We start from the raw sequence: 140,677 nt of genomic DNA, 5'->3' as shown, positions 1-140,677 counted from the left end.
AGTCGACAAGACGCTCCTGATGTGAAAATCTGAGAGCGCAGAAGGGATGGATTTGGAACTGCAACCCCACCCCAAGGTCCCTCTCACGAGCTAATTCAAGTGCATTTGAAGTGATTCTGTTCATTGGAATCCATGCATCTCCCTGCCTCTGAGGAACTGGATAAGTTCTGCACTGACCCTTCTTCCGAGGTCTGTAGAAGTCCATGCTTCTGGTGGGGGGCCAGGAAGACATTATGTTAATGTCCTCAAGGTCACCTCTGGCCCTCAATTTATGGTCTGTGCCCCCTCCCATCTCCTCCCAAGCACACCCTCTGTTGCTCGGACCTGGACTCCGCAGTTTCTACACACACACACACACACACACACACACACACACACACGGCATGGTACCACTCATGCACGACATTTGTGTGTTTCTAAATTTTTAATGGGGTAATTGGAGTCAGGGAAGAAGTGCCTGGGCAGAGATTACTACCTGTTCACCACAATAGGCTCCCTTCCTCTGGGCACATAGACTACATATCCCACCTGCCCTTGCAGTGTAATTTGATCATGTGACTTGAGATCTAGCCAATGGAAGGAGAGCAGAAGTGAATACGTCTCAGTCTAGGCATACAATAAAATATTTTCTGGCATTAAAAAGAAACAAAGTACTGACCAAGCTGCACCTCAAAAACATTATGTCAGGATGAATCTCAAAAACATTATGCTTAGTGAAAGGCACAAGAGACCACATGGTTTTATGGTTTTACATACATGAAATGTTCAGAATAGGCAAATCTTGTATGGTTTTATATACATAAAATGTTCTGATAGGCAAATCTATAGAGATGAAAAGTAGATTAGTGATTGCCTACTGGGTAGGAGCAGTAAATGGATACAAGGGATCTTATGCGGGGTTAATGTGGAGGGGATAGTAAAAATGTTCTAAAGTTACTAAAAAAATTACTGAATGATACATTCAATGAAATGGGCAAATTTTATGATATACAAAATATACCTCAATGAAGTTGTTAAAAAATAAATAAAAGAAGTGAGCATGCCATTTCCAGGACTGGTCTGTAAAAACCTCCCACATGTTTTGCTCCAGGCCCTTTCCCTTCACCCTGGCTGATGCAGACAGTGACGGAGAAGAGACAGAGGAGCCTGGGTCCCTGAGTGACTACGTGGAGTACAGCCACACCTACCGTGCTCATCTGTGAGCAAGAAGTGAACTGCTCTATGCTGAACCACTACTTGTTTGAATTTTGTTCTTACAGTAACTTCCTTACATGAATTTGTACAGACAGTTCCAGGGCAACCACCGTATTTCCATCTGAATGGCATTCTGGTTCTTTGGTCACTACCACCACTGGAGCTGTGTTTCTTCGCCAGAAACCCTTCATTTTCCTCACATCTCACTGGGTCCTCTCTTCCACTTCACCCCTTCCCCAGTACCTCTTGAATTGCCTTCAGGAACTCCAGGTCCTTCTCTCTCAGTCATGCAGAGCATCCAAGTCAGTAGATGACCAAGCATGGCAGGTTGTTTCCAGGGCAACCATGGGAGAGAAAAAGGAGATGAGGAAATTATCCCTGTGAGTGCTGGGGGTGGGGGCTGAGCCCTTTGTGGGGTGCGGGAAGGCGGGAAACTTATGGCATCAGACTCTACCAAACTCTGCTGCCTTTTTCCCATCTCAAGCATCCAAGTGTTCCTGCATCTCCAGAACTGAGATGGCAAGAGGTTGGTAGGAATCAAAAACATTCTTTGAGTTATAAAAGAGAAAAGGTATTGAATATTAGCATGGAAGAGATATCGAAACAAAGAAATACCTCCAAGCTACAAGGATCTATGTACAACTCTATGGTTGGAGCCCAGACTTGCTCAGCTTTGCTCCTGCCCATCAAGCCCTAGAAGGCATCCTGCACGGATCTCTTGTACAACAAGCCAATATTTTATAATAATATAAATGGAATATAACCTTTAAAAATTGTGAATCACTATACTGTACACCTGTAATTTATATAATGTACATCAACTATGCATCAATCAAAAAACATTTTAAAAAATGTCTCCAAGTGTGCATTTTATCTGCAATAAGCAAAACAATTTTTTCAAGGATCATTGAAAACTGTGGAGGAGACAAATCCTGGAAAGTTTCTGGGGCAAAAGCAGTGACAAATGGGAGCTAATTTTACAGGCCTGTTGTTCACTGAAGGGACGGGTATTTTCTTTATTCGGCGCGCTGATGCTGTCGGGCTCCGACACTGCAGAATCCACCCCCACGTACAACATGCCTTCCTCTCCTTTCTGCCAGCACTGCCTAAGAGCACGCCTCACCTAGATTACCGAGCCCTCGCTCTGCTACGCCTGCTTCCTCGCTTGTCTCCCCAGCCCACTCTCCACAGCCACGCTCACAGCCAGGCTGCTCTCCTCCTTACAGCGCTTCGGGCTCTCCTGCACTGGTGCAGTGCACAACCCGCCCGTCCGTACCCTGTGGTCCTGGGTGTAACACAGAGAGGCTTTCAAGCTCTTTGGGCCCCCAAATCTCTGTGACCTCACCTGTCACCATGTGTGACAGGAACCTTCTGTCTAACCACTTAGAATCCCCGACTGTGCAACGGTGTGCCTCTAGACCTTTCCATACCCTGTTCCTTCTGCCTGGAACTCCTCCCACCTCCCTTCCTCACCCAGGTATTTCTCACTCGCCCTTCAGAGCTCAATTCAGCATCCCGTCCTCCACAGGGTTGCCTCTGTCCCCCTCACTCAGTCCTCTGTGCTCCTCGGGGCGCGCTGGGGACTGTCCTGTGTGCTCCCTGAGGACAGCCATCGTGTTGGGAGATGTGAGCTGAGGTTGCGGCCATCCCTGGAGGATCCAGAAGTGGAGTCACAGATGGTTCCGCCTCAGTCAGGAGGAGCGCCAAGAGGGACATGCTGAGGGAAACTGAGGCCAGGACGAGGGCCCTGGGGCAGGCAGACTGAAAGGCAGTTCAGCACTGGGAAACCGGAATAAAGATGGCAGATTATTGTCGAAAATGTTCACCGTCCCCTTCCCCTCCCCACCACACCTCTCGTCTCCGCCCACAGCTTTCCTGGACAATGCCCACCAACCCCTGCTCACCCCAGGGCCTGCAGGTCACCTGGTAGAAGTGTCCTGGCAGGGGTCGGGGGTGGCAAGGGTTAATACAGGCAGGTCGATGCCAGCCTCTCTGTTGGCCAGTGGGAGACGGTGCAGGCCTAGGAGCTGACCCAGCGAGGTTGGTGTAATACAAAGCAACAAGAACAGGGCCGAAAGAACCAAGGTTAAGCGTACAGCTTAATCCCTTTGAAGTGAGATGCAGAACCCATCTCAGCTGGAGCCACAATATCCTCTCCTAGGACCACAGGGCGCTTGGCTCCCAGGCACCGGCAACGAACATCTCAGAGAGAGCATCCTTGTTTACCTACAAGAGATAATAAAACTGCATAATCACGGAGATTCAAACACAGTCATAGAGATCACCCGAGAGCAACTCTGCCAGAATGATTACAGTTCTCCAGATGGGTCTTTGACACAAAAGGTAAGATCATTGGATTCTCTCTGAAGGGAGAGCTTGTTTCTTCTGTATCCACACAGCAAATACCCTCTTGAGAGCTCAGGCCAGGAAGGCTCTGTGGGACAAGTAATAACAACCCGGGGGATGTAGGAAGGGCTGCACAGAGAGAGCTGGCCAGGACAGTCATGGCAGCCCTTCCTTAGGGAGCCAGGTGCCTTGTTTTATTATTTTATTTTATTTTTTAATGGAATGGCTGAGTTAAAAGCTTTTGGTTCTATACTGGGTTTCTAAGTTGAGCTATTTTTTTCTTTAAATGAGAAACAGATTACAATGAAGGCATTTTGTTATGTATATTAAATGCAGACAAGTCCAGAGAAAACAAATGAAAAGGCAGACATAACACAAGCTTGTGCATCAGTGATCGCATGCATATGCATTAGCTCATGGTCCCTTAAAATAAGCCAGTTTCTCCAGCCTTTCATTACACAGAGAGGGGAGTATTTTCCAAACACTCTCTCAATTAAGGGGAAATGGCTCTGGCAGAGCTCTCCCCTGACACAGCCCTTCATTACGTGCTCCTTTCCTCCCTGCCCACTCTCCTTTCTGTGTGAATTGACTAGTTCTTCCCCTCTGGTATCTTGTTCCTCACCAGTTGGAAGGAAAAAATACTTATTATCTAAACAGGTCACAGAGAAGCAGACGAATATACTGATTAAATGCAAGGGATGTGGAGTTAACCCAGGTACAAATGTCTCTGCCACTTACTACTGGGCAAGTGACTTCACTTCTCTAGCCTCAGTTTTCTCATCTATAAAATGGGGATAAGAATACGAGGATTAAATGGAATGATGCCTGTGCAGGGATGCCTAAATAAGCATATAATATATGATTATATTTTATAAATTGTGCCCACTGAATGTATCACTTACCCCAGAGAACTCAGTGTCTTGGGCTGAAAAGGGGTCTTAGAGATCATCTCTCCTTACAGGAGAGACTGATCTGGGGGGCAGGGGACTCACTAGGGCAGTTGGAAGCCAATTCTTATTGAGCACGTACTGTGTGCCTAGCCGTACACTCAGCATCTGGTCCTGGTGATTCTCCTCTTTCCAGCACTCTGTGCTCCAGGTAAAGGCATGAGCCCAGACTTGCTCAGCTTTGCTCCTGCCCATCAAGCCCTAGAAGACATCCTGCAGCCACTACCCCTGCACACCCCCATCCCCCAACCTGGGACACCCTTGCAAGTGGGAGGTGTCAGAACCTCAGAATGGTGGGACAGAACCCCACCATTATCATCACCAAAAAAAGGAATTTACCATAAAAATACAGGTTGAATTATGAACTCCAAGAACTAGAGAAAAGTCGGGCTTCTGGAAGAAACAGAACCAGGACTGGTGTGCCCTCGGGGACCCAGGACACCTCCAATTCCCTGGGTGCATCTGTGCCATTATCTACAAAGCACCAAGAATGGTACCAAATGCTTTACGTGTATTATCTTATCTGATCCTCCCACAACCCAGTGTTCACACTGGGAAACTGAGGCACAGAGCAGGTACTGGCTTGCCCAATTTCTCCAACCCATCCATCAGGGAGCTGGATTCTGAACCACAGCCTGGCACCGTTTCACTCTGATTGGGCCAAGTGGGTCAGGTGCTCCCAGCACTGGACCAGTCAGCATGGCCTGGAGGCGGGGAGACACAAACAGCTGGAAGTGGCCCTAAGGACAGAGGGTACGTCTGTGAGGGAAGAGCCAGGAAGAGACACAATGTGACCCACTCCACTGTGACCCTCTGGTCATCCTCTGAGACCCAGCAGAGAAAGCTGTCCTCCAGGGAAGCAACCCTCTTCCCAGCCTGGAGCCACCATCGTGCCCACCTTTAGGACAGTGCCTGGCACACAGCAACCCCCGCGACTCCCATGGGGCCCTGAGTCCTATGTGAGGGTTTCCCTGGTGGTCTCCTCACACCTGGCAGAGATGCCAAGAGGCCTGAGAGTGTCGGGTCGGACCCATCTCTGTCCCCAGAGACTGCACAAGCCTGTGCACAAGGGCTTCTCAGCACAGGAATGAATGAATGAATGAATGAATGAATGGTTCCCCTTCCATGTCTCCCTTCCCTCCACACATATCCCCAGTTTCTCTCTGTTCAAGCCCCAGTCTGACAGGGGCACAGCCAAAATTGGAGAAAGGGGGGCCAGCAGGCACGATGGCTGCTCTGGGCAAGTCTGAGGCCCAAGCCACACACCTGGTCCAGATATGAAGAGGGCCCACTGATGAAGAAATCGGGGAGGGGCAGAAGGAGGGGGCCCCAGCAACCTCCTTCCAGAAGGCCTTCGGATGCTCCTCTCCTTTGCCTACCTCCCAGGGTTCTGCCCTACAAAGCAAGGCCCCGTCCAAGCTCAGGGCCCCCCACTGGCCGTCGACTCTTTCTCCAAGGACCAGGTGTTCACAGAGCCTGCCAGTCTGGCCTAGACCCCTGATCTCCAGCCAGCAGGAAGCAAGGAGACCCCCATCCACCCGTCACAGCCTCTGGTCTGCAGCCCTTAGCTCCTTCCTTGCCCCGGGTATGTTGAGTTAAGACAGGTGCCTTCCAAAGGCATGGGAATTCTTTCTTCTTCTTTTTTCTTTAATGAAGCAAACCAGATGGAAAAGAGAAAACTTGAAATGTTTTAAGAATAAAGACTTTTTTGTTGTTGCTGTTAAAAGAAAACATGCTCATTAAAAAAAAAAAAAAGAATTCAAGCAATATAAAAAGGACCAAAAGATCTCTTCAAAGTTAAGGGAGGAAAGGAGTATAAAAATTGTAGGAACTTGAGGTTATTATATTTTGATATGATAGTATGTTTCATGTTTGACTTCCTGCTATGAAAGATGAGGGAAATTCCACCTTTCTCTCTCCTCCCCTTCAAATTCAGTTACTGGCATCCTTGTTTACACGGGCCTCATCCAGATAAGAATGAACCCTATGCTCACCACCAATCCTTTTAGGATGGTGCCTTGTTTCTGAGATCTGGAGTTTGATTCCTCAGGGTTCTGCCAAAAGAAGCTTTTAGGAACCGTGTGCTCATGCTTAAAGATGTCTGTTGTCTTTATATCCCAGGGAGCGCTGGGTCACGTTTCCTTTCCCTGCCAGCTCTGCAGATCCTGGACACCATCCTCAGGCACTGGACACTGTGGGGGAATTTTTGTCTTGTTTTGTTTTGTTTGGCTTTGTTGTTTATAGGATTCTGCCTTTGTATTCAGTAGCTAAACATGGTTATGAGTCAGAATTGATCACTTTGTGCTTTTTTTTTCTGGGATACAAGGACTTTGTTGAATAGGAGATTTGAGTCCTTCTTCTGGTGAGTTTACATCTCATATTTCTTTCATTCTGTTCTCTTCTCTAGAAGCACCACCATCCTTCTCCTTCCATATAAATCATCTCCACAATCCTTTTGGCATCTTTGTGCAGGTTTGCTTTTCATGGTTTTGTCAAACTTGTGTTTTGAGGTTTTTGTTGCTTTGAATGAGGTTTCCATCTCTGTAATGTTTTATTTTTCTTTCCCACTTGTTTCCTAAGATCCGTCCGTCAACTTGCCTTTCATCTCTTTCTGTCGTTACACAATCTCTTCCTTAAAACGTACACAGATGTCAGTGGAGCTCAGTTTTTCAGCCCTTTTTGTCTGTAGTTTCTTTGGATTGTGGAGGATTCATTTGATCTTTCCCCGTCCTTCTTTGAGCAACCCCTCTTCAGAAGAATGTTATTCATCTGACGTTTTCTTATATCCCTTTCCTCCTTGTTTGCTTTCTTGCTGTATCTATGCATAGGTTTTATGTGGATTCCTTTCTGTTTGTCACTGAGCTTAATGGGCTCAGCTATGTCCTGAAAACATAGATGTGGGTAGGAATAAAAGGCATGAAAGCATCTAATCAAGTCCAGCCTTTTCCTGGGGCCATGACTCTGCCCATGACTCATGCCCAAGAAGCAGTGTGGCTCTCCACCCTGCCCCACCTGCAGCATTTCCCTGAGTTAGGAAGATGGTCACAGACAAAACAGTGGCAAGAAGGTGTGGCCTCCTCCTCCCGCTCCACCCCCTGGGCCCTTGACCATGCCATTCACTGAGGCAGGACACCAGAGGATGCGTGCATTGGAATGGAGGGAATTACCAAGGGGGGTGGGGTGGGAAGGGTCAGAGCTCTGTTTTGGCCACTGTCTGGACACACTCACTCTCCACCCAGATGAAGACATCACATCAACAGTTGAATTTAAGAATTATTTCTTTGATCGTTTTCTGCTCTCCACTTTCTTTGCTATTCTCTTTCTGGTTTTCTTCTGCAGATATTAGACTTTCTAACTTGATCTGCTACTTTTCTTATCTTCTCTCATCTATTTTTCTTTTTTTGTCTTTTTTCCTTTTTTCAAATTTCTTCTGACTCTTCTATGGATTGTGTACATTTATTTCTAACGTATTTTTCATCCCCGAGAGTTCTCCTTGGGGCTCTGCACTGTGATGTGTAGTGTGGCCACAGCTGTCCCCAGCCTCTCCTCCCTCTCTCCCTTCCCATACGTGGCTTACCCTGGACCACCTCTCATGCGCACATGATCACCCCCAAGCTCTTCATAGTCTATGGAATACCCCCCATCATGCAAATAGCCTCCCTTGGCCGTTCCGTGGGCCTAGAGGTGCTCATCCAACCAAGTGACCCACTTGGGGGAAATGGACTCAGGAAGGAGACCAGCGCAGGCCCTGGAAGTGCTTTGGGGCAATTAGGACAGGGACCTCCAGGATTCTGAGAACTGGAGCCTCGCCCAGAAGGAAGGGGACACAGGCTCCAGATGGGCATGTCAACTTGGTTTTTGGACTCTTTGACCCTCTGGGGATGGACATGGCCAAAGGAAGGCCAGGGAGGGGTAACACAGAAGATTCAGAGCAGGCCAGCTCTCGGCATCTTAGGACATTTTCTCATCTCACTTGTGTCTGGGACGAAGGAGAGAAAACTCTTCTCCATCCCAAGCTCAAAGGAACAAACTTCCACAAAGATTTTGTTGGTCCCAATCTTATAGTATCATCTAAACCCTCCCAATTTGTCCCCACCTGCCATCACTGTGATAATGCACATCTTCCAGGGGACAGAACTGAGGAGACAAGAGGGAAGCGGTGGGGTTCGCCTTTTAGGGGCCCCACCTTCTACTCAGACGTGCCATGCTCTCCAGCACAACCACTTAAGTCCTGATCTCCCATAGCCCAGAATCTCCTGTCTTCTTGATGCCTAAAGCCCGTATGTCAAAATTCCAAGTTATATCAACATATATTCTAGCCAGGGAGACAGTCAGCCACCTAATTAGTTGTCCTCAGCCTTTAGGGTTTCTGGAACCTGTGCTTGTCATTTTTTTTTTTAACATCCTTATTGGAGTATAATCGCTTTACAATGGTGTGTTAGTTTCTGCTATATAACAAAGTGAATCAGTTATACATATACATATGTCCCCATATCTCTTCCCTCTTGCATCTCCCTCCCTCCCACCCTCCCCATCCCACCCCTCTGGGTGGTCACAAAGCACCGAGCTGATCTCCCTGTGCCATGCGGCTGCTTCCCACTAGCTATCTATTTTACATTTGGTAGTGTATATATGTCCATGCCACTCTCTCACTTCGTCCCAGCTTACCCTTCCCCTCCCCGTATCCACAAGTCCATTCTCTAGTAAGTCTGCATCTTTATTCCCATCTTGCCCCTAGGTTCTTCATGACCGTTTTTGTTTTTTTTTTTTAGATTCCATATATATGTGTTAGCATACAGTATTTGTTTTTCTCTTTCTGACTTACTTCACTCTGTATGACAGTCTCTAGGTCCATCCACCTCACTACAAACAACTCAGTTTCATTCCTTTTTATGGCTGAGTAATATTCATTGTATATATGTGCCATATCTTCTTTATCCATTCATCTGTTGATGGACACTTCAGTTACTTCCATGTCCTGGCTACTGTAAATAGAGCTGCAATGAACACTGTGGTACATGACTTTTTTTGAATTGTGGTTTTCTCAGGGTATATGCCCAGTAGTGGGATTGCTGGGTCGTATGGTAGTTCTATTTTTAGTTTTTTAAGGAACCTCCATACTGTTCTCCATAGTGGCTGTATCAATTTACATTCCCACCAACAGTGCAAGAGGGTTCCCTTTTCCCTACACCCTCTCCAGTATTTATTGTTTGTAGATTTTTTGATGGTGGCCATTCTGACTGGTGTGAGATGATATCTCATTGTAGTTTTGATTTGCATTTCTCTAATGATTAATGATGTTGAGCATTCTTTTTTTTTTTTTAAAGGAAGTCTTTTTTTTTAAACTTTGGGTTCATTTATTTAATTAATTTATTTATTTATGGCTGTGTTGGGTCTTCATTTCTGTGCGAGGGCTTTCTCTAGTTGTGGCAAGTGGGGGCCACTCTTCATCGCGGTGCACGGGCCTCTCATTATCGCGGCCTCTCTTGTTGCGGAGCAAAGGCTCCAGACGCGCAGGCTCAGTAGTTGTGGCTCACGGGCCTAGTCGCTCCGCGGCACGTGGGATCTTCCCAGACCAGGGCTCGAACCCGTGTCCCCTGCATTGGCAGGCAGACTCTCAACCACTGCACCACCAGGGAAGCCCTTGTTGAGCATTCTTTCATGTGTTTGTTGGCAATCTGTATCTCTTCTTTGGACAAATGTCTATTTAGGTCTTCTGCCCATTTTTGGATTGGGTTGTTTGTTTTTTTAATGTTGAGCTGCATGAGCTGCTTGTAAATTTTGGAGATTAATCCTTTGTCAGTTGCTTCATTTGCAAATATTTTCTCCCATTCTGAGAGTTGTCTTTTTGTCTTGTTTATGGTTTCCTTTGCTGTGCAAAAGCTTTTAAGTTTCATTAGGTCCCATTTGTTTATTTTTGTTTTTATTTCCATTTCTCTAGGAGGTGGGTCAAAAAGGATCTTGTTGTGATTTATGTCATAGAGTGTTCTGCCTATGTTTTCCTCTAAGAGTTTGATGGTGTCTGGCCTTACATTAAGTCTTTAATCCATTTGGAGTTTATTTTTGTGTATGGTGTTAGGGAGTGTTCTAATTTCATTCTTTTACATGTAGCTGTCCAGTTTTCCCAGCACCACTTATTGAAGAGGCTGTCTTTTCTCCACTGTATATTCTTGCCTCCTTTATCAAAGATAAGGTGACCATATGTGCGTGGGCTTATCTCTGGGCTTTCTATCCTGTTCCATTGATATATATTTCTGTTTCTGTGCCAGTACCATACTGTCTTGATTACTGTAGCTTTGTAGTACAGCCTGAAGTCAGGGAGCCTGATTCCTCCAGCTCTGTTTTTCTTTCTCAAGATTGCTTTGGCTATTTGGGGTCTTTTGTGTTTCCATACAAATTGTGAAATTTTTTGTTCTATTCTGTGAAAAATGCCAGTGGTAGTTTGATAGGGATTGCATTGAATCTGTAGATTGCTTTGGGTAGTAGAGTCATTTTCACAGTGTTGATCCTTCCAATCCAAGAATAAGGTATATCTCTCCATCTATTTGTATCATCTTTAATTTCTTTCATCAGTGTCTTATAATTTTCTGCATACAGGTCTTTTGTCTCCTCAGATAGGTTTATTCCTGGATATTTTATTCTTTCTGTTGCAGTGGTAAATGGGAGTGTTTTCTTAATTTCACTTTCAGATTTTTCATCATTAGTGTATAGGAATGCAAGAGATTTCTGTGCATTAATTTTGTATCCTGCTACTTTACCAAATTCATTGATCAGCTCTAGTAGTTTTCTGGTAGCATCTTTAGGATTCTCTATGTATAGTATCATGTCATCTGCAAACAGTGACAGCTTTACTTCTTCTTTTCCAATTTGGATTCCTTTTATTTCTTTTTCTTCTCTGATTGCTGTGGCTAAAACTTCCAAAACTATGTTGAATAATAGTGGTGAGAGTGGGCAACCTTGTCTTGTTCCTGATCTTAGTGGAAATGGTTTCAGTTTTTCACCATTGAGGACGATGTTGGCTGTGGGTTTGTCATATATGGTCTTTATTATGTTGAGGAAAGTTCCCTCTATGCCTACTTTCTGGAAGGTTTTTATCATAAATGGGTGTTGAATTTTGTCGAAAGCTTTCTCTGCATCTATTGATATGATCACATGGTTTTTCTCCTTCAATTTGTTAATATGGTGTATCACGTTGATTGATTTGCATATATTGAAGAATCCTTGCATTCCTGGGATAAACCCCACTTGATCATAATGTATGATCCTTTTAATGTGCTGTTGGATTCTGTTTGCTAGTATTTTGTTGAGGATTTTTGCATCTATGTTCATCAGTGATTTTGGCCTGTAGTTTTCTTTCTTTGTGACATCTTTGTCTGGTTTTGGTATCAGAGTGATGGTGGCCTCATAGAATGAGTTTGGGAGTGTTCCTCCCTCTGCTATATCTTGGAAGAGTTTGAGAAGGATAGGTGTTAGCTCTTCTCTAAATGTTTGATAGAATTCGCCTGTGAAGCCATCCAGTGCTTTTAATTTTAAGTTAAATCAGGGACTGACATTGGGTTGGAAGCTTAAAACAAAAACCAAAATAAAACAGAGCAACAACAATAACCAAACTTCCCTCCACCCGTTGCCACGGTCCCATTAAAGAACACAAGTCGAACCGCAAAGAGAGCCGAACAGCGTACTCTCAGTGTGGAGGGTATTACTTTAAGCTGAATCAACTTAGCTTTGTGAAAAACTCATTATATTTTCTTTATTTTTTACATTTTGCCTTAGACCAGGGAACAGTTGCTTCTTTCTTCATTTTTTCCACATAGTCCAATGTTTGGAAATCACTTCTTTAAAGCACGTAATGGGAAAAAAATTAAAAAGCCATTATGTTAACAGAGTCATGCCAATGCCCAGATTCCTAAGGCAGTGGTGGGAGCACATAGAAAGAATGGAGAAGGACTAGATTTGAAAGCTCTGGTCTTGGACTTGACTTGTTTCAATTCTGTTTGAATATTCAGCCTCTGTGGGCTCCAGACAACCCCTGATACAGGCAGGTACCTCTCTTGCACCTTCTTTAAATCCAAGCTCATCTCTCCCAGGTAGAGTCTAGACAGAAAGCTCTTCTTTCCCCTGCCTGCAATGCCCTCCCTTCACACCTTCCCAAAGGTGCTTTGGAGGCCAGCCCGGGTCCTCCCCCCAGGGAGCCCTGGGACCACCCTCTCCACTTAGCCAGCCCCTCTTCCTTCTCAACTACCTCCATCCCGTCTCACATGCCTCACAAGGGTGTCCACTGGTCTAGAGCTAATGAGGACATCACTCACCTTCCTCTAGGAGAAGGAGGGGAGGGGCGTACTCAGACTTAGGCTGCTTTCTCCTCCCCAGGTGGACTTGGGCAGGGCTGAGCATGGCTGAGCTCTTAGACAGGAGCAAGTGACCTTGAGCCTCAGACTAGGTTGTAGCTCAGGCTCCTCGACACAGTTGGAGACCAGACTGAGCTGCCCTGGCTGTCCCGCCTCCCCTGCTTGGAGGTGGTTCTCTCACTTTAATCCTCACCCCTCCCTGGTGTGTTTCTGCAAAGTCTCTGGTCACACTCCAGCACTGCCATTACTGCCGATGCCATGTCTATAAACATGACGGTCCTGGGGCTATATTAAGATTTTATGAGTCTCTTTGTAAAAACAGATTAAGAGATTCAGTGTGAAATTCTTCTCCTTTTTAAAGTTTCCCCTTCCCCTCAGCTCCCATCAGGCACACCCACCCTGGCCCCAGTTGGCTTCTGCTCTGTGATTTGCAAATTAAAGTAAATGCTGCTTTTTCTGGAAAGAGATGGGGTGGGCTTCCCTCCCTTCTCATCCAGTGTTACTACAAGATTGGGTTCCCAGTCCCATTTTTCTTGGCACACAGGCATCAAAGAGGCTTTCTAAATGGTGTGCTTTTCCCTCCCCAAAGCAAGCACGGCTCAAAAGCCAAGCTGCACTGTGAGAATGTGCTAGGATGGCCAGCTGGCCTTGCTTGCCTGAGACACCCCAGGTTTCAGCACTGAAAGTCTCGTCCGGTAAACTCTGGGTCCCAGGGAAACCTGGGAAGCTTTGTTGTCCTAGAATAAAGGCTTGTTGCAGAATCATCAAATGTTAGAGCCAGGAAAGCCCTCTGAGCTCCAAGAATTTCCAAATAATAGAGAGCTGAAGAATCCTTCTTCCAAATGAAAAGTTACAGGAAGAACACTAAGCAAACAGGCTGGAGCGCCTCCAGTGGACAGAGGGCAGGAGCCTGCAGACCATCTCACCTCCCCTCTGTGGTCCTGGAAGAATAAGGCATCAGCTGGGACACTAGGACTCCTCTGACATCATCCAACCCCTACCCGGCCCCCAAGAAGCCCAGCGGCCCCAAGTCACCCCAAACTGGATGAGAAACCGCAGCCCCAAGAAGGAAACGCTTCCCCGTGGTTGGAGACAGTGGGGCTCAGACGAAGAACTCCTCTTCCTTAAAAAGAGGCACCGAGATGCACCAGCCCACACCCTTTGCCAGTGCCCTCTCCAACCTCCCACGCATTTGCTTTCTAAATTTGGAACAATCCATGGGCTCCAAACCCAGTCTCCGAGACACCACCACCTAAAACCCTCACACACACATACCACCTGGGCCGTGGCCATTTAAGGGAGGCCAGCCACCCCACTCCTCAGGGACTCTGACCGGCCACGGCTTGGTTTGAACAGATGGAAGAACAGGCAGTGCAGGGGGTGTGGTCTGCGTGTTTATGCTGGGCTGTCCACGCTCTGCGTCTCCAAGGTTAATATCCACCTTCTTCCAAAGGCCGTGGGTATTTATAAGCTTCTGCTCCCACCTGGTACCCAAATCCTCATGTTCTCCCTGCACGAAGCCTCAGCACGGTGCTGGGTCTGTTCTCCCTGCACTTCAGAAGCGGCTCCTAGCTTACCCTGAACCTGGAAGCCTCCACCCTGAGAAACTTGGAGTCCACTCCCTGGCCAGCCCTGCAGAGCCTCCATAACAAAACGTGGCCTGATTCTCAGGTTTCGGGGGGGCTGGGCCAGCCTGCGCATCTCCCAGCCTTCACTGTGCTGCCACTCAGTCACGGACCCTCCTGCCCTGGAGGGAGGGGCCCTGGGCTGGGGGGCACCCCTCGGGCTGAACCTGCAGCTACTTCAGGGCAAGAGCCGGCTTTCTTGGCAACATGCATCCAGGGCTGACAACCTCCTCAAGGGCTCTGAGCAGGGGCGCCCCCTCTCCATCTCCCCTGGGAGTCCTGCTCTCCCCACGGGGCCGGCCAAGGCTGCTGTCTCCCTGAGAAAGGTGCTTAGCAGTAAAAGATAAACGAGGCACATTAGAATTGTCAAGAGTTTATTTGAGCATACATTGATTAAAATCAAAGAGGGTTAGGAGCGCTCCACGGACAGGAGCAAGGGGAGAGGTTTGCATAGAGAAGATGTGGAGACAAAGCAAGGAAGTAATGTGACTGGCTACAGCCTGCCTTATTGGCGAAAAGCTAGTCGGCTGTTAGGGGTCGGTTGTTCTACGTCTCATCTTCTCCTATTCGAGTGCATTGACCCTGGCTTAGGTTTCGGCCAGCTTACCTGGGCTACCAGTCTAACGGCCTCCTTGTTTAATTACTTTTACATCAGTGACATGAACCTTTAATTCCTCACTCTAACCCTCAAATGGGCAGCACCTGTGAGCGGATGTCATAATAAAATAACTGTGAAGCAATCTCAGAGATTTCTTTTTATCATTACAACACCGTGAAACAAGTTCTGTTTGTAGGTGGAGAAACGGGGGTCCTGATCTGGCCGAGCGCCCCGTCCACCTCCCCGCGCATGCGTGAGTGCCACGTGCCTGACCTGCCCACGTGCTCCGGCGTGGCCGTCTGGCGCTCACGGGCACCGGCCACCAGCGCCGGTTCCACTTTCTAGTCTGAGGGCAGCCTCTGCGACTGGCAGAGTCCTCGCATCACCCCTCCCCCAGCCCATGTCACCCATGACCCCAGGGTGTCCCTACGATGAATGACTCAAGCAGGGAACGTGGGAATCTGTTTCTCCCCCCTTGTCCCACAGCCACTCCAAACAGTGGCTTCTCTCCACCCCAGGCTTCCTTTTCAAGAGGGTCGGAGCTCCTGCTGCGGCTTCCGGATTAACCAGAGGCTTCCTGCGGGCCTGGGTCCGTCTGGTGCTTTGCCACTTGCAGGGAAATCGGTACCAGAGATGGGGGCCGAGTCAGCAACGGAATAGAAGGAAGCCCCTGGGACCGCAAATGGGGCTCCGGAGGCCCCGGTGAAGCCCCCAGCCCCGCCAGGGGCTGGGAATCCAGGCCAAGCCCCTCCCCCCCACCCCAGGCCTGTTTCCTCCTTGTTAAATGGAAGAGCCAGACCAAATCACGTCCCCCTCTCTGCATCTAGCCTTCTCTTTGTAATTAATATTTCAACTGATCACATGAGTCAGAGGAATCTAAACAGAATGAAGATGATGAAACCAGAAAGGTTTGGAATTGGAACTCACACAATGCACACACCGTGGGATCATTCCACCATAAAAAACCGATTGAAACGTGGTCCGACTCAGCAGGGGCCAGCCCGTGTTGTTTAAGCAGAGAGGGAACAGGAGCTGCTTGCAGTGAACTTTGTTGGAAAGAATGGCCTGCCCAGGATGGGGTGGGGTGGGTCGGGTCTCAGGGGCAAACACCGGCTGGGCGACTAAAGGGGCTTCGTGCAGGGTCCAGTTTGGGTCCAGTGACCCAAACGGAGGACGCTGGTGCCCGGGCATCATGACATCCTCTGCCTCATCCAGGCCCCGCCCACCTCTGGGCACGGCTGAGCCCTGGAGGAGCTTCCCCTGCCAGTGCCCCGTCCATCAGGGAGGGCAGTGGGGAGGCTTCCCAGCTCCCGGTAGCTCTCAGTAGCTTTGCATATCTCTGGGGACTTCTGGAACGATCCAGACCTATATACAATTTCAGGGTCTCCTTACTTTGCCAGCGTCTGGGACTGAAATTCAACCTCTAAGCATTTAAAAGAAGCAAGAGGAAAACTCAATCCCCTTTCCTTCCATAGCACGCTGGGACAGAGCTTTGCAGTTTAAAATCTCCTCAAAGAAAATACAGCAGCTGCGGTGGATGGAGAAGCCCAGAGAGCCAGGAGGGGGGCAAGTGTTGCCCCCTCTGCCTGCGGGCTGGCAAAGCCCAGGCACAAGTGGGTTTCTGGTTGGTGAGTGGGTCAGCCCTGGCTCAAAGTGTCAAGTGGAAAAACGGAATGTTCCACAGTTTGAGAAGACTTTATATCTATTGTGAATGAAGAATGCCACCTGCCATATCCGTAAACAAGGGCTGTTGCAGCCATCAGGCCACCGCCGCCGCCAACGGTGAGCCCCAGGGGACTCAGGATGGGAAAGAACAGAGCACCGGCCCTAGACAGCTAAGGTGCATACCAAGGAAATGATTTCAGTGAGTCCAGACTCTTGCATCTTCCCATACACAGAGAAGTGTTAAATGCATTAACTTGAGATATCTGGTTTTCTTTTAATTAACAATAATCTTTGGATGTTTCGCCTACCCGGTATTTGTTGCAAAATCCCCTATATATCCTGGCTCTTCCCTTACCTCTTCGGAGCAGTCCCTCTGAGCGATGTAAGAGGCTGCGTCCTGGGCTTAAGTCCTCAGTTTGGGCTGCCAAATAAAACATAGTTCTCAACTTTTAGGTTGTGCATTTTTTTTCAGTCGACACTATCCATCCAGCTCTCACAGAGTACATAACATGTACTCTTCTAAGCATTTCTCAAATGTTAACTGATTTAGTCCCATTTTACAGATGAGAAAATCAAGGTGTGGGGAGCCGAGGTCCCTTTGCTACTGGTGGAGCCAGGAGTTGAGCCCAGGCAGGTCTAGAATGAAGGCTCTGCCCTCTGTGCCAGGCTGTCTAGGCAGCTGGGGGCTGGAGCCGAGGTGGGCAGCAGGGCTGGCTCAGGGCTGCCGCGTGGGCTCAGCACCTGGAGCTGGCTAAGAGACACAGACACAGTGGCGACCAAGTGATTTGGCCTGGAAGGACAGCAGGAGGGAGGGAAGGAGGGAGCCAGCCCTCTCACAAGACTCCAGCCCAGTACCCCAGGCCCCAAGAGCCAGGCCAGCCAGGACCAGTTGGTAGTATTGGACAGGCACTGTAGGAAGGGAGGGGGACCTGGCTGAGAAATGCCAGAGAAGATTTTCTCTTTGCCGGGGAGCAAGCCTTTGGAGAGAGATTCCAGCATCCTTGGACTCTGCCTGGGAAGCAGCTGCCTCTCATTCCCAGCAGCTCCAGCACATTCCCAGGTTCAGCCTGCCCTCTGCTGGGCCTGTCGGGGGACCAGAAAACAGAGCATCCTCGGGTGGCTTCTCAGAGGCCCCTTTTAGGCCCATGCTCGTAAACTGAGTGATAATTCACAGAATTGCGGTACAGTACTGCTTACACGTTTATCATCATTCTAACCACTTATTTGGGCTGAGAACTTTTAGTTTATTCCGCTTGTCAATGAAACCATTGTTTGAATTGTATAAAACGTGTGAGTGGCACATTTCTGTCACAGCTGGGGTCAGGGAGGGGAGTGTTGAGGGGCAGGGGTTAGAGAACTGGGCTCCAGGTCACCTCCCCACCCCCAGCATGTCGGGGCCATTCAAATTTACATGGAAACAAGAGTATTGCTCTGCTTTCAAAGTTAGAGCCACTTGACCCCCTGCTGGCAGGTCCGTAATAAGGGACCTTGTGATGGAAGACGTGGTCCAGGCTCCAGGGCCATTGACACCCAAGACCTAAGAGTCCAAAACACTTGACTTGGGGCTTAGCTGAACCCTGGGGAGTTAGGAACAAGGGTGACAGTCTGTTAAGGAAACAGCATGTTGCTAGTTGAGAGATATTTTCCCCTCTGGTCATGTCATTGTTTAAGTCTAGCTCGATCTTTTCCAAGCTCTATAAACCCACTCTGATCCCACAGGGTAGTTACAGAGGATCAGAAGTCCAGTTGACTTGCCTCTTTTCATGACCCAAACTTAATCACCAATGAAATCTCAGCTTCCAGACAGACTGGCTTCCAATCAGCTGCTATTATTTGAGTATCTGTGGAAGAAAGTCTAACTTGGCATTCCCTCGGCCAGGACCCTAGGTATTCGTTTTCTAAACCTGGACTTAATTTGACAGTCAAGTCCCTATTTACCTGAAAACAGCGAACAGAATCCCATCACCTCGGGTTCATGTCAGGAAGGACCCTGTGTCTCAGCTCTAGAAATGCTTTCTCTTTCCATGGTCCCTGTCTCCTCCTGGCTCACGTCACACCTTTGCTTAAACTCACCCATCATCTATTCCAGTGACCAGAAAAAAAATTCCAGTTCCTTTTGTGACCAACCAGGACTCATGTTCATCCAACGTTCAGCAATATCTTCTGAGCCCCAGCCATGAGCCGGGTGCTGACCTGGGAGCTTGCAATAGGAAACGTCAGGGAGCGACAGTCCAAACTCCCCACTCCATGGAGCTATTTAGTGGGAGATGGGAAAACAGTAAGCCAACTTCATGAGCAAATGATGAGCATACAAAGGATGAAAAGTGCTGGGGCATAAAGAAGCAGAGGGATGCAGCACTATTTACGATAGTCAGGACATGGAAGCAACCTAAATGCCCATCAACAGGTGAATGGTTAAAGAAGATGTGGTACTATATACAATGGAATACTACTCAGCCATAAAAAGGAACAAAATTGTGCCATTTACAGAGAAGTGGATGGACCCAGAGACTGTCATACATATAAAGTAAGTCAGAAAGAGAAAAACAAATATTGTATAACATCGCTCATGTGTGGAATCTAGAAAAATGGTACAGGTGAACTTATTTGCAAAGCAGAAATAGAGACACAGATGTAGAGAACAAACTTATGGATACCAAGGGGGGAAGGGGGGGTGGGATGAACTGGGAGATTGGGATTGACATATATACGCTACTATATATAAAATAGATAACTAATGAGAACCTACTGTGTAGTACAGGGAACTCTACTCAGTGCTCTGTGGTGACCTAAATGGGAAGGAAATCCAAAAAAGAGGGGATATATGTACACGTATAGCTGATTCACTTTGCTGTACAGCAGAAACCAACACAATATTGTAAAGCAACTATACTCCAATAAAAAGTATAAAAAATTAAAAATTAAAAAATTTTTTTAAATAATACAATTAAAAAAAAAAAAGAAGCAGAGGGAGAGGGACCTGGAATGCCAGGGGACGGCCATCAGGTGGCCTTGTTGCCAGGTGACGGTGGGCATTAGCAGTGTAGAGACCCCGAGGTGTGGACAGCCCTGGGGATTGAGGACCAGCCAGAGGGCCTGTGGGCCTGGCTGAGGGAGTGAGGGGAGATGGCAGGAGCCAAGGTCGCAGAGGATGACAGCAGGCCGTGCAGGTCCCCGGGGACCAGGGGAAGGACTCAGGAATCATCCAGGCGAGGGGGAGTCTCGGCAGGGTTCCAGCAAAGTGACAGCCCCCAGCTCACCTCTGCCAGGCTCCCTCTGGCTGCTGATTGTAAAGAGACAGGAGTGGGTGCTGAGGGCAGGGAGACCACTGCCCAGCTACTGGGGAACAGCGTGGACGTGATGAGAGGGGGTCAGAGTCTGGGCTTAGTTGAGGGGTGTGCCCACGGGATCCCCGGCCAGAGGGGTGTGGCGTGGGAGAGAGCCGAGGACGGTTCCCGGCTGGGGGCCTGGGCCACGGGAAGGACAGAGGGGCTGCCCCATGAGGCAGGGAAGGTGGTAGCCTGGCAGGTTTTCGGAGTGGGTGATGGGGAAGGTCAGGAGGCTGAGGTGCCCACGGGACCCCTGCGGAGGAGGCAGCCGGCTCTGGAGAGAAGTCTGTGTCCCACCCGGCACGTGACCTGAAGGTTAAGAGTCAGCCCAGGCGGCGTCCGCTCCTCTGCCTCCCCTCACCCTGAGCCTGGCCACCCACACGTCCTTTATCACTGCAAATGTCCAAGCTCACTGCCTGCCCTGGTCTCCTGTCCAGGCAGCCCCCCATCCACCCGTGCTCTCCCTGGGCACCCTGTCTCCCAGCTTCCGTAGCACCCAGTAGCCCTTGACATGACCTTGAGCGCTTACATGGTGGTGTCCAGCACCCGCCCCCAGGACAGCATCGGCTCCCAGAAGACAGACACTGGCCTCGCTACTTTCCCGCCCCCGGTGGACACTCAGTGGCCGAACACGGCCAACCGGCCCTCCCGCAGGCCTCTCTTCACCCTCTTCCCCTACAGCCGCCCGCTGCTCCTCTGCCAGAGCACCCAGAGGTGACCTGAGGTCCCACGGTGAGGCCCAGGGACCCAGGCGGTCACTGCTGCTTTGGGGGATCCTAAAGAAAAGGAGCCTCCTTCCCGCACGCTGCAGGACCCTGCCCGGGGGGCCTTGTGCTGGAAGACCTCGCCACACACACTCACACGCACATTCACACTCACACACACACGTACATTCACACCCACACACACATACTCACAGGATTTAACTCTTTTTTTCCCCGTCCTCCTCCCTTTCTCAGCCCTGGCCCGAGGGTTTGGTGGGGGGAAGGCACTGGGGAGGCCTAAAAACCCAGCTCTACCTGTGTGCATTTTTTAAACGTAATGCAGTATGTCGAGTATCAATTATGAACTTGATGTGTGATGAGGAGTGACGCTGACACTTCTTTAAACAGTGGAACCACTGAACAGGGACACAGCAGAGGATATAAGCTTGGCCTTTGGGAAGCGTGTCCTGTCCAGATCCCCGAGCCAATCCCACAAATCTCTCAAATTGTCAGGAAAACATTGAAAATGATGACAAACACAATAGGACCAGTGCAAACGTATACAAATATATTTTGGGAGTGAGGGGTGGTAAGGATGTTGTGAATTTCAGCGTCCCATTGTCACTGCAAATCCCTGACGAGGGGAGACCGCAGTGCTCAGGGGTCCGGGCTCAGGGCAGGAAGCTTGGCCGCCAGCTCGCCCCTCCCAGTCCGCATCCCAGGCCCCCGAGGTCTGTTCTCTGCGGAGAGGGGGCCAGCTTGGCGCACCGAGTGCTGCTTCATCTTTTCTCCTGGAAAGGACGGTCGAACTGTTTGGGTGCTATTTTTAAATATTTAAATAAATGTCCTCTAATTCCCAGCCTAGGAAGCAGGGTCGGGGCAGAAGGGGAGGGGGTCTTCTGTGCCGCCGTCCCCCCAGGCCTCCCTGCCTTGCCTCGCACTGGAGACACAGTGGTGAGGACAGGGGCCTGAAGATGCTGGGCACCGAGGGATGTGCATGCACCACCATCAGCTGCAACCAGGGAGGTGCCTGCCTTGTCTGAGAACCCTGCCCTTCGCCCTGCTGTTCTGTGTTTATGGAAAGCTTTCCATCAAGTCCTTGTCCCTCCGCATACACTCAGGCCACACAGATTTCCATCCAGGTGTCGGATGGGAAGTGGTAGCAACGAGAAGAGGGACTCTCTCCCCGTGCTCTTCAGGGACCAGGCTTGTCCCCCGAACGCTGCAGGTGCCCCCAGCCCTGGGGGCTGCTGGGAGGCCTTGCCCCTCGAGTCCCAACCCACAGCCAGCCAGGTGAGCAGGGGCCAGCAGAGGGACAGAACAGGAGTCCATGGCTCTCTACTGTCCTGCAATTCCGGCCACCAGGCCAACCGGGTGACCAGACCGAGGGGGTTTCCAGAATGCAGGACTTTCAGTGCTGAATTCAAGAAAGTCCTGGGAAACCGGGACACGTAGGTCACCTTAGGGCCAACCTAGCCTCCAGCCACCCCAAATGTAACTCTCCAGAGATTTTGTTTCTCTTAGTCTCTCTTTGTGTGACTCTTTCTGGATCCCGGAGAACTCTACTGGGGCAAGAATATGCTTTTGATTCTTATAAGCCCAGAGCCGCTTATAAATTCCTAATTTGGGGCCAGCGGTTGCTCCAATTTAGCTCCTGGCACCATGCCCGTTCAGCTCCTTGAAGTTCAAGGTTACTGCAGACGGAAGGACGAAGGAGGCCCTGTGCCTTCTGCCTGGGTTTTTGGCAAGCTCTCAACGCTTCTTTTGAGGGCACCAGGCCTGGTCATCTTTCACAAGAATGGTCGCTGCCTTTGTTTTCAGCCCCTTGGCTGATGCTCTCGGTGAAGTTGACATGCTTGGTTCAGGAGCACACGTTCCCCGTTCAAGTTCAAGTTCAGCTGTTGAACATCCCTCTCTCTGCTCCTCCTAGGAGGTCTGCTCCTTGCCTTATCTGGAAGGGAAATTCCTGTTGATGAAAGAACATGTTGTTGCATGTATTTCTGAATCTTTTGTTTATTCCCAGCCAAAGGCTCTTGAAGTTAAAAGCCAGGATTTTGCCACCTGCACACTTTCCTTTGTGACCTGCCCCTGGGCAATGTGGGCCTCCTGACCAGCAGCCCAGTTCAAGGGTTTGGGGATTAGAAGGAGCCCATCTGCTCATGTATCACAGGTCATCCTGCTGGCGTGACACGGGAGGGTTCTGATCTGTCTGCCCCCCTGGCTAACTGGATGATTTCTGTGTCTTCTCCTCCCTGAAACAGATGAAATGCATTGATGTCCCCATTCCTCACCTTTCCTGTACCCCACCCTTTGCCATGACACTTTCAGGACCCCCCACTGTGGGCCTGGCATCCTGCCCCAGAGATTTCAGTCTCCGTCCCGTGACTTGCTTTTACCAATGGGATTTTAGCAAACGTGACAAAAGCAGAAACTTGAAGAAACACTTGCATCTCTCCCTCACCCTCTTGCTCCTCATCCTTTTCCACAAGAACATGCCCAGGACAGCCTGCCGAAGGGTGGGCCACATGGAGTAAAGCCAAGGTCACCAGTTGTCCCAGCTGTGTCCACCCTGGGTCTACCAACCTGCAGCCAACTGGCAGACATGTGGGTGAGCCCAGCCACAACCAGAAGAACCGTCTGGCAGAGCCCAGCCTAAGTCACTGACCCCCAGACTCATAACCTGCTAAATCAATGCTAACAGTGTGACACTGAGGTTTGGTGAGGTTTTTGTGATGCAGCATCATCGTGGCAAGTGATGACAGATTCACTCCAACTCCAGCTGCCAGAGGAAGCTTTCAGTTTCTCTGAAGTCTCAGGACCCAGCATGGTGCCAGCTATGGTTTGAGGCTGAAGGTGGAGATGGAAAGAGCCTGGGGTCGGGCAGACCAGAGTGTGGACCTCAGGTATGACTGTAGCAAGTTGGTTAACCCCTCTCTAGACTGGGGGCACTACTGATACGACTGCTCCTAAAATTCTAATAGCTACCATGTATTGTGCAGTTATGCCTCTGGAATAACGGTAAGAGCTTTACCGTTGGATTTTCACCACAACCCTGTCACGGTATGTCTGTTTTTCAGAGGAAGAAACTGGGGCTCTATGTGGTGAATTGGATGGGCCAGGGGCACACAGCACATGCTATACTAAGTTTTGTTTTATGTGTGTTTTGCTTTGAGCAGCGTATAGAATTGTCTATATAATATGACTCAACTAATCAAAAGTGTAGAAAAATAAGATTGGAAAAAAATATGATGACAGCAGTTGCCACAGAGTGCAAGGGCTTTTCTTTTTTTTTTTAGTTTGTTCATTCATTTTTTAAACAAATGTTTTTTTAAACACCTGTTTGTTCTAGGCATTCTTTCAGGCATTGGGAATGTGGCAATGAACAAATATATATATAAATATAAATATATATAAATGTGTGTATATGCATACATGTGTTTCTAATCTATGTATAGTGTTATATGAATAGTGCTGGGTGTAAATGCCCTCTAGAAACTCCCATGGGCCAATACTTAAAGGGATTTGTTGGCTAAATAGCATAGCTCCCTGACCCTATGAATGCAAAACGCTGAGCTTTGTGTTCTCCGCCAGGGTCCAGAGTTACCAACGTGAACAAGCTTCACTGGCTGAGTACAAGGTCTTGACATATTTTTCTTTATTTTCGTATTAACTTAAAATGTTTAATAAATGTGTATTATCTTTTTAATAAGACATATCATTTTAAAACATTTCTCTTCACACGTACTTAGCTGTGTATTCTATACCACATGACCAATGACAGTATGTCCTTCATATTTTCTAATTGTAATCAGTATAAGGCCATTTGGCTCAACCAACTGGAAGACTAGTTATTATGGACCACTTCCTCCTAAAAATATATAGAAATGCTGGTAAAATATGTATTAGTTAGGATAGGAAAGGTTGGGGTAACATATAGACCCCAAAATATAAAATGGTTGAAACATAATACAAAGGGACTTCTGTTTCTTGGAGATCTTGCAGAGGACCAATGCTGAGGACAAGAAGGCTGAAGACACACCAAAGAGCATGTGTTTGAAGGCATTGGAGAGGCAATCAAGCCTAAAAGGCCAAGGTCCTGCACTGGAACCCTGAACAAGCTTCACTTGCTGAGTATTAGGTCTTGAAATTTTTTTCTTTACTTTTGTATTAAACTTAAAATTTTTAATAAATGTATACTTTTCTACTCAGGGCACTTGGGAATCCTGGACAGAGCAAGAGGCAAGGGGTCCAGGTTAGAGCTACCAGGGGATCAAGGAAACTAACAAAGACGCTGATAGGCTTATGGATCTGGAAAGACAAAAATGATATTCTTGGGGGTGGCAGTGGGGCCAAGAACTAAGCCCAGCTCTCAGTCAATTTCCCCCTCAAAATATCTGAAGATTTCTGAAGCTGCACAAGACGAAAACTAGAAAGGTAAACACAGAGCCTGAAAAGTAAGTGAAGTTTTTTAATTTTCTCACTGTGCTGAGGACACAAGGACTAGAGTTCAGGACCTATCATGGGGCAAGAGCCCTGAGGAACACACCTTAAAACCATGCTGTAGGAGCAGACATGAGCAGAGGTGTTCCAATCCTGCCACCCAGCCCTGAGTAGCAGTACTTGAATAGCATCCACTCAGTTCCTGGTTGGATTAAGATGACTAACCCCGACCCCTACACACACAGTTTATCCACCCATCAGAGAAAAGGATGAACGATGCCCAGAATTCAATGAAAAAATTACTAGGCATGCTAAGAAACAGGACCAAATGGCCAAATACCAGAGGGAAAGGGAGGGGGAGTAGACAACATAAAACAGGTACAACAAATAGAAAGCAAATAGTAAAAGTGTAGCTATAAATCCAAATATATTAATCATTACGTTAAATGTAAATGGACTGGGCTTCCCTGGTGGCGCAGTGGTTGAGAATCTGCCTGCCAGTGCAGGGGACACGGGTTCGAGCCCTGGTCTGGGAAGATCCCACATGCCGCGGAGCAACTAGGCCCGTGAGCCACAACTACTGAGCCTGCGCATCTGGAGCCTGTGCTCCGCAACAAGAGAGGCCGCGATAGTGAGAGGCCCGTGCACCGCGATGAAGAGTGGCCCCCGCTTGCCGCAACTAGGGAAAGCCCTCGTGCAGAAATGAAGACCCAACACAGCCATAAATAAATAAACAAATAAATTTTTAAAAAATGTAAATGGACTAAATACTCCAAATAAGACTAAAACTTCACATCAGATTTTTAAAACTTGATTATATTTTGGTTACAAGAGATCTACCTCAAAAACAAGCAAAAAATGGTGAAAGTAAAGGTTGGGGAAAAAAACTATGCCAGATAAGCACTAAACCAAAAGGAGAAAGAGACAAATCTATAATAATGTTAGAAGACATTAGCACATGCCTCTCAATAAAAATAGGAAAGCAATAAGGATATAAGTGTGAACAGCACAATTAGCTTGAACTATACTACATTCAACAATGACAGAATACACACTCTTTAAATGCACAAATATTTAATAAAATGAACCACATGCTGGGTCATAAAGCCAACCTCACAAATTTTAAAAGATTTACATCATTCAGAGATGTCTTCTGACCACTGCAAAATTAATCTAGGAATTAATAACAAAAGTTGACTAGAAAATTCCCATCTCTGCCCTGCTAGCCATCTCTGCACCTGCAAAACATGTCAATTTCTTTCTAATTCATAGGCAAGTTTGAAAGAAGGAAAGAGGGCACTTCTTGAGCCAGCAATAAAGTAGGAACCACAAGCCAGAAGGATCATTCATGAGCCAACACCACAGAAGCCCAGGGAGGATTCAAATGTAAATATGTGTCCTAAGGGCTAGGGGCTGGGTTTTAACGCTCAGGGAAGAGAGGAAATACCTCCCTGACATAGAAGAGGCAGAGGTGAACTGGGAACTCTGAATACAGTCAGGTCCCTGGAAGACTGGCCCCTCCTTATAAGAAAGACTCAGAAAATACAAGCGCAATCTCAGGAGCAAAGCTTGACTTTGCTCAGAAAAGATGAGGGTGCATAAAAGCTCCCATTAAAAACGGAAGCTCCAAAATATTGGCTCTCATCTGAAAGTAGATATGAGGACCAATGCTGCTTTAGTTAATGTTAGACCTATCTGTAGGAAACAAATAAGTATCAGATAATAACCATGCTCTCACTGTGCTTTTCAGTGATTTTACACATTATGGATAAATGGAAAATGGGATAAATTGTGCCAGATTTTTCCAGAATAAAACTTTTTTTGGAGAATAAAACAAACAAAAACAAAACAAAACGGAAGCTCCAAACCCACCCCACCCAACCAGATGGACAGTTTTAATTTATACTTCTCATAAAGCAAGGACATCCCAAACCAAAAAGTTATTGCAAAATTTGTTTTTAGAGAACTGATCCCTTGGATCCAGACCAAAGCAAAGATAAAATCCTTTCCTGGAAATACCTCCCAACCCAGGGCATGTGGGCCTCCCCTAGAAAAAAATGGTAATACACCCCAAGAAAAACTCAAAATAATTTTTTAAAATCACAAAATACACAAGGAAACAATTCACAAGGGAAAGTCAGCAGATTAAAATAAAACAGAATGATTAATCCCCCAAGCAGTTATAAAGCAGTTCAAATGAAATTATAAATCATGTTTAAAATGATTAAAGACATAAAGAAGGAATTAAAAACCATATTTAAGGGACTTCCCTGGCAGTCCAGTGGTTAAGACTTTGCCTTCCAATGCAGAGGGTGCGGGTTCGATCCCTGGTTGGGGAGCTAAGATCCCACATGCCTCGCGGCCAAAAAACCAAAAAAGCATAAAACAGAAGCAATATTGTAACAAATTCAATAAAGACTTTAAAAATGATCCACATCAAAAAAAAATCTTTAAAAAAAAATCTAAAAATCAAGGTTCTATGAAAAAATAACAGACCAACTTGAAAATGAACCAAATTGAAATTCAACATTGAAAATGACCCCCCAAAAAGTCACTTAAAAACTAAAAAATGAATAGTTTAGAGAGCAGAATTGGTGATGTAGAGAATTAGAAAGATTTGGTGAACTGAGACATAACTGGAAGGGAATTTCACAGAATGCAGTGCGGGTATAAAGAGGTTAAAAATCCGAAAGAGATTGAGAGGTGGGAGAATGAGTGAGAAGGGCCAGGGTAGAATCCAGTGGGGGCTCTGAGGGAGCTGGGGGACACTGAAAATGCCCCGCCCGGCATCAACTCTCCATCCAGTTCCTAGCAGCCTGCCTGTCCCGTGGCTGGAGGGGGCACGTGACAAGTCCTGGCCACTGAAACGTGAGCAGCCTGGACAGGGTCACCTCACAGCTGAGGCAGGGGCTGAGAAAGTCACGTGTTCCAGAAGGGGCGACCCCCAGCTGGTGAGGAAGAAGCCCCCGCCCCGGAGCTTCTGGGATGGAGGCGCAGGAGCCTGAGGCGCCCGAGGAAGAGAGCTGTGACGAAGCAGAGTGAGGGCTACAACTGCGCAGGTGCTAATAAAGCGGGGTGGTTCTCTTCGCTTGTTACCCAATCTTGAACGTCCTGGCAGGGTGGGCACGGCGACGTATCCGGGTTACGCTAAGCATGGCTTGTGATCGAGACCCTGGACCTTCCCAGAGCTGCACTGTGGCAGCAGCTCCAGACCTGCCTGTTGGAACCGCAGCCCCAGCCCAGCCCAGCCTTGCCCCGTCTGGCAGGCACCTCACCGCTGGAGGAAGAGCAAGCCGGGAGGAAGGAGGAGAAGGGACGGAGCGAGGAGACAGCAGAAAGAGCTGGAAGGCAAATGGGACAGGGCAGAGGTCAGGTCTGCCTGGGAGACCAGGTCAAGCAAGAGGAGGACCTCCTGCCACGTGGAGGTCCCAGACCTCAGCTCGTCTACACCAAGGCAGGACAGGGGTCAGCATAGGACACCCCGGGAAAGAGGGTCCCCTAGGACCCCTGAGCTCCTGCCCCGCATCTGGGAAGGACAAGGGTAACAGAGGAGCCTGCCTGGGCAGGACTAAGAGGCCACAGAGCATGGCTTATGGAGGTGGGGCCTGGAGCGGGGAGGGCCATTTCGCAGGGAGGAGGGAGGAGAGCCCAGGAAGGAAGGAGGTGATGCTGGGAGGGGTGGAGAAGGCAGAACAAGGACGGGCGAGGGGGGAGCTCTGGAGGTCTGCAGGCAGAAGCTTCAAGCCCGGCTCCTCCCCATCACCAATACTCCCACGTCTGAGGTCCCCCTGGGGCGGGTGATGGCTCCCGCAGGGCCCTCTTGAGCCACGCACAGTCCTAGGAGGGTGCCCGAGACCCAGGTTCAGGTCAGCTCAGGACAGGGTATTAGGAAGGGTGGCGTAGAGGACGAGGGTTGAGGAGGGGAGGCCTACGCGTGGGAAGGATCAAGATGGGGAGGGGCTGGGGAGGTGCCTGACCGCTACCAGTCCCAAAGGGGCAGGAGGGTCTCAGCTCAGCTCACTCGGAGCTGTGTTCTGGCAGCGCCAGATAGAGCGGAGGGAGCACCTGACGGAGAGTCAGGCTGGCCCTCTCCCAGCCTTCCCTTCCCTGCAGGCACTGTGGGTGTGATCCTACACGGCCTGCAGGCCACTCGGCGGAGGTGGGGGCGGGGGAGAGCCTGGAGACCAAGAAGCACACGTGAACACCTCTGGGGGCTCCTACGACCATCCTTCTCGCCGCATAATGGCACCTCCAGAACAAGGCTCCTGGTTGGCTGATCTGAGACCACAGTCCTTCCACCCTTGGACGTCCTCTTATTAGGGTTACTGCTAGTCCCCAGGAGCTCCCTGGCCCAGGTGAGCTTTGAGCAAGAAGACAGTGGAAGGTCAAGCGGACCATCCAGATTGGTGATGTGCATCTGCCAGGGTAGCCCTTGGAAAGGTTGGCTGAGACAGGCTTCCTGGGTGCAGTGCCTAGAGAGGCCACACAGGGGCAGCACAAGGCTGTGTTTCGGTGCCTTCTGCGCCCAGGGCAGCCATCCTGGAATCCCAGAAGAGTGGAGAGGGGCTTGCCACTCCCGGCCCAACCCCTTCTCCAGACACTTCCTCTGCAAAACACCTTGGGCACGTAAGCAGCTTGGGGAAAGTGTCAAGTCTTCAAAAGACGATAAAGAGAAGGGCACATCTGAGAGGGCCCCTTGAAATCCTCCAGGCCCCCACCCTGCTCAGTAGCTGGGGAAACAGACTCAGAGAAGTCAAGTCACTGGCTCAGTGTCATCCAGATCCCTAGCTCCCAGGTCAGTTCTCTCTCTGGGCACTCACTGCCTCCCTCTTGGGGACATCACTCCACGGCTGGGTATCTGAGAGTGGGGGAAGGAACAGCCTGTGTGCCCCCAGGATTCGCTGTCTGGGTGCGAGATGAAAACACACAAATGACTGCAGAGTCACGTAGAAAGTAATCAATACCACACGGGATGGGCGAGAGACTAAGAAGGGGAAGAGGCCTCAAGAAGGTCAGGAGGTGGGAGGCAGGGTGGAATCCAGGAGGCCAGCATGGAGGAGGAGGTAACACTTGCCCTTGGCCCTGGGGTGGCATAAGAAGCTGGCTCAGTTGAACAGTGGGGAGGGTGGGCCCTCCTGGTGGTGCGTTGGCTTGAGCAAAGGCACGGAGGCAGAAAACGTGGAGCAGAGGAGAAGCGTGTGCTCTCTTAGGGGAAGTAGGAGATTTAGAGGCCAGAGAAGTTCGCCTGCATCCTGAGGTCTTGTGCAGGCTGCCTGGGTTGCTGCCTTTAGAACTGGAGGCTGGCCTGGCCGTGGAATTCCACTATGTTGAAAGTGTAGAAAACGGCAGTTCTGCAGATTATCTCACGTGGAGGCGGGAGTAAACAAAAGATCTCCATGGTGACCGTGGCCCCTCATTTGGGATGTCCAGCTGCCCCTCGGAGGTGTGGAGGCCAGCCCTGAGGGCAGCTGCCACTCCGCATTCCTCAACCACGGCTCCAGCTCACAGCAGCGGCAGGAGCGGCTGGCCACGGGGGGGCCACAGGGGGCCCCTGACTAACCTCAGAACTGGCAGGATGGGACCAGCCCGGGATTCCCGGGCTCTGAGAAAGCCTCAGACCGTGAGATGGAAGGGCCCCTGGAGCAGCAGGTCCCACCTGTTCAACCTCCCAAAAGTCAGGGGCTCCTCCTGAGGGTCAGCACACACTCAGCTCAGCTTCCTCCCATCCACGTGGACGCAGGACACAGAACGGATGCAGTAAGAGGGCGGCACAGGCCAGGATCGAGTCTCTGCCCAAGGGCCCCTGCAAGGCTGGGCACCGATGGGGTGCCGGGAGGTGGGGTGGGGTGCTGTCCGGGTCAGTTCTGCTGCTTCCACAAGAAAATGACCTTGAAGAGGCCACCTGGCCCTGACCTCGTCCCCAGTGCGTGTGTCAGTCTCCCAGCTCAGAGTGTCCCGAAGGTGCCAGCAGCCCCTGATTTCACCTGAGGCTCTGCCTCCTTAGAAACTCAGAGACTTCAGGGACTCAGAGGTGAGAAGTGCAGGTTAAGACTCGGGCCCTGGAGATCAATAGACCTGAGATCAAGGACTAACTCTGCTCCTTAGGGGCTGGGGGCCTGGGGCTCGTTGTTTGGCCCCTCTGAGCCTCAGTTCCCCCACCTGTACAATGACAGAACCAGAAGAAAGAGAGGACCTCTCTCCTAGGGTGGTGGTTAGGATCCAAGGCAACACTTGGAGCTGCACTGAGCCCGGGGCCTGGCACTCAGCATGTGCTCAGTAAACAGCGGGCACCCGTATTACTGCTGTCACCACTTGTACCGCAGATGCCTCTTATCCGGGCTCCCCACTGACAGATGCCTGCCTCCTCGTCCCCTAGGCACCCTTGCTGACGTTCAGGGCATGCTCAGTGCTCTCGGCCATTCTGCAAAATGCCCTCCAGTCAATTCTGAGTTTATTACAAGTCAATTATGTTTGTTCCCAAGTCTTTCGTACGCCAGTTGTGCTTGATAATTAGAAATGTGTGATTTAATAAATATAGAAACCAGCAGTTCTCACACTGTTAAGAATGAAGACTCCTTTACACTCTCAAAAATTATTGAAGATTCCCAAAGAGCTTTTGTTTATGTGGTTCACATCTATCAGTATTTACTATATTAGAAATTAAAGCTGAAAGATTTTCAAAGCCCATGAACGCACAAGCACAGAGTCCATCAGACATCAGAGTGGGCCTCGGCCGCTGGAAATTATCACTTGTACATCATGAGGAAATGAGAGGATAAAGGGCGAATGATGTCTTGGTATGATCGTGAAGAGTCTTAGTTTTGACTGGTGGATCTCCCGAAAGGGTCTCGAGGGTCGCCCTCATCCTTGGACCACACTTTGAGAACCACTGATGTAAACAAATGAAATACAAGTGCAAAATATGAGCCAGTTTCTAAAAACCAGGTCGGAAGTTTTGGAAAGTCCCAGCACACACGAGGGGAATAACCACGTATACAATGAAAGACTGTTCTCAGAGGCTTCGCAAGGGCCTTCCAGTTCTCATGCCCCTTTAGAGAACCAAAACCGGAAACCAGTGCTGATTCATTGTGATGTGGTTTCAGCCAGAAAGATGACCCAAAACTCCAATCTGCAGACTTACGTTTGGGCAAAAGGCTTTGGCCCTTCTATCAAAAGACAGACAGATTAATGTACTTTAAATATTTTAAGTAAAAGTAAAAGGTTTAAGAAATGTATGTGTGGTTAAGTAGGATTTACAGATGCTCTGAGAATTCTGACCCAACCCAGCCCGTCCTCCCCACCGTGGACACCAGCTCCATGCCTCATCCTGGCCTCTGACCACCTGGCCTTTGGCCTCCCTGCCTCCCGCTTCACGCAGACTGGGCTCCACGAATACGTGGTGAAAGAACCAGTAAAAGAATCACTGAATGAGCAGACGACCAGCCCCCACCCACCCGAATGCTTGGCCCAGCGCCTTGTGCAAAGGAGATGTTCAGAAAACCCTTGCTAAAAAATTAAATTTTGACTCTTGGCAGACTTTCTAGCTGAGTGTGTCCCCTGGTGCCTTTGAGGCCCTCAGGAGGGGCTGAGCCCAGGGTCAGACCATCCACTTCTGATGTGACTCTGAAGCCCCCCACTACAGCCAGCCCGAGGTCCTGTGAGGTCAGCCTGGTCCTCTGAGTGGGAGGCTCAGCCGGCCAGGGCAGGGAGGACGCCTCAGGCAGCAGGACTCTCAGCTGCGAGACCTTTTCGGCAAAACAAAGCCGTGTTTATTTCCCTTTGTTTTCCCTAGAAGTCCCAGTCGCCACCTAGACCCCTGGATGGGCAGGTCTGCAGAAACCTCTGCCCCAGAACACCCAGGAACTGCTGCCCCATCCTTAAGGACATCTGAGATGGGAGCTGACAGGTGAAATGCAGACAGGCTGCTGGGGATGGGAGCCTGATGGGAGAGTGGGGGGATGTACGCTGTAGCACCATGGTTAAAAGCATTGACTACGAAGTTAAAAAGTGAAAAATCTGAGTTGACATTCTGCTCTTTCTTTCTGGAGATCGGAGCTGTGTGACCTCAGGCAGGCGTGTAGCCTCTCTGATCCTCACTTTATACTTTCATGTACCATTGCCTCGTTAACTCCCAACACCCACTCATGAGGCCCATAGACCTGCAGATGTGGAAGGGACCCGCAGTGTCCCCAAGGTTATGGGGTGGACCCAACCAGGCCTTGAACCCAGCTCATCTGGCTCCAGGCCCAGGGCTCACCCCTTCCCCACACTGTCCTCCTGGGGGAGCCGAGTTTGATGGGTGCAAGTCAGACTGTCCCTTTTAGGGGAAGAATGGTGAAGAAAGATGGCTCATGACTCCAGGAGAAGATGCTGGAAGCCTCCCCATCTTGATTCCCTGGACCCAGCCTTTCTCTGCTCTGCGAGAAGGGAATTGTTCAGGGAGGTGAAGTGCTGGGTCCCCACTACCACCTCAACGTGAGGCCGTGGGAAAGTCGTGAGACTCAGAGAGGCCCAGGCTTCGGACTCACCTACTTCTAGATCTGACCGGGGCCTGATCTCAAAGGGGCTGCTCAGAGCACACAGAGCCGGGGGTGCACCAGAAAGGCCCAGGAGCCCCAGCGGCCTCCGTGCTCCCTGCGCTGCTGCACCCGTGGGGTCCTCCACTGTGGGGAAGGAAGCCCCCTTCCTACTCTCCTCTGTGCCCCAGGTTCGGAGCTGGGCACCCACAGAGCAGGGCGGTCACACGGGAGGGACCGTCCTACTCCTTGCTTCGCCCCAAGTGTGCGGCTAATGAGCACAGGTGCAGCTTGAGCGGGTCCTGGGCCCCCGGCAGGAAGACTCAGACACTCCCAGGTGGTGGCCGAGGGGGAACTGTCCTTCCTCGGGGGCCTGCTGCAGTCACTGAGGTGCCACCACTTCCGCCTCTGTGGCATCCTCGTCACCTGCAGATTCTCAGGACAGCAACCTGCAGGCCTAAGAGGCCCAGGACCGCCCAGCCTCCGCCCTGCCACTCGGAACCTGAGCGGGAGCAGTTCTGCAAAGGATGGGAACCCAGAGGGGGAGGGGCGGGAGGGCTGGGGACAAGGGCCAGGCTGACGGCGCGGGGCTTCGGAAGCAGGGACAGAGTCGAGGTCGCGGAGTCAAGGCCAGCTCAGGGGCCATCAGGCACGAGCACTGAAAGTGAGGTTGGCGGTTGCCTTCCAGAGGCATCCCTGGAGCACGGGGCCACGAGGCCACTGGCCCCCGAGACTCTCTCAGGGGCCAGAAAACATTCTAACCATATTTGTCGTTTTCACAAGCTGCTCCTTTGTAAGCATAACTCACGCAGAAACAGCTGAACTTGAGAAACTCGAAACTGCCCATGTGGCTTCTGTGGGTCTCCTGAGGGACAAAGAACCCTATCCGGGCCTGGGGCCGCCACTTGGCTCACTCGGGAGAAACATACAAAAGGACGACTTGCCGTTCACCCTGCCCCCCTCACCCCAGTCACAGGGTCCTGCCTGGACGGGAATATTCGCCGTCTCAGAACAGACGGGTCGGGAAGCTCAGCCCTCTGCTAGGTACTCAGACCTGCGTGGGCCCCTCAGGGCACAGCCGAAAGGGACAGACCGGTGGGCACCCGCTCCATCCTCGGACGGCCGACCAGCCTACTGGACCCACCCCCCTATTGCTGGCTGAATAACGGCTCCCGAAGATGTCTGCATTCTAATTCCTGGAACCTGTAAGTGTTACGTTCTCTGGCAAAAGGGGCTTTGCAGATGTGCCCTTGAGATGGGGAGATGATCCTGCATTAGCATCCTGTGGACCCAGAGTCATCGCAAGGGTCCTTGCAAGAGGCCAGAGGGGGAGAAGCAGAGGAGGTGACAAGACGAGGGAAACAGTGTCAGAGAGAGTCTCAAGGTGGAGGAAGGGGGCACGAGCCAAGGAATGCAGGCGGCCTCTAGCAGCTGGAAAAGGCAAGGAAACGGATTCTCCCCTAGAGCCTCCAGAAAGCACCAGTCCTGCCGACCGACAACTTGACTTGAGCCCCGTGAGACTGAGCTTGGATCTCTGACCCCCAGACCTGTGAGGTAATAGCCTTGTGGTGTTAGTTTAAGCCACGCGGTCTGGTGTAACCTGCTGCAGCCGCCGCGGGACCCTAACATAGCTCCCCGGGCTGCTCTGCAGGCAGCCCTGCCAGGTGAAGCTCTGGGAAAGTGATGTCTTCCTAGAGTCTCAACAGGATCTGCCCACAGGGTGAGGGTTCTGGAGCAACAGAAAAATACCCGCCCCCACATGAGGCCTCTCACTGCTGGACGAGGCCCAAGTTCCTCCCCCCGCCCCATGGCCTTTGCTTCAATTCCCAAACGGAGTCACGTGGGGAGAGGTCATTCCGAGGGGAGGTTTACACGAACACGGAGATGATCGTCAGAATGTTCCCTGAGAGCTGGTTCCTGAGTCGGGGCGGGAAGTGGTCCCGCAGCAGACAGGGTTTTGGACAGGCCCCAGGGGAGGGAGTTGTGCCATCAGCCCTCCAGACTCACCCGTCGGTCCCGACCCCCATCTCCCACCGGCCGCTTCTCCTCACGGGCACAGCATCTTCCTTGCTGAGTGAAGCCGTCCCTGGCTTTGCCATAAAGAGCTGGGGTCCTCCTCCTTTCCAGGCCTGGACTCGCCAGCCCCTCCTCCCCCAGCACACAACCGTTGGGGGGCAGTGCTGGGGAGACGCTCGCCCAGGGTGAGTCTTTCCAGAATTCGGGGACCAACCCAGGCTCCCTGCTGCCCCCAGGATGGCCCAGGCTTCCAGAGCCCCGAACTTGAGAGGACCTCATCTCTCAGGCTTGCCCTGGCTGCACATGGGGGCCTTGAGTGTCCAGTGACAATGCCACGCACCCAGTGACACCAGGGGTCTCAAACTCGCAGCCCCCAGGGGCCAGGCAGGCCCCGGGAATGAGGGAAGCAGCCTGCTGGGGGCAGCAGGACCTGCGGTCACCCAACCATCAAATCTAAATGTCTGAAGGTGATGTTAGGCCCGTCTGTGGGTAGGGCTGGCCCTCGCCGCCCTGACTCACACCCCTGGCTGGCCTCACGTGGGAGTCCCTGGTAACGTCTGACCTGCCTGCTCTTCTCTCTCGCATCGTCATCACGTGCGGCAGGTCCCGTGCATACCGGGTGCACATCACACGCAGGTGAGACACAGAACTACCCCCGTGGTTCATTCACGCACAGTGGACACGGCGGAAAACCTCCCACAAGAGCTCTGACGGCTTATGAGGAAGGGCATGCGCCCCCAGGTCCCAGTCACAGGGGTCCACATTTAATTATGTTCAATATTAATAAAAGTACAGCATAACAGTGGTTCATTAACATACCTTACGCGACTAAGGGATTACAATTTAATACAACCCGATGCACAGCTTTGGGGACACAAAGGAACTTCCAGACCGGGTCGTGAGAAATCCTCCATTTCGCTTTGGTTTGGGATGACAGGCTCGAGGACCACGGCTCGAAAGGGCAGCTGTGCTGTCACCAAGAGTGGGGCCTCAAGTGAGAGAGAGCAGAGGAAAGCAAAGGAACAGACAGACAGCCCTTTGGAGAAAGGCCCCTGGAGACACCGGGTCTGCACGGCGCTGATCGACACCGAGGGATCATCTATAAAAAGATTTGTATAATAAACCAAATAATATTGGAAATAAGACGTTCAGTAATACTTCTGTAAGAAGCAGAATTACGCTACATGTTGTTCACATGCACAGGGGTGCGTAAGAAAAGTCCTTGTAATTACAGTCGGGGCCGAAGAGCAAAAATACGGGCTGAAAGTGACAAGCGAACTGAAAGAGAAAGAAATCCACGAAGGGGTGTGTCCAGAGCGGAGAAAGCTGATCAGCAACAGAACTGAAGGGAACCCACTCAGAGACGCACACACACACCCCCACGCACACCGCACCTGCACTGCAAATAAATACACACGCACGTGCAAGCGACGTCCCCTACGGCACCTTGTGCTCAGGCCAGGTTTGCCTGCTGGCTGCTGCTCCGAGTGCCACCAGGACAGAAACGGGGGCCTGTCCCCGAAAGCGGGTGTTCAGGCCCATGGATCCTTCACAGCAGAAACCGCCCGGCCGTGCCATTCAGAGCCCTCCATACGCCTTCAAATGGGCCGAGCATCCCATCTCCAACGGCACTAGGGCTGGACAGCTCAGCAAATCCTCACTCCCAAGAGTGGCGGCTGGGCGTGTAGGCATTTGCACTCTCTCACTGGTGTGCATCCGGCACCTCGACTTGGAGAGCTCTGATTCGCAGAAGCTTCCCTTGACAACCACGTGCAAAGCTTGGTTGGGCTCCCGCCTGGGGCTGTGTGCAACGACTATGTTCAATCTTTCCCATCACCTCCAAGTAACAGCAAGACCTTCAGCCCATCCAACAGTAAACCAGGCTGCCAAGTGGCCCAGAAAGTTCTGTCAAGGACACAGCTCCCGGCATTCTCGTTCCAAATCCCAGCACAGCATGTCCGGCCCAGGCATAGCTCATGTGCTGTGCTTCTGAATCAGAAAAGAGCATCCTGCAGTTCATTGAGTGAGGAAGGACCTCTGGCCACACATGGCGGAGAATGTGATAACAAGTTCACTTGGGAGGAAGGCAGAGCAACGGAGCCTGTCGCACCCGGTACTAAAAACCTCAAACGGCTGCAGTTCTCTGAGGACCTCAGATGCACGGCGAGGGCCAAGATGCCCAGATTTTTCATCAGTTCCTCCGAGGTGCTCAGTCTGGCATTAACAGCAAAAATTTCCCTTCCGATTTTAAACTGAAGTTATATTCCAATTAGAAACTGAAAAAACCCTTGAGAAAACATCTAAAGGGGCAGAAAAGAAAGCTCCAGCCAGTGAAATGTAGAAAGTGGTTTGTTTTAAATGCGCTCGTTTTCTGTTAAACATAAGTGAAGTCCACAAGGACAGAAGGGGAGGAGGTCCGAGACACGAAAGTGCTACCAAAAATCGACTTGTGTCTTTTTTCTCATCAACAGTGAAGTTAACAGGGTTTAAATCTGAAGAGATGGAAGGGCTGACTTTGGGGTAAAAGGGAAAAAAAATGAGAGCCTCTATTCTCCGCCAAAATGAGGTTAGTGATCTAAACAGAGGGTTTCGAAGCTGAATGTGTAGTGTACGTCTGGCCAGCCCTGGGGCAGGACCTCCACCCAGAACTGTCAAAGCCCAGACTCCACGCTTCCCTCCCGGCACCCAGCCCAGCGCCCGCCGGCCTCATCCCGGACCCCAGCCACTCTCGGAGCAGAAGGGGACCCTTTCCAAAGTGGAATTTCCAACAGCCTCCATCCGAGGCTCAGTGAAGGGTCCATCGCTGGGCTGTTTAACATCACAAAGGAAATTCTGAACTGGTTTCCATAAACGTGGGCCTGGGGAGGGGTTTTCTCCAGGCTCTGAGCGAAAGGGTTCCCCACCAAGAGAGATTTTCAAAGCATGGAAATCATGGCGGCAGCGGGAACCCGGCCTCACGTCTTCTTCCACAGGAAGGCCTCGTCGGCGAGGACCTGCGCCAGCCGGGCGTTGAAAGGCCCGTAGAAGTCCCGCAGGAGCCTCTGTGTGACCGGCCACATGGGCCCCAAGTTCCGGTCCTCGGGACGCCGCGTGTTGGAGGCGGGGCTCTTGGTCATCAAGGCCTCTTGTTTCTCACTTAGGGGCCCTGGAACACAAAGGAAAGAGCCTATGAGGCAGGAGGCAAAAGAAACTTTGAGAAAATCCCAGCCGTGCTTCCTGTTGAGACAGGAGTTTCCCGTAAGAATGTGTTTGGAGGTTCAAATTCTTTGGCTGGATCCATTTCTGAGTTGCTGAGGGTGGAAGGTGGAAATTCCAGTGTGAAAGAGCAGAGATTCTGTGGTCCGGTGTGTTACCCCACCCTTGGAAGCAAGGCTGGGACTCTGGGGCGCAGTTTCATTTCCAACTGCCCGTAAACGGGAGCCAGCCTGCCCTTGGGTAACTGTGTGACCCGCCACACACAGTCCCTGCACGTAGCCTCTCCCGCTCACCAGCCACTGGAAGTCTGCCCCCGCTGCTTCTACTTCAGGCCGATGCAAAGGGCCTCGTGATGGGGCCACATTTCAGCCTGTGTGTCGTGCTGTGAAGTGGCCATGGGGGGAGGGGAGAGGCCACCTGTGCCCAGAGACCCCCACTGGCTGAACCTCCACCTGCAGCAGGCATACCCATGGGGAGAGGCCGGGAACCGGCCAGCTGGTGCTGCCCCCTGAGGCTGCCACCTCCACCCTCAGCCCTCGGGACCGCAAGCCTCTCACTGGCTTAACCCCCAGGACCACCGCTCAGGCCTCTGTGCCCCGGGCTCTCGGGATCAGTCTGAAGTCATGAGCCCATGCAGAGAAAAACCACATCCCAGTGTCCTCGGGTTACGTGACAGGGAAGGAACAGAACTGGCCTTACTGTCCATCTCAGGGATTAAAGACAAGCTCATGAATGTGACAGAGTCTACAGGTGGCCAAATCAAAGAAAAATGGTTCTAGGCCTTGAAAGGAAAAAGTAATCACACTCCATCACATTACAAGCTCTCCAAGAAAAGGAAAAAGAAAATCAAATGACAAAAGGGGCCCGAGTCCCTGTGGCGGGCAAACAGATTTCAGGAAAAGTTCAATTAACAGAATTCCCAGGCAAGCTCATGAGACAGGGCCGCGGGGGGCATCTGGGGAGGAACGTTCCGGCTGCTCCAGCCTCGCCAGCGGTCCTGGGTGCCGCCCACGGGGAAGCCCTCTGCACCCGTGTACCCGCCTCTACCAGCCGTCACCATGGCCAGCGACTTGGCCTGCTGCCACAAAGTGCCACTCGGGACTCTGGGGGACGGTCTCCTCTGGCTGGGGGCAGGCTCCCCTCCCCAGAGGCCCAGGAGCCCAAACCCAGCCACATGGCTCTGCCTCCGGGGGTTCCCAGCAAAGCTGAGACAAGCACGGACCTGTCCATCCCCTCCTCCAGGCCCTGAGGCCTCTGCAAGACGGTCCCAGGCGCCCAGAAACCCTGTCCATCCTCAAGGCGCAGCTCACACCCTCCCTTCCAGGATCGCTTCAGCGGCTGGGACCCCAAGTCACGTGTACGGACCCAGCGTGAGATCGCTAACCTTCCCCACGTCACTCTACCAGTGACTCGGTTATTCGAGCCTCGGCTTCCCCCTCTCCCTCCAGTGAGGGAGTTCCCAGACGGGAGCCCACCTCTTCCTCCCCAGAGACGGCTCCCCACACCACGCGCAAGGCCCCGTGTGCACGTGGCGCTTGACAAACAGGTACTAACTGGCCTCCCGGCTCAGCCCACCCTGCTCGGCTCAGGGGTCTGCGTGGGACGCGGGGAGCGCCTCACAGAGCCGGTGTCCTCGGAGCTCGCGCCCTGCTCCGTGGGCCTCCAGTGCGACATTCATACCGAGGTCGAGAAACTGGAAGACCCTGTGCATGGTGTACTTGACGTTAGAGGCGTGGTCTTCCAGGCGGAGAATGAGGAACTGTTCTTTATTAAAGACCGTGAGCCAGTCCAGAAGGTACACGGCGTACAGCCCGACCTGCAGCCTCACCTAGGACCGAAGAAGGCAGGCGTTAGTTCAGGGGTAATTCCTCCGACGCCGAAGGCGCTTTTCCAAACTCATACACACGTCATTATAAACCAACAGTGAAGAGTCGTCCCAGCGAGCAACCGCCTTCAGAAGTTGGATTTTAAATGCCACGTGTTCTTGCTTCTCCATGCTGGGTTTGGTGCTCCCCGCACAAAGGATTCCCACCCTCAGGGTCCCATGTCATCCTCAGGTCAACCCTGTAGGTAGCTCCACACCACTTCATAGTGAGGAGTGGGGAGAAGGGAGAGGCCAAGGTCACACCCACCGATGGCGCGAATGTTCTTTGCACATATCCCGGCTGCCTCAGCTCCTACGCCCAGCGCACCACAGCCGTCAGAAACAGTGGCAAATGCTCCAGCGACAAGCCCCGAGAGGGAACAGCCAAGTGCCCGGCGCCACATGGACGCCCACGACCTTGAGTGTGTGAGCACACCCCAGTATAAGCAGAGCTATACGAAGCCATCCCTTCCCACCTACACGTTGGGGTCCTCGTCCTCCTCCTGTGCCTACTCTCATGCCAAACTGCAAGCATGTGCGGTGAAGCACTAACCTGACCACAGAGAGGTCTGGCCTTTGTCCTCGGCTCCTGGAAGGTGATCTCTAGGCCACCTGGAATGTCCTGCCTGGTAAGAGTATCTTGCTTGCCTGGGGGGGTCTGGCCACTGGACAGTCTAACAGCGTGGGTTATGATGGGGGCTTTGGGCCACGCAGTACCGGCCTGACCTCCAGGAGGGGCTGGACAGTAAAGGTCGGTCAGGCAGGGCGTACGTGAGGGAGCCTCAAGAAGTGCTTGGGACACCAAAGGCTTGGGCGGGCTTCCCTGGTTGGCCACACTCTGCATGTGTCATCGCATGTGCTTCCTCCCTTGGCGGATGTTAGTCTGTGTCGCTTCCCTGTTGTAAACCGCAACCATGAGTGTAACAAGCATCAACGTGTCCTGTGATTCCTTCTAGTGAATTACTGAACCCGACAGTGGTTTGGGGGACTCCACCCAACTTGCACATGGTGTCAGAAGGAAGAGCGGTCTTGGGGACTGCCCCCTCTAACTTCAAAGTGGGCTCTAAACTCTTGGCGAGGCTCCAAACAAGAAGAGGCCCTTCCCCTTCTGCTCTGAGGCCCCCCTTCTCCAGCCCTCCCACCCCTGCCCCTACCCACCGCGTCCTCTGGGACCCCGCTCCGTGTCCTGCCTCTGGCTCTGCCTCGCTGTGGTCTTCCCAATTGCTTCTCATTTGCCCCCGTCTCGTCTCTGTTCAGGCCACATCAGCGCCTGCCTGGCACTGTCACAGCCCCCTGACTGGCGCTCCCACCTCTAGCCTCTGAGCGTGAGCTTCCCACGCCAATGCCTGGCCTCGCCTGGCTCTCCGCATGGGGCAAGTCCTTGGTCTGACTGGACTCCCGGCCCACCCCTCCCAGCACCCAGTCTCAGTTCCTGCAGCCGACACTTTCACATCCTACTTCCTCTCCTTCCCAGCTCGACCTTGAGCTCCTCCAGGGCGGGGACCAGGCTCTTCCATCACCCCAGCCGCAAGTGGCCTGCGCCCAGGCACTCACACTGAACGCGGTGGCAACAATAAGACGGTGAAACGCCTGACAAAATAGGTACAGACACTAGTTTCATCTCTCGCTACTCTCTCTCCATTTCATTGTTTTTCTAATTGTGTGGGAGGCGGTGGAGGAAGAAAAACAATTAGAGGGGAGAAGCTGTCTCCAAAATTCATTAGCTGCCTACAGCCCTCAGGTTGTCACTACCTTAGACTCCAGCTCAGGAAAAGACATCAAGCTGAACCAGAGCTAAAGAGAAAATGAGCACGTGCCAGCCTCAGAAATAAATACACGAGTCGCCTCCAACACAGACAACCCGCTATGAGAACGTCTCCTTGTTAAGTCATCGAGAGCTTTTCGGTTCTTTGTCAGGCTCCCAGGCCGGCCCCTCCCAGGGAGGACCAGCCTGATGAGCTTTATATCTTCCAGGGAACCCGCCTTTGCTACTCAGAACCTTCTAGAAGGAAAGGAGCTGGGAGTTTGCGGCAGGATGAGGGTGATTTAAGTAGCTGCAGCAGTCCCTGCACCTGTCCACGGGTGACAGTATTTCCCTGAAACGTGTCTGTGTCTTCGTGGGGAGAGCCCCCTCCACTGGCCCAGGCCTCCAGCAGCTGAGTCTTCCTTCCCAGGAGGGCTGGTCCGGCAGCGGAGGGGCCGTTGGGGGCAGGCAGGGAACAACCCTGGGGGCTCTGCAGGGGAACAGAGGTGGGGAAGCCTCCCCTGGCCCCCTGAACACTCCATCTTCTGGCTCACTCCAACCCCCAGCCCCCTTACCAGTTAAGGGAAGCGCCGCTCACCTCGAGTGACAGTTTCCTGTGGGCGCAGCATCTCTACTAACAAACCTAAGACAGGCCCACTCAACACCTTTTCCGCACCCTTCCCCAGTATCGGCCAGAGAACCAAAATGGAGTGAACATAAAAAGGTTATTTAGGGGAAGTGCCCGATACATTTAAAATTTTAAAACACCAGAGCGGAGAGAAGCCTTTGAGGTTACCTGCTTCAGCTGGCTCTTGATGGAAAAACCAACCGAGGCCCAGGGAGTGCGGGGTCCTGCCTGCCCAGGGTCAGCGGAGAAGACCCTCCAGAGCCTGGTCCTGAAGCCAGGTACTTGCGCCTGGGGCCTGTCCCCCCCATGCTGGGAAACAGCTGAGGAGCCAGTGCAGGGTCTCCCCTGGCAGGCACATGCCGAACCTCTCTAGTCCCCATTAGGGATTTGGTTGGAACTCTCTACCCAGCCTCTCCACTAGTTTCACAAACTCCCCATTCATTCATTCATTCATTCATTCTGCAAATAATCTAGTGCATCCTGCACGCCAGGTACCCTGCTAAGCAATGGAGAGACGTTGCTATGTAACAGACGTGGCCCCTGGCCACGTGGCGCTTGTAATCTAGTGGAGACAGAGCTAAAATGGTGAAGAAACAATTATCTATAATCGCCAGTTGTGACACATGCTGTGGGGAAACGAATAGTGTGGAGAGAGAGAGAACAGAAGGTCAGATTAAAGCAAGACCTGAAGGATGAGGAGTCCTGCGAAAACCAGGAGAAGCACGTGCCAGGGAGGGGAGTGTGGAAGGCTCTGGAACCAGGCTTCTCCTAGCCAAGCGCACAACACACCCACCTGGAGGGCTGTTAGACTGCACTGATGGGCCCACCCCCAAAGTTCCTGATTCTGGGGTCTGAGGCTCGACCTGAGAGTTTGCATTTCTGACAAGTTCTCAGGGGGGCTGATTTTCTTGGTCCAGGGAGCACACCTTGCAAAGCCCTGCTCTGAGGCGAGAGGACCTAGCAGGAGACAGAGTGGCCGGAGAGCAGCAGTGGACAGGGAAGTGGGGGAGGGGGCCTGGGGAAGGGGGACAGGGGGGCGGGGCGGGCTCGTGCGCTCAGGGGCCACAGGAAGGCAGGGAAGGTCTCAAGCGGGGTAGCGCCACGCTCCACGTACGTTTGAAAAAGATGGGCCTCCCTGCACTGTGGTTGAGCTGGGATTCACAGCTGGAGGGAAATTCGCTTCTCTCATCCCAGAAATGAAGATTCACCCTGAAGAGGAGGGTTTCCGACCGCTCTTGCCTGCCTGGCCCTTCCCACTGTGCAGGAGCTCTCCAGGGAACAACCCTGGGGGCTCTGCAGGGGAAGAGAGGTGGGGAAGCCTCCCCTGGCCCCCTGAACACTCCATCTTCTGGCTCACGGCGATCCGCATTACATCACGGCCCCACCATCCTGCCACTGATCCTGCCCTGGGGTCTCATTCTGACCAGAGATGACTCGTCATCCTCAGCAAAACATGGAATTGAATTAAAAAGCACATGCCTCCTGCCGGTTCAAACCCTCCTTTTTAGGAGCCAGCTAGGGAAGGTGGAAATGCCATGAGTCTCATCAAAGGCCATGGGACCTGGGATTAAACCCTGAGCCTGCCCATCACAAGTTACGTGACTCTGGGTGGGAGAGTTAACCTCTGTGAGCCTCTGTGTCCTCATCTGTAAAATGGGCTTGGATTTCAGGGAAACGGAGAGGATTGAACAAGATGATGCCCTGCAAGGTGCCCCTCGTCCTCTCTCTAGCAGGAAGGACAGAAGTTCATCACTGGGGACAACTCTAGACCCTGATCAGCCTGGAGACAGCACCAAAGGAGTCCACATGACAGACCTTGCTAAAACTAGCCCTTATTGACCACTGGCTCCCACATACATCTGCCTTCCCACAATTTGCCACCCTAGAAAGTCAAAGTCCTTTTCCTTTGTCTTGTCGCTTCTCTACAAATTTATGGTTCTCTTGTTAAGACGCTATATAAGCCCGAGTTCTAACCACCCATCCGAGTTACTCATCACTGGGGCTCCCGTGTATATATGTGCATGTGTGCATACGCACGTGTTAATAAACTTCTGTTTACTTTTCTCTTGTTTATCTTCCGTCAGTCTAATTTACAGCGCCCCGGTCAACGAACCTGAGATGGGTAGAGGGAAAGGATTATCTTCTCGCCCCCTACACGCGAATGAACTACCACTCTCTAACCCTTACCACAGCCTAGTAAAGCAGCGCTATTACCCCATTTTATGATGAAGCATCTGAGTCTCAGAGAAGCTAAGACAACTGCCCAGCGTCAGCTGCCCGAGTGGGAACTGAACCCACACCACCCTCTGGCTCCAAAGGCCACTCCTTCTACCCCACACCCCCAGCCAGATTCTGTGTTGATCCTTTGTGTGTATCCTCCCTGCCAAACTATAAATTCCAGCGGGAAAGCCTGGAATCCCACCTACTGCCTCCGTGCATGCTGCCGGATAAGATGGCCTAGATAACGAGGAAGAGGGGGTGAACCCTCTTGACTTTGAACCCCACCGCACCTGGGGGGTCCCAAGCCTCCACCTCAAGCAGATCTCACCACATGGCACGCTCAGCAGAGCAAGGCTGTGAACCACCCTCCGGGGCAGGTGACATATTAGCTTCACTGAAGAAGGCTTACCCACTGCGGCAAACCTGCTGAAAAGGCACTTAGGACAACCCCGGGTGCTGTGCAGCAGAAAAACCATCCCTTAGCTAAACCGTACTGAATTCACCATTAACAGCTGCTTTCGCATTAAAAAAAAAAAAAAAAGGGCAAGAAACGTACAGCTATATTCCTGAAGGCGAACAAGAACAAAGAAAAAAGGGATCAATGGAAAATATGTTTCCATTAAGACCTTGTCGGAGAAGCACTGAAAGTCACTGGTGGGTAATTTTTTAAACCAACAAAACAATCCAGCATCGGAGAGAACGCTCTTAAGACAATCAGAGAGTTGGTCTGCCAATCCTAATTGCAGGGTGTGCTTTCGGAGCCTCACTAAATAGTAATCTTCCTAAATGCGCCCTCATTCTTTCGCAGAGGGAGGAGAGAGCATTGAAACTGGGAGATCGGCGCGGGAGAAAGCAGGGAGCCAGCTGAAAGGGTCCATCAGCTTTTACAGTTTTTACATCCATGAATATTTGTTTTGCATTAGCCACCGCTCAAAGGCACGGGGAGAGGCATTTGCACATTAAAATGCTTCTCTGTTTATATGGTAAAATCCCGATGCACAATGCCCTCGCATAATAACCGCCGAGCAGCCCCTCCTCGTACGCACAGGCATGGCGTTGTTAAGAGTGTTGTTGTAGACACAGGCGCGCAGTGAATAACCCAGCACGCAAGTTTCAAACAGCTGCAGCGCTTCTGTCACTTTTTCATGGAAGTCATCTGCAGATTTATTCGAACTTGCAAAGTAGAGATAGTCTGAGTACAACCTGTGAATAAAACAAATGGGTATCTTTTACCATCGGGAATGTGAAATCTCACCATTTGAGTGATAATGGAAATCTACAAGCGATTATATGACCTCATTTGGTTCATTAAAACACAACCATTCCTCTCGCCACCCCCCGACCCCCCCCCCCACCCCGGCAGAGAGCCACTTCCTACCACCCTGGACACCCTCACTCTTCCCAGAGCCACCCGCTCTCCTGGCCCCAGACAAGGCTACACTGGCCCCAGACAAGCCACCCGTAGTTTCTGTGGTTTCTTTTTTTGGTTCTTTCTAGGTGCCTCAGGCCGCGGCTGTTTTCACAGTAACAGTGAACTTCGAAACACCAGATTACAAAGATCGTACAACAGCAGAGAGAGGCCGTGAAAATTTTACGTCCCCTCCGGTTCCTCTCTCCTCTGCCGGAGGCAGTAATAACGGCACAGCTGTCGCTCTCCCCGTATCACAATTCCGCGTGAAATTCCCAGCCCTTACCACAGACTCTGAACGTTAAAACAAAAATTACGAAACGTATCTTTCTAGGTTGATAGGGACCTATTTTTTAACACAGTGTAAAAATACCCCCATGTACGCAGGCAGAGGCCTGTAGGCCTACACGTGTCTCCACACACACGGATCTGTTCACACAAACCCCGCCGCACGTATGTAACAGTGTTTTCACGCAGGAGCAGACAGTGTCTCTCTTCGACCAAACTGTTCTCCGGTTCCTCTGAACCTTCTTCCCAACTTGGCCTTGAGTTTTAGACTTCCTTGTGGGTCTCTGTATCGCCCAATTTCAACAAGAATCCTGCTCGGTCGGTTTAGCCAAAACCCCCCCTTACCCCTGCTGTTTCTTCATAGTAACTTCCCATCCACCGACCCACATCCTCCTTGGCTATAAATTCCCACTCTTCCCATCCTCCTTGGCTATAAATTCCCACTCTTCCGTGTATTTGGAGTTGACCACAATCTCGTTCCTCTACTGCAAGACCCGACCACAGTGGTCCCTATACCTATTGCTACAGCCCTGAATAAAGTCTGCCTTACCACTCTTTAACACGAGTCAGAGTAATTTTCTTTCTTTCTTTTCCACAAATCTTCTGAAAATATATTTTACTGGACTTTCAACATTACAGATAGATACTTTCTTTCACCATGGGATAATTCTTTTCTTATATAAAATAAACAAAAAGTAAAACAAAACAAGTTACAACACTGTAATGAGCACAGCTTTGTTTTAAAGTTTTTGGCCCCAATTTCCCCTGTGGTCTCAACTTTTGATCCCCAGGCCCGCTCTCTCTCCCGTACTCTAAGTCATAGGGGGGAGGCGGTGTCTAGCACTAAATTCGTCTGTAAAACAGGAATACTAATTGTGCTTTCCTCGTGACATATAAACAAGATAATCCATATAAATCCCAGGGGTGACCCTCGTTATCAGTTTCTTATATATCCTTCCAGAAATTTTCAGTGCACACTCAAATATATATCTGCATATTTTGTATTTTTTAAAAACATAGATGTATCAGGTCATATTGGATGGGATCAGTTAATATATCTATTATTACGGCACTCCCCTAATTATTTAATTTGGGGGAATTTTGAACATCCGTAAAAGTAGATAAGACAGTACATACACAGCAGCCCAATATAAACCTTATTCCATTGTCACCCAGTAAATTTTCTCTTTTTTTCTTTTTTTTTGGGGGGGGGCCACGCCACATGGCCTGCGGGATGTCAGTTCCCTGACCAGGGATTGAACCTGGGCCACGGCAGTGAAAGCACCGAATCCTAACCACTAGACCACCGGGGAACTCCCCAGTCATTTTTTACATTAACAGAACTTCTGAGTTCTGTTGTGAGTTTCCTATGCCTTTTTCTCCTCTGTTTCTGCAGGTAGAGAGGGTAAGTCTTTATCTTTTTTTGCTTTTCAAAAATCACCCCTTTGTTTCTGTCTTATGCCTTTTTCAATGCATACCCCCTAGGGCCCCCCACTGCTCTGCCTGACACCCTATACTCACACTCAACCCCCAGCTGCCCAGAAACCAGGCTGATTCAGACTGGCTCCCTGCTCTGTGGTGTCACGTTTCTCTCTTTCTCAGCTCCATACTTTCTATTCCCCCAACTTCTCCAACCCAGCTTCTCTCTTTCCAGTGAAGGAAATTCAGCAAATTGTATTAGGTACCCACAGGTCTGGGGATTGTAGATGTGCACCGCTGATTGCACCCAGGGCTTCCATCCGTGGCACTCAGCCAACCTCACCCCTGCAGAGACGGCAGCGCCTTTGGAGCACAGGTTAGCCGCAAACACTCCTTCTCCAGCACCCCTCACCTCTCGCTACAGCTGTAGGCGTTTCCAAAGATTTCCTAACAAGAGCAGCGCTTCTCAGGGACCAGACTGTCTTCCCCTCTGGCGTTTGGCACAGTGCCTTCTACACGGCCCTTTAGAAATCATCCACTGCCAGTGTCCACAGAGGACACCTCTGAGAGGTCTTGAGATGTTTGGGATCTGCCCACAGATGGCCTAGAATCCGAACACACACTGGAAAGTGTTCGTACATCTCAGCCTGGTCAGCCAAACCTCCAAAAGGACTTGCTTCAAGACTAGTCGTTAGAGATGCTCAGGTGAGTAGATCCTCCCCCAGATCCATGTTCACCCAAATACAGGACCCAGATGACACTACATTTGTCCCCCCATTACAAGTGTCTCCCCACATTGGCTGTGCTGTTTTCCCCCTTCAAAAACAGGACCTCCATCAAGACTGAAACACGGCACCTGTCACTGCAGGGTCGGTCACAGTATAATCTAAAAGCTGATGGATAAACGCCAAAACCAGATTTGCATGGACCTCAAAGTGCAGTTGAGCTGTACGCAACTGGGCACCTTGTGGCAATGGGTCTGATGGGGGTTTCTTCTGGCTCACACATTTCCTATGAGTGCTGTCGATATTACGACTTTGCCCAAGAAAGACGCCTCTCAAACTGTCATCAAAATCTGTACCTAATAGGAAGTCCAAGTCCAGAGTTCTTACCAAGGACTCCCACACAGCTATCCAAATTCGTTGGTAGAATTGTAATTCTATCACGTAAACTGCCACTTAAAAACCCAACCCTCGGCTCGAGCTTTCCATGCTGAGTTTATTTTGTGGTAATAACATTTCTTGTAGGCGTGTGGCTCATAAATAAAACAAGAGCCTCTAAACCTGGCTGAATTTTAAACACATAGTAACTTCATGAAGAATAGTAACTTCATGAAGAATCTTTCCATACAGTTCTTTAGAGATCAAGAAGCAATTCCAGGGGACAAACTGGGACGTGTTCAATGGTCCAACCAGGCCAGCCCAGGCCCACCGGCGTGAGAATACTGATTGTCATCTGTTTGGGGTACAGTGAAATGAACTCAGGACCCCACCTTTTGTGAATCAGGTTCATGGCCAGGCCCACCTCCTCGGGAGGGTGAGGGGAGATTTCCCCTGCCCCTCAGTCCCCCAGGGACCCTGGATCTGCCCAAAGGGTGGGTGGTGGGCTTCCTAGAGCCCACACACATGCTGAGATGCATGTCTGTAACAAGTCCTTCATGCCCTATTTGAGCAGGGACCTCTCCCCTCCCCCTCTCCCATTTGGATTCTATAGATTTCCCAAAAGATATGCCCAAGTCCTAACCTCCAGTACCAGCAAATGGGATCTTACTTGGAAATAGGGTCTTTGCAGACCTAATTATGTTGAAGACCTCCAGATGAGATCATCCTGGATTTACGGTGGGCCCTAAATCCAAGCACTGGTGTCCCTATAAGAAGAGGCTTGGACAGGGACACATGGGGCGAAGGCATGTGAAGACAGAGGCAGAGACTGAAGTGTTACCTACAAGCCAAGGGATGCCAGGATTGCGGAAGCCACAGGAAACTGGGGACCCATGGAATAGATTCTCCCTCAGAGCTTCCAGGAGGGACTAGCCTTGCCAGTACCTTGATTTTGACCTCTGCCCTCCAGAACCGTGAGAGAATAAGTTCCTTTTGTTTTAAGGCACTAAATTTGTGATAATTTGTTACAAGATCTCCTAGGAAACTAGTCCAGATTCTAAACCCAGATTCCTGAGGAGTCATTTTTGCCAGCCCTCTCTCCCACCCTGAGACCCTAGAAGAGTGACCTGTGTGTACAGGAGGACGATGGCCATGTGGCCAGCTCTTCCACAGAGAAATATGAAGGAGGAAAAGCAGAACAGGACCCTTACTTTCCCGGAGGGCACTATTGGGTCCTCCTGAAGAATCAGGCTGGTGCTTCGTAAGAATGTCTTCAATAAACAATACTATGATTTCCCCACAACTAGAGAAAAAGAGTCAGATAATGACCTTGGATTAGTGCAAGCCACTTGGATGGGTTAAAACCATTCAGAAAACGTTGAGAAGGACAGCAAATATATCATGAATAAGTATCCAAACGGACCTCGAAACACTAGAGTAGGCGTGAAACGGAGGGGCACCCTAAGGTCCTTGCCCCCCGTGCCCTCCACCTGCCTTTGGTCTGCGGAAAAACTGTAGCCAAAGAATAAGTTTAATCAGAGAAGTGAGAAGATGCAGAAACAAAGGAAAACAGTCCAACAGGCTAAATAATACCAGTTTAGTCATAAAGCAAAGTCAAGGACCTTTAGTTCCTCCTCGAGGGCTATAGATCATATTCTGAGCCGTATCCTGCGAGCTGTCTCATAGATACTGAAACCCTCACCAGGTGGAGGAAGTGAACTACATGATGACAAGACTGTAGCCACGACAGAAGCTGCCACAATTCTGAGAACTGTCCTCGGGAAAATGGGAACAAACCGACCCTGGAACTGAAGATTAACTGTACTTAAAACAATCAAGATGACGCTGGTCAGACCACCGATGACCAATTTCAAGATGACTGTCAGAGCTGACTGTGCTGTTTCTGCATGCAGCCCCCTCCGTCTATACAAGCTCCTGCCCCCTGATTGTCGGGGGAGAGGGAGTCGGCCTTTGGACAGGCGTCCGCCCTCCCCCACCCCGCTGGTTGCCGGCATCCAAAATAAAGCAAACTTTCCCTTCCACCAACCTGGCCTCTTTATTGGCTTTTGAGCGGCGAGCAGCCGGACCCCCACTTTCGGTTACAGGCACACTCATGTGACAAGTGGAAATGTAAAGAAATAAGCCTAAATGTCCACATTTGAGTCTTTAAAACCAACTGTACAACGATGAAGTAGGGGAAAGAGGACAACCTGGAAAATACACAAGGGGTTTGGTTGACATAAGTATATAATGAATCCTCACAAAACTGCAGGGGCACTGATGCAACTTCGGGATACGTTAATAAAGGTACGGCATTGAGAATGTGGGGGGGTGTTGCTCTCCTCCACCCTGGCAGGTCCCAGCCCCAAAGGACACTTGCCTTCAGTGCTGGCTGACAAACAGTAAGGGGCAAGGGGCCGTTCCATCTGGAGAAGCAGGACTCCGCAAGAAGGGTGCCAGCTTCAACAGCTAAAAGCGTATTCAGAGCTGGGAGAAGACATGTCCCAGACTCCTGAAGGACTGACCCTAGGTAGAAGGGTCAGGAAGAAAGGCTGGCTTGATCCCGTCCAGCATGACGGGAGTGGCCCCGGCGGCAAAAGTCAAGGCTGGAGGGGGTGAGAGCTCCCTGGCTGGGTGAGGGCCAGCTGACCCTGATCCCCGCCCCCAGCCCTGAGTTTTGGTGCTGCCAACCCCCGTCCTGCGGAACCACCTCATTTTCTGACTCTCAAACCCTCCCAAACAGATGGGTGTTATATGTGGCCAGAACTGTTTCCAACAGCAATTCCAAATATAAGTCCAAAGACATTCCAGGCTCTGTGCTGCGGTTATTCTGAAGGCCGCCGGGGTGGCCCTGGGACGGTAGGCCTGCTCGCGGGGCTGAGGCGCCTTTTCTGTGCAGGGCAGAGGTCCCGGGACCCCAGCACTGCTGGGAAGGGGAGTGGGTGTGGCAGGGCCTCCCTCCACCTGCTGCCTCTGGAAGGAATCGCGTCTCATCCCAAGGGAACAGAGGAGTGGCCATCAGTGAGCTCGCAGGTCTCAACATGTAAAATCTTGGTGGTTACCCCAAGGTCACAGCTGAATTCACCCAACAGCGACAGGGCACTGCTCTGAGCCCAGGTGAGCAGAGACGGGTGTACGGCTCATCCGGAAAACAGGGGCAACCACTGCTCCGTGGGCCCCTCCTCCAGCCAGGCTCACTCGAGTGCTGTACAGGGTCAGCTCCCAGAATCCTCTTGGTGTCCACCCGCCGCGTGCCTGCTCGTGGCTACCGAGGGCTGCCCTCCCCCGGCCCTGTGCTCGGCACCGCGTGTGTATTCTCCTTCCCTGTTCATAACCAGCCTTTGAGATGTGCACTGTCGTTACCAGTCTTACAGAGCTTCCTAAGGTCACGCGGCCCAGGAAGCCTCAGGGCTGGCCCCAAACCAACCCAGGCCTGCCTGGCCCCAAAGCCCACTGACCCAACAGGACCTGGCCCAGCCTCACAGTTTAGGGATGGAGCCAAATCAGCAGCTGACTTGAGTGGGGCACTAGCCAGCGGATGTTCTGGGGGTTTTGTTTGTTTTTAAGGTTTTATTGTTTTAGGTGCAGAGTGATTTGGAAGCAAGAGTCAGTTCTGTTACGGAACTACTCAATAAGTTACAGGAGACTGAAAAGCAGTTACACGTGTAATAGAGCAGCAAACGTTCAGGATGAACAGGAGAAGCTGCACTTGCGCGACCGGGAAAAGCAAATGCGTTCACGGAGCACCGCACTGGGCATCTAGAAATCACAGCAACGACGAACAGAGGTTCAGGTACCTGTCACAATTTCCGTCCTCACTTCCTGATCTTTCATCACTTGGCTAAGCTACTATTCATTGGTCACCGCAAATAGCTCATTCGATTTTACCCGTTTGGCTCTGAGAGGACAAGGTACATGTTGATCGGCCTTCCCTCAAGGTGGGGCCCCTGCAGGTTCCAGCTCGTGCGTTACTGGTTCGGTGAGACCACCCCCTGCGGCGGGTTTCTCCTGCTTTTGTGATATTTTTGTTCATACCACGTTTAAATTGAGAGATGATCCACACACTGTAAAATTCACCCTTTTAAAGTGAACGATGTAGTAGTTTTTAGTAAATGCACAAACTTGTGCAAACACCAGCATCACCTAATTCCAGAACATTTTCATCACCCCAAAGGGACTGATGACTTTCACCTGTCAGTCCCCAGAGGGCCTGGGTCAGAAGTCGCTCGGATCCCCCAGCCCATGAGGCCCACAGAAGCTCGAGCCTCAGGGTCAGGTCCGCCCAGCCAAGTGCAGGCCGTCGGAGGCCTGGAGCTTTGCCATCTCTCCTGGCTTCCGCTCACCCCTCGGCCGCCTCAGGGAGCCGTGCTTGGAGGAAAGACCCGGGGCAGGTGCTGAAGCTGTGGACGGCTGGGGGCGGCCACGGCTGCTGGATGGGCTCACCCCAGGCCACGCTCGCCCCGGCCTCCCCGTGCTCCCAGAGCACCTGCCGGCCAGCCACGTACGTGTGAAAGGTCACATTTCATCACCAGCAGCCCCGCAGCGTGGGCTCACTCACATCTTCTAATCCACCCCCCCGTGAGAGAGCACAGGATTCCGCGGCTGTGGAGGGTCACGTACACGTGGTTACCAAAGTGACAGCCGGAGCAGCCCGACATTACTCTCCATTTGCTGGCATCCATATCCAAATCACTGACCGATCACTTCCCGACCTCCGATACGGTGTCATCAGTAATGATTACATTTATTTACCCTACAGGAAAAAGCACCCTTTAATGTAGCTGGGAAGGAGGCCCTTTCGTCCACTGAATCACACACCGTGAACATATCTCATCACGAGGAACAGTGAAGCAGGACTGCCCAGAGTAGCTTATTTGGAGGAAATGTCTAGAGTCACCCAGGCTGTGCCTGGGGGTGACACTGATGAAGCTCATTTTCTGCCAGAGAAGAACATACAGGTTTGGGCCTAAAAAGGTCCAAAGGGATGCAAAGCTTCCAGTTCATGCGGGCTGCCTGGGCCAGGTCTTCTGCTCCCCTTGAGCACGAGAGGGGTTCTGGGTCCCCCCCCCATTTCTCCCTGAACATCCAGTCACGGGGCCTTGGTGAACATCCACAGATGGAGGCAATGCCAACATCCTCTCTACCTACGAGCCCGGTATGGCTCACAAAGCACTTTCACTTGATGCGCCCGTGATCCCGATACCAGGTGTCTCTACAGGTGAGGAAAGGCAGGCGCACAGAGGATGGGTGGGGTACCCCTGGGTAAGGCAGCAGCGAAGCCAGACCTAGATCCCCAGGTGGCAGACCTCATTGCAGAGCGATGGCCACCACTCCCCGGGCTGGCCGGGCCGTGACATGGGCCGCCTTCACTCATCAGCCCCGCACTCTGGGTAGCAGAGGTCCCTGAACTCCACCTGGCGGCCCAGAGTCAGCGCTCCGTGCCCGCATCACCTTCCAATCTCTGCAGACTGAGGACAGCGGGCTCTTCTTCCCAGTGCTCCCCAGCACACAGAACCTCCCTCTGCAAACCATCCATGTGGGAATACTCAGGTCTGCCAATGACTTTGTAAACACTTCCCCAAAAAACAAACAGCGTTCCACACACAGGAGTTTTCAGCACGATGGTTTTTCTCCCACCAACAACAAGATGTGGTCCCTCCCCAGGCGGTCACTCCTGAACGGCTTTCAGAGAACAGGGTGAGTGGCCCCAGCCCGGGCCCGGCCAGCTCCCCCTCCCTGCCCTGGGCGGCTCACAGCGCAGCTCTATCAAAGTGACCTCACACCACTTTTAGGGCCCATACAAAGGTGTGTCAGTGACACGCAGACAGGCAGTTTTTGAGAAGCAAAATGCCTGAATTCACCAGGAAATTAACAAGCAGCTTAGGACGCTCCGCAACAGTCTTCCTCAAGACCGCTGCCTTAGGATCCCTAATCCTCCAAGGTCTTAAAGCGGGAAAAGGGAAGAGAGCAGGACCTGGGTGGGGTGGGGGGGACCAGAAATTGATCTGTAGCTGTTGTCACGACCTTTATACTCCAACGCCCCTACACCCCACAACTCCATCTCTTGCCCACAGGGGAGCTCTCCTAATCTCCCTTTGAGATAGTTTACATTAAAAATCAATCTGTCGGTGCTAAGGAACAGTCTGCTTTTTAATCCTCGTGCAAATCTGTTATAGAGAAAACATCTCACGGCCTTGGAGTGCCAGAGCTCCTCTTCTGCCTGAGAACTTGTCTCTGGCACTAAATCGGTGCTTCCAGAGACCTGGAGAAGTCGGGCTGTTTGGAGAAGGTTTTCGGCACCTGCTGAGTCACAACAGAGATTCTCGTCCGGAGTCAGAGGTCCACAGCAATTCAGAAGCTTCAATCCGGCTCAGCTCCCGCCTACGAGACCTGGTTATTGCCCTGGGTCAGCATCCTGATGTCACTGATATGGAGATAAGTGAATGAGCGGAGTCCAGGCTTAGGTACCTACACAGCCTGGCATCCTTACTGCTCACAGAACTTTGCAAAAGTGGGGAGCCATCCTGCTCATGGCTCGCAGTTCAGTCCCTTCACTGAAAAGCCCTGCCCCACCCGAGGTTAAACCTCCCCAGGTCAGACACAGCCAACGGCTGGTGGGTGGGAGATGCCTCACGGAAGGGCCATCTCAGCTGCACAGCTCCCCATGGGGTTGGCTGAGACCTCTGTTGTGACCCCTCCCTCTGCCAGTCCTGCCCTGTCGCCCCTCACAGGGGTCGTCCCGAAAGCACTCATAAACCCCCTGCACACAAAATGCTGTCTCAGAGTCTGCATCCCACTAACTGACCTACGATGGAGGTGGAAAGCTTGGATCCTCGGTTAGACTGACATGGGATTGAATCCCAGTCTGGCCACTTATTAACCAGGTGACGGTGGATAGGTGACTTAACCCCACTGAGCCCACACACCTCACCTGCGACGCATCATGACAGCCCTCTCACCTGCTTGCAAAGTTCAAAGGAGGCGATGCCCGAAAAGGGCTTAGCACAGAGCCAGGGTGGAGTAAGTGATCAATTAATGCTAGGTTCCCACCCCTCCACTGGATGAAGACTCCAGGAGGGCAGACAGGAAGGCCTTTGCTCTCCAATCTATGCAGTGCATCTAGCATACCAAGGGTGCTCAATAAATGTCTCATGAGTACATAAGTGCTCAATTTGGTTATTGTTATTATTTGCCACTAATGTGGCCTAACAATAATAGCTAATAATTATATAATATTTACCATTTGCCCAGCACTGTTTAAACATGCTACACATATTAAGTCATTTAATTCTCACAACTCTAGAGGTAGGACTATTTTCCCCCATTTCACCGATGAGGAAATGAGGCACAGAGAGGTTGAGTAACTTGCCCAAGGTCACACAGCCAGTGAGTGGCAGAGCTGGGGTTCAAATACAGACCATCTGGTCCCTGAGGCTGTCTCTCTACCACAATGATCCTGGGTCCTTGTTCACCACCCACACATCCCACCAGCCACTCTGGAGATGGAGTGAAATTCATGAAAGGTTCAAGGTTCTAGTCCAAAGGTTCATCCCCACTCATTACTCTCTGTTTGAATGACCAACGGTACATAAATGGATGCATTTCATTTAGAGCCTCATTCCTTCCATTCCTAGTTTATCACCATAAGTAGAATAATTCTTTAACCAGCCCAGTGAGTTGTTAGAAGAAATCAGTTTATAAAAGCAGAGGAAGAAAAAAACTCCTTAGGTTCCAAGGCTCAAAACATTTGGGTCAAAATCAAGTTCTACTCTTAATGGACCTGAGTTCTCCTCCCTTCTGACTTACCTTCATTAACCGTGAAAACCAAAGGCTCCTGAGGTGGTCATTTCCGTGCGTTGTGGTAAGACTACACCCAGAATTAAGACCAAGATACAGAGACGGTGAAGTCCATGACCGATGGCGCAGGACCACTCGCCAAACGCCTTTTGAATGAACTACATTGGAGATAACCACCTCTGCATTAAAAGTCAACCTCTATCAACCCCCTCACAAATGAAGAGACAGGAGGCCAGTGTGAGCACTGTTGAAAAGAAGTCTTTTCCACTTAAGCACTGAACTAAATGAAGGAAAATCCTGCTTGTAATTGGTGGCTTCTTTTTAATTAACTGGGCCAATTTAGCCTAGTTAATTAAAATTAATTAACTTGAATTTTAAAGTGTCGTTATCTCTAACATAGAGAAACTTGCAACAGGAATTCTTGGCTGGCCCTTTTGGCCCTAAGAACCATCCCATCCGCTTTCCACTATTCTCTCTTCCCCTCCAGAAAAATAAATGGACTTGCTGTTTACAACCTCCTCTGGAAACTTTAAAGTGATTGATTTGATTTTGCTTACAATTCCAACATTTTCAAACCCTCTGCCTTTGATCAATTATAGAAATAAAGGCTAAATGTCAATCTAAAACTAGAAATAAAGGTTTCTCCACACTCCTCTCCGAGCCTATCTGTAGAAGGAAAGAACAATTTGGTCCAATCCCACTGGCAGCAAGCAACTCAGGGAATCTCCCACTGCAGAAGTGCAAGGTCACGGAATGACTGAAGTGGCTAACGGCATAGGACCCAGTTAGACTAATAGGAACTTGGGTCCCAAGTATTTGTTTCTTCAAGAGTGACCTAACCACCCAGAATTTATCATCCTTTCTGGTTGGGATGGGAAATAAGCCAGTCGCTTCAGACAGGCCATGAGTCACGGGGTTCAAAAAAGAAGAAATTCCTATTGTTACATACTTTTATAAATGTTTAAAAAGCAATAGAACAGCTGCTACTGTCGGTAACCCACACAGAAAATACACACATGCACACAAACTCCCCTATGTGGGTGCGGGCCCTGCCACTACACATGGTGCTACACTGGTACTTGCTCTTCTTCCGGCTGTAAGGGTGTGCTTTCCTGGAGGAACAGAGAGCAGCAAGGGCAAAGGAGGTGTGCGAGGTAACTTCCTTTTTAAAAAAAAATTTATTTATTTATTTATTTATTTGGCTGCGCCAGGTCTCAGTTGCGGCATGCAGGATCTTTTAGTTGCGGCATGTGGGATCTTATAGTTGCGGCACATGGGATCTAATTCCCTGACCAGGGATCGAACCCGGGCCCCCTGCATTGGGATCGTGGAGTCTTAGCCACTGGACCACCAGGGAAGTCCCGGGAGGTAACTTCTAAGATGGTCCCCAAGAGCCTCACTTCTTGGTATTCACTCCCTGTAATCTCCTTCCCTTGACTATGGCCTGGACTTCGTGACTTGCTTCTCATCAAGAGAACGTGGCAAAGGTGATGGGCTGTCACTCTCGTGCTCAGATTACCAAAGATGAAGGCTTCCAACTTGGTAGCAGCTCTCTCCTTTGCTGGATCTGATGGAGCAAGCAACCTCTGATGTTGGTGAGGCCCAGTGGCAAGGTACTGAGGGCAGCCTCTAGCCGACAGCCAGTAAAGAACGGTGGCCCTCCTTCCAACAGCTCTTGAGGAACTGAATTCTGCTAACAACCACACGAGCTTGAAAGCAGATCCTTACCCAGTCAAGCCTTCGGATGAGGTCCTGCCCTGGTGACACATTGACTGCAACCTTGGGAGAGACCCTGAAGTAGAGGATCCAGGAAAGCTGTGCCAGGTTCTGACCCACAGAAGATAGTGTGAGATAGTAAGTGTGTTGTTTTAAGCAGCCAAGTTTCTGGGTGATTTGTTACGCAGCAATAGATGACAAATACAGTAGGCAACCCCACGACTGGGTCAGCTTCCTGATGAGGCTGTCACCATGGCAACCTGCCCTTCTCCTTGGTACCATCACATGCATCTTGAGAGTCAATGTCTCACTTTCCTGACAAAGTGCAGCTCCTGGAGGACAGGCACCTACCCATGTCTGCTCAGCACCAAGCACGGTGCCCAGCATGTGACTGGGAATCGATGAACATTTTAACTGATGAACTCTTTCTGTTAAGTGAGCACCAGGAAGGTAAGAACCTTCAGTTCCTGGTATAAATAGAGTATTTGTTCCTTAAAAAAAAAAAAAAAGGAAACAAGAGTACACCATCTTGGGCCCGAGAGCCTTCTAAAAGGGGGACTTTGGGCTGGGGTCTGAGAGGAGAGTCAGGCAGGTCCAGCCCCCCACTCAGTGTCTGAACCCAGGCAGCATGACGACCCTACCTATTAAAAGCTCGCCTTTATGGTGCGTGTGTCCTCAGAGGTGGAATCAGGACTGCGGGGAGAAAGGGACACACTCAGGGAAGCTGGCCCCGCTCTCCAAGAGAACACACGGTCCTTCCCTTTGTGCTCTCCGTTCTACCTACTCAGAACACTCCTTCCCCTTGACCACCTTGCTACTCTGTTCACTTGGCAAACTCTTACTCAGCCCTCAAAACCCCGCCTGGCCTCAGCTCCTCCAGAACGGCCTTTCTGGACCCCCGACTAGGAGCTCCTTCCCTCTTTGGTGCCACACTTCGCCCTCCCTCCCTACCCAGGCTGAACTGCAGACAGTAACGACCACGGCCACACCTGTGAGCGCCCCATCCCCAAGGCTCCCACCTCTGTGCCCAGGGAGTGACAGAGGCTGAAGTTTCACCCTCTTGGCCCTCTGGAGTCAAGGCAGTGTGACCTCCCACAGAAGGAGGAACCGGGAGATGTGACAGGAAGACACTGGGCGAGCAGCGAGCACCCCCAAGAGAGAATGTTCTGGCCTTGTGAACTGCAGCAGGGGCGGCCCAGGGGCGGGGGGGGGGCATGGCAGAGCAGCTGTGAAAACACCTCAGTGGGCAGCGTGGGGTCACTTAGTCACCAGGCCTTTCAAGGCTGACGGTTATGTAATCATGTCCACACAAGAGCATGGCTGGTTTGTGTCAAGTGTTCTCAAGCCGAGGGGGACCAGCCCACGCCCTGAGCAGAAGGGCCAAATTCCTGCCTCCCGAGGTATGGGAACTAGCAGGCAGGACGTGGCGAGCTGCTCTGAGGTCAGGGCTGCCTCATCAGCAGAGCGGATGGATCCCCCGAGGCTGGAGGATATGCAGAGGGCAGAGAGGAACCGCGTGCAGCATCGAGACAGGCCCCACGGTGCGACACAGGAGGGCTGCAGGGGTGGAGACGGAGCAAGGGCCATCCAGCTCTCTGGCCAGATGACTGTGGTGCCCGGGGGCCATTCGGAGACGCCACGAGGGGGACAAGGAGGTAAATCGACAATTCGAAATGAAAGAAGCAAGATGTAAGACTGCATATTCACACAGCTGCACACCACACGTGCGCACGCATACACACACACACACACACACACACTACACTTATCTACAAAGATAAGTACTTTGGAAGAAACTAAGCAAAATAAAAATAATGACTATCTGGGTCATTACAGGTGTTTTTAAAATTGTCATCATCAGCAAGGCTACGAGGCCAGGAATGTATGCCATCCAAGGAAGGAACTGAGGGGTATTAGTGTCCTAGGGCTGCTGTAACACTACCACAAACTTGTGGCTTATTACAGCAGGAATTTATTCTCTCACAGTTCTGAAAGCCAGAAGTCTGAAATCCAGGTGTCAGCAGGGCCGGTTCGCTCTGGGGCTTCTGAGGAGAATCTGTTCTGGGCCTGTGTCCCACTGCTGGGGCTGCCGGCCTCCCCGGGCAGCCTCGGCTTCTGGCAGAATCACTCCAACCTCTGCCTGCGTCCTCACACGTTTCCCCCCTGTGTCTGCAGGTCTCGGTGTCCAAATGTTCTCTTCTCATAAGGACACCAGCTCTTGGATTAGGGCCCACCCTCATCCAGTGTGACCTCATCTTAACCTGAGTCCGTCAGCAAAGACCCTATTTCCAAACAAGGTCACGCTCACATACATCTTTGTGGGCGAGGGTGTAATTAATTAATTAAACCCGTAACAAGAGGCATTTAGCTCAAAGGAAAATAAGACACAGGGCCGTGGCCACCGTCTTCAATATCTGGCAGGCTCTCCCATTTAGAAGGATTAGACATGGTCTGCGTAGGGAAGAAATGGGTCTGAAGTGTCGATGCTCCCAAAAGACAGACTTGGGCTCAAAACAGGAAGGATGCTCTCTCAGAGCTGTCTAAGCGGGACTGGCCATCCTGGGTGGGGAACTCCTGGACCACACTGGAGCCTCTTATCTCTGGTGTAGGGGTACTGGTTGGGGCGGGGGCGGGGGGGAGGGGCGGACTAAATGATTTTAAGGTCCTGGCAGCCCTAATACTCTGCCATCCACACAGGCGTCGTCACTGACCTCAGCATCACCCAGTGCCGGCCTGGCCACCCTCAGACAGCCCTCGGTTCAATACCGTGCTGGCCTGGCCTCATTCACACCGGGCAGCCCCTGTTCTCTACAACAAAGCAGCTCTGTCTGTCGTTTTCTGCCTTTTGGTGTCTCAAGGAAAGGTGGAGCTTGCACATTCAGAGCCAACAGGATAAAGGCATCAATCAGGTCGGGAGACAAGGAATTCTAGGAGTTAAACCCTGCAGAGAACCTCGATATCCCCGAAACTAAGGGCATTTTTCATGGCCGGACATCACCCAAGGGGCATGTCCCGAGGTCAGACCGGCCGAGGCTGAAGGCCCAGAGACCAGGGTCAAAATGGCTAAGAAAAAAATCCTCGGTTTGTTTAGATGCAGTGACGATTGCCCCAAGAATAATGTTTACATAAGAAATAGCAGTGACATTGCAAGTTAAGCTTGTTTATTTTTTAAAAAAAAGAAGCAGCAGCAGCAGCAAAATCTTGTTTGTGATGAGAAGGAAGACTGTTCTGCAGAACTGCCTTTTCTTTTCCCAAAACGAAAAATCTACACTGCTCACCTCTCCACGGGGTCCCTGAGCATGACGATCAGCTTTGCGTCTGGCTGAAAGGCGTGGATGAAGTCCTGGGTCAGAAAGGGGGGCTCACCATCCGTGCTGTTGTCGTAGAAGAATGTCCAGGCATTGTTATCCCACATGGTGGAGGCGCTGGCCTCCCCTGGAAACAGAAAACGAGTGAGCAGTGCTGAGTTACGGGCTCCCACAGAGCAGCCTGAACCAGGGGCCAACCCTGGCTGTGATGCTTTCTTAAATAGGTGCGAGCGGGTGAGCTGGTCTGCCACGCTGGCAGACGGGGCTCCGGGAAAAGGAGGCTGATGGCCACCCCTGCCGCCGTGTCACCCCCTCCCCTCCAGGACCTCCTTCTGGAGATCAAGGTGATCCACCCTCCTCCTCCCAGCTCCTCTCTCCACGATGTGCCAAGAAACCTCTACTAGCATCTGGCCTCCCAATTTCACGATGTTTAACTTTGCTAACGGTGCGTAGCTCTGTGGCCTTCTAAGGGCCCGCTGAGATTGTCCTCGATGGTTCCCTTCAGAAAGTGTCAGGGATGAAGGAGAAGTTCGGGGATCCGAACTTCCGGATTAATAATTTTGCTCCTTGAAATTGCTGTGGTGGCCTTTTTCGCTGATCATTTACCTTTCTCCCTCTCAACGACGGTTATTGCTTCCGGCATTGTTTTTATCCTCATTTCTCATTAGGAAACTGCATGCAATCTGCATCAATCTTCCCTTGAAATCACAAGGGTCAGTCCCAGTGCACACGCTAAGACCAAACGAGAGGAAGGCTTTGCGGGAAGGCTCATGGGACCTCGGTCCTGCGTGCCCACCCACCCCGTCACCCTGCACGCAGGGGGCATTCACTCAGTGCTGACTGCGTGAACAGGAAGCTGGTTCTAGCCCCTGCTGGATCACAGTCTGTGTGAATGAAGCATGATAACGTTAAACACACATTCTAGGACGGGCGGAGGCCAAGACACAGACATTTCAACATTTCTATCTCAGATAACTGAACCAATTCCCTGACTTTTTTTTTTCAGGACAGTCTTCAGAGATTTAGAAAGAAAAACAAATCAATTAATTATACATTCGATTTCCCAACATGGTACATGGGACTATATGATACATCTCCAAGTCACTTAATTCAGTGAAAACCTGAGCCAAAAGACTAAGTCTCTTTGATCAGTGGTGAGCATATCACTGTAATGCAGAGTGTTAGCAGGGCCTTATTTATTCTGTTGGATGTGCAATCGTGTCCAGGTAAGCATTACTATTCTGATCTTTCTTTCTATTTTAAGAGATAATACCATAGAATACAGAAAAAACAAGTCAATCAGAAGTCCTTTGAAAATTCTACTCACAATGAATAAGGGAATATTAGGACAAGGGAAGTATCTAAAACTAAGTTGGCACAAATTTTATCAGTCCCATAAATGAACTGGTTCTATGCTTGTCCATCCACCCGTCCATCTATCCATCCTTCCTTCATTCATCCTTCATCCATCCAGGCAGAAAGCTCTGATTTGGTGTCTAATATGTGCCCGGCACTATGCTTGGCATTGGGGATAGATGTCGGAAACAAGACAAACAATCCCCTTCCCTCTCAAACCTTACAATCTAGGGGAAGATCAATAATTCAATAAACAATCAGAGCCCCATGTGAGCACTCTGACAGGGCAGAGCCGGGTGGCCATGAGAGCAGAGACAGGGGCCTTTCTCTGCGCTGGGGAAAGGCTCTCTGGCCTTTCCCCAGCCCAGAGAACCCAGCCACTTGAGTCCTTCATGACTCCAGCCATTAGCCCAGACCATTAAGAAAAGGCCCTCTCTGACCCATCGGCCAAGATGAAAAAAGACCAGTATGCTTCTACCAAGGATCTAACGAAAGAAGCTGAAGCAGAGTTAGATCACATTTCAGGGCTGGGAGGAGCCCAGAACTGATCTGGTCCAACAAGCCCATTTTACAGATGAGCAGACTGAGTTCACGAACACAGAGACCGACTTGTCACATGGCACAGAGCTGCCTGGTGGCACGATCAGAGCTGGATGCCAGCTTTCCATCTACCGTAAAACTCAATAAACTCTGCTTCAGGCAAACGTCAGAGCAGTAGATATATTCCTTAGTTTTCATTTCTAAATCCAGAAGTAAATAAAATTAGGAAACCAAACTAAAGCCTTCCTTTTTCATTCATTATCTTAGGCTCTATTTCCTGACCCTAGGATGCATATTTTTAGCTCTTTCCTAAGAACATGAGATTTTCCCAGAGGCATATGGTATGGGAGTCACAGTCAAATATTAATTAAGATTTGTAATTTGGGGTGTTAGAATTCAAGGCTGCAAGAAAATAGCTAGTAGCCAGTTCACACTGGGTGAGAGGGTGTGATCTCATCCGGCTCCTAGGACTTGATTTCTTTGAGTTAAAAATAAATAAATAAATTGGGGCTTAGGCATGTAAGCCTGTCCCCCTGGATATGGGAGTTAAGTAAAGATCCATCTTTCAAATGGTTGATTACAATTCCTTTTAGTCATTAATATAGTCACCGAATTTGGAGAATCAAAATATAACAGATTTAGGAGAATAAAAAAATAGATCACTGCCTCAGGTAATCAATTTAAGCAAAATATGTGATTCGATTTCTCCCTTTCAGAGGTGTAAGTGGATAAATGTCTTCTCCTAAGCTGAATCCAATAGAGAGAGTGAATAGATATGTTTTCTATAAAACACTCTTGTAAATTTTTAAAAAATGACTATTAATCAAACCACCTCATTTTGAATGTCTAAAGGCATTAGCCTGACAAGGCCTAAGCTTTCTCAACAGCAATTAGTCACCCACGATGCAATAGGGTGGCATCTATTTCAGGAGAGGCCACCTCCGTCTTTGCAGGGTCCCAGCGGCCAGGGAGTACAAAAGCCACAAGAATTAAACTGATGACTCACTGGTTCATTTTACATTCATGATCCCCCAACCAAACTTACTCAGGTGGGTGTATCATGAAAAGAAATCAAGCATGCAAGCTTAATTCAAGTAAAAGCAAAGAAATGGCAACTTCTTCAAAAAGCCAGTTCAGGTATGCTTGAGTCTCCACAGAACTAGACAGTCTACTAAACATTTGTGCTTTATTGAAGTTGCACGAGCACTATGAACATCTTACGCGGGGGTGAGAGTGATGGCTAGCGGGGAAGCGCATGCTCAGCAGCTGCCGGCAGGCATCATGCAAATGCTCGCAGGTGCAGTGAAGCCCGGCCTGGCCCAGGGCAGAAGCAGGGGGGCCCTCGCGGGAGTTACACGGAAGCCATACCGATAATGATTCTATTCATCTTGCTCTGTTCCTTCGCAGAGCTGGCCTGCAGTCCTTGATGAATCTGGTGTGCAGCCAGGTCAAAGAGGTCCAGATAATCTTCCACGGGATAGCGGTCCCGCAGACCATCTCTCAGGCGGACTATTCCTACAAGAACCAGGAAGCAGGAGTTAGGACAAAGCTGCCACGGCTGGGCTGATGGCTGCCGGGGAGTGACCACGGGGGGGTGGAAAGGTCCAAGGGCCCAGCTGCAGCAGCCAAGGCTCAGCCCAAGGAGCTGCAAGAGAGGGAGGGGCGTCTGTGAATGGGCCGTGATCTTTTAACCCACGTGCACTTCGAGGGGTGGAATGCACCACCATTAAGCTGCAAGGTAGCCACTGAAAGGCTGGCATGCCTGTTCAAGAACTATAATCGAGTCTACTTGGAGGGACAGAGAGTTTGGGGCTGGTTAATATGTGCACCAGGTGAGGCCCCCCAGGGGCGGGGCAGCAATGGTGTCAGGATCCACACACTGGATCAAAAGAAAAGGCAGCCCATCGGAGGGCCAGCATCCTTGGAAGCTCAGATGAGTCTTCTTCACCAGGTCCGACCAGCACCTTCCTGAGGTTCTATTCCATCAAGCAGTCTGTCCATCTGTCCAAACAATAAGGGGAATCGATGGTCCCTGGACGGACACCTGGGTTATTCTGGCATCAGCCACATGCAGCCTAAATTTTGCCCTTGCCTCAGAAGTGGGTACATTTCACTTGAAAATGTACTGACAACACGCTGCCCTAAACCACAGCCACCAAGGTTAATGGAAAGTGGAGAGAGAGCATCTGGGGCAAAACAGCAAGAGGTTCAAGGTGACACTGGAGCTCAGAATCCAGAGGCCCACATGCCCCTGTGCCTCTCTCTCCTCTGCCAGTGGGAACCTGGTTTTCACGGGGGAAAATGGTGAGCTGTGTAGGGGAGGCCGCTCTTCAGACGAGTAGAGAAACCCTGGCTCCCACAGCTGCCCTTGCCAAGCACAAAAGACACATTTACGCTTCTGTTCACTCCAGGAGGAACATCAAAGGGATTAAGTCAAATGTTTGTCGGGAAACACATTAAGAGTTGGTCTCAACTTAGGCTGTACTAAGAAAAACTTTCAAAATTCCCTTCCAAGCAACCTAGGTCCTTTGCACAGAAACCACCCTCGAGGGCTTCCCGAACTTTGGCATTTGTCATCCCTTAGCTCCAGTGACCAAACGTCTCCTGGCAGAAGGGAAAAGGTTAAGGAGAGGAAACAGTGACCCAAGGGCAGACGGGTGGCTCCAGCAGAAAGCAGCCTGCATGCCAACCCCGTGGGAAAGGGGTGGGGTGCTGTGAGCAGGGTCTCCCAGAATTATCTCCCTGGGGCTTTCATTCTGACCCTGCGCAGCCGAAGGGTCAGGTCAGAGAAAAGAAGCCCGAAGCAGCTCAGTGACAGGCTCAGAGCCCTGGGATGGACCAGCAGGAAGCGGAAACCCCGCTCATGCAGCCATCTTTCTTTCTCCTGCCACCTCCGGGGGTGGGCGTGTGGGTGCTGGGCTCTAGCAGGAACAGCACGGAGCTGGGAGCTGGATGGACAGCCCCCGACAGACGTCCACCCGGCCAACTCACCACTCCCGGGTGCTGCGTGTGCCCTTCCGAACAAGAAGAGCTGCCCCCTTTCCCTCGCCCTACACACCGCCGGCGCTCCGTACATGCTCAGCGGGTGGTCGGGAGCTGGGTGCTCGGTCCTGCTGGATGTCTCCCTGGGGATCCCTAAACCAGAGAATTGTCTGATCTCTGCATCTCGGCGTGTTTTCTCATCTCCCCGCCCTGCATCCCTCCTACGGCCTCGCACAGCCCTGCTCGGCTCAGTCTCAGGGCTCCCACGCCAACCCTGACCGTGACCCTGAACCTGACGGTGACCCCTGATCCCGACCCTGACGTGCGCGTAAGGAGCAACTGGATGAAGGCGGCAGATGCCCTGGGCTTGGTGAGAGACCCCCACGTGCACCCTCGCCGCGGGGACCGGGGCCCGCGCTGGCACGCACCGAAGCGCTTCCGGGTCCACCAGTGCGGCTCCTTGATGGCGGAGAACTTCACTTCCGGGTGCAGCCGCAGGCGGTCGTAGAGGTCGGTGGTGCCGCACTTGGGCTGCCCGATGATGTAGAAGCGCGGCAGGCAGCGGAGGCGGAAGTGCTTGCCGTGCGCGTGCGACAGGTGGCCCCAGAAGGCCCTGCGCAGGGCGTCGAAGGTGGCGCGGAAGCGCTTGGAGTAGAGCACGTAGGAGTTGGTCAGGTAGGGGTCGGTGGTGTTCCTCCCCGTGAACTCCTCGTACCAACAGGGGCTCTTACTGTTGGGGAGGAATTTGTGCGGGATGACTGAAAACATCTGCAATCAAAAAGACAAAAAGGGGGAGAGACGCACCGAGGGGAAAACATTAGCACAAGCACATTCTGTCCACAGTATGATCCTGTCCTGAGACTTATTACAGCGTTCACATTGGAAGTATTATTGGATGATGACTAAATACTAAAACAAAGCAAAACTTGGTAAACAGCCAATGACATGCTTTTCCTTAACCCCAAATAAAAATAATATTTGGAGAGAATGAAAATAAAAGTTCAATCAAAATCCATTCTACCATGATTTATCTTGCACACACACACACACGCACACACACACACAGCAATCTAACTAAATTAAAGAGTTGGAACTTTTGACTATGTAGTTGGATATTTAAATGGCCGTTAGAGGCAAACACCGTGATTAGGACAGACTAGAAACAAGATGACGGTGATCTACAAAAGCAACTTTAACTGCCAGGGCCACATTTCAAGCAAAAAGTCCCGGAAAGGAATTTTTAGGAGGGGCGTCCTTCAACATTGCTTGCTGCGCCATTCAGTACAGAATTCCCTTCTCTGGGCTAACAGCGTGGACACAGACCTCCCAGTGAACTCTCATCCATGAGGCTGTCAAATTACCATTGCTACACTTGAGAAATTTTTGGTTGTTTTCTTCCCAAAGGTGGTGACAGGAAAGGAAGCAGCAATTTTTTAAGAATCAGTCCACAGAGATAAGCACCAGGCTACTCACGTGCAATTCCTGCTTCTTGAGATCTTCCACGTCTGGGAGCTGTCTGGTTGTGAACTCAATCCTGGCTGCGATGCTGTTGATAATTAATTTAATGCTTGGATAGTCCTTCACGTACGAAATATTATTTACAGAGGGCTGGTGATGATGCTCTTTTGTGTCACTCGGATTTTCACCGTCCATCAAGCTGGGATTGCTGGGGAGGGCTCCGTAATGGAAAGGCGATGAGATCAGAAGCTCTTGGTGGACCCCAGAAAGGATGTAAGAAGCCATCACCAACGTCATTATTATCAATCCAAAAACGAGGCTGCATCGCTTCCCCTTCTTGAAGCGCAAAAACCCACTCCAGCTCTCATTCCCTTCAGCCCTCACTTCGAGAACGGCAAGCAAGTTCATCTGCTTACCGTCCACGCGAAACACAATTTTGTTTTCTCCTTTGCACATGGGGCACTCCTGGCGACTGTGATGGGGGCCTCCTCGGCAGCTGACCTGCTGTGTGTGTGCTTCGTCGGGCAACAGCTGGATGCAGCAATTAATGCAGTGCCTCATCGTAATGCCCTTGGACTGCTGGCCCGCCGAGCCATGGGCGAGCCCCCAAGGAGTCCGGATGCCTGCAAGTCGTGCTGGAAAACTTCAAGGATGTCTCGTGATCACATAAGATGGTGGAAAGGCACGAGCAACAGAAACAAATATAAAAATGGTCAGGCGCTAAAACACCAGAGAATGAGGAAGCGCGTTCTTTGGTTCGACTCCGAAAGACAACACGAATGATCTCCAATTGTCATGGTCTGTAAGAGCCACTGCAATCCTGGAAAAAGCCACAAGGTCGGGAGCAATTCTTCCTGTCCTTCAGGTTTTTCCCATGGCACCAAATGAAGTGGAGGAGTTCTCACTGGAGAACATGGGAACACCCAAGGGATGAGAAGAGCTCATGGCCTCAGTGACGGATGGATTGGTGCACCATCCACACAGAGTCCATGAAGATTTCTTCTTTTACAGCCTGTGTTCCTTTGCAATGTTTCCTCTTCAAAATCTTTAAGATGTCAGATTACCTAAACAATAAAGAAAAGAGGTTTTATTACATTATGCGATGATAGCAATAACCCTGGGACCATCTTCCAAGGAGAGACGTTCACGCTTCTTTTCCACTTCTCAATTTTAGCCAAGCCAGCTGGGTCACAAGCAAGTTACAGAAAACCATATAGGATAAAGGGAGAGGTTTCGGGTCTTTGGTGCTTGGCTTTGGAGTTCAGTCTCTGCCTCCAAATGTGGCCCCAACACCAGCGCCACCAGCAACATATTAAACACCTCCTACTTTGCACAGCCCACATATTCTGTAATGCCTTTGCCTTGACACATCTAAGTGACTGGATCCCCCTATCCCAGGACTTGCAGTCATTCTCAGATTCATGCACAGTCAGTGACTATGAATTTGAGGGATGAATTGAAATATCAGTGCTGTTAAGTCAACAAAAAATCCAAGAAGGAGGATGTTTAGGGTGGGAGCAGGCAGAGAAAATGGTTTTCACTCTCCCAGTAGCACCAATAGTCTCTTAACCTAGAGCTAACATTTATTACTAGTTTAGGATGCAAAAGTTAATGAAAATTTAGAAACACTGAAATGATTCTCTCCTTCAGTAGAATGTATCATATTAAAAAAATTTTTTGACTTTAAGTAATTAAGCAATTAAATCCAACGTGCAGTATTCCCCTGAGCAACAGAACACTTTAGACCCTAAAACAATTTTTCACTTTCATCATCCTGGGGAAAACATGATTCTTCAAAATCCATTAATAGACTCCTGCGGTTATAAAATGTATTGTTGCCCAAATGACACTTCTTTGTGGATGTTGTAAAAAGAGCAAAAAAGGAGACCTACTTAGTTTCCAGCAGTGGTAGAACAATGTTAACTAGCTAGCTATGTGACTTTGAGCCAGCCATATAACCTCTCTGAGCTCTGGTTTCCTCACCCGTCAAATTTAGATAAAAAGTACCACCCTTTCAAGTGTGTAACAAGTACTATATCAGCTAAGGCATGTGAAGACTTTGCATAATGCCTACACATACTTAGCACCCCATAAAAGGTAGATAACATGAATAATAATAGCATCATCAATGACTATTACTCTTATGTTTTTTTTTTAATTTATTTATTTATTTTTGGCTGTGTTGGGTCTTCGTTTCTGTGCGAGGGCTTTCTCTAGTTGTGGCAAGCGGGGGCCACTCTTCATCACGGTGCACGGGCCTCTCACTATCGCGGCCTCTCTTGTTGCGGAGCACAGGCTCCAGACGCGCAGGCTCAGTAGTTGTGGCTCACGGGCTCAGTTGCTCCGCGGCATGTGGGATCTTCCCAGACCAGGGCTTGAACCCGTGTCCCCTGCATTAGCAGGCAGATTCTCAACCACTGCGCCACCAGGGAAGCCCTACTCTTATGTTTTTAATTGTCAATGAATGCCAAGAACATCTGAAGTGGAATCAAGGATGGGTGATCCCATCCCATTATTTTTCCTTAGCACCTGAGAATTACCCAAGGGTGGCAGACTCACCTCCAATTCTGCATACACACACCCCTCCAACAATCCTAGAGGAGGTGATATTAACTAACCCTGCGTTAAGCCCCCTCTCATATTGGCTGAAAGGCTGAACAATCAGAACTCACCAGCAGAAATATTCCCTTCCCTTGGACCGAAAGGCCCATGTTTTGTCAAAACACAATGACCAAGAAAGAGCCAAGCAGTTTCCTAAAATGTCTTCCACAAAATGTCCTGCGTGTTGTCGATAGGTCTTCAGTGCTTAAATTACCTGGAGAAAAGGTGAGATGGACCAAACTACACAGACTTCTTTAGAGTAGGACTTTTCACAGGAGAAGAATATAACACACAACGTTTCCAAAACATAATTGGCCAAAGAACTCTCACTACTGTCTCAAGTAAGCAGTTTGAGGAATGCCAGTGAGTAAAGGCTGAGATGTGGGTCAGAGCAGTTCTGAGAAGCGCAGAGAAGCAGGGGCTGTGGGAGGGTTCGGCCCCGGAACCAGGCCAGCACCTCGGGCTCCGCCACCTGCTCATCCCAGAGAGCAGTGGGAGGGATGTGTCGGGAACCTCAAGGCTCAAACCTCTGCCCCCAACTTGTTCAACCACCCCTGACCCATCACTGGGTACAAACAATTCTCCCCAACAGAAGAAACAGCAGGGCAAGCTCCCCTGCTTGGAAACCCCCTCACTAGGCCAGGAAAACATTTTCCACATGCCAAAAACAAGGCCAAGTGGGGTTAAAATGAGGCCCCAACCAGCATCGCAGCGGGGAGCCAGTCGCACCCTTCTGTCTCTCTGGCTACAGGAGGTCTAATTCAATTTTTTTCCAAACATGGTCTTTGAAGCCCCAAGACAAGAATGTACAAAATCTGGACCCAACAGGATGGGCAAAACATTCCTCAACAAGAACAAAGGTTTCCTTTGACAAGCAAAATAAACAAATAGACCTGAGTAGGCAGGGACGCTGACAGTCTCAACCGAGAGGCCTGGGACGTGGTGTCAACCGAGAGGCCTGGGACATGGTGAGCCAGAGGATTTGTCCCCTGGGCAGGCTGCACCCTCCAGCCAGACCTCCCACTCCACGTCTCACTTTTTAAATGTAAAACGGGGAGCAGAGAACTGGGGAGACAATTCCAGATGCCTTAAGGGCCTCAAAGAAACACTCTCCTATAATTCATTCATTCGTCCCTTCTGTGATTCACCAGATCCCTTCTGAAGGCAGATTGTGCACTGGGCACTGCCCAAGATGCAGGTCCAGGTGTGGAGGCCTGAAACCAGGATGTGATGGGAGGTGTGATGTCATAAAAAATACGTATTTGGTCTTTGTCCCCAGTTCCTGGCGCAGAGCTTCTAAAACCCTTGGAACCCTTGGATAGGGGTGACAGGGACAGCACATTTTGTTATTCATAACAAGCCCCTTTCAGCCACTATTGCTGGGGCCCCCAGACAGCTTCAGGATGGGGCTGGTAGCCAGAAAGACCAAACCTTGATTAGAAGCTTGGAACTTTCAGCCCTGCCTCTCCAACCTCCAGGAAAGGGAGAAGGGCTGGAGATTGAGTTAATCACCAATGGCCAAAGATTTAATCACTCGTGCCTACACAGTGGAACCTCCATAAAACCCCCTAAATGACAGGATTCCGAGAGCTTTCTAGTTGGTGAGCCCATGGCAGTGCTGGGCGGGTGGTGCAGGCAGAGAGGGCATGGAAGGTCCAAGACCCTCCCCGCAGACTGCCCCGTGCATCTCCTCCATCTGGCTGTTCTTGTATCATCTCCTTTGTAATAGTCAGTAAGGCACTTTCCTGAGTTCTGTGCGTCATTTTGGCAAATTGTGGAACCTGAGGAGGGGGCTGTGGGAACCTCTGAATTTGCAGCCAAAGGACAGAAGTGTAGGTAGCCTGGGGACCCAAGACTTGTGACTGGGGCCTGAAGTGGGGGCAGTCTCAGAGGACTGAGCCCTTGACCCGTGAAGTCTGTGCTAATTCCAGGGAGTTACTGTAAGAATTCAACTGAATTGTAGGACACCCAGGTGGTGTCTGAAGAGTTGGAGATTTTATTGGTGTGGGAAAAAACCCCGGGAGTGCTCTCTTAGAGGAAAAAAATGTAAAACTATCTTACACTTACAAATTCCATCAAAACATATGGCCAGCATATAGTACGTCAAATACTTGATTAAAAACAACAGCCAGGGCTTCCCTGGTGGCGCAGTGGTTGAGAATCCGCCTGCCAATGCAGGGGACGCGGGTTCGAGCCCTGGTCCGGGAAGATCCCACATGCCGCAGAGCAACTAAGCCCGTGCACCACAGCTACTGATCCTACGCTCTAGAGCCCGCAAGCCACAACTACTGAAGCCCGCGTGCCTAGAGACCGTGCTCCACAACAAGAGAAGCCACTGCAATGAGAAGCCCACGCTCCGCAGCAAGGACCCGACACAGCCAAGAATAAAAAATAAATAAATAAATTTATTAAATAAATAAATAAAAATAAAAACAACAGCCATATAACCAGGTGAATACATTGCTGTGAGCCTTTGTAAGTGTAGGACCTGGAGCGTGGAGGCTTCCAGGCCACCCTTGTCAGCCTCGACGGCAATGGTGCAGGAGTGACCATGACAGGGAGGGCTTTTCTCCACCTGGAGTTTGTATTCCACCAGGAGTTAGGGGCTGCAGGGCAACAGACAATAAAAAGTCACAAATGAATAACATCATCTCAGATGCTAATAAAGGGTAGGAAGAAAATATAAAGGGAGAAAACAAGGAAACCCTTGAACGGGAGCTCTCAATGCCACACCAGGGCCGGATAATTCTTTGTTGTCAGGGGCTGTTCTGTACACTTAGGATGTTTAACAGCATCCCTGGCTTCCACCCCCGGGGAGAGCTGATGCCTTAGAGGAAGTGGAGATAGAGTAGACAGGATGGCCAGGGAAGACCTAATTCAGGAGGGGACCTCTGAATGATGAGAAGGAAGCCAGCTATGTGGAGATCAGGGAAGTAAAGACCCCATGAAGAAGAGAAGCTGGAGATCAAAGCCCATGGGGACCACCAGGAGAGCAGACCGCTGGGCTATGGGGCAGGTGTGGGCGAGGGAAACGGATGGGAGAAAAGGCAGGGACCAGACTCTGGAAGGCCTGGAAGGCTGGGTCAGGGCTAGGATTTGTCCAAACACAAAGAGTATTTGTATTTGTCCAAATACATAGATGCACACTATGTATGGTTTCAAAAAGATCTTTAAAATAATTATAACTATGAGCTAACATCACTCGGTGAAGAAAAATCAAATTCATGTGACTGGATTGAAAGGAAAATGGGTTGCCCCTTTTTTCCTGGATTGGCCTTTTCCACATGCCACAAATTATCCCAAGAACAGTCATTCCGAAACCTAACACTCAGGTTATTCTTTCTTAAGAAATAAGCCGTGGATATCACTGCACTTCGCCTGTCTGGAATGTCCACATTTTGGTGCCAGTGGACTCAGATGAGACAGGACCCTTGGCGCTCCCATTCAGGTATTAAACCAGAGTTGGCAGGTATACATTTCAGTGAGATTGCTCCCCAGCCTGGGCTCAGTACGGTGCCCTGTGGATGCAGGCTGTAATTGTGGGAACCTAGTACCACTGTAAGAGATCACATAACTGGTCCCAAAATAGAAAGCATTCAATTACCCAGCCCTGGCTAGGATGGCCCCTGTTAACCTATGCACCCCGAACATCATTAGCAAGCCGTTTATAACAAAACTGTAATCGAGAGACCCAGATATACCACTTCAGATTAAGTAATTGAATGCCCCCTCAGTGTAAGATCGATAGAGGGCATCCAATTTCACCCTAGGAAAAACTTATTAAATTATTGTAGCTCTAAGCTGATATGGCAGAAGAAAGATGTACAAAACTTCCAAAGAAATCTGGGTGAATTTAAATAAATAGCTTCATTTAGGTAGAACATTTATATCTGCCCTCTGGGAGTAGAGAGGAAAAAAATAGCTAATTACATTATTTTACTTTAATGTTTTAAAGAAAAAAAATTGATGGGTCTCAATTAACCTTTACTAAAACACAAAGCCTTCTTCTGATTAGTATGTCTAACCACTGACATTTCTCTTTGGGCTATGCATATGGAAATAAGTTTTTTTCAAGGAATATTAATCAGCAAGTGGCAAAAGGAACATCTTTCACATTTAGCTCAAAGATATTCTAAGTTTGTCACTGGGACTGAGACGAAAGCTAACAAGACTGGAGGGTTCTGGACAAACAACAGATGATCAGCTTCAATCTCATACCTGGATTTTATGCCTTTGACCACATCACAGTCAGTGAACAAAATAAAGCTACATTCCTCAATTAACACTCATTGGCCGATAGCACAGTGGGAAGAATACAGTCAGCAGTCACGTGGGCCAGGATGCTCAAGTTGTGTCCACCCAGTGACTGCAGACAAGTCCCTTAAGTGATCTAGGCCTCTGTATTCTCAAAAGTCCTTGACGATAGTAACAGATCACATTTACACACACAGATCACGCTGGAGCCTGGGTGCTCAAGCAGGGTTACCCGGCTTTGACGTTGAGCAAGTCACTAAACCTCTCTCCTCCCGTTTCCTTGGATGGAAACTGGGAATAATCTTAGGGTCTGTATCATAGCACTGCTGTGAGCATTACACGAAACAATTCATGTCAAGTGCGTAGAAGTGTCTGGCTCACAGTAAGTGCTAAATAAATGTTAGTTATTATTATATATATACGTAGTCCTGGCCCACAATAAGTACTGGATAAGTAGCAGTTTATTACTATTTATGGCAGATTGCATTTTGGTTCTAGTTTCTTATCCCTCCCTATATTCACCACCTTCACCACATAAATGACTTTGCAGTTCCTCCGATCAAAGGAGCGGAATACTTTTCTCCAGCCTTTGGCTTGGGTTTGGAAACTGCTTTGGCCAGAAGAACGAGGCAGCAGTGATAGCAGGCCAGTCCCAAGTCCAGGCCGTAAGACGGGTCGAGTGTGTCCACCTACCCTCTGCACCTTTACCATCGCTGTGGGAAGAACGTGGCGGCTTGGCCAGGAGGAGGATGAGAGACACGTGGACCAGAGCCGCCTGGCTGAGCCCAGCCTGAAACAGCCAATACCCTACTGACCCCCAGCCAATCTCTACAGACATATGAGAAATAATAAACGGTTTCTGTTTTAAGTCACCGAGCCTTGTTTTGTTATGTGATAAAAGTTAACCGAAGTCAGATCCCAGGGAGAGGACCGGGGTTGGCGGCGTGAACACAGCCTGAAGGAGGCTAGTGCACCACAGCTAGCCGGGAGGGAGTCCAGGAAAAATTCTGGACCTGCCTAAGAGTCAAGAGACCATTGTTTTGGGTTGCACGAGGAGAGGGGATTCAGAGCACCGCCTAAATGAGCTCCAGAGACGGGCGTGAGCTGCGGCTATCAGCGCGGACCCCAGAGACGGGCATGAGACGCTAAGGCGGCTGCTGCCGCCACCAAGAAGCCTGTGTGTGAGCACAGGTCACTCTCCACACCGCCCCTCCCGGGAGCCTGTGCAGCCCGCCACCGCCAGGGTCCCGTGATCCAGGGACAACTTCCCCAGGAGAACACACGGCATGCCTCGGGCTGGTGCAACGTCACGACGCCTCTGACGCCGCGGGCTCGCCCCGCCTCCTCCGTACCCCTCCCTCCCCCCGGCCTGAGTGACCCAGAGCCCCCGAAGCAGCTGCTCCTTTAACCCCGTCCTGTCTGAGCGGGAACAGACGCCCTCAGGCGACCTACACGCAGAGATGGGGCCAAATCCAAAGCTGAACCCCAGGAGCTGTGTGAACAAAGAAGAGAAAGGGAAATCTCTCCCAGCAGCCTCAGGAGCAGCGATTAAATCTCCACAATCAACTTGATGTACCCTGAATCTGTGGAATACCTGAATAGACAAAGAATCATCCCAAAATTGAGGCGGTGGACATTGGGAGCAACTGTAGACTTGGGGTTTACTTTCTGCGTCTAATTTGTTTCTGGTTTTATGTTTATCTTAGTTTAGTATTTAGAGTTTATTATCATTGGTAGATTTGTTTATCGATTTGGTTGCTCTCTTCCTTTTATATATATATATTTTTTTTCCTTTTCTCTTTTTGTGAGTGTGTATGTGTATGCTTCTTTGTGTGATTTTGTCTGTATAGCTTTGCTATAACCATTTGTCCTAGGGTTCTGTCTGTCCTTTTTTTTTTAAAAAAAATATAGTTTTTAGCACTTGTTATCATTGGTGGATTTGTTTTTTGGTTTGGTTGCTGTCTTCTTTCTTTCTTTTTCTTTTTTTATTACTTTTTAATTTTTTTATTTTTTAAATTTTTTATTTTAATAACTTTACTTTCTCTTCCTTCCTTCCTTCCTTCCCTTCTTTCTTTTTCTTCTCCCTTTTCTTCTGAGCCATGTGGCTGACAGGGTCTTGGTGCTCCAGCCAGGTGTCAGGCCTCTGCCTCTGACATGGGAGAGCCAAGTTCAGGACATTGGTCGACCAGAGACCTCCTGGCTCCACATAATATCAAATGGCGAAACCTCTCCCAGAGATCTCCATCTCAACGATAAGACCCAGCTCCACTCAATGACCAGCAAGCTACAGTGCTGGGCACCCCATGCCAAACAACTAGCAAGACAGGAACACAACCCCACCCATTAGCAGAGAGGCTGCCTAAAATCATAATGAGGTCACAGACACCCCAAAACACACCACCGGACGTAGTCCTGCCCACCAAAAAGACAAGATCCAGCCTCATCCACAGAACACAGGCACCAGTCCCCTCCACCAGGAAGCCTACATAACCCACTGAACCAACCTTACTCACTGGGGGCAGACACCAAAAACAATGGGAACTATGAACCTGCAGACTGCGAAAAGGAGACCCCAAACATAGTACGTTAAGCAAAATGAGAAGACAGAGAAACACACAGCAGATGAAGGAGCAAGATAAAACCCACCAGACCAAGTAAATGAAGAGGAAATAGGCAGTCTACCTGAAAAAGAATTCAGAGTAATGATAGTAAAGATGATCCAAAATCTTGGAAATAGAATGGAGAAAATACAAGAAACGTTTAACACGGACCTAGAAGAACTAAAGAGCAAACAAACAATGAACAACACAATAAATGAAATTAAAAATTCTCTAGGAGGAATCAATAGCAGAATAACTGAGGCAGAAGAAAGGATAAGTGACCTGGAAGATAAAACAGTGGAAATAACAACCTCAGAGCAGAATAAAGAAAAAAGAATGAAAAGAATTGAGGACAGTCTCAGAGACCACTGGGACAACATTAAACACACCAACATTCGAATTATACGGGTCCCAGAAGAAGAAGAGAAAAAAAAAAAGGGACTGAGAAAATATTTGAAGAGCTTATAGTTGAAAACTTCCCTAATCCCTAATATGGGAAAGGAAATAGTCAATAAAGTCCAGGAAGTGCAGAGTCCCATACAGGATAAATCCAAGGAGAAACAAGCCAAGACACATATTAATCAAACGATTAAAAATTAAATACCAAGAAAAAATATTAAAAGCAGCAAGGGAACAACAACAAATAACATACAAGGGAATCCCCATAAGGTTAACAGCTGATCTTTCAACAGAAACTCTGCAAGCCAGAAGGGAGTGGCATGACATATTTAAAGTGATGAAAGGGAAAAACCTATAACCAAGATTACTCTATCCAGCAAGGCTCTCATGCAGATTCGATGGAGAAATTAAAACCTTTACAGACAAGCAAAAGCTAAGAGAATTCAGCACCACCAAACCAGCTTTACAACAAATGCTAAAGGAACTTTTCTAAGCAGGAAACACAAGAGAAGGAAAAGACCTACAATAACAAACACAAAACAATTCAGAAAATGGTAATAGGAAATACATATCGATAACTACCTTAAATGTAAATGGATTAAATGCTCCAACCAAAAGACATACACTGGCTGAATGGATACAAAAACAAGACCCATATATATGCTGTCTACAAGAGACCCACTTCAGACCTAGGGACACATACAGACTGAAAGCGAGGGGATGGAAAAAGATAGTCCATGCAAATGGAAATCAAAAGAAAGCTGGAGTAGCAATTCTCAAATAAGACAAAATAGACTTTAAAATAAAGACTATTACAAGAGACAAAGAAGGACACTACATAATGATCAAGGGATCGATCCAAGAAGAAGATATAACAATTGTAAATATTTATGCACCCAACATAGGAGCACCTCAATACATAAGGCAAATACTAACAGCCATAAAAGGGGAAATCGACAGTAACACAATCATAGTAGGGGATTTTAACACCCCGCTTTCACCAATGGACAGGTCATCCAAAATGAAAATAAATAAGGAAACACAAACTTTAAATGATACATCAAACAAGATGGACTTAATTGATATTTATAGGACATTCCATCCAAAAACAACAGAATACATTTTCTTCTCAAGTACTCATGGAACATTCTCCAGGATAGACCATATCTTGGGTCACAAATCAAGCCTTGGTAAATTTAAGAAAATTGAAGTCATATCAAGTATCTTTTCCAACCACAGTGCTATGAGACTAGATATCAATTACAGGAAAAAATGTAGAAAATACAAACACATGGAGGCTAAACAATATGCTACTAAATAACCGAGAGATCACTGAAGAAATCAAAGAGGAAATCAAAAAATAACTAAAAACAAATGACTATGAAAAAGCAATGACCCAAAACCTATGGGATGCAGCAAAAGCAGTTCTAAGAGGGAAGTTTATAGCAATACAATCCTACCTCAAGAAACAAGAAATATCCCAAATAAACAACCTAACCTTACACCTAAAGCAATTAGAGAAAGAAGAACAAAAAAACCCCAAAGTTAGCAGAAGGAAAGAAATCATAAAGATCAGATCAGAAATAAATGAAAAAGAAATGAAGGAAACAGTAGCAAAGATCAATAAAACTAAAAGCTGGATCTTTGAGAACATAAACAAAATTGATAAACCATTAACCAGACTCATCAAGAAAAAAAGGGAGAAGACTCAAATCAACAGAATTAGAAATGAAACAGGAGAAGTAACAGCTGACACTGAAAAAATACATAGGATCATGAGAGATTACTACAAGCAACTATATGCCAATAAAATAGAAAAGCACAACCTTCCAAGAATGGAGCAGGAAGAAATAGAAAATATAAACAGACCAATCACAAGCACTGAAATTAAAACTGTGATTTAAAATCTTCCAACAAACAAAAGCCCAGGACCAAATGGCTTCACAGGTGAATTCTATCAAACATTTAGTGAAGAGCTAACACCTATCCTTCTCAAACTCTTCCCAAATATAGCAGAGGGAGGAATACTCCCAAACTCATTCTACGAGGCCATCATCACCCTGATACCAAAACCAGACAAAGATGTCACAAAGAAAGAAAACTACAGGCCAGTATCACTGATGAACATAGATGCAAAAATCCTCAACAAAATACTAGCAAACAGAATCCAACAGCACAGTAAAAGGATCATACACCATGATCGAGTGGGGTTTATCCCAGGAATGCAAGGATTCTTCAATATATGCAAATCAATCAATGTGATACACCATATTAACAAATTGAAGGAGAAAAACCATATAGTCATCTCAATAGATGCAGAAAAAGCTTTCAACAAAATTCAACACCCATTTATGATTTAAAAAACTCTCCAGAAAGCAGACACAGAGGGAACTTACCTCAACATAATAAAGGCCATATATGACAAACCCACAGCCAACATCGTTCTCAATGGTGAAAAACTGAAACCATTTCCTCTAAGATCAGGAACAAGACAAGGTTGTCCACTCTCACCACTATTATTCAACATAGTTTTGGAAGTTTCAGCCACAGCAATCAGAGAAGAAAAAGAAATAAAAGGAATCCAAATTGGAAAAAAAGAAGTAAAGCTGTCACTGTTTTCAGATGACATGATACTATACATAGAGAATCCTAAAGATGCCACCAGAAAACTACTAGAGGTAATCAATGTATTTGGTAAAGTAGCATACAAAATTAATGCACAGAAATCTCTTGCATTCCTATACACAACGACGAAAAATCTGAAAGAGAAATTAAGGAAACACTCCCATTTACCACTGCAACAAAAAGAATAAAATACCTAGGAATAAACCTACCTAAGGAGACAAAAGACCTGTACACAGAAAACTATAAGACACTGATGAAAGAAATTAAAGTTGATACAAACAGATGGAGAGATATACCATGATCTTGGAATTGAAGAATCAACATTGTGAGAATGACTCTACTACCCAAAGCAATCTACAGATTCAGTGCAATCCCTATCAAACTACCAATGGCATTTTTCACAGAACTAGAACAAAAAATTTCACAGTTTGTATGGAAAAACAAAAGACCCCGCATAGCCAAAGCAATCTTGAGGAAAAAAAAAACAGAGCTGGAGGAATTAGGCTCCCAGACTTCAGACTATACTACAAAGCTACAGTAATCAAGACAGCATGGTACTTGCACAAAAACAGAAACATGGGTCAATGGAACAGGATAGAAAGCCCAGAGATAAGCCCACGCACATATGGTCACCTCATCTTTGATAAAGGAGGTGAGAATATACAACGGAGAAAAGATAGCCTCTTCAATAAGTGGTGCTGGGAAAACTGGACAGCTACATGTAAAAGAATGAAATTAGAACACTCCCTAACACCATACACAAAAATAAACTCCAAATGGATTAAAGACCTAAATGTAAGGCCAGACACTATAAAACTCTTAGAGGAAAACATAGGCAGAACACTCTATGACATAAATCACAGCAAGATCCTTTTTGACCCACCTCCTAGAGAAATGGAAATAAAAATGAAAATAACAAATGGGACCTAATGAAACTTAAAAGCTTTTGCACAGCAAAGAAAAACATAAACAAGACAAAAAGACAACCCTCAGAATGGGAGAAAATATTTGCAAATGAAGCAACTGACAAAGGATTAATCTCTAAAATATACAAGCAGCTCATGCAGCTCAATATCAAAAAAACAAACAACCCAATCCAAAAATGGGCAGAAGACCTAAATAGACATTTCTCCAAAGAAGATATACAGATTGCCAACAAACACATGAAAGGATGCTCAACATCACTAATCATTAGAGAAATGCAAATCAAAACTACAATGAGGTATCACCTCATACCAGTCAGAATGGCCACCATCAAAAAACCTACAAACAATAAATGCTGGAGAGGGTGTGGAGAAAAGGGAACCCTCTTGCACTGTTGGTGGGAATGTAAATTGATACAGCCACTATGGAGAACAGTATGGAGGTTCCTTAAAAAACTAAAAATAGAACTACCATACGACCCAGCAATCCCACTACTGGGTATATACCCTGAGAAAACCATAATTCAAAAAGAGTCATGTACCACAGTGTTCATTGCAGCTCTATTTACAATAGCCAGGACATGGAAGCAACCTAAGTGTCCATCAACAGATGAATGGGTAAAGAAGATGTGGCACATATATACAATGGAAAATTACTCAGCCATAAAAAGAAATGAAATTGAGTTATTTGTAGTGAGGTGGATGGACCCAGAGTCTGTCATACGGCATGAGGTAAGTCAGAAAGAGAAAACCAAATACCATATGCTAACGCATATATATATGGAATCTAAAAAAAAAAAAGTTTCTAACGGACCTAGGGGCAGGACAGAAATAAAGACACAGATGTAGAGAATGGACTTGAGGACATGGGGAGGAGGAAGGATAAGCTGGGACAAAGTGAGAGAGTGGCATGGACATATATACACTACCAAATGTAAAACAGATAGCTAGTGGGAAGCAGCCTCATAGCACAGGGAGATCAGCTCGGTGCTTTGTGACCACCTAGAGGGGAGGGATAGGGAGGGTGGGAGGGAGACGCAAGAGGGAGGAGATATGGGGACATATGTATACGTATAGCTGATTCAATTTGTTATAAAGCAGAAAGTAACACACCATTGTAAAGCAATTATACTCCAATAAAGATGTTTAAAAAAAACCTCATTTAAAAAAAAGAAAAAAGTGTAGGGAGATTTGGTTAATATTTAAGATGTTACTGGATAATGTAGGACTCATAGTGGGTGGTTATTTTCTGTTCCTATTAAGGGAAGAACAAGTGTAAATAAGCTTTATTATCAACCAAAATGATTAAATTTAAAAGAATCTCTTAACTCAAAAAAAAAAAACTTAACTGATACACTCTTCTACAGGTTACAAACAATAGGTGTTACTAAATTAAGCTGGTATAATTATAAGTTTAAGAGTTCCAAAAGTGTCTTTATCTGAGTAAAGTGAGCAATTCAGGTCAAAGCAATTCATCCAAAGACCCAGTGAATCAACTGAATCAATGCTGTGGCCTTGAAGAATGCTTTGGCTAACACCAGAAGCAGATATGCCAAAATAATGCTGGAAACGCAGATGGCAGCTGTTCCCAAATCAAGACAAAACTACCCAAATGTCACACATCAGGTTATTTTCTGGCAAAATGTGTACTTACAAGAACCACAGCTGTTATGTTTTAGTTATCAGATGACTGACCACATTTTCCCCAGTCCCTGATGAAGAATCTTCCTCCCTGCCTATTTTTAGACTCACTATAATTTCCTCCTTGCTCCTCTCCTTGAGCAAGCCCTTCCTGCATCCTGTACTCATGGTTTCCTTGCCAGATTTCGTCTTTCCTGATGACTAAGACACCTTCTCCGTGCTTTGTCTAAGAGAGGGATTCTCAAACTGTGGCCTGCGGGATCTTCCTGGCTCACTCAAAATGTGTGTCATACAAAACACAGGCAGTTTTTTAAAGTTATTTTTAAAGCATACTTGACTCGACATTAAGTTCATCATCAACAGTTTATTTGTTAGTAATGACCACTTCACATGCTTTACAGTCTAGAAAACACATTCTAAACTATTATTTCATTACATAAAATATATCTTTAAGAAACAGGCATTTTCTCTGAGACCAAACCTCCACAAATATGCAGCCAGCTCCTCCTCTGCATCTGGCCTAGGGAACCAAATGATTTGCAACTTGGTAGAAAGTTGGGATGTAGCAAAAATGTTCTCTAAGCAGTCAAAACAAAGCCTTACAGGAGTCAGACTGCCAAAGGACGCAGGCAGACTTGCATTTCAATCCGACTCAAGTCTGTGCCAGCTTTATGATCTCGGGTAACTAACTTCACCATTCCGTGACTTTACTTCCTCATCTGTAAAATGGGAATAAAACTATCTCCTCCCAGCATGGATGTGAAGAGGAAATGAGATAATATACAGAAAATGCTTAACCTGGCATCTAGCACACACCAAGCCACAATAAATGATATGTATTCTTTGTATTATGATAGGAGAGGCCCTCAGACCTTCATTCCAGGCTACCTGCTTTCACTGTATATATAGTTCTAGCATAGATGTCTGATTTTCCTGCCTGCAACTAATCTGAAGTAATGAGTGAGAAGAGGCAGGTGGCAGCTACAGGCGGGCACACAGATGCAGGAATAACAGCCCAGTTTTATAGTAGAAACAAGATGTTACAAAGCAGAGCTGACTGGGATCATTCAGGTGCCTCAATAACCAGGGTGCGGAGCCCTGGAGAGCCTGGGACAGCTGTGGGTGTACCCTGGGAAAAGCTTACCCCCCTCACAGTGATCATCTGTCTCCAACAAGGCAGCGAGCCACGGGGTGTGGCCCCTGAGCTGAGACTCCCAAGCGTGGTCCCCATCCAGACCTGACATTCACCTGGCTGGTAACCCTGGACAAGTCACTGCATCTCTGAGCCTGTACCTTGTACGTAAAATATGGAGTCAGGACTACCTCTTTCAGCCCTAACACTCCTGAGTGGATGATTTGCAATTAACTCCTCCCTAATAAAAACCCAGTATCATCATCTGTTATGTCTTCGGGCTGCTAAGAAGCCGACAATTTTGCAGCAAGCCCTGAAAAGCTGGTGCAGTACTTGCCTTATGCTAGGCAAAAAAGCTGGACAATTAACCCCCAAACACACAGTGTTCTCTCCTTATTAGTAGCCCACACCGGTGAGCACACGTTTATCAAGCACCCACGGTGTGCAGGGCACTGTGTTTGTTGAGGCTACAAATACGAAAAATGCACAGCCCAGGTCCTCTGTAACATCCCATCTAACTCCAGAACAAAGGCTCCAGAAAAAAGCCCACACTCAGAATCACAGATCCCCTTTCAAGGGCAGCCCCAAAGCCCACCAGCCCCTGAGCACCTGCAGAGCTGGGAAACCAGCGCTGGTTCAAAATGTACCCTCACAATGGGGCTGCCTCATTGACCCACGGGATATCCGACAGCTGAAGGCGGGAGGGCAAATGGGATCTTTTTAATATCCTCTGGGATGGCTCACTCTCCCATAGGGTAACCTGCTCCGGCACCCTCGTGCAACTGTCAGAGGTACGGACGACACCCAGCCAGTGCCCCAGTCTCTCTAAAATGCACAGAACCACCAGCGGCAGGGTGAACAAGAGGCTGCCGCTATGTTCACTTTGCACGGTCACCCAGCAATTTCAATGGGCACGAGATTCTAAAGGTCTTTGTGACACAACTGACGGTTTTCTTTTTCTGAAAGCAAATGGGAGGAGGAACTATTTCTAACCACTCATTTTATTATTTCCAGTAGTAACTGTAATGTAAATTGGTGCTGGATTTAGGTACTTGATTTTCCACTCAAGCCTGTACACCTACGGCTGTGGTTTTCCATTAGAGTAGAACCTACTTGAGACAAGCTTACCAGGTTGCTGTGAAACCCGCCCACCTACACGGCTCTCGGCAAGAAAGCAAGGACAGTCCTATAACGTAAAGCATGTCAAGGAAGCAATGTGCAGTCTGTTTGAAGACATTTGAGATTAGAAATGAAATATCACTCTCTGTGCAGATGAGGATGTATACTTCGAAACATGGGCCCAGTTTAGGGTTTTAAGTGACTCCAGGGATGATGAAAAGAGTAGGTGACAAATGTTGATCCAGCCCCTGCCACGCACAGAGCACCACGCGAGGTCCTTTCCTGATGGCAACCCTCTGAGGTCAGCACTGCGACCCCCAAGTTAAATGCAGGAAACTGAGGCACCACAGGGTTAAAAACATCCCCGGAACCCCATGGCCAGCCAGTGGCAGAACCAAAATCCAACCACAAGTCTGTCTGGCTGCAAAGCCTATCATCTTTCCCCATACCACACCATTATGTAAGATGGCAGCTCCGGGAGAAACCTGCTCAGAACTCGAGGCTCAAAGAGCAGCAAGGTCAGCTTTCACCCAGCCCACCGGCCACCCTGGCTCCCGGGCAAGGAGGTGTGGCTGGAGTTGGGGACTGTCCGATGGGACTGTCGGCTCTACAAGGACAGGGTCAGTGGTGCTCAACCTGAAATCAAATCAGTGCAGGTACTAGATTTCCTTGTACATCAACCATGCCTGGCCCGGGGGCGGGTGCTCCCTGAATAGTTCTTAAATTAATGAGTGAAGGAGCAAACTCTCGGCAGAAATCCAGGACAGGGCTCTTGCCACTTAGTGACAACAATAAAAGTGACAGGAGCTACATTTATTGAAGGCCTTCTGGTGTCCAGACACCAGGCTGGGATTTATGTGGATAATCCTGTCTATACTTCATGATAATCTAAAGGAAAGCACAATGAGTACTCCCATTTTACAGATGAATTTAATGCTATACACCTCCTCCCCCCCCCATGACTCAGAGTATAGGACAGAGAGCGCGCCTGGGGATCAAAAGGCCTGGGTGGACCACCTGCCACACCTACTAACCAGCCACGTGACCATAAGCAAACCCCAGCACCACTTAGACCCTCATCCTCTTTTTCTCAAAGTACGACACATCATCACAGAGTCCAGTGATCTCAGGAGCCCAGGTATCTGATAAATTCTCTTATTATGCTTTTTGCACGCTTTCAAGGATTCAAACGTCTGCAACAAAAAACCTTAACTACTGGGGGGGGAAAGTCACACATTTTCAGACTAGTGTGTCCTTTTGGCTCTTGTGCAACTAGACCACAAAGATGAGAGGTAGATTCTAGCTGCCTTCCAACAATTCTTCCTTAACAAATAGGAAAATGAATGAAAGGAGAAGTGGCTCCAAGCATAATGCAGAGACTAAGTATTAGGGCCAAAAGGAGCAAGGGGCTCTGTCCCGCCTCACTTGGGTGCCCAGAACCCTCTCACCTGCTTTGATGTGACTTCAGGAAGAGTGAAAAGGCTGCCAAACATCAGAAGGTGACCAATCCAAATGTCCTTCAGGACAGGCGGAGGAGAGAGGTCTTGCCCAGACACAGAGCTCATTGTTCAAAACCAACTGCGAATAATGATTTTGCAGCTGTACGGCGGACCGACAACGAATACATTAGAGGCGGCACAATTGAATGCGGAGCAGCTGCATACTCCCCACCAGATGGCCTTGCTGATCGGAATAGTTTTAAACATTGTTTTATTTCCAAAGATAAGCAAAATAAGAATCTGGTTAACCCTTGAACAAGAAGAACCGCCTGAAAACACTTCTTTGGAATTTATGTCTTTTGGCTGGAAAAAGTGAGCCATCTGACTGAATTGCAGTGTCCCCTGGAGGGTTTTAGAACAAGGTGAGGGTAAAATGGGATTTCTCCAGAACATCCACTGTCTACCCACAGACAGGTCTAGCTCTTACGAGGTGTGGCAAGAGGCAAGGACAGCAACTCCAGCACCGACACCAGCTTGGGTGTGTAGACCCCAGGGTTGTGGGGAGGTGTGTGCCAGCCCCCCAGGGCTGTGCAGAGGTACTCCAGGAGCTGCAGGAAGCTACAAGACAGTTTGAAGCTTCCACATTTAAAATATTTAACATTTGAAACATTGTTTTTAAATTAAGTTATACTCAGATACATAACTAAGTGATACAAAATCTGCACAATGTTGCAGCTTGCTTCCGTGTCTGCAAGCTGCTTGCGGGCAGCCTAGGGCACTCCAGTGAGAACTTATTATCTTCTGCCTTCAGGGTCTCCTGGAGGTGAGTTTGAGAAGCACTGATATAGGGCCAGGGGGGAGAACTAACACGAACGGAACACTTGTTCCACGGCAGGCACTATGCTGCCTCTCATCTACCCCGACTTTGAGGCGATGCTAAGAGTAGATACAATTGCTCCATTTTGCAGGTAAGAAAACCGAGGCTCTGGGCAGCGAAGTGGCTTGTCCTAAATCACACAGCAAGTAAGTGGCAGATCTGGATTTAAACACAAGCTGAGGGACTTCCCTGGTGGCACAGTGGTTGAGAATCTGCCTGCCAATGCAGGGGACAAGGGTTCGAGCCCTGGTCTGGGAAGATCCCACATGCCGCAGAGCAACTAAGCCTGTGCGCCACAACTACTGAGCCTGCGCGCCTAGAGCCCGTGCTCCGCAACAAGAGAAGCTACCACAATGAGAAGCCCACGCACTGCAAGGAAGAGTAGCCCCCGCTGCCGCAACTAGAGAAAGCCCACGCGCAGCAACAAAGACCCAACACAGCCATAAATAAATAAATAAATTTAGAAAAAAAACACAAGCTGAAGCCCAAACTGTCCCTCCCCACAGGAAGGGTGGGACCCACATGCACATTACAGTTTCCAATCACCTTGCTTCCAACTTTACTTACATAGTGTATTACTTTTATAACCACGAAGATGAGAAAGATGAAACAATGATAATAAATGCTGACAAACAGGAGTGGCAAATAGAAAATGGGCTGGTCAGTGCTTTGTGACCACCTAGAGGGGTGGGATAGGGAGGGTGGGAGGGAGACGCAGGAGGAAGGGGATATGGGGATATATGTATATGTATAGCTGATTCACTTTGTTTTACCGCAGAAACTAACACAACAATGTAAAGCAATTTTACTCCAATAACGATGTTAAAAAAAAAAAAAAAAAGAAAGCTAAAGAAAAGCAAATGGGCTGGGCCAAGCTCCCCAGGACACGAGTTCCCATCTCCGAACCTCAGTTTCCTCGTCTGTTGAAAATGCATGCACTCTTGCCTCTCTCTGCAGATCAGGTGGCACAAGGGATGGCAATGAGGCTGCAGGGCTATACGAGGCAAGGTGTCATGGCACGGAAGGGGTCTATGCAAACTGCCAAATGGGAAGTTACATCCAAGCCCCACTTTATCCCCTCACTTCTCCAGTTATCTCTGCATTAATATCCCCCCCCCCCACCGGATATACTATAATGCTCGACTGTTGTAAAAAGAAATCCAGTTCCCATTGAGCTAAGAATGACATGCCTGGGAGTGAGTCCAGGAGGGACATCTCCCTTGCCCTCTCTGCCACAGCCATGGAGATCCCGGAGCCGACCACTGAATTCCCCAGAGTGGGCATCCATGTTTATAAACATGCACATAGCACCAAGGGACAACACGCAAAAAGGACAGTGGGAGCCTAGACGACAATTTCTCATGACTGACTGTTTGCTGGGGCCAAATGAGCCTCTAACTCTTTTGACGCAGGATCCTGCTTCACACGGCTACACAGGGTGGGAATGGGCACGTTGCCCCCATGGAAAGAGAAGCGTGGTGGTGGGGACCAAAGATGAAAGTCCATACCCCAGAAGTATGTGAACACACACACACACACACACACACACACACACACCCGCCCAACTGGTTGCTGTGTGCCCTTGTGCAGACCGCGTTACACTTCTGTGCCTCAGTTTGCTCATCTGTCGAATGGAGACAATGGTGCTACCTACCGCCAGGGAGCTGCGAGGATCAAACGGGATGCTCCGTGCAAAATGCCTCTACGGTGCTGCCAACACCGACCCCCAACCCTAAACTCCATAAACAGCAACCAAACCACCACCACCTCCCCCATTTCTCTTCCTTCTGTCCCTCCCATCTCTGCAGACAGGATCTCAGCCCCGCAGTACAGACTCTCACCCGGGGTACAAAGACCCAGCCAAGCCTGGATGCAAAATAGGAAGATGGAAAGTTGCAAAGGCTGTGTGTCAGCAATGTCTGATCGAGACTGACTGAAACAGGCCCTGTCCTGCAGTGACACGCGACAAACACGCTGGTCCCACCAGGACACCCAGAGCCAAGAACTAGATTTTGGATGCAAGGAAAGACCCAGAGAAAAAAATAATTTAAAAAAATGGTAGTTTTAGCCAATATTTTATAACTATAAATGGAACATAACCTTTTTAAAAAAGTAAATGGCAACCAAAATACACGCAGTCGTACCGGTTAAAATAATTGCAAAATAAAACTCCTTAGTATTCAATAAATAAATCATTTAAAATGGTATTTTCAAACTCTCATTCTAATAACTTCCTTGACACTTTTAGAAAAGAGACCCAGTTTCTAATAACCCCACTCAAATCTGAAATCCGGATTCCCAACCTCTGTAAAATAAATAGATCAAGTAAGTATTTATTTACAGACATATCACCCAAGACGCTAAACACAGATCAGTCTATCGAAAAGGAGTTCTTTTCTTTTCTCCATTAAGTAGGGGCGCTCAGAGTGTTTGGTGGGGTATGATTTCTTTCAAAAAATATCTCTCCGAGTTTTGATACTTGAAGCTGGAGAGGTGGACATTCAATAAACATTGTAACAAAGGCGTGCTCTCCAAGAATAACCACGTTTCCCTGGAGTCCGCTAAGATACTGCTTCAGCGGAGCCCTCCACAGCTGCCCTGCTGATGGAGAGGACCAGCCTCCTTCTGCAACGAGGTAAAGCAGAGTGGCGACAGGAGAGCAAGCAATACACGGTATAAAAGCAGACGGCTGGGCTGCACGAGCTGCCCTGCGAACTCAGTGCTACTCAGTAACCTCTTGGAATTAACCATGGAAGAGCGGAATCTTTTCCATAAAGATCTGGAAAGCGTTCAGGCCTCATTCCGAAGGTTGGGATTTGTTTGCAGAGAGCCGACTTCTTCCTGGGCTAAAAAAAAGTCTCAAATTTTTAAAAACGGCCAAAAAAAAAATCCCCGTAGCTGACTTTCTGTCAAGAACTGCTCTGGTCGGTTCAGATAAATATTTGGCCAAAGCACATAGATGTTCAGACCTAGAATCAGCTCAGAGTCAATAAGAACTTCTCCCGACACAATCCGAGTGCCTACGTGATGACATGCCCATCCTTCCCAGGCCCAGCAGAGGCCATGGAGCCGCCAAACGAGCACTGGACGTTGAGTCCCCGGGGACACATGGCGAGCAGAGCGGACACACGCCTGACTCGATAGCTCTTACACCACAAGGTCCTGAAACAACTGCCCGACTAGGTGACCTTGGGCCGGCCGCCTAACCTGCAGGCCACCTAAACTCCGAGCCCTGGTCAGCTGCCTCGCTGTGAATGGGGACGTTCACCACCCAAGGAAAGAAGCCGGACTGTGCCCCGCATGGGTGCTGCCCCAGTTCCTCTGGCTATCGTTATCCCACCGCCTCTGTTTCTGTCTGTCTCCATCTGCATCCCCCAGCCTCCCTGGATGGCCACCATCACCACGAACACTGGTCCGCTTGACCCATGAACTCCCGCTCCCCCTTCCGATGTCAGCCAAGCTCCCCCCACACCAGCCCCCAGACCAAGTCAGCCCCTGCCCTCAAGCGCCAAACCGCTTCTACTTCTCATCTTCATGTGTGCTTATTGGGCTGACATCTGCCTTGACCACCGGACTATAAGCTCCATGAAGGCAAGAGTGTCTCTTCTGTTGACTTTTATAAATATTTCCTAAAAAAAGGAAATTAGAAAGGCAGGCAGGAAGCAGGCAACACTTACACAAATATAGCACAGTCATAAACAGAGAATTCCCAATGATGGGAAGGGGGGGCAGGGTTCATGTTTAAAATAGGACTTTAAATTCTGCAGGTTTTTGAAGTCTGCCTCTCTAGGATTAGTCCCTATGGCATTGAAAACCCATCTCCTGGTATCTCTCGGGCCTGCAGCTGGCACTGGTTTCCATGGTGGGACTGTCTGGTGGGCTGGCCCCGGGCTCTGACACCCACAGAGCTGCCTCCACCCGCCCCCGGTTCTGCTAGAGCAGAAACAAGGGCCTCCAAGGGCCCGGGACTGGATCTCACTCCCCCCAACCACAAGTGTACCTCCCTGCCTTTCTAAATTAGCTTTCATCCTCAAGAAAACATCAAAATGATATGTCTTAGCAAATTACATGATTCTTATCTGCGGCCGGATGTTTTGTGTTTTTTCCTTTCTGTTTTTTCCATTTTGTTTTGTTTTTACTCATTTTCAGTTCTTACAGCCCCTTCGGGCAAATTTCTGAACGCGCTCTGCTACCCAGTTTCTCAGCACATGCCACAAAACCCCAGGACTGAGTTCAGGACAAAAGAAAAAAAAAAAAAATTCCCTCCTCCTTTTGGATCATTTTCATTCCTTTCCTGTAAAGGAAATCTGGAAATGTTTCAAAAACATCAAGTATTCGGAATCGACTAAAAATCCAAATTACCTTTCTCCCTTCTTTCCTTCTTTCTTTTTTTTTTTTTTTTTTTTGTCTCCTCAGCTACTTTCCCCCCATCTATATTTAAAAGAGATAAAAATACCAATTACTATGTAATTAAATGAGTTCCTCCATTTAATTAACTTGAAGGATTTACTGGTTTTTATGGGTGGGAGAAACCAGATTTTTAGGTTAAAATAATTATTCATGGCATCACAGAGTGCCAGGGCTGGAAAAGTTTAAGTGTCAACCAGCTCTGTTCCAGCAGGTTAGGGTGGGCAGGGCGAAACTGATGCTTCTGGAGCCTCTTGAGTGAACCCTCAATAGGTCTGTCACTGCTTCTGTCTGTTTCCAGCCCTCACCCACTCCTCCTCCTATGAAATTGGCTGCAAGAAACAAGTTTACGTTCTCACAAAGCAATTTGGGCTGACTTTTTTTTTTCTGAATGTTCTTACCCTGGGATTATTTTCACTTTCTGATGACAAGACAGTTTATGACATTGCTGGACCGTCTTTGGTTAACTCAGTTCTTCTGAGGTTTTCACACCCTTTTTTGCAGTTGTGAACCTTGAGCAGAAATGAATGATTGTGAACAGATTCCAAAGATGCTTTTCCCTATAAATGGCCAGCAGCATTCACTTTACAATGGAAAGGAGATGGAGGCATTTCAACTTGGGGAGGAGGGGGCACCCCTACCCGGACTGCCGATCACCTCCCTCCCAGGGGGGGGGTCCACACAGCGGCAGCTCCTTCTCAGGGCTGCCTCTCCCGGGTCCCCTTCTGGTCCCCTCCCAGCTTTTTGGGACCAGGCAGGGCCTTTTGGTGACAGCAGGCTTGTGTGAGCATGTAGTAGGGGTTCGACCTCCTCTTGCCCCATTCACCCCCACTCCCACTGAGATCTGACCCAAAAGGTGCCTTGTAGCCGGAGCAGAGGAGCGGTCTGCACATCCCAGAGCAACTAGCTGGGCTTCTCAAAGCATCAGTGGGTATGCAGACCCCAATCCCCAGTGATGGGACAATAGCACCCCACACGTCACATTTTGTACTTATGCCGGGGATACGATCATGTGCCAGGACTCTTGCAAGCAGCATACTTGAAGTCTCTTTAAAATTCTCTTTGGGGATCTCAAAGAAGAAATTAGGAAAAAAAAGTCAAAGGTAGCGTGAAGCTCTTAGATATTTATCTTCTTTGGATATTTTCTGGCCGGTAATTTACATTCACATCATTCAGTGAAACCACTGGCATCTTCACACTTGTCCTGACCCATCTGTTCAGTCATCAGTGCTGGGCCTTGAGGAGGGACGAAGGAAAGGGCAGACTTCCATCCTGCCCTCCTAAGACCTGCAATCCAGTTAGGCATAGAAGCCACCAGAACAGAACCTCAGAACCAAAGCCAGGCACCTGAGAGATCATCTTTTTAAAAGTCTTCATTCCCCAGGTAAGGAAAGGTCAGTGAACCTGCCCCAAATCAAGCTGACTTTCAACAAACAGGGCATTTGGAGGAGGTTATGTGTTGGGCAATTAAACTTATAACTGGAAGCCTAATCCGTCAACTAGTTTGGGCAAACAAAGTTAGAAATATAAGGTAATATCGTTTCCCCAAGTAGAGCTGGGTTTTCAAATCTCATTAAAGGTTGTGTCCAAACATGTAAAACGAAAATGACGTTTTGAGGCAATTATCCAGTTACTTAGCGTCAAAACTCCCAGAACCTTTGCCGCAATTAGTGAAATAACTGAGGCAAAAGAATGAGCATATGGCTAATTCCAGGAATAGCCGCCTCCATTCCTCACCTTCTCTGGGGGTCAGAGGCAGAGCCGAGGGGGTGGTGGAGACTCGTCGCGACTCGTGAGCAGTTCCTGGGGAGCAGGGTGGTGGCTACGATCACGGGGGGCATCCAGGTGGCCAGGGTCCTCATCCTGGCTCCACGGCCCGACCCCAAGCCCACTCCAGTTCCCCATCTGATGAAACAGGATGATGATGGTAACGTCTAGTCTCACAGAATTGTGGGAAGGACTGCGATGATCCCTGGAAAGCGCTGAGCAAGAAGCCTGGTACCCCGTAGGCGCTCACTATTATTCCTATTGCCACCTGCTTTTAGGGTTTGTGTTTAGTGAACATGTCGGCATGTCTTTGGTCTGGTCTGTGTCCCGCAGTTCCATGTTTCATGCTGGCCTCTTCTAGAATGCCAGCTCGCCGAAAGGTATCAGAAACGAGTTACTCTGCTGTCTGTTGCAACAACTGATTCTTCATATTCTAATCCAGAAAAAGAAGATCAAAGCACACACATTGATTTTAATGTCTTCTAAGCCTGTTGAAAAAGAATTGCTACGCTCTTATTAAAAATTCTGCTTTCGTATCACCTGCCTCGATAGCCCTACTCTTAAATACAAAAAAAAAAAAAAAATCAGAAAGAGGAAACAGTTATTCTTTTAAAAAGACCTTATCTTGTGAATAACTGCAAAGCATTCGCATGAAACATAAATTCCATTTAATAAGGAACATAAATTCAATTCCATTTTAATAAGAAACATAAATTCAAACAATAAAAACAGGATCATTTTTATTTTAAATGTTAGGTCTGATGGTATTTGGGGCCCCAAGCCCACAACGATGGCAGAGCAAGGAGATAATGCAAGCTAGGAAGAAAGTGTCTGAACAGGTCTGAACACGTCCCTCTCTGGGCTAAGCCGCGGGCAGATGTGAGTGGGACACGACCAGTCAGGGTGGGGACTCTGCCACTCAGTGGTGAGAAGATGTCCCTTGTCCCTGCATCCAGCTCAGCATCATGCCCCACAGGCCCCTCCCATGGAGGCAGTGAGTTTGAAATTCGGTATCTCCGGGGCAAAGGTGCAAACTCCCCAAACCAACATATCACTTGCTTTCCCACATCCCATAGTACCCCTAAATACAGGGAGAACTGGGTTCAACCGAATTCTGCAAGTTTAGCTCTAGCACAAATCAAGTCCACACAAACCATAATACAGCCAAGAAACGCAAGTCTTGTGAAGTTCAAGTTCATCCCTGCAGTTTTCAGACACCATCTGTGGTGCAGAGGGTGTGACGTTGCAGGAGTCACGAGGGCTGGTCCTCGGCAGTTGGGCGGGGGAGCCCAGGGTCTCTGGCAAGTTGAAGGGTGCCCCACCTCACACTGTGATGGAAGGAGAAACCCAAACAAGCAGAGTGCAGGACCTGTGGCCGGGGGAAGGCTGAGAGGGCGGGGGAGCCGGGTATTTCCCCAGAGACCAACAGGACCGCAGGACTCATGAGTTTACGGCTTCAGGTTGTAGAAATTTGAGTCACTGACTTTGAACACGTGAGGCAGAGCAGAGGACCAATACACCAAGGCCAGCGTCCTGCCACGAGCTCCCGCCAAGGGACACCTGAGCACAGAGGCCAGCCTGAGGCCCTCCCCAGCCCACCAGCTCGTCCCTGCCTAACCAGACCCCATCCTCCCCTCTGAGGGGCACAGATTTCTCTCTCTCGGTCTTGACTTTGACATTTCCTGTTTCCCTAGGGTCTGATCAACCAGGATTTATGCATTAGGTCGCATTAAGTGTGGGCTATAACAATCGTGAAGAAGTCACCCCAAGATGGGCGTTCCCCCGCATCTAAGCTCCGGCTGTACCCCCGTCAGACGTTCGACTCTGGCCACGTGGCCCACCTGTTTCCGGGGACCACATGAAGATACTGATGTCACCTAGGGTGCTGTCAGAGCAAATGGCAGATCACGGTGGAGGGAGGGCTTGGTGGAAAGAAGAGGTCTGTACAGACAGGGAGAGTTCTCTTTTCTCTGCATAAAAGTTATGGTGTCATCCAATAAACAGTTTTTAAAAGAAAAGAAGACCCTGCACTTGGAGTTTTAGACTGAACACAAGGTAGATCCAAAGTTCCTAACCACCTCCACATCCCGCGCCCATCCACTGAGGTATACTCTAATCCCCTGACCCCTAAAGACCATATTTGACCCTCAGATGAAGACAGTACACTCCAAGTTAACCCAGTCAACAAAGTTCATTCAACCCCTACTATGTGCCGGCCCCCAGTGTAGAGCCAGGGACACAGCGGTGACCTGAACAAGGTCATGCCCAGCGGAGCCTGCAGGCCAGTGGTAGAAGCATCCAGAATCCCACAGAGAAGACAAATGTGAGCTGGGCCGAGTGCCATGGGTGAATACGAGCTGCTGACAGAATAATGCACTCACCTCCGCATCACCACCCGCCACACTTCCATAGGACTCCCTCCGGGGACTCCCACTGTCCCCCAGAAATGGGGGTGGGGCGAGGAGGGAAGCAGAAATGAAATCCGCTTCACTTTCTGGACCACATTTCTGTAGCTTAGAGTTTGGAGGGGCTCTCCATCCCGTTGGGGTAGAGATTTAGGTTAAATCTAATTTAAAAGTCAAGGCAAAATTCTCAACTTGGCTGGTGGCTGGTCATGGCCCATCCACGCGTGACTGCATTGCAGATGGGCTCATTCATGTGCTAAGGCTTCCTTCCTAGTGAGGAGCGTCAGAGCAGATGCTCATTTCTAAAGGCGCCACCAGAGAGAAGCGGCAGGAAGGACAGAGCCCCAGGACAGTTCCTCCTCTTGTGGACAAGGCACCCTTGAGGCCAGGTGCGTAATCAGCCCAAAACCCCGCACCCAGATGAGCGAAACCGTGGGCAGACAGGAGGGGCGTCGCTCATCTCCCCGTTCCCTGGCCCTCTGGCTCAAATCCCAGGAAGGAAGGGGAGAATCCCCGGAGCAGCGGTGCCCAAGAAAGAGAACATGAGCCTCACACCCAAGAGTAAATGTTCCATACGAAGTTCATTTCCATATATTTTATTCAACCCAATATATCCAAAATATTATCATTTCAGCGTGTATACAGTATAACAGTTATTAATGATGTAGTTTACATTATTTTTTTAACATCTTTATTGGAGTATAATTGCTTTACAATGGTGTGTTAGTTTCTGCTGTATAACAAAGTGAATCAGCTATACATATACATATATCCCCGTATCTCCTCCCTCTTGCGTCTCCCTCCCACCCTCGCTATCCCACCCCTCTAGGTGGTCACAAAGCACCGAGCTGATCTCCCTATGCTATGTGGCTTACATTATTTTTTTTCATGCTAAGTCTTCAAAATCCAGTGTGTACTTTCTTTTTTTATTTATCTATTTATCTATCTATCTGTTTATTTATTTATTTTTGGCTGCGTTGGGTCTTTGTTGCTGCACACGGGCTTTCTCTAGTTGCAGCGAGCGAGGGCTACTCTTCGTCACGGTGCGCGGGCTTCTCATTGCGGTGGCCTCTCTTGTTGCGGAGCACGGGCTCTAGGCACGTGGGCTTTAGTAGTTGTGGCATGCCGGCTCAGTAGTTGGGGCTTGTGGGCTCTAGAGCGCAGGCTCAGTAGTTGTGGCACACGGGCTTAGTTGCTCTGCGGCATGTGGGATCTTCCCGGACCAGGGCTTGAACCCGTGTCCCCTGCATTGGCAGGTGGATTCTTAACCACTGTGCCACCAGAGAAGTCCTGTACTTTCTACTTATAGCACATCTCAACTTGGATGCTAAATTTTCATTGGAAGTACTTGATCTGTATATAGATTTTATAAAATTTACAGTTGAAAATGGAGAGGTACATGCCCAAGATGCTCCAAACATTCTTAAAAGTTTTCCAATAACTGAACTGCGTATATGTTTTTAAATTTAAATTAACTAAAAGTAAATGCAATTCAAAATTTCGGTTCCTCGGTGGAACTGAAACTAGTCACATTTCAAGTGCTCCTTGGCCATGTGTGGCTCATGTTACCAGCCCAGGCAGCACGGATACAGAGCATCTCCACTGTCCCAGAAATTTCTACTGCTCAGGACAGACAGCTTCTTGAGGGTGAGGTCTGTTTCTTACTTCCTTCACTCCTCTCCTTACCTGGCCTCCCAAAAAAAAGGCACTGGGAAATCGCTGTTTCCCAGAATTGATGTAAGACTCCTAGGGTACTAGATAAAACACAGCTTCTGCAAGAAGGAGGAGATATGGGGATATATGTATATGTATAGCTGATTCACTTTGTTATAAAGCAGAAACTAACACACCATTGTAAAGCAATTATACTCCAATAAAGATGCTAAAAAAAAAAACCAAAAAACACAGCTTCCACGCCTGCCCCAGATCTGCAGAATCTACTGCAGGCAGGGGGAGGCAGGTGGGCAATCACCCCAGGTGACTTTTAAGCCTCAAGCCAATGGCCACAGATTTTCCTTCTTTCCAATACTCCCTTATCCAGCCACGGTCATCGTGTGAGTCAGGAATCTGACGGAACCAGGACAGCCCATACACCTTGGAACTCAGCCAGGCCTGGCCCTGCACTCAGGGACAGAGCCTTTTCTCCTTGAGTTTCCTGTGCGTATCAGGGACACCAACATGCCTATGCCCATAGCTCTTGTCAACACACAGGGACGCTCAGGAAATGCCAGCTGCCTCTCCTCACTGCTCTGGACCCCCAGTCACCCTGAACATCAGCCTTGGGGGAAGGAAAAGCTCTTTCCCCACCTTGAACATGGGGTGGAAAAATCTGGCCGGTCGGGCTACACAAAAGGAGGGAGTGTGAAGAACCAGTTGGTTCTGGGACTGGACTGATTTGCAAATAAAATCTTTCTGAGTGGTGGCAGCCCCCTCCCCTGCCCCCCGCTCCAGGAGGGAGGAACCCCAGGCCAGCCACTTTCATCTCAAGGATCAGCCTGGAGGCTCTACTTCAATGCAAGTAGACACCCCAAAGTGCAGTGACTAAATGCTGGATTCTGGGCTCTTCCCAGACGCCAACAAATCCCCATTCCCAAGTTCAGGCACACAGACTGGCTCCAAGTGAAACGTGACCATGGGGTGCAGAATCCCAGTAGGGATGGACATCTCTCTGGGGCATCATACGGACTCTCTACTCACTTCCCAGTTTATCCATTCAATGCAAACCTGAGGAATAGTCAGCAGTTATCCCCCGGGGTTTTTTGGAGGCGGGAGCAGGGGGTAAACGGGAGTCAGTCTCACGGCATGTTTTTTCCAGGCTCTTATTTCATCTTTCAGGAGACTCGCACACTGCTGGTGGGAATTGTATTTGATACAGTAGCTTGGAAAACTAGCCACATCTACTGACACTGAGCACACTGATTCCCAAAGACCAGCAATTCTACTCCTAGGTCTGCGCCCAGCAGAAACGATCCCAATGCTGATCAAAGGCATGTACTAGAATCAGGATGCTCAGAGCCCCTGCTGTAAGGCCAAACTAAAGCCACAAGCAATACCAGGAAAGAATCTCACAAACGTAGTACTGAGTGCAAGAAACTAGACACAAAAGAGAACATGCCACGTAGTTCCGTTTATATAAAGTACAAAGAACAGGCGAAACCAGCAGAGGCCGTGGAGATCAGGATGGTGATCTCCCCTGACTGGGGGCTCGGGGGGTGGTCAGTGAGCAGAATGGAACTGGGGGCTTCTGGGGTGCTGTTGACACACTTGACCAAGGTGCCGGTTGCACAGGTGAGTTCTGTTTATGCAAATGCATCGAGCTGTAAGCATCTGGTAGGTGCTCTCTAATTAGGTCTGTTACACACCATGGGGGAAAAAAGTTCATAAAGAAAAGAAAGTTAGAATGGGCAGTGGTAGGTTTCTGCCCCATAAGAACCCAAGAAAGAAGCAAAGGGCACGCAGGCAATTTGACGCGGGCGTGAAAGCGCACATGCAATCCAGCTCTCTGGCCTTGCAAAGGGCAATGTCCTCCCATCAGATCGACTCCCGTTTCCTTTCAGAGGCACCAAACCAAAGTCACCTCCGCTCACAACCACTCAGGGCTGATTTTAAGACCCAGCACAGAGTCCAGAGGATAATGACCTCCAGTTCCCAGGTTCGAAGGGTTTCCAGGGTCTTAAAGGGCTCCCTCCAAGGTGGACTTGGCAAGGAGGCCGACAAGCCCCGGTCCTTCCGGGCCACGTCATGCGGCCAGCTCAGCTTGGTAGTCACCTGCAGGCCGGGCACACCCCGGCAGGCATGAGGTCTAAAGTGCAGGCTTAAAAGATCTGTCCCTCATGTATTCTTTTTGCCACTTTCCATAGAAGACTTTCTGGGGCAGAAGCTGCTAGATCAACAGCAAACCCCAGGGAAGGGAACTCGCTCTTTGATCCTGGGGAGAGTTGGAATCAATCTAGTGCCCAGGAACCAGAAGAGCCTACCACATTCTGAATTTTTTATTTTTTTTTAGCGGCACTGCGCGGCTGTGGGATCTTAGTTCCCTGACCAGGGATCGAACCCATGCCCCGTGCAGTGGAAGCATGGAGCCCTAACCACTGGACCGCCAGGGAAGTCCCCACACTCTGAACCTTGAAGAGAGAGAACCCCACGTCCTGGCACCTCCCTGGGATGCATGTGCCTCGAGCTCACCACGACCACGCCTGTCACTCGCCCAACATCACAGACTCTGCCCCTCCAGGAGGCCTTCTAGGACCTTCCCTCCCTCCCCTCTGGGCTCAGAGCTTCCTTGGTGCCCCACTCTCCTCCAAGTTTCCTCCATCATTCCCTGGAACTCTCTGACGCCTCCTTGGTCACGCTGGCTCAATGCACCAACAGGCACGCTCACATATCACCCCTGCCCCCCACGTCTCCCCCTGGCACTCATCACGGTTGAAATTAAATAATCATTTGACTCAGTTTTTGTACCTCGTCCACCCAACAGAACCCAAGCTCCATAAGGGCAGAGGCTGGGCATGTCTTAGCCACCACCGGCTCCCAGCAGCCGATGTTTATTTCGTTGTCTGTGTCCATCTGTGTGTTAAGGCTCAGAGTGGGGACACCAAGGCATTCCCAACACTTGGCTGTCCATCAATCTTATTTCTGCCTCTCCTTGACATCTCCTGTAGAAAGAGTGGTGTGCAGCCGTGAGGCAAGTCCTAGAATCAAATCTCAGCCCAGCCACTGCCAGCTGGTTGACCTTGGGCAAGTTACCAAACCTCTCTGAGCTTTATCTACCCCTCAGGGCTGGAGGGGAGACTGACTTAGGCTAATCACTGACCACAGTGTCTCAAACATGATAGCATTATTTTCTTGTATCTTTACAGTTTCCTTCCATTTGAGGCCATTGTCCAAGAAGGCCAACTCGCAGGCCAGAACAGGGATCCAGCACCTGATTCATTCATTCATTAACAGGTTCCACTCAGTGCAGCTGGCCCAGGCACGGGACACAGTGGGTGGACCCCACAGACAAGATCCCAGCCGCTTCAGTGTTTGTGAGGTTTTGCAGCGGGGAGAGGTTGTTTGCACATTCATCTTTTCATGTTTCTCTCTCTCTCTCTCTCTTTTGGTTTATGCATCAAGATTTTTTCCCCTGATAGCTTTAAACCCAACATATTATTTATCTAAGACTCCCGCACCAGGTAATAAAAATATTATAGGTTTTTTTCCTATTATTTTTCTTTTCAAAATAAAAACAATGATTGCAGATGTCTTCACAGGGAAAATAAATAAAACCAGCTTTTGTTTGCACACCAAGGTGCTATAACTTGTCATTTCCTGAGTAAGTTAAGTGCTGGCTGAGTGTAGCCTTGAAAGGGAGGACCTGATTCCGGCCACCCAGGTACCACAGACAGTCTTGGGCTCAGCAAGGGCAGCTATGGCCTCCAGAACCACCTGATTCCTGACCAGCAATCTCTCCCCAGCCAGGAGATGTATAAAAGACGGTTTCTTTCTTTCTTCGAGCATCACAGCCCCATTCAGACCCATCAGCTTGCGACAATGAAAGGAGAGCACAGCGTCCCGGCTCCCTTTGAGCTCACACACACCCCCAGTGACCTCTGTACAAACTGAGAACAAAAGGCGGGGAATCCAGTGGCGGTCGCAGTAACTCCCCCGAGACGTGCCTCTGAAGAGCTTTCCTTAGGGATTCTGAGCAGAGCAACCCCCAAGCTCCTCCCCCAATAAAAAATAACTTTAATCCTCATTCAAGATCACCGGTTCCAATTTAAAACCTGCAAGTCCCGGCTCTCCTCTGCTGGAACCTCCCCTCTCTTTGGCAGGCAGCCCTGGATGCTACTTTCCGCTTCTCCACCGGCTTCTAAGAGGAAACAGGCACCCGCTGAGCCTGTACAAGTCCCAGCTCAACACGCGGGAGAGAACAAAGACTGAACACAAAGAAGAACCGGGCCTTCCAAGCCCTGCAGCCACTTGCTCCAGAGGAGGGATGCTTCAGGCGCTGGAGTCTGTTTCCTCGCCAAGATGCGCTGTCCGCCCCCTCCCACCCCCGACTTTGCACACTGGCTCTCTCCAGGGTTGGGAAAGGACGAGGGTGACCTACAGTGGTCCTGAGATCCCAAGCAGTGGACACCAGAGATGAAAGCCAAGATAGGATGGAGCTGGCCCTCTAGGGACCGAGGCACAGGGTTACAAACAGAAACACACATTAACCATTGCGAGGTGCTGGATTTTGTCAGCCTTTTATATTCTGCAGTGAAAAATCACTGGCTTTATACACACACATACACACACGCACACACCCAAAATCTAGAAGGGTTTTGTATCCTCCTCCAAGCTGAGCTGTCACACAGTAGGAATTCTGGTCCTTGTACCTGTCCATTCTGAAGAGCCCAAAGGTGGATTTTTCCAGATTCCTGATGCATGGAACCTCAGAAAGCCACATAAAATCCCACCAGCAGACCAGGACAATCTCTCCATGAACCGATTCAGCTCAGCAAATCTCTCCTAAGCATGTACCGGGGTCAGCAGCCCTGCCAGAGCCCGCAGAGCACACCTAGGTGACGTGGCCAGAGCCCTGTCCTCCTGATGCTTACAGTCTACTGTTCCCACAAGTTGCTACAGGTCAAGGTGGTCTAGGATGAGCATGATACAAGATGCCCAGGGACAGCTCCGAGGGCTGCAACACAGGGTCCAGTGCCCAGAAGGGCCCTGCACTTGGTTTAATGCTCTACTGTCCCCACTTTGAAGTTCTTAATAATTTTTTCATAAGGGGCTTGCATTTTCAGGTTGTACTAAGGCCTGCAAATTACAGAGCCAGTTCTGGAGATACCGAAAGAGTAATACAGTCAGGATTAAACGGAGAGAGAAATCACATCCAGAGAGCTTCTCTTATTCCTGGTACATGTAACAGCTAAAGTACAAATGAATACTTGGAAATGGCATTACACCCTGGGTTTAATCCCATCATTGGTTTCAGTAGAGACCTTTCCAGGGTCATTGCAGAATCAGAATCTTCCATACTATACCAGGAGTGAAGTTAGCAAAATCAGTTTCCATGAGCCTGTTTATCATAACTCTGGTCTATAACAGCATCTTTTCTAATGCAGCTCGGCCTGACGATTTTAAAAATACGGGGACCTTTAATTAATCAAGCTAATGTGATTACAAAGCCATCCCAGAGTCTAGCCACCTCAGAGGCACTCAAGTGGAGGCCCCACCTGTGAAATTTATGACCTGAAGCTTACGCTCTTCCAGCCCCTTTAAATGGGAAAATCTTTACCTTAGTTGAGGGATGAACTCATTCCACAATCTGGAAAAAGAAAATTAAGCCCTTCCACAAGTGCTCTGCTCTGTTAGTTTTTACAACTCGTCCGCAGACAACGAGGTTTAAATACCATTTACCAACAAGCTTCATTTTAAGCTTCCTTTGCGGAGGATGCAAAATCAATTACGTATCTGCTGATAACGTCCTCGCATCACGTTCTGGTGGCATCTCACAATTAATGCGGTCCATGAGGCTGACCGTGAGCGGCTTCACACAACACCTTCTGGCTATTACAAGCATCATTCTGACGCATTCTGACCCCACAGGGGGTTCAGACACAGCGCAATGCATGGGGATTTTGCGTCTTTAAGAAATCAGTTTGTAGATAGTTTAATTAAAATACACCAGAGCATAATTCAATCGGAATTGAGGTTCCCATCAAACCAAATTAGGCAGCAGAAATCTTCCGAACCTTAAAAGTCCCTACAAGGGACAGGGTAGAAATTTCACTCAGCTCTTTGGAGTGTTTCTTCCTCTACTGATATAACTGTTTTCACCAGTAAAACCAACTGCACTCAAAGACAGAAGGGACATGACATCTTCTCAGCCAAGCCCCTCGTGTTGCAGGTGAGGAAAGAGGCTCAGAGAAGTCAAGTAAGCAGCCCCAGGACACGGAGCAGTCAGTGAGAACTGGGACCAGAGATGCAATGGCCTGAAAAAATGAGGGCAGCCCTACAAGGTAAGAGCCAGCAACCTCTAAAGTCAGACTGCCTGGGTTCAAGTCTCAATACTATCATTCATAAGCTACCAAAACCTGGGCAGGGTGACCCTCTCTAGCCTCAGTTTTCACATCTGTAAAATGGAGGTGTTAATCGTGTCTGTTTCAAAGGTTGCTGAGAGTAAATGGAATAATGTAAAGTCTAGGACATACTAAGTACCCAAACGTGGGTTACTATTATCAGAACTCAAGTTTCTCAATTCCCTGTCCTGTGTTTTATTTCACCAAACTGTTCTTTATATTATAGGCTCTTTACCTCTGAGAATCTCCCAGATCTAGGGAAGAAGGCTATGTGTGTGCACACCCCAGGGATGAGGCACCTACAGAGCACCAGGTGGGCACACGGAGACATGAAATGCATAAATTGTGGGTCTTCCAGAATTTGTTTTGATCTGATCAAAACTAATTTTAACTGATGGCCAATTGGAAGGAATCCAAAAACAATCTAAAAGATAAATGACAACATTGAAGTTCATGAAATTCTAAAATGCTTCCAAAGTGCTGTGGGTCCCTAGGTTTAATAAAATTAGATGGCACCAGAATAAGGTCTGTAGCTTAGTGACGGCATGGTACCCATGTCAATTTCCTGGTTTTAATAATGTTCTATGGTTATGTAAGATGTTATCATTGGGGGAGCTGGTTGAAGAGTACATAGGAACTCTGTATTATTTTTGCAACTTCGTGTGACTCTAAAATTATTTCAAAATAAAAAGCAAAAATAAAATTATGAGGCAGAATCTAGGAGCGCCAAAAGATTAAGGGGACTCTTGGCAAGTCTTCAACATGTCAAAACATCTGGGGGTCGCCATGGGAGGGAGGAAGAACCTCCACATGAGAGCACAGGAGGAAGTCAAGTCCTGAGGGACGGATGGGACTCAGTCAAGGCCAGGGGAAGAAAGCGATGCTCAAGGCAGGGGCCGCACCAGCACGGGAGTTTGCTATGCCCTGGTCCCCCCTCCAAAGGGTCCCCTCTCCCCAAAGTGGGCTGCCTGGAGCTGTCACCGAATTCAAGTGAACAGCCACATGCGCACCTTTGGGACTTCACAGACTATTTCAGTCTTGTTTTTTATGAGTGTGGTTTCAGCTGCCCACCCAAGACTTCCCCTGTCAAGCATGTGCTTACATAAAAATAACTTCTGCTCTCAAACCCTAAGTGAGAGGACAAGGAGGATGGGGGTTTTCTTTGCTTCTCACTAGCCCTGCTTTTTGAAACTGCAGCAGCTGTGGGCCAGCCAGCACGGGACAAGGGTTCTTCACCCAGAGATGAGACAGTGAGAAAGCGAAGCTGTAAAGGAAAATTCGGGGGATGTAGAACAGAAAACAATGGGCATCAACCCAAGGGTGCTCTAAACCAAGTCCTCTGACCAGCTCTCCCAAGCCTACCTGATCCCATCCCATCAACTGATCCCCTCCTGGTATCTTGGCATTGGCTGTTCCCTCTGCCTGGGATGCTCTTCCCGAGCTGCAGACAGTGGTGCCTTCTTGTCATTCAAGAATCAGCTTAGATGTCACCTTTTTGGAAAGGCCTTCTCCGATCACCCAGACAGTCACTTCCCATCCCATAGCACTTATTATAGTCTGTTCTCTGATATTCGTGAACTCATCCATGAGAATATACACTCTGTGAGTGCAGGGACCCTGTCCGTCTAATTACTGCTGGATTCCCAGCTCCTAGGACAGCATTGGGCACACAGTAGGTCCTCAATCACTGGAGGGCGGCTCTTAAAGGGGGTGCAGAGCCTGAGTCAGAAGAGTTGAAGATGAAGGGTCAGGCTCTCAGATGGTCTTTGTTAACGAAGTTGAAGGATCAGGGGCAAGTCATTTCACCCCCGCAGGTCTCGGTTTCTCCAGCTGGAAAAGGGGGGTGAGCAGGACAGGAAAACAACCCAGACGACCGGTAAGACCCTTGCCGTTTCCACACTGTGGGTCGAGGTTTTCAATCAATCAATGTATTCTTGCCTTTCCTCCTTTCATCCATTTGTCCATCCATCCAATCATTCTTTCCCATGGGCTGGGTCCTGGGGATATAACCTTGAGTGAGACACATCTCCTATCCTAAAGGGACAAATAACCTTCTAGTGGCAGAGAGGGAAAGGAGGTAATTCCTGCACTGACCAGCTAATAAGGGCCAAGGAGACTCCTGGGTCTCTGGCTGGGCCATTCATGCAGAGAAGGAAACCAGAGCTAAAATCCCACAGATGCTGCAGTGATGGAACATGGATGTTAGTTACATCCAGGGGATCTGATCAAGAAACCCAAAGAGAGTCACAGTCGAGGACAGAAGAGGACAGAAGAGGCTCGCTCCTGAGATTTCTGCAGATTATCTGTTCCCCATCTTTGCCATGGAAGGACTGGAAATCCTCCTCAGGAGAACAATTACAATCACTGCTACATTCCATCTTAACTAAAGAGCTTAACACACACACCCACGTACAAACATGAGCACATGTGAGCACACATGAGCACACACACACACAGATGCCCTGGGCCAACCCCTGAAGAACTCATGTAGGACTGGAGTATGCATATTTCTTTCAAAACGCCCCGTAGGAGTTCTGATGTGGCACCCTGGATTTAGAGTCAACGAGCCTCCTGCAAAGTTTCCTTCTGATTACAGTTGTAGAGGTCAATGAAAACAGCGTGAAATGTATCCAGGAGGACCTTAGCAGGTGAACTTTCCTAAGCATCGAGAACATTCCAGTCACAAAACAAAAGCTAGTCTGGGGGGCGGGGGGGGGGGGGGGAGGTGTGATGAATTGGGCAATTAGGATTGACATGTATACACTGATGAGTATAAAATTGATGACTAATAAGGACCTGCTGTATAAAAAAATAAATAATATAAAATTCAAAAAAAAAAAAAGAGACAACCTAGAGCTAGGCTGAATGATAAGGTTCAGACAACAGACTGGTGATTGTTGGGGGGCAGGGAAGGCTGAGGGGAGGGGAAATGAGTGAAGGTGGTCAAAAGGTACAAACTCCCAGTTATAAGATAAATAAGTTCTGGGGAATCGAATGTACAGCACGGTGACTATAGTTAATACTGTATTGTGTTTTTGAAAGTTGCTGAGAGTAAATCTTAAAAGTTCTCATCACAAGAAAAAAAACTGCAACTACGTGAGGTGATGGATGGCAGCTAAGCCTATTGTGGTGATCATTATGCAATATAAACATATATCAAATCATGATGTTGTACACCTTAAACTAATACAAGTTATATGTCAATTATATCTCAATAAAACTAGAAAAAAAAAAAGGAAAGAACAAAAAAACAAAAGCTAGTCTGGGGATTCAGCTCAACACCCCCGGGACGCACCCCCAGCCCTTGCAACACACCCACCCGGGAGAGCTGCCCGCAGGTCCCGCACATTTCCTTCCTGGCTGTGGGCCAGCCTAACTCTTTAAAAAACAACTTCATAATGTACCCTGGAGTCACAGTCACAGCCCCTTGTTTATGGGCTCGGCCAGATCAGATAAAATTTCATTCTCTGAATTGGTTCCTAATTTAATTACTCTCCGGATAAGCGCTGGCCTCCCGTGGCTGCAGGGGACGGACTCAGAAGGCACTGGCGCCACGAGCCACGAGCTGCACTTCTCGTTTGGCAGCTGGTAGAGGGTGAGTTGTTCTGGGGCCTTTGCAGATCAAAGGGGATTAGAACGGTGGGCTTGGGCCAGGCGGGCACCATCCGTCCACCCGACCAGCCTGTGTTTACTGTCGCCAGCCAATCAAGAGGGTGACCTGCGGTTTTACTAAGCGCTCAGGGAAAACGTTCAGGGTAACTGGACTGACTCTGAAAACCCCGATTCAGTCCTGACTCTGTGTGGCCTCTCTGGGCTTCGGTTTCCCCATCTACAAAATGGGGCTGCACTATGTTCCCCTGAAGCCCTTTCCAAGCCCTAGAATTCAGACAGTTCAGGTGGGGATCAGAACCTCATCTGAGAATCAAGCCTTCTCTAGGGCCAGGGAAAAAGCACATAAAAAAGTAAATGAATCTTATTATTAAAAGCAAGTAAAAATATCTCATAAATTTTAATTCTAGAAATGGAAACGTGTCCACACAAAAACTCACAAATGAACGTTTACAGCAGCACTATTCATAAGGGCCAACAGGTGGAGAACACCCAAATGTCTATCAACAGATGAATGGATAAATAAAATGTGGTCTATTCATACAATGGAATATTATTTGGCCATAAAAAGGAATGAAGTACTGATATAAGCTACCATATGGATGAACCATAAAACATTATGTTAAGTGAAAGAAACCAGACCCCCACAAAAAACGTATTACATGATTTCATTCACCTGAAGTCCAGAATAGAGAAATCAATAGAGATAGAAAATAGATTCCTGGTTGCTTAAGGCTGGAGGGTGGGGGGTGAATGGAGAGATAGAGGGCTGATAGCTAATAGGTACATGGTTTCTTTTTGATACAATGAAGTGTTGTAAAATTACATGTGGTGCTGGTTGCACATGTCTGTGAACATACTAAAAACTACAGAATTGTGTACTTTAAATGGGTGAATTTTATGTTATGTGAATTACATCTCGTTAAAGCTGTTTTATAAAAAGGACAGGTTGAATGGGCAAAAAAGTCTGTTGCATGATTTGGGAGATTGGGATTGACATATATACACTAATACGTATAAAATAGATAACTAATAAGAATCTGCTGTATAAAAAAATAAAAGAAATAAAATTCAAATTAAAAAAATCGGATGAGAACTTCGTAAAATAAATATATATACACATAAATACACACACACACACACACACACGTCTCCCTAAACAATCCTGTACCTTCATAACTGATCCAAAGGTACATAAACCCACACACACACAGAAAAAAAGAAACTGCTGACTTAAAAGTGGGCAGGCCTGCATTTTTCTATTGATTTGTTTCAGTTTTAACAGCCAAAAGCAAATTTATTTTCTACCATCTAAATGGCAACTGAGGTTTCATCTACTTTCCAATACATCATTTTTATTCTCTGAGCCAAACTGTGAACAATGCAAAAGATGCGTGGATTTTCAGCTGTCGACCCATGGGCAAAAGATTTTTTTTTTTCCTGGAAGCTATTTCCAATAAAGAGGCCACATTTGTTAAGCTCACTCTTCCCTTTTGTACATCTTTCCATACCTAATTTCTCACAGAAACTGCTACAGAGCAGGTATAAATAGCTTTTCAAAGGTAGGGCAACACAGATATCAGACTGATCCCACTTTCATTAATCGGAGCCTTCTTTCATCCTCTCATTTAGTGCTGCTGATAACTTTCTTAGCCAAGTTCAACATGTCCTAAAAGCAGCTATTTCCTCTGACTTTCAAAATAGTGCGCTTGGATTACTGGCCTGAAGTGGGGTTGGATGGGGCCTTCCTGGAACTATTATCTTTATAGAGAGTTGTGACAGAATAAGGGAAGGTCCCATCACTGAAGGTCAGGCTACAGATGACCAAAGAAAAGGCAATCGTGAGCTTCCCACGGTTCAAGAACACCCAGGTACACAGGAAGATGGTCCTCCCTAAGGACTCACCATTTCTAAGCCCACACGGTGTTTCTTTCAGACAAGAAATACTGATGGGTCAAAGTAAGAGGCAAACAGGGGAAGTTTAGTGCTTAATGCTGGATGGTACACAGGCAGCGTGGGCCTACAAGTCAGTTCTCCACGCCCCTCCCCTCAGACCACCACCCTGCTTTACTTCCTCCCCTGGGTGGGGCTCAGCATCCTGGGACCCCAAGCAGAAAGATGCTTGAAACTCCTATAGCCAGGACACCATGCCCTTTGCAAGACAGGGAAGGAGTCCTGCTACCTCAAAACTGAGATCCAGTCCTAAGGCAACAGTGCCCAGTGGGAGAGGAGGTGTTGGTCCCACCAGAGAGAAGGGCCCTGGGCTGGCTGGGATGCCAGACAAAGGAGGTCCTGGTAGCAGCCAAACAGAGGCCAGAGCTGGAGGGCCCCGGCCCTGCCAAGACCCCCCTGGGTCCCCACTCATTTGTCCTTCACCCTGTGATGATAGGGAGGTTTCCAGGTGGGGGACGAGCCTGGATTCAGGGCTGGCTTATGGACTATGTTGGCCCTCTCCAACAGACCAGACATCCCCCACTCTGTATTTGTTGAGAATCTGAAGAGAGGCTTTCCATCGAGGGCTGCCAACAGAGAGTTTGGAGAATAAACCCACCCAACACACACACACACACACACACACACACACACACACACACACACAAACACAGTGCCAGGAGCAGAGGCCCTGGCCCAGCCCGACTGCAGCCCCCAATCTCTCACTCCAAAGAAGAGGGCAGAGACCAAGTAAGTGGTGATATCCTGCCTCCAGCAATGTCTGACAAATCTGCACTTTTCTTCATGGAAAATTAAAAAGCTAAACTGCCCCAAGAATCTGATGGAGGAGGACATCCTCCAGGGGCCCTCAGACTTCATCCCTGAACCAGAAACGAGATGGCGGAAAGAACACCAATCCCCGCATTCGTCTCACATCTTCCTACAGCAGCAGCAGTTCTGAAATCAGGTGTCTGGTTACATGACCCAGAAATGAGCCAGCTGCGGCCAACTCCCACCTGGATGTCTAGGAAACTGAGGACAGAGAAGCCGGCCGGTCCCACGGGACCTGGGCCAAAACTTCGCCCTGCCCGGGGTGGTTGCAACTTAACAGACAGCGTGATCATAAGTGTCTGTCGGGAAACCCAACTACTTGACCCAATTCCCCGGGGCAACTCCGCTTTCTTGTAATCCTGGAGATCCCTTACGTGCACAAAGCAAATACGGTTCTGTGTGTGTGCATTTGGAAGACTTTATATAAACAGGTTCATGAATCAGAGGCAGTAATCCTCTGTAGACCAATAGTCTGATTTTTGGTTTGGAAATTATGGTCCCTATAAATACGTGCCAGGACATACTTTATATTTTTAATGCAAATATTTACATTCCAAACAAAGGAGCATGGAACTTAAAGACAAGCTATTTATACTGGCCATAAGAAACACTAACGGCCGCCACATTTCTTTCCTGAGTAAATGGCTCCTGCTTCTATTCCTGAAATACCAACCAAAATTCCATAACATTTATCCCCAAGACTCTCAAGACACAAAAGAACTGTGGTCACTGCCTTTTAATAGCCCAAAAATCTAGTGTCAGGAAATCCAAGGTGATTACATTAGGCTCTTGACTCCTTCAGAAATTTAGTGACAAGCATTAACTCTCCTGCACCATGCTGCCAAATTGGGGATACTTTTCTGTCTTCTGGCTGCACACCCAGAGGCCCACAAGAAATCCATCACAGCCCTTTCTCCAGGACTAGCTGGCTTTTGATGCATTAATTCAACAAATGACAGTCTCTCGTGAAAGTGGGCCCCCAGACAGCCTCCTCACCCTTGAGAGGCTTGCTGGGCCTGGGTGAGTGGACCACACCCAGGAAAACTAGAAAGAACGTGGTATAAAGTAGGTTGAGTTCAATAGCGTAGAATTGCAGACGCTCAGAGGAGGATGGTAACACCTGGATGGGAGGATATGGAGAGATGGTAAGAATTACTGGCAAAGCTTCCCGAAGGTGGCGATGGGAGGGGGGGCAGGGGGCTGACGAAGGTTCAGGCCATGCAAAGAGGGGGCTGGATCCACAGTTCCCCTCTGGGGTGAACCAGGAGGGAGAACCAAGAGGAGGCAGAAAAGGCCCGTGGCTCCGAGGGCACACACACACACCCCTTGTAAATTACATGTGTGTTACAAAGGCTAATCATTAACAGGCTCACTTCCTAATCTCAATGTCCCCCTCAATATCCTTATCAACTGCATATCTAATGCTGCCCTTATCAACTTATGCCTAATAGGTGCCACGTGCCAGGCCCAAACCCCTGCCCCCCGCCCCCGTGGGTCAGGCCCTGGGCTAAGTACTTATTATTTGCTGTGTGTGGAGGTGGGGTGGGGGATCGGGAGGGGGGGGGGTATCTTCTTGCGCACTCCTGATGGTTCCTTCCTCGTGGAGAGAGCGCCACCTGTGTACCACCACTTGTGTCTACACCTGGTGGTGTCCATCCACCCCCATCCCAGGAGTGTGCAAGGAGGACCTAGACAGACATAGGAAGCCTGGCTTTGCCTCTTCCCACACAGAGTAGGCACTGCCCCCTGCTGGCTGCCCTGTGGAGGAAGGGGGCCGCCCCAGGGAGAGGCTGCCGCTTTCCCACTCGACCTGTGACTCAGGGGAGGTCAGCCGGCCTAACTGCCCACTTCTCACTTGACGATTGCGATGCCCACGTGCCCACCGGTTCAATCACATTCTACCTTGTCTACTTCAGTCGGGAACAAACATTGCATTTTTACCTCCACCCATCTTTCTCCTCCCCTCTCTCTCAGTAGGTTCAGAACTTGGCCAGGAAAGAAGGGTTCAGTTTGGGGAGCTCCCTTGACCCCTAACTTGTACTACTGGTACTCAAACTACACTACAAGGACAAGGTAGAGATTATTAACCCCGCTTTACAGATGAGGAAACCAAGGCACAAGGAGATTAAACCACTTGCCCAGGGTCATGATCAAACACAGGTCAACGTGGTGCCCAGGCTCACCCCACCACCTCCAAGGGTCTATACAGGATTCAACACCCAGGCTAAAAGAACATCCGCATGATGGGCACCAAACATTTGGTTGATTGGAAAATGAAGGTGCTGGCCGAACTTACTTCATCCAGCCCGAGTCAGTTAACTAACGTGTGTCACGAAGGGCAGACAGAGCTGCCCAGACCCCTTTCAACAAGGGGTGAGAAAATAACACACCTTCACAGACCTCTCAGACTCTGAAATGCACCTTCTAACATCACAGCAAATGTGCCACAGGCCCCGGCCCTTGGGGCAGCACCCTACAAGGGCACAGCAGAGGGGGACAGAACTTCCCCCAAGATCCAGGGCTGCCCCGAGAGGGATAGAATTGCCAACTCTCAGGCCCTTTCCCCCTCAGAGGCCACTCCACTATGTTTTCAACCACAGGGAGCAAAAAGGGCCAGCAAACACATACACCATTTCAAGAGAAGACGTGAAACCACCAGGTTCCCTCATATCACTGGAAAAAACAATTGTGCCTACCCTGTAATCCAATTATTTGCCCATGTTGGGGTATTTTGCAGGCACCTGAGTAACTAGGCTGCCTGTTTCAATATTTTTATCACAAACACAATTCTGGAAAGTGTCCAGTTTCCATTATAATGATACTCTCTGCTTTTGAGGATCTGCCAGCCTCACTTTCTTCAAAGACCTGAAAGGCCTGGACCACGACAAACTCTAGAAATGTAGCATAGGTGTCAGGGAGAGCCTGCCCCGGCAAAAAGGCCCCCCCCCCACACCTGCTCAGGACTCTTTGAAGCTTGCAGTGGTGCTCAAGATGTAACATTCAAAAGCCAGCCACCCCAGCACATTTCCGGGTCTGCCCTGGGCTTAAGCGCATCTCATAGGAGCACAGCCAAACGGACCTACAGCCTGTCCACAGCGTTCCGCTGGAAGCATCCCAGAGGGCAACTGTGGATCCAGCCCCCTCTTTGCACAGATGAAGAAATAGCCCAGAGAGGTGAAGCAAACAGCCTGACTTGAATCCAATGTGTCCTGGGGCTCCTGGCCTTACGGGGTGTCAGAGAAGCCCTCTGAGGTAGAATATGCTAGAATTCCACCCCCCACACACACCAAGAAATATACACATCTACATAAAAAACTGTACGTGCAATTTCAGAGAGATCAGAGACGTCCCCCGTCCCTGGTTATGAGCTCTAGAGCTAAAGACCACCACAAAAGCCAATGTTTCTTAAGCACTTACTGTATGCCAGGCACCACTGCAAGTGTCTGGCAGGTATTGTCATGTATAGGCTCCCAGCCCTCAGGCCAGGGGTGAAGTCGCCCCAGACCACTCCAATGTCAGAGTCGCTAACCCAGGCTCCTGCCGCGCTCTGGGCAGCACTGTGTAACTCTGACTTGCACAAGTTCTGCCTCGCCCACTACTCTGAGTGCTGCCTCTCAGCTCCCACGCACCTGGCCCTGGGCCTGCACCTGGAAGAAGGCGTAATGCTGCATGTAGCTGCTGCTGATGAAAGAGGCTGCTAGCGTTTCCTTTACATCCTTTTCGAAATCAGCAGAGACTGAGAACCTGCTTTCTTCTGCCACCTCCCCGCCCCTTACCACTTGCTGATTCACGCCCGCCTTCCCCTTCTAGAGCCACGATTGTTTTTCTCCACCTCCAGCCCCATTTCCGTCCTTCCTCCACTGCCATTCTGTGCTCCTAGCTCCTGCACATCCGGATGGCTGAAAGCTTCTTCCCTGTGATCTCCAACAGCCTCCCTGCCCTCTGACTGAGACAAAGGGGGACACCTGTCTGACCTGGCTGGCACAGGGCCAGCTGGGAATCAGTAGGGGCCCAGCAAATGACAGCTGTTATGACCAAATGTCTTCCTCCCCAACCCCCGTACTTAAAAAATATACATATTCTGTATTGGCCCAAATCCACACAAAACCTTTACTTTTCTTCCTAGATATGGAGACTGGATACTCAGTAGATAACTGCCACCTCTACACTTCATTTCATGCTGTGAAGACACGGGTCTACACATAAATCATCTCGTCCCAGTGCTTCATTTTAAAGGATGAGCGTCTCAGGAAGGAAATCAGACCCCAGCACTTGAGAACAATAACGAAAGACCCTGTGCAAGTCAAAACAGTCTCCCAGTACGTCGTTAGCTAAGTGAGAAGACAGGCTCTGGATTCACAGCAAAGCAACACAGTCACGGCGGAACCCAGTCAACATCACCTGAGCATCCTGACTTTCAGGTGGGTGTACCGTTCCCACCAGTGGCTGAAAGTGTCGCTTCTAAATCACGTGCTGCTAAAAAGATGCCCAGTGACAGAGGGCTCACACAGTGACACTCCCAGGCCAGCTACGTTTCAAAATAGTTTCTGTTTTTAGAATTTAAGGAAACTCCTCTCTCATACAAATGCATCCCAAATGACACCTGGCAATCCAGGGCCTGCTGAGACCTGGGGACCAGGACAGGGTCTGGATACAGGGACAGGAAGCAAGAGCTCCCCACCACAGCGAATGTCCATTCATCTAGAAGTTTCCAAGAGGCTCCAGCCCAGCAGGGTGGGATGAAAGAGCCGGCCCAGGAGCTGGAGAATCAGAGACCTGGGCTGACTTTCCACTTCTGGACTGTGTGACTTCAGACCCACTGCTCCGAGCCTCAATTTCCACATCAGTAAAAGAAGACCCCTCCTCCACAACCCACCTCTCACTTTCCTTGCCTTACTGTCCTGCCCACCTTTGAACGCAGCTCGCTGTTCATCTGTCCATCGGGTACAGGCATTTTTGCCTGCTCCTTTCCTACGAGGGCTGGGACTCTGTCTTATCATGGTGTACTATTTGATAATGAAATTATATGAAAAGTTTTAGGCAGGGTGTCTCTTTCCACATGACAAGAATTCATCGCTTTGCAGGGCAGAAATAGAGACACAGATGTAGAGAACAAATGTATGCACACCAAGGGGGGAAGGGGGGTGGTGGTGGTGTGATAAACTGGGAGATTGCGATTGACATATATACACTAATATGTATAAAATAGATAACTAATAAGAACCTGCTGTATAAATAAATAAATAAATAAAATTCAAAAAAAAAAAAAAAAGAATTCATCAAATAGCTATTGAATGGAGGCATGACACACAGCACATGAAGGAGCCGGGCACATGGCCACAGGCACATTGGGCACCCGTCAATTCTCAGTCCCTCGGCCTCGGGGAGATGCGATCCCCATGCCCTGTCAGGTGTCACATGTCTCTGACAGTGGGACGCCCTCCCCAGTACACAGACACAGGGCCAGATGTCAAGCTTCAGACCTTCTGGCAGAGCACTCACCCCACCCCCTACTTGCAGAACTGGAGCCCACACTTAAATGTCCAGGCTCGAGAATTCTCTTGAAAAGTAACAAGACCTGTCAAGTCGATTTTTTTTTCCCCCAACTGGCTGGAGCTGAGTCAAAGCTGCCCTCTTTAGGTAGGGCATGTGCTCACCTGCCCAGGGCAGCCCCGGAGTGTCTCCCCTCTCCCCATCCCCTGGAGCTAGCCCGGATGCAGATGCTAGCCATGCCATCGGCAGATGCTAGGCGGATGCTAGCCGGCCACCTCCAGCCAGGCCCTAGGTGGCCTCGGACAGCCACAATCTAATCACAACCCAGCCCTAACCTAAAGCTTCTGCTAGTGCAGGTTCCAAGAGCCTGGGGCTCCCGTGGCCCAGCTGGTTGACTTGGAGTTTCTTTTCTGCTCTTTCTCCAGACACCAAATAAGCAGAGTCCACTTCCCAACCTCTCCCAAACTTTCCTGTAAACATAGCCCCTTCCAGATGCAGGGATTAATCTTCTCTGCTTCAGGCCAGCGGAAAATCAAATTCCTCACCTCTTCTGGCCAGGCGCAGCAGCAACAGAGGAGAAGAAAGGTGCAGACACAGAGCCCTCACGGCATCCACAGTGACAGTGCTGGGATGTCTGGCCATCTAACCATCAAAGAAAAGCAAGGCTCACGTGGGATCCACTACGGACAAACCTGCCTCTCCACCTCCCACACACAATATCCTGGATGAATTAACCCTGCTCACTGCAGTCATGCAATACCCAGAGAGAAAAAACACAGAAACATTACTGAATTTCCTTCAGAGGGCCCTAGAAATGGTTCTCCCGGGGAGCTGGACCTGGGAGGGAAGAAGAGCCCTGCAGCTCCACTTCTGGCTCAGCCACGCACCTATGCACTGAGAGAGAGAGACCACGGCAAGCTGCTTCACCTTGCTGGCTCAGTTGCCCCATGCAGCAGGAGGCAAGGAAAACATTTTCCTGCCAATCTTTCAGGAGTATTAGAGAGAAAAACGTATTTGATTAAAAACTACCTAATAAAAAGGCATTTTTAGTCCCATGCTATTTTAAACAAAATCATATATGATTTGCACCTCAAGACAGCCTGACTCAACATACAGTTGGTAAAATTAATAAGTGCCACGTTCTGGAAGGGAGAGTTCCTGATTTTGCACCATTTGGGAGGGGGGCGGGAGTAGGAAAGCTGGGCATGGAAAATGGTGTGCGAGGTTCTAGAGGAACTTGGGGCAAATCTCCAGGCCTCAGTTTCCACCTGGGCGCCTCAGCGGGTGCACGTGCTCCTGGGCTGCTTTCTGCTCCAACACCGGCTGGCTGCCCTCTTAGGAACCGCAGCTGATAAAGAGGAGCTGGGGCCCTGCGAACCCCTCGGCTCAGCCTCACAGAACAGCGCGCCACATCCCTTCCCGGGGCGTCCTGCGGCTTCCTGGACATACAACTTCATTCCCCAAAACTCCGTGCCATCAACTCACCCAACGTGAATGCAGCGAAGGGCCTCGGGGAACCGGAAAACGGGGGCCGGAGGAGCGAGTCTCAGCCCCAGCCTTTGCCGCCTCCTTCTCGAACCTCCCTGCTCGAGGCGCGGACGTCCAGCTGCCTACAGCCGGCACCCGAGCCCCAGCCTTCAGTCCACACCCGCCGTTCCAGCCCCGCGGGCCGACCCCGGGCGCAGGGCGGACGGGCAACCTGGGCACCAGGACCGCGACGGGGCGGTCAAGCAGCCGCGCCCTGGACCCCGGCGGCTCCAAATCCTAAACACACGCGCACACACAAGCGCGCGCGCCGGCCAATCCGTTCGCCCGGAGGAGTCGGAAGGCGCTTCCACAGCTCTTCATTCATTCCCCCAAAGGCGAGGTTCCCTTCTCCCGGGCGCCTCCATCCCAAGACCCTAGGGGGCTCCAAGGGGGCCAACTGCGCCACGAGCCGCCCGCCATCCGCCCACGGCCGCCGAGTCCTCTCCACCCGCACACACAACCCAAAAGACTCGCGCTCCATCACGATCGGCAGCGTCGCCCCCGCGCAGGGGCCGTTGCCACCCCGGCTCCCCACAGCTTCGTCACCCCGCAGCCCCACCGCCCGGCCGCCCCGCCGCGCCACTCGGCTCAGACCTGCAGCGCTCGGCTCGCCGCGCCCAGGCCGGCCGGGGACGCCGCCGCCGCCGCCGCCGCCGCCGCCACCGCAGCCGGGAAGCGCCGGCTACTCCGGAGTCACGCCGCCTCCTGAGCTGCGGCGGGGCGCTGGGAGGGGGCAGAGGGCAGAGGGCAGGGGGCGGGGAGGAAGGAAGAGGGAGCGGGGGGCAAAAGTTCAAGCCGCCCCGGGCCTCGCCGCGCCCCCGTCTCCTCCCAGGCCCGCCCCCGCGGTCCCCCTCCCGGAACCCGGTCCCACAGGCTTCGGCGCCTGGGACACCCCACCCCCCAGCCCTCCCCTCCCTGTGCGGCCGCGGGACTGGAGCCGGGGCGAGGAGGCGGTTCTGAACCAGAGTCCGGGAGAGAGTGGCAGATGCACACCTACCTGCCCCGGGCCGCGCCTGGAAACTTCCCAGAAGTGCGCCGGGAAGCGGAGCGCATGGCTGGAGAATCTCCACCCCCACCCCCACCCCCATCCCCACCCAAAGCGCGCTCTTAAGGAGAAAGCACGGATCTGTCGGTCCGTCGGTCCTCCGCCTGCAGCGCGCCGCCCCAATTCCGACTCCTGGGGTCGTTCTCCTGGACAGCCAGCCCGTGCGTGCCCTGTGGCGTGCGCCCCCCGCCGGCCTCCGGCTGTCCGCAGCGCCACCACCCTGCCGCCGAGTGCCCCGTCCCCGAGCTCCGACCGCATTTTCCCGAGCCGGGGAGGGGGGCGTGCGACCCTTCCCGCGGGGTCCCCAGCGCGCGGGGAGCCCAGAGCGCGGCCAGAACCGGCGGCGAGGGGACGCCCTCCGCTGGGGGCCGCGGTTGCCTCGGGGAGACTGGGCCGAGGGTCGCGGGGCCCAAACCTGCCTCGGCTCCGCGCGCTCGCAAGTTCATTGTCTGCCTGGGCCGTCGTCGCCGCCGCCGCCGCTGCCGCCGCGCCGGGAGCGCCGCGGGGAGTGAGGCTGCGCGCAGCCTCCGCCAGCCCGGACTCCCTACGCCCAGCCCGGGCCGCCCCCGGCGCTGCCCGGCCAGAACGCGGAGGGGCGCCGGAGCCCGGAGCCAGACACCCACCCGCCGCTCGTCGCCGCCCCCGCCGCCGCGCCTGGCACCCAACTTGTACCTGAGAAGCCCGAGTCCAGCCCGGGAGCCTCTTCGGCTCGGGCTCCGCGGGAGCGCGCCCAGCCCCGCGCCTCGAGCCCCTCAGCCAGGGCGCGTCAACCTGACTCCCCGAGCGCAGGGAGGAAAAGTTTGGGAGTGACGTGCGGATGGCGAATGAAACATCCGAAAAGAACCCTCCCCCCGCCCCGTGTCGCGCTGACACACATCAGCTCGAGTCTGGAATGTGAGAAAAAGGCGTGTGCGCGGAGCGGTGGGTTTGGTTCCCGCCCCCTCCCCTTCCGAGTAAACACGGCTTGTGCGATGCGGTGATTCCAAATAGAAAGAAAACCGAAACCCCTAAAGTCTGCCAATGACACCCCTGCGAGAGACATTTTTAACGAACTTGGCGGTCTAGAGCCAGCCCATACGTTGATATTCAAGGCCACGGCGCTGGTGGGTTCCGCGCCCTCTGTTGTATTTTTGCATCCCGAGAAGGCTCTCCCGGGCTCTTCGGCCCAGCCTGTTTGCTTCCACGGTGAGGGAAGGCTCAGCGGGACCCCGAGCCTGGCCGGCCGCAGTGGCCCAGGGGGGCGGCAGCTCCAGGAAACCACCTGGGCTGCCCGAGGTCAAGGAAGCAGCACCAGTGGTCGACTCCCGGGCTCTTGACTGAAGATACCGTCAGTTAAAGAAAAGACACTTTGAATTCTGGAAGACTCGACTCAAGCCCAGCCTCTCAGGAAACAGGTCCAAGGGACAGAAAAAAAAAAAATCCTTGTCCTCAGTCACATAGCCTTTTGCCTGCCCGTGTCCCCATGGCTACAGTCCAGCATCTTGTCCTCAAAGCAACAAAGCAACCAAGAGTGGAGCTAAAATGCTCCATAAATGTCAAGCGCTGGCACGCCGCTGAGGGATGCGTCCTGAGGGTGCCTTTTCCCCCTTTCCTCTCTTTCTGGAAATACGTGACTTTTATTGCTTGAGGCTTCATTTCACCACCACCCACCCACCCCGAAACTATAACCCATCCTGAGGTCATAAACTTCTGCTCAACTGATGCAGAGGTCACAATCAGAGGATTATAACTGCAGATGGAAAGCTGGGATGAGACGGGAATTCTTCAAAACGGTATCTTGTTTTCCTGCAAACAATGCCTCTTACATAAAGTCTACGAAGAAAGATAAACGCAGCAAAGAGACCAGCCTTAGAATCTCAGACTAGATTGCTTTTTCCATATAGACTCCACTTGGTGGGTTTTGTTCATTATTATTTTTTTAAACAAAAAGCTTTTTCTGAAAATACAATGAGCTGCTTTTTGCAGGGTTCACAATTCCCAATAGATGATGATGCCATTTTTCAAGGTCTTACCCACGTTGTGGCTTTGGGGCTTATTTATTAGTTCCCAAGAAAAGCCTGCCTTTCAGTAAGGTTTATATACTCAAGTAATTGCCTCGGGGGACACAGTGCAGGGTGCTGTTAAAGAAGGTTGGTTGTGCATGCTTCTGCAAGGAAGGCCCTGGGCCAGGCAGCTGTCAGACCAGAGTGTGCAATGGGTTTAAACAAACACAGGGAAGGTTCTATGGAAACACGGAGGAGGAAATCCCCTCCCGTAAGCGTGTGTGGAACCGTATTCCACAGCCACACACACCTCGTCTTTCCTCTCCTCCCTCCAAGTAAACACACCACTCCGTTGTGGAGACAGCGCAGGGCCCACCCAGATCACTTTCAGATTCAGGTGTCAGAAATCTCAGTTGACTCAGAACAAACTGTTTTTAAGTAAAATCACGGTGCGGCTTTGATATGAATTCCACCAGGGACTTTCTAAAGGTATTTATATACGTGCCTGAGATTAACTGGATGGCAATTTTTCCCCTCAACATTAATTTCAAAAAATCACCCAAGAATTGCCCTTGAGTCTTTTATTCTGGAGAGTTGAGAGAATACCCAAAGGCCAGACATGTGAGTGAGTGGGTGGGTGAGTAGATGGATGGGTAACTGTGAGAGAGGCTGGTGCCAACATGACATTGGCAACTAATGGGTAAAAAAAATACAAGTAATTTAAGAAAACAAATATCCCCTCACCATATGCACACGTAGGCCTCCATAATTCTGGAATTAAATTGTCTGGCTTCAACCCCTACTGCTGACACCAACGAGCTGAGTGACCTTGGGCAAGTCACTTCTTTCGTTGCCTCAGTCTGGGGCCTATAATAGCCCCTACAAGCAGTAAATTGAATTATTGACCCCATGGGGGTATTACACTTCTACATCTTGTCACAGCCTCATAGCACATGGAATGTGCTTCCCCATCATCCCTTGACTTTGGACTTGGTCATATGACTTGCTTTAGACAATGAGATTTTGAAGAATGTGACTGAATCAGAGGCTTGACATGTGTTGCAGGGCTGGGCTTGCTCTCCTGTGCTTTGGATCCATAATGAGAAGAACACATCCTGAGAAGCTGCTGCCTCTTCCAGCAAGGCTCCAGAATAAACACACGTGGAGCAGACCTGAACTCAACTTGCAACCTGGAGCCAAGTGACCCAGCCTGGATTCAGAACTGCCTCAGCTGACCTACAAACACATGAACAAGGGGGAAATGCTTGTTGCAAGCTATTGAATGTTGGAAATTTTGTTACATAGCATTATTGTGGAAGTGGCTGACTGATACATTCCCTCAGTGGGCTGGTGTGAAGACTAATGATACAGTGTTTGAAAAACATTAAGCATAATTCTTAGGACCTAGTAAGAGCTCAGAAATATTAGCTATTATTAGTAATCAATATTACTGAAAGTGGTTTTGCATATAATAGTCACATAAGAACTGTTATTGAACTGGTTAATTGAATTAATGAACAAGTATTACTTGAGTAAAGATTCTATGAGAATGCAAGCACATCAGAAAATTGGAAGACCAGGGACCTGCCATGATCCCCAAGTTACATTCATTCATTCATTCATTCATTCAACAGACACTCCCTGAACCTCTGCTCTGTGCCACACACTGGAGTGAATGTTGGAGCCACTAAGATGATTAAATCTCCAAACCCTCCTAAGGATGGAGACCTACAGATCCCCACCATGTGACAAACACTGCTAAGTACTTCCCCGTGCTACATCATTTGACCTTCACAACAGCCTTGTGAGCCAATATTATTTAATCCCCATTTTTCAGGTGAGGAGACTGAGGCTCAGGAAACAAAACAACATAGGAAAAGACCAAAGCCCACTCCTATACCTTTAGTGTGCACTCGTGCCAGTGAATTCAAGTTCATGGTGGGCACACGCATCAGATAAGCGCAGTGAGAATAAAGCAGTAAACACCACTGTGTCAATCTCCAGGCGTCTTATGTGCAATTTGCTTAAGAAATACTGAAGCTTGGGGGACCCAAGTTCTGCTTCTGCCATCAGCTGTCTGTAAGCCCTTGAGCCCCTCTCTGACCCTCAGTTTCCCCACCTGGAGGGGAGAAGGACCTTGAAAGCTGCGGCTCTGGCATCTTCTAAAGCTGTTGATTCAAGAGGCATTGCTGTTGGAAGTTCATGTTAAAGGGATTAAGGGATGGGAATCACAGTGCAAGGAACTGGCCCAGTAATTTGAAAGTGGGGACAACAGACCACTTAAGGGGAAAGGAGATAAGGTCGGGCCATGGGCACTGCTCATTACAAGCCCCAACTCAACAGCCGCAACCTTGCCTTTGGTCATTCCACCATGTGAGCATTAAAACCAGAGCATTCGGGGTCTTCCAAGAAACTTCTGTTAGAATGGAATGGCCCTTTTACACGTCAGAGGACTTAGTTTTCAGCTAACGCCTTAATTTTCAGTTAACACTTTAGCAGAGACTGGGATGAAGTTCAATTCACATTCAGCTTATTCCCCAACTCCAGGTTGTTTCCAAGGGGACGGCATTGGGGGGTGGGGACTGCCAGAGTCAGAGTTCCTGTGCTGGAAAGGGCTGCACGTGAGGGCCATGGGGCCCCTGGGGATCAGTGCACAGGCTCTCCAATTTGTTTCGTTGGACCTGGCTTCAGATCTCTGCCACCAGCAGCGACCTGCTTCCAGCCCTGTGACTTTGACGAATTTAGACTGCTCAGTAACCTGAAGTGCATTTCAATTTCATAAATTTAAAAATACTGTGGTTAGACAGATCCCTTCTGCAGTAATGCATCCATTAAGTGCACTTGAAGCCAATTTTGGTTTGCTAATCCATCACAAATCAACGTGAAATTTAGGTTCTTGTGAAAATTTCCTACACTCGGTCCAAAACCTCAACCAGATTTAGGATAATAACAAATTCCTTAAAGCTGCAGACTTCAACTCTGTATTGAAACTTCAGTGAAGAAAGCAATGGGGCCAGTTTTAAACAAACGTCGGAATGGGTGTGTTTACACGAGCGTTGCCTATTCTAACGGGGTCCCCCGCGGGGGTCAGTTCACTTACTCTAAAGATGCTGCCACAGCTGGAAGGTTTTAGAACTCTATTTTGAGTTCCCTCCAGGGAAATCTGTAAGCCCTTTGAGGGCAAGAACAGGGTCGGGTAAGTCTCTGTATTCCCAGCCCCTAGCTCAGAGCCTGGCACAACGGACACATCCAGTGAATGACCCAGTTGGAATTTCCTGGCTTGATTAGCGACTTGTCCACCAAATTATTTTCTAAAATCAAATGCCTTCCCCACCAATGAAGACTGGGGATCCGACAAGCACAGGCAGAAACCTCTGAAGGAAAATCAGATGAAGACTCTAAGTGGTTTTAGTGATGACAGCATCTTCACCTCTTTATCCTGCACGAGTGAGCGTATGGCCAGTAATTGGTGATAAAAAGAACCTACAGGTGATGAAAGAGACGTAATATCATTGTTATCACCACCTAAGACCGTTGCTGCCAACTGTTGGCGGGCATGGCCTATTAACTGGATGTTTTTAGCTGCATAATAGACATTTCGCCAATAAGATAAAGTTTACAGCTGGTAGCATTTTCACTTACTCGCTTCTGTCATAAAATCTCCAACCCACCCAACAGCAAAAATGAGCTGTTGACTTTTAGTAAATTTAGAGCAGCATTGCCTGCCCTAGCTGTGAAATACCTGAGCCTCCTAAACACGTTTCATTTTCCTGGTTGAGCATTTAATGCAGTCACATGTTACAAAGCCCTGCTTGGGAGGATGAGGGGAATGACACACCCACACTCAGAGGCTCCAAGCAGCTGTTGGTGATTTGCACCCCTTTCCTGCCCAGCTTTGCTGCTGGGTTCAACCCAGACCTGCTTCACTCCTCACAACCCCTGGCTCTCTGAATGTCCCCACCACACACCTGCCCAGGTGCCTGAGGCAGAGGCCCCAGGGTCATCCTTAGCTCTTGGCTCTTTTACCCCTAGCTCCCATTAGCCACCGTCATCTTCTCAACCCTGCCGATCTTAGAAGCCTGGGATGTTTTTAAAATGCAGATTCCTGGGCTTCAGTACCAGAGGCTCCATTTCAGTGGGTCTGGGGTGAGGCCCCAGGATCTGAAACTCTGGGGATTGTATCTGGGGATCTGTATGTTTAACAACCCTCCCCCACTCCATACCCACTGAAGTCTGAGAACCACTAGTTTGGACACATCTCTCCTCTCCCTTGGGCCTGTTGTAGTAGCCTTTAGCTACACTCTCTGCTTCCTTTCCTTGACCTCCACTAACTGGTTCTTTCTACACGCATAGCCAGCATCTTTCCAACACACAAATCAGAGCATGTCAGCCCCCATAATAAAACACCTGTAATACCTCCACTGCACCCAAAGGTAAGTCCAGTCCACATTGCCAGGCAGGGTCCAAGGCCCCGCAGCTGTGCCTCTGTCTCCCTTCCCAGTTCTCACACACCCATCAGTGCCTTTCCCACTGCTTCCCAAAGTGGCTCAGTGACAACAGATATGGTCGTTCTGAGATGAGTCTGGGACAATGGCATCATGAAACATTCCCAGGGACTATCTGCTCTTGGATGGAGGGTTAACTAGAGAGAAGTTGCTTCCTTAGAAGTTTCTTTGATGGCATTAAAACCCAGTGTGAGTGTGGCCCCTTCTCCTCCCCAGGCCTTACATCCCTGCCCATGACATGGGGGTGGAACTGGATTATCTCTCGGGACCAAGCCCTCTCCAAAGTGTCATTAGAATCTTGATTACCCATCATGAGAAGTGACAGAAGGTGATCTGTTCACTATCTGCATCAGTCTTCTATAGCTGTGTAACAAATTACCCCAAACCCAGTGTCTTAAAACAACACCTACTAACTACGTCACAGTTCTGTGGGTCAGATGTCTGCTGGGTTCTCTGCTTCAGGTCTCACCAGAATAAAATCAAGGGGACATCAAGCCTGGGTTCTTATCTGCAGGTCCTGTGGAGAAAGTACTTCCAAGCCCATTCAGGTTGTTAGCAGGATTCATTTCTTTGTGGTTACTGAGACCCTCGCTTCCTTGCTCGGTGTTGGCTTGGGTTTGGTCTCTACTCTCAGAGGCCACCCTCATTTCTCCTCACGTGGCCTCCTCCACCTGTGAAACAGCAACAGCATTTCAAGTCCTTCTTGCTCTTGGGACCCCTTTGCCTTCTCTTCTGCCTCTTCAGGGCTTCTGTGATTACACTGAGCCCACCAAGGAGAATCCAAGATATTCATAATGCAGGATAATCTCCTTATCTTAAGGTCGACTGATTAGTAGCCTTAACTACATCTGCAAGGTCCCTTTTGCCATGTAACCTACACATTCATAGGCATAACACTGGGAGCAAAGGTGATGGGGGTCATTTAAAATTCAGCCTACCACACATCAGTGTCAGGAAATCCAAAAGGCTAGCTGCTCTTGCCCGCATCACTTCTTCAGGGAACATTTCCCGAGTGGGTCCAGGGACACCACTCATGAGCTCCCAGAACAGCAGCCCTGCCCTCTAGAGGCTCACAGTCTAAAAGGACACAGACAGGGAAAACCAAGTGTCAAGCCTGTGCCAGTGCTGGGGCAGGGGCCCGGGGTGGGGGCAGCTTTCTCATGCACTCCATAAGAAGCTGGCCTGCATAAGCGTCCCCAACCCCCAGTCATCCAGGGTGCTCTCAGATTTTGCTTTATCTGGAACAGTGATCCACTTACCACGTTCTTTCAATACGCTCACATAGAAGCAATTTACATACTGAAATATATACAGATGAAGCTGTAAGGTGGCTGGGAGTTGCTTCAATAATGGGGTGTGGGAAGAGTGTGGGGCACAGAGAAATGGCACTGGCCACGGGCTGATGACGGTTGGAGCTGGAAGGTGGGGTGTTGGGCACCCATCTCTATTTCTGGTCTGTGTTTGGAAAGCCCCACAGTAAAAAGAGTTTTAAAACTATTCTTATAAAAGATGAGTTATTTCCTTATGAATGGAAAAACCACTATCATTCACCATAAAAATTTGTCAAAAATTAAATATAATTAAAAAAAAAACAACAACAAAGTGGTTAAATTCCAGCCAGGTACTGAGAGGTGTTTTCTCCCTGTTAATACTCCCTGTTAGGAAAATTAGCAAGTGTCAGAGTTTAAGGACTAGGACCCAGTGAGCTTTCTCACTGGGATAGTTTTTAAGAGGACTTAACAATTTTCTTTAAATCCTTCTGATATAACTTTCCCAGTAAGCATCTCCATTGTATTTAATGCCTGGTCCATGTATCCCTAAAAGTCCCCTGTGGTCTGGACAAGCTCTTGAGGCCCCTCTGGACCCTGCAGTGTCCCAGACTGTGACTGTGTGTGTGCAGAGAGGGGGTGTGGATGGGGAGGGGTCAGAGGGTGGAGAGGAACAGCCCAGGCCACCAGGGAGAATCCCTTAGGTGAAGAAAGCTTGGGCTCCAAGTTTGCCCTCCTCTGACCTTGGCACCTGAACCTCTTCTCCAAATCTCACTCCCCTCCCCACTCAAGACTCAAGACCCAAAGCATTGCTCATACCCCAACCGCAAGCTGACCCTGGGAAAGAGCCTGGGGGCCTCCACACCTTAAATGAATGTCTAATGAAGGCCATTCTCCCATCTCCTGGTCTCAGAGGAGACTGCAGGTAGCTTTTTTATCTCCTAAGCCTCAGGTATCCTGAACATTTGAGGAGGTTGAGATGCGAGGTACTCAGCCAAGGCACGACTTGAAGGCCTAACCCACATCAGTGGAACTAAGAAGAGGCTGGCATCACGGCAAGTCCATCCATCTAGAAGTCAGCTGTGGGCCCTTCTGGTCAACCGTGAGGTAGGCCTGATGACTTCCTGGCACTTTGCAGTGACCTGGTCTCCAACCCACCCCAGTTTCCCAAGGACACGGGCAGAGCAAGGAGATGTGCCAACTGCCTGGCTATACCATGGCCACAGGGGAGGGAAGGGGAGAGAGTAGGACAAGTCCCTCCCCGGGAATACAGGGTGCTCTCCTGGCCTCACGGCTGCACAGAGACAGGGGAAGAGGATGTTTCTTGCACACCTGCCTGTTGCCAGGCACTCTGCTGGGGGCCGTGCACATTCCTTCCTGCCGAGACAGTGTTGAGGGGACGAGAGGTGGGCAATGGGGAAGGGTGGGGTCTGGGGCACTGTGGAGCACACACACCCATCCAAGGAGATAGCTGGGTCTCAGCTCCTGCTAAGTGGGGAATGGGAGCCAGAAATCTGAGTTTTATTGTGAAATAGCTCAATTTTAAAAGTAATCTTGGATTGGCAACTAAATCAGAGAAAAAAATTATATGGCACAGTGGGAACCAACCCATTCAGATTGCAGGAGAGATGTCCACAGGCTACCACTTCCGTAGCTCTGTACCAATGGCTCCTGACACTTCAGCAAGCTGTTTCTGTGAAGGTCTGGGAGGCGCCAAGAGGTTATCATCCCATTTTACAGGTCAGAAAACTGAGGCTCAGATAGTTGCCCAAAGGCACACAGCTTTGCAAATAGAGCAGGAGATGGGGTGGGGCCCATTGCCCCTTGAATCAGTGCTCTGTTTGGGGTACCCCCCCCAACCCAGAAATGGACCAGATGCCACCTAAGAGTCCCATCCAGAAGGTTAGCTCTGAAAAGGCTGGAGCACTCAGTCAGGGGTCTCCTCCAGGAGCCTCAGGGGCCACCAGTCACCTCACTCCCGATTTGCATACTTACACACCAGCGGCACACGCCAATGACTGTGAGCATTCTCAGATGACAATGTTACAATTACAATCCTCAGAGCAGTTTGTCATTTCTCGTGTATTCCCTTTTTTGCCTGGCCAAGCCAGCCTGTATCATGGTAGTTGTGATGTGTCTGGCCTCTGGTTGGCCTGCAGGCGGGAGAATTCTGGGAGGAAGGAGTCAAGAAGTGAGAAGGGTCTGGACCCAGAGACCCGTGTGCACTGCAGCATATGCAGGCCTGCTGTCCCTCTTTCCTGAGCTGGGAGGACCCACTGTCTTTGCGCCCAGTTGAGGGAGGAACTATTTTTCCACAGGTGCCCACTGGGGGCTGCGTCGGAGATAAGCCGCCTTCTCCGTCCACTGCTACTGATCTCCCCGCAAGGCTGGGTCTCTGTGAGTCCTGGGTGTCCTGTCATGGGGCTCCCCTGAAACCAGCCTCTTGCCGGGCTTCCCTCCTGCTTCACAGGGGCCCAGGACCCCTGAAGTCCACCCCTTCGATGCTCACCTCAAAAGGAACCGAGGGTGCTTCTCCCCCTTCAGGAACCAGGATGCAGACATTTGTACAATGTATCTTGTCAGCCAAACTAAGTCATCCCTCCTCAGGCCGTGCTCAGGGCCTACAGCTGCTGGTCTGTCCGGGTCGGTGTAAAAACAATTATTTCTTCTTTCAAATCAGCCGGAGAGCTAAGCTGATATTTGAGGAGTCAAGGAATCAAATATTCATAGAAACGACTGCATGATTCTTATTTGGAATATTAATTATGTGAAGGGAACAACAGAACCAGTTTTTGTCTTTTTTTTTCTGTTAAGCCCCAGTGAAGGAGCTGTCCCCAGACTCTGCTAAAAGCCTAACACAAATAAGCAAGGTCCCACAAGCCGCTGCCTGACCTCAGTCGGGACCTGCCCCTGGTAGAGGCCATGGTAACAACAGCACCAAAAAAAAAAAAAAATCATACCTGGAGTACCTCTAGGGCTTTACAGTTTACAGACACTTTTGCATTCGTCCAGTCCTTTGGACCCCTGTACCTAACTCTTAAAGATCCATATGCAACATATTAATGCACCATTTTATAAAGAAGCAGTAGTCTCAGAAAGAGAAAGGTTCTTGCCCAAGGACTCAGCTAAGAAGTCCTAACTGTAAAGGAAGGATTCAGTCCAAGGCCAGTGCTTTCCCTACTAAACCCTCTTCACTCAGCAGAAAAATCTCAGCCTCGTCGCGGCCCTGAGGAAAGTACATTATTCCACCCATTTTATACATAAGGAAACTGTAACTGAGAGAGCTTCACCTTGGGCCACTTCCCAAACCCCCTGTAACATTCACCCACCCATCCTTTCACCCTAAGGAGGCTCGTGGCACCCTAGGACCCTGACCCATTTTTCCCGGGATAAGGAACCCACAAGGGTGATGGCATTCAAGGGTGTTTTTTAGTTCTGTTGCTTTCCAGCTCAGTATTTTAAAAATATCAACACACCAGAACCATAGAACACAAGGTTTTCTGCACCTTGGCTAATTTCCTGCTGACTCAACCAGGCTGGGAAACAGGCAACAGTGGTAACTTCTCTGGCCGTGTGTGAAAAATATTTATTGTTGAATAGTCCTCTGTTTAATAAAAGGCGGTCAGGCCTCTCTACAGGGCAGAGAAGCTCCCACAAGTGTGGCTGTCCTTCCCAAGCCTGTCACTTTCGTGCGGGAGGATTCAGGTGGAGCTGCTTTCTCTTTTGTTCTAGCAGGGTTTTCGTCTTCTCTCTGCAGAGGCCGGGTGCAACCACAATTTACGGAAGCCAGAGCAGAACTTCCAGTTCCTATTTTCACCCCAATATGCTTTTCCTCGGTGAGCCTGGCAAATAAATGACCTGACCCCTCTGCACCTCCATTTACCCATCTGCGAAATGGCTAGAATAAAATACAGGTATTGATTGATTTGTAAAGAGCCTGCCTCTGATTCATCTTCAAATAACCTCCCTGTTCAGGGCCAGGGGGCTCCTCCCTGGAGGCTGAACGTGGCTCTATGTTGACTTGAAAAGAGCCTTTGAAATGCCAGAGGAAACGGCAAAAGACATCAGGGCACACGAAAGCTACCTCTCCTATTCAATAATGCTCGAGGCTTTTGATGATGCTTATGTGAGTAGCTCCTGTCTGCGGAGGACCGGGTGAGACAGCCAGTTTCAGAAGGGAGCCCTTTACAGTATATTGGATTCCAAATCCCAAAGACCAAAGACGGGGGGTTAATCATGTTTCAATTACCTCAACGGTTGCAAAGACTGATATCGATGTGATGTGTCCCGGCCATCCTCTATGTTAAAGGTGTACTTCCATATGCCATAATTAGCATCTCGATTTTTGTCCCCCAACCCCTCCCAGCCCGCCCCGGGATCGGATGTGTTCAGCCTGGGAATTGATCACCAGCTTCAGAACTTCAGCAGCTGAGATGACGCGTGGTGCTTTTTAATCTCTCCCCCACCCACTCCCCGCCTTTGTGCTTCCAGTGCTGGCTGGTTTCCCTGTCTCCTCCAAGCACGCCCAGCAGGGGTCTGTGGACGGAGGGCAGGTGACAGGCGGTGCTTGGTGTGGGACCCGGGAGATGGGACGGGCAGGACGGCTGTGCTCTGTGGGTTGGCTGCTCTTTAGCCCAGGCCTCTCTCCCAAGCTCTGTATGTCCCGTGGCCGGGGCAGAGGCACCAGACTTCATCTTCTGGTGCCCAGCTGCCCCAGCCTCCCTGATCCCGTCTCAGGGAATGGCCGTCCCCCAGGCGAGGAGGCTGGGAATTGCCCTTCATCCCTTCTTCCCCACTTCCCACGGGTCTCTTGATTCTGCTTGTCCATGGCTCAAGGCGCTGTCTCCTCCTCCTGCCTCATTGCCATGGGCCCGCCTCAGGCCTCCACTCCCCTTGCCCAGATCCCTGCCTCCCAGTGGGTCTCCTTGCCTCCACCCCGCCCCAAGCCCCCACCTTCCTTGCTCTCCTAACCGCAGGAGCCCTGATCGACTCTCAGTTTCGAGCACTGTTCTTCTGTCCCTGGGCCCTCCCTCCACCTGGGGCACTCTCCCCGCCCACACCCTCTGCATGGCTTCCCCCATTTCCCAGCCCTCCCTGCGGTTCAATGGGATCACATGAGTTCTGGCCAGGGGACTGCCTGTCGGATGACGTGTGTCATTTCCAGCTGAAGCACAGAAGAGCAGGTGGGAACTCTCCCTGTGCTGTCTGGGGAGGGGGTGGACCCCGCAGGCCAAAGCAGCCTCCATCACTGAGTCACCGTAAGGTGGACACCTGATGTCCAGTCTCTCAACATACATGGCCTGTGTGTGAACAAGAAACCAATCGTATGTGTCAGCCCCCTGAGACGTCAGTGTTGCAGTGACTGTAGCAGAGGCCTCGCCCACCCAGATTCATGGCCTGGGGAGCTCCCTTCCCTCTTCCACACACTCAAGAGCCACCCCCTCTAGAAGCCAGTGAAACTCAGGTCCCCAGCCTATGCTTCTACAGTGTCCTGCGATTTACCCCAAGGGAGGAACTTTGTCATCACCATCATTGTGGTCCCTGTCACCATCACCACCATCACCACCATCATCACCATCGTTCATCATTTCATGATGACTGTCTGAATGCTGTACGCACATGCCACATCTCATCTAATCCTCATGATCAAGTGTATACTATTTCTTCTTCCCATTTTGCAGACCAGGAAACTGAGGCTCAGAGAGGTTACGTGGCTTGTTTAGTTGCCCAGGTGCCAAGGGACGGTCTGTCCAAGCCCACAGCTGGACCCCTTCCTTATCCGCTTCTCTATGCCTGGCACTCAGCACAGATTCTAGCACACAGTGGGTGCTCGCTGAAGTTTGTCGAATGAATTCATGAATGATGCTTGCTTTCTGGCCTTCCTTTTATGTAGTAGACCTCAGGGGAGAGGTGGGGCTTCCCCCTGGTGCTGGGACAAGTGGCAAGTTATGCCCAGAAAGATCCCCACCACACCCTCTCCCTCCAGGGCAGCTCACACCAAACATTATCTCTCAGCTCAGTTTGCAGAAGACTTTCGTGTGTGATGGAGCCTGGTTTTCTGTTTTGTTCTGTTTTGTTTTTGAAACGAAACTGTGAAAAGATGGGATGGACACAGTCTTCATCACTTGCTTCTACTCTGACACTGGGATTCAGAGGCCTTGGCCCCTCCAGCCCTAGAATAGCCCCCTGGCCACCACCCCCAAATTTGCACAGCCCTCCCCGTGGGTAAAGCACTTTTCAAGCATCTTATGTCATTTGATTCTGAGATACAGACTTATTATCCCCATTCCCTAGATGAGAACACTGAGACCCAGAGATGTTGAGCAATTACCCCTACCCAGCCAGCTCCTGAGAAGCCCACCTGCAGTTTGAGCTCAGGTCCCTCTGACATCAGAGGCCACATGATCTCCCAGCCCCACGTTGCCTCTGCTCTGGGGGGCAGAGGAGGATTGCTGGGCTGGGCCCTGAGGCCGGTCGTCATGACCACTGGGAGGAGGGGAGAGAGAGGAGCTTGCAGGCAGCCATGGTAGCCTGTCTCTGGTGTCCCATTCAGCACAAGGGAGCCATTATGCTGATTGTCTTCCTTCCTGGGCATAAAGAAAATCGAACCCAAGGTAACAAGTGAGAAGACTGTCTGAAAGACCCCAGGGAGGCCAGTTCCTGGAGGGGGCTTGGAGGCTGGGAGAAGAGCTGCCAGGTGAATAGACAGTTTGGATTTTGTGCTTTAATGGCTGGCTGTGTGATGCCAGGCTCTGGGAGAAGAGAGAGGCTCAGTGCTGCCCAGCGGGCAGGGGCATCTTACAACGACTGTGCTCAGCTGCCCAGTCGCTCGGCCTCCAGGAATCAGCTGAAAGTCGTTGTTTGTCTCTTTCCACCAGCCTGGCCTGATTTGAGACCCACTGAGACAGCCAATTGGATTTGAATTCACTCCCCATGATTGGCTCGTTGTCTCTCCGGGGGATGAGACAATCCACAACCAAAGGCCATCGAAAGAGACAGAAGAAGAAAGGGTGCCCCTTCTTCCTTGGGACAGTGGGATGCCCAGAGCAGCTGTGACTGTCTCGCTTCCAGCCTGAGGACAAATCCATCATGCAGGATTGGGTGGAGCTGATGGGATCGGGGGAAGTGAGGTCAGAGCCTTGACATCCCATCTAGAGCACGCCCTGCTCTGGACTTCTGGGTTATGAGATGACAAATGTCCTTACAGTTGAAACCAGTTTGAATTGAGGCCTCTTATTCCTTAGAGCAAAATCATCCTAAATGGATGCACCAGGAGTCTGGGTCTTATCCTGGAGGCAGTGGAGAACAGGTGGAAAAATCCGGTGGTGGATGGATGGGTGGGGGACTGATGTGTTAACACAGGGGTCCCCAACCCCCGGGCCACAGACCGGTACCGGTCCGCGGCCTGTTAGGAACCGGGCCACACAGCAGGAGGTGAGCGGTGGGTGAGAAAGCGAACCCATCACTGGCATTACCGCCTGAACCATCCCCCTGCCCCACCCCGTCCGTGGAAAAATTGTCTTCCACGAAACCCGTCCCTGGTGCCAAAAAGGTTGGGGACCGCTGTGTTAACAGATGGACAGACAGCCACTGCCTGGTCAAAAACCAAGAGGCTGCCATAAAGGATACAGGGTCTTGCAAAGGGGGCTTCGGGAGTTAGGAGCAGGAAGGACTGGCATCTGGTAGGAGCTAGAAGCCACCAGCCCACGCTACCCCCCACCTGGGAAAGAACCTTCACCAGGCATGGGAAGTTCACCCATCCTGCCACTGGGAGTGTGCCACAGCCTAGAAGGTCATCAGACATCTAACGTGATAGGGCACCCACCAGAGGCACAATGCCCATCACCTCTCCGCCCACAGACAGCGCTGTGCCTGCCGTGTCAACACGCGGTCATTGGAGAGCATCTTTAATTGAAAACACAACCACGTAATCACAGCCATCACCTCCTAATTCCCTTTACCATTAAACAATGGGAGAATCTCAGATCAGAAGCCCAGGAAGCGCCAGTGTGGGGTCTTCAGAGAAGAGAATGGATCAAATTAGGACATTTGATCTTGTGTGTGCTACTCTGATGAGTCACTCAGCCTGAGACTGTCGCCTGCTGTACCCTAAATGTTCATTAAATGTTTGGTGAATTGACCACAGGATGCTCAGGGCATTCACCAGATGTTTGCGTGGAGCTAACCCCAAATCTCTTGGAAGTCTTTGCTGGGGAGTCACGTGGAATCACACACCCCTGGGTTTACATCATGGCTCTGCCATTTCCTGACTGGGTGACCATGAGGCCATCACTTTACTTCTCTGCACCTCGGTTTCCCCAAACACTTTTTTGCAAGGGTTAGATCCTCTTCAGGTAGAGGGGAGGGCCATGGCTTTTTGGAGGAATTGAAGGCGGAGGATTAAAGTGGGGTGGAGGGAGGGGGGACGTGAGGGGAAGAACAAAGCTGGAGGAGGGGACTCTCTGGCTCATAATTAGAAATGAACATTTTTCTATTCTCAGCCTCCTAGAATTTTATTCTCTTCCATGGATTCACTATTACACCTTTGAGTTCAGCTTACATAGATTGTTTTGAAAATGCGTTCCATGTTGGCCCAGCCGAGCTGCAGCCCTCCTGAATCCACATCGTCACAACCTGGAAAAGGTGGTGCTGCAATGGACCCCCAAGGCTTCAGCACACTTGTGCTCAGCTGGCCATGGAGAGAGCCTGCCCATTTACCTCTGACTTCAAACCTTTAAGGCTCATAGGTCCCTATCTCCTTTCTGAAAAGGGTTCGTGGGTTCATTTTTCCATCAGCTTTCAAATCTACCACAGCATCTCCAGGACCGCAGCCTATGCAGCCAGCATTATAGATTACAGATGAACCCAAGGTATGGGACTTTCACACACTTGTGGATGGGAAAGCCTGGGAGTGCAGAAATTACATTGGTTCCAGTGGAAACAGAATCTTCCTATCCAAGAAGTCCATGCAAAAGATGCCTTTGTTCTAGAATGTTGTCTAAATTTCTCCCTCTGACCTGATTGCCCTATAGTTTCCCTTACCCTGTTGTATGTAAATGGTGGTCTGAGATCACTGCCCCTACCAACATATGAAAAATCTTCCCCTTCCACCATAATTCCTGCAGACTTAAGAACAGAACATGATGTGAACACAGAAAAATGAGGGGGCAGAGGGATAGAGAGAGCAGAATCCAACAATAAACCTTTGTTCCACCCTCCCCCGCACACACACACAGCCTCCACCCTGGGGAGGGCCTGGCCAGAGCTGGACAAGATGTCGGGGACCTCACCAAGCAGGCAGGACACCAACCCTTGTGACAGCAGGGAAACTGAGAGAGAGGCCAGCCCTGGGACTGGGCCTGCACCGCAGAGGGGAGGGAAGATGCCACCAACCCCTCCGGAGGTGCTCCTGGGAGGATGCCAGGTCCGTGGGCTCTGGGGGGCTTCTAGGATGTACCAGCTAGTGGATGGTTGAGTCTCATATCCCATCTCAGGCCCTGGAAAGTCTGGTCGGAAAGCTCAGGACAAAGCAGTGACTCGTGTTCCTAATAACATGAACGTCACTCACGGTGCCACTGGGTAGGATTTTCTAGGACTAACTACCTGCACCCTGGAAGGTGACATGGAGATGGATGGTCAGAAAAAGCCATATAGATTTCAGTGTCTTTTTAAAGACTGTATGTAAAGAATGCAGGCAGGGGCTTCTGATGAAGATGGAAGTAGAACGTTCCCCTCTGGTTTTGAAAGTACCAGAAATGAATAGCCTCCTGAAGCTCGAAGAATGCTCTGCTGGGTCATATTGATCATCTTTGGGGCCAGAAATTGTTTTGCAGTTGTTCCTGATTGAAAGGTTTTCTATTAATTCCTACTGGCAGGCAGAATAAGAAATATCGAGTACCTAATTGCCTTTGAAATAATTACACCCCCAAATGTAATATCTTAACCAACGCATCATGCAATTGATGTTTTGCTGAACTAGAGAGGTTTGGGAGGCAATGGAAGGTCAGCCCTGGATGGGGGGAGGGGAGCGGTAAGGCACTGGGTGATGGGGTTAATGCAGGTCACCTGCAGCTTGAGTCCTGGGTTCCATCTGCAAAGCTGGTTGCTCCCACCAGGGCATTAGAGGCACAGAAGCAGGGGCCCTTTGCTGGAGGCAGCTGTGGGGTAAAGGAGAAAGCATTAAACTGGGAGTCAGAGACATGAGCTGGACCAGCCATGGTCCCCTACAGAAACCCCTATGTTTCTGTCTCCTCTTCTGCAAAATGAGATCGACCGAGACCAACCTCAGGGCGGGTTGTGAAAATCCCTTGCAATAACTCACCAATGTAGGTGGAAACGTTTTGTCATCTACAATTCATCCATCCATTTATTTTAAAAATATTTATCTAGCCCCTGCTCTAGACCAGCACTGTTCTAGGTAGTAAGGTGACAGCCATGAATAAAGTAGACCAAATCCCTGCCTTCAGGGACATTAACTCTAGGGAGGTGACTAAGATTCGGTAGCACACTAGTGACGTGTAAGGAGAAAAAACAAATCAGGGAGGGAAGAAGTAACGGGTTGGGCAGAGAGAAATTGGCAACGGCGAGTATAGACGATATTCTCCAGCAGCATAGCTGTGAAAGGAAGGAGCGGAATGGAGTGGCAGACGGAGGGGAAGTGGGGTACAAGAGGAGTTTTGGTTTACAGGGAGAAGCACAGCATGGTACGATGTTGATGAGGGTGAACCCATAGAGAAAGGAAGCCTTGATGTGGGAGGAGGGGAAATTGCTAGAGCAGTGTCTTTAGAGCAAGAGAGATAAGATGAGATCTGGTGCCTGATGGCTGGACACAGACGTGGTCCATCCACATTGCATGGAGAGAAGACAAAGATTGTGAAGGCAAAGAAGCAGGTGGGTGGGGAGCTTGTGGACAGTCTCCTAGGTTGCTCTAATTTTTTCTTTGAAGCAAGTGCCTGACCGTCAGCAGAGAGAGGCGATGGGGCTACAATCCGCCCCTCAGTCCATGCACTGAGCACTTCCAGGGTTTCCTAAGGATGGAGAGGGCTTGCTTCTCAGACAGCGATCCTGACTCCCTTCCCAGTACACCTAGGGATGTAAAAGATGCCACGTGTTTTGCAACATCTCAACTGAGTCGCAGGGGTGAGGACACCTTCCTGCCAACATTATTTCCTCCATCCCAGGTCGCAGACTGGAGCACAGCGCAGCATAGCTGCACCCTTCTTTCTCCTTCTGGCGGGAACCCTGCTCGCACTGCTAATTTGATCCCCTTTAGCACATCACTTTCAGAGCATTGGAGTGGAATATTTTAAGTGACTGTTCTAATTGCCCCTAGCTCAGCCCCCTGAATACTAAACAAAAAAAGCCCTAATGCTCATACGTTCCACAGAGAATTTGAAAAAAGAATAGAAAATGATATCGCACTTTTTAAAAACCACTCGATGTTATCCTAAAGACACCTTCCATTTGAAATTTCCCTTCAGCCTGAAGACTAGGAGGTGGAGGCTCCGGGAGGGGGTTGGGCCAGGCCTGGAGGGGGAGGAGCCTGAGGGAGGGGCCTTTGGCTTCTGAGAGCCCAGCTCAGGCTTGTCTTCAGATAACGGACTTGGCTCCGATCCACGCTTGATAAAATCAACACCCTTTTGTAAAGATGCTTCAGGGCTGAGAGCTGGAAGACGGCAGAGGAAGATCCATTTCCCACAATGCTCAGCACTGACAGCTTCAGAAGCAGCCCCCGGAACGGACAGCAGCCCAGGGCACCGGCTGCAGAGGCCCAGGCTCGGGGAGGAGGCCTCGCCCTCCCCTGTCTCAGACCCCAGGCCCAGCCGAGAAAGAGGCTTGGGGGGACACACCTCTTCCCATAACTAGCACCGTTGGGGGGACGAGGGTCCTTCAGCAGCGGGCCTGTGCCAGTATCTGTGAGCATGGGCCCAGGGCAAGGGCACGGAAGTCCTTTGGGACACGCCTGGCAGGACAGGATGAGGCCAGGTGCTGACCAAGGTCTGAGCGAACACGGCCGCCCGAACGCAGCCAGCCTCGATACCAGCAAGTGTCCCCCGATGTCTCCCTACCCTTCGTCCCTATTTTGGCCCTTTGGCAGGTTTAGGCACCAGTGGTCACCCTCCTCCTGGAAGTCTCCTCTCTCCCTCTCTGCCTGGTTCTGCTCCAACAGCTCTGGCCCTTCCCTGTCTTACGGCTCCTCCCCAACTTGCTTTTTAAAAGATTTCTCCTGCAGCCCCTTCTCTGCTCTCCGGGCAATTCCAGCCACCCTCCTGCTCCTCGTTTATTCAGCCAACAAATATTTGGGCACCCAGTGTGTGCCAGGCTGACAGAGGCGACCAGACACCAGCATGACATTTTCATGGCGGAGGCCGATAGTGAGAAAGAAAACATGTGGATCAGGAAAGCTCCAGTCTCAAAAGTCTAAACTCTTTCCCCAGTTCTCCTCAAGTGGAGAATCTGGGACAGAATGTCAGGATCCCAGGGCCCCAGCCTCACTCAGCTCTGAGACCCTGAGCGAGACATGTAGCCTCTGTGGGCCTCAGTTTCCCCATCTGTAGGATGGCAAAGTTGGAACCTAGTCTCTAGATCAGCCCTGTCCAGCAGACTTTTCTGTGATGACAGGCACACCCTATCCAGCTCTGCCGTCCTATCCAGCTGTCACTAGTCACGTGGGAGTATGGAACACTGAGGAACTGAAATTTTAATTTTATTTAACTTTTATCCATTTAAATCAGCACGTGTGGCTAGCGGCTGCTGTAAGGAACAGCACAACCCTCGCTGCCCTTGACCTTCATCGATAATTTTATGAAAGCTTTAGCCAATATCTCAGTAAAGTTATCTACAAATTCTCTGAGTTGATGGACAAAATAAAGAAACAGGACCATCAGAGGTGAAAATAATTCTGACTTTCAAATACCTTGTTTCTCCTTCCCAAGGCAAAGCCCCCGCCCCCAGGTGAGACCCGGAGGAGAACCCTCGCCCTCATCTGGGCCCACGCTTCTCCACGCCGGCTGTGCATTCGGATCCGCTGGCGGAGATTTTTTAAAAGTGCGAATAACCGGATCCCACCTCAAACAAATTACGTCAGAATCTCTGGGCCTGGGGCTGGGCATTGGTCATGTTTTTAAAGCTCCCTGGTGGGGAATTCCCTGGCAGTCCAGTGGTTAGGATTCGAGGCTTTCACTGCCGAGGGCGTGGGTTCAATCCCTGGTCAGGGGTGATGTGTGGCCACCGTCTGGTCCCACAGCCCTGCTGAATGGATGGGGACACTGAGGTCAAGAGGAGAGAGCGCTTTGTCCAGGTCACACTGCGAGTTCATCTCAAGCCTGAGCTGGACCCCAGCTCCCCAAGCTGCCCGGACCAGGCAGGCCTTGATGCAGGGCTGGTGGCACCAGACACGGGGACCAGCATGCAGGACCCACAAAGAGGGCCGACCTCCCAAATCCTCCCAGTGGCTGAGCCGTGGCTCCAGGTGGGACCCTGTCCTCCCGT

General features: G+C 49.7%; 1 protein-coding gene across 2 annotated transcripts; it reads right to left on the bottom strand.

The window, feature by feature from the left end:
• Positions 1 to 36,302: 36,302 nt before the first annotated feature.
• Positions 36,303 to 120,211, bottom strand: CHST15 (carbohydrate sulfotransferase 15). 2 transcript variants are annotated; one of them, XM_036829392.1, is made up of 8 exons: positions 120,104 to 120,211; positions 68,767 to 69,815; positions 67,722 to 68,061; positions 65,680 to 65,826; positions 62,386 to 62,542; positions 46,426 to 46,582; positions 40,604 to 40,751; positions 36,303 to 38,873 (listed from the first exon to the last, which is right to left on the bottom strand). In XM_036829392.1, the coding sequence occupies exons 2-8, from the start codon at positions 69,310 to 69,312 to the stop codon at positions 38,683 to 38,685; spliced, it is 1,686 nt and encodes a 561-aa protein (XP_036685287.1). In that variant the 5' UTR covers positions 69,313 to 69,815; positions 120,104 to 120,211; the 3' UTR covers positions 36,303 to 38,682. The 2 variants fall into 2 exon arrangements, with proteins under 2 accessions (XP_036685287.1, XP_036685289.1); XM_036829394.1 differs by lacking the exon at positions 120,104 to 120,211 and adding an exon at positions 118,981 to 119,029.
• Between the last annotated feature and the right edge of the window lie 20,466 nt (positions 120,212 to 140,677).

The sequence above is a fragment of the Balaenoptera musculus genome, chromosome 16, assembly GCF_009873245.2.
Source record: "Balaenoptera musculus isolate JJ_BM4_2016_0621 chromosome 16, mBalMus1.pri.v3, whole genome shotgun sequence".
Lineage (NCBI taxonomy): Eukaryota > Metazoa > Chordata > Mammalia > Artiodactyla > Balaenopteridae > Balaenoptera > Balaenoptera musculus.
Note: the sequence above shows the minus strand (reverse complement) of the source record. Positions and strands in the feature narration are given on the sequence as shown.

Coding starts and splice junctions, on each gene's coding strand:
- CHST15 (XM_036829392.1), bottom strand. CDS start 69,312: ATGAGGCACTGCATTAATTGCTGCATCCAGCTGTTGCCCGACGAAGCA. Junction 46,583..62,385: donor CTCAGGGACCCCGTGGAGAG/GTGAGCAGTGTA, acceptor TTTTATTCACAG/GTTGTACTCAGACTATCTCT. Junction 40,752..46,425: donor CTCTTAACAACGCCATGCCT/GTGCGTACGAGG, acceptor CTTCGGTCCTAG/GTGAGGCTGCAGGTCGGGCT.